The following is a 140,164-nucleotide window of genomic DNA, read 5'->3' as shown; positions in this document are numbered from 1 at the left end:
TGCCCGCCGCCGCACTGTGGGGGGCGAGCCCGTCCCGTCCCGTCCCGTCCCATCCCGTTCTTTGGTCCCCAGAGGTTGGTAGCTTTGTTCTGTACTGTTATGACGGCGAGCGGGGGGTGGAGGAAGGGTATGGTTTTGAAAGAGCATCGGTATCGGCAGTAATGATCGTTGTTTCGTTTAGGCCTCAGGTCTGGCAAACTCGGGGAGCAGTGTGAAGCCGTCGTTCGTTTTCCCAGGCTTTTCCAGAAATATCCTTTCCCTATTCTCATTAATTCAGCTTTCCTAAAGTTAGCTGATGTTTTCAGAGTGGGGTAAGTAGCATCAGTCAGTTTCTATCCATTCAAATCTCTGATCCGTAGTAACACACTGTATCTTGGCCTGTTGCTGCATTGGAGCCTGGGAAGCTGTAGGGTTTTTCTGCCTGCCTGATAATACCACAGTGGTACCTACTCTCTAGAGGATGAGTTGTGCTTGACTGAAGCTTGCTTTCCCTGTCTTTAGTGGACTTAAGTGGCTCTCAGTGATCAGTGATGCAGTTCCTTTATGTCCTGATCTGAGGATTCCTTTGCTAACTGGTTTAAATTCACTGGTGCAAATTCTGCTCCATAGGCACATTCAAATTTGTAATTAATAAACAGATGAATATGTGCAAATTCCATCTCTAAGGAACGTTAATAACAAAGCCCAAAGTATAGCTTTTCCAAGTGTCTGATGTCTAAACGATGCATGTGATGGAATGGGAGCTACTTTGTAATAGCTTACAGTTATCTGTTGCTGTGGTGGACTCTTCACTATTGGGCCTAGGAAGGAACAGAAACTCAGTCACACCTGGAAATGACAATTAGGCGCTTTTGTCTTAGTACTGGACATGGTTTTCTAGCAGAATTGGATCACTAAGTGTGCACAAAGCAGGCACTCGCTTACACTCCTCACTGGTGTTAACAGATTCATTTCCTTGGAATTGAGCCTAAATTTGATGCTACTTGTACTAGACATAAAACAATAGTGTGTTAATACTCTCTTTCTGACTATATCAGTCTACTTAAATATGTTTCTAAAGCATAGACCTTTCCTGTTTTAATTTACTCTTGGAAGTATTTTTAAATAATCTCGTGTTTGAATTTTTATTATAAAACAGTGCAATAAAGAAATGTCTGTGTTTTCTAATAGAAACAACTTCCTGAGGCTGTGTGTGCTCAAAGTTACTCAACAGAGCGAGAAGCACTTAGAGAAGATCCTGAATGTGGATGAGTTTGTCAAAAGAGTTTTCTCAGTAATTCATAGCAATGATCCAGTTGCTCGGGCTATTACACTTCGGTATGTATTACATAAATTAACCTAATTTACTTCAAATCTAGCTAATTATTAGTATGCTAGTCTGGAATAACAAAATCTGCAATTATTATGAATGAAATGTAGGAGGTGTCTTTTATGTTGGTCATAGTTAAAAGCTAAGACATCTGTCTTTAAAGGAGGTAAATGATAAGGATCTGCAATCAGAAAAGCAAGGTTATTAACCATTTATGATGGCGAGAATTTTGTGGGTGACTGGGCAAAACAGAATTTGCGGCGTTGGGCTTTTGTGTACTCAAGAGAGGAAAAATGAACCTGTTGTATGCAGAACCCAGACAGTAGCTATGTGTCCTGTATTATATGTGCCTATGATATAATTAGACCAAGACCAAAAGGAAATTGCTTCCTTATGTATCAAAATAGTTTTTGTTAATTTATAACCAAAATTCATTTGTATGAACCTTGTTATGCTTGCACCTATTTTTCAGTTATTGTTATCCTAGAAGTTTATTGCTTGTTGGTCTGATCAATAACTTCTGAGGAAGTGCCATTGTATTATTGATTGCTTTGGACTTCCTGGGTATCAAATGGAGGAAAAAAAAAAAAAAAGCTGTCTTTAATATCACTGCCCTGCTGCTTTGGTGTCTGTGTCTCTAACACTATCCAACATGATCATCTTAACTGCTTCTTTCAACTCCTGTGCCAGAGAATTCAAATGTGAGGAGAGTACTCTCTTCTTACTCCTTTTGTATTCTGTCCATCTAGAACTTTACTGATTTTGCTATTGAAAGATGGGTGTCATTAACAGGGGTTTGTTTGATTAGGTCATACATCCATTTCTTCTTTTGATATTTTGTTTGAGGTTATGCTTTCATGCTCTGGTGTCTTAGAAATCTGTAAATACAACTACAGTTATTGACTGATATTGAGGGCTATCTTTACAGACTGTTGGGAGTCCCAGGAATCTGCTCAGTTTAAAAAAAACACTTAAATTACCAATCATTTCACAAGATGCATCAAGTGAAAAGTTAAAATGGCTGTTGGTTCAGCAGTTTTAGATGAAAATCTTTAGTTGATTTGTTTTTGTCCTCCTTAAGTAGTGTCAGTAAGAAAGAACATGCTGAAAGCACTGCTAAAATAAAACTTTGTGGAATTTTATTGCTAGATAACTGTGTAAATATTTGCATAGAACTCTTACTAAAATTACCATCAGTGCAAATCCTGCCTTCATTCTTCTTTTAATTGGATTATCCTAAATATGTCTGAAAAGTATGCTTGAGATATTCTTAGCAAAGTATAGATTGATTTGCTCCTTTCTTAGCAGTTACACAAAAGGGATTCACTATTCCCAGTCATAACCTTATCTTGCATCAGCAAAAGATCTTGGAAACAAATGATGAAAGTCAGATATTTGTTTGCTTGATTGTAGTAGCACTCTAGAAACTTTGCTTTCTTAGCGTGTGGTTAAATTTTATGACTGTTCAGACATTTGACGTAGTTACTTCTGCAGTCTTAATTGGGAAGAGGGCTAGAAATGGTGGAAACAGTTCTCTTAAATGCTTTTTTAAATCTCCCTAGATAACCATATTTCTGAATTTATATCCCATGATGTGTACTTCCTATGTGTCTGAAAATAGCCATCAGTACATTTTAGCATTAAATCTGTTGTTTTTATACCAGAGCTTGAATAAAACGTCTTAAAAGTACTTGTTTCCAGTGCCATAGTGCACTCTTAATTTTATAAGAATTCTTGGTAAGTTTCTCACTCTGCCCATTTCAAGCTAAAAGGTATCAAAATGTAATTAATTTTTTATTTAACCACTGACATAACCCACATGACAAAACTTGTTACCTTTTAGCCTACTTTTAGCATTTGTTTGTTTCTGTAATAGACAGGAAAGAGCACGTGTTTGTATAAAAATAGTATTTTAACCAGTCCTCTTACATTTCTATTTGGTTTCATCTTGTATTTCTTCATGATCATTATTCTTCCTGATTTTGCTGTAATTTATTTCTATAGGATGTTGGGCAGCATGGCATCTATTATTCCAGAAAGGAAGAATGCACATCACAGTATTCGTCAGAGTTTGGATTCCCATGATAACGTGGAAGTTGAAGCTGCTATATTTGCTGCTGCTAACTTTTCTGCACAGTCAAAGTAAGATGTTCTTTGTTTTTTCATATTACAGAGGGTAGAAACTCTATGGACACTGGCATTCACAAACCTTAATATTCCCTTCTGTAGGGCTAACCGTGTCATTTGTAGCGAAACGTTTAATTATGTGCGATAACAGTATTGTAGAAAAACCTGAATACAAGTTTAACAGATTTTTTTTTTCTAAAAGAGTAATGGAAATCTTATAAATATGGGAATGCAAAGTGGAATAGCAGCTTTAATCAAGGATTATTTTATAGAAATTTTATTAGGAAACAAAATGTAGCACTGCTTATCACTTTGAGAAATTTTTGAAAGCTTCCATTTTATCATTTGATCATGCCCATATGCAGGTGTTCTAAAATGACTCAGGTCTTGGCAAGCACTCTTGTGAAAATTTTTATTGTTAAAACACAGCGGTAGTTCCGTTGATTTTTACTTTTTATTATTTATTTTCATTTCACCTGGTACTTTGTTTTTTCTCTACAGGGATTTTGCTGCCGGAATATGTAATAAAATCAGTGAGATGATTCAAGGTACATATGTATATTAAATGATAAAAGGGAAAAGCTCCACTTTCTCTTGAGAATTCTTTATTATATGTATGTAAATATCAGATATCAGAATACTGTTGCTCTTAACCTCAAATGATTCCAGTTTTTAAATTAAATTAGCTAACCAGTAATCTAATGTCCAGCTCTTGTGTCCTCTTAAAATCCAAGTTTTCAAAACACCTGCTGTTAAACACCTCAAAACACCTGCGTAGACTGTCACAGGCTGCTTCAGAGGAGTTAATATCTGTGTTACCTGCCATGAAACAAGGAGCAACCTTCTCAAAGAGCCACGAAAGTGCTTGTTACTGCTGCTGTTATTCTGTTAGCTAGTGGATGGGTTGTTTGAAGCTAATGCAGGTGTCTGCGCAATCTGCATTCAGCAGTGGTAGCAATGCAGATCTGTTGTGTGCCTCAGTACTGCCAAAAGCCAGTACGAAGGTCTGACACTGCCTATGTTTCTCTTCCTTGTTTCAGGTTTGGCCACACCTGTGGACTTGAAATTGAAGTTGATCCCTATTCTGCAGCACATGCATCATGATGCTAGCCTGGCCTCCAGCTCCCGGCAGCTGCTTCAGCAGCTGGTAACATCCTATCCCTCTACCAAGATGGTCATTGTTACTCTGCACACCTTTACACTGCTTGCCGCTTCTTCTTTAGTTGACATTCCTAAACAGGTAATCCTTCCTAATTCATTCCTTCAACTTAAAGTACAAAATACACTTTAAAAAGCCTCAGTTTTTAGCTGATGCTGAAAATAATTCACAATGGATATGCTAGCATGGCAGCTCCTATGTGCTATAGAGAAAGAATACTCTGAAAACTGCTGCTGCTTTTGTATTTTTTGCACTTTCTGGTCCCATTTCCAGACAACCCCATCAAACACAGGAACCCTTCTTTACAGATCATAACCTGGCTTTAAATCAGGTAGGATGAATCAGCATTTAGGAAAGCAAACACCCTAACTTCCCAAAAACATTTCATCTTGCCTGTTGAACCCAGGCTTCACTCTTCACTGCTGTATATTCTCTTGGGTTGTGAGTGTACCTTTTGCCTTCCTTGCATGCAAGCAAATGAATATTTCAGTAGCATAGACATTTAAAAATCTATTTCTTGAAAAACTCTGAGGAATTTGAATCTGTTGCTATAATTTAGGACTATCAACAAAGTTGTGGGAAAGCAGTGATGAAAAAGAACAATGCTTTTATGTTCTGGTAATGTGCTTTGTGGATGTGATTTATGTAGCAGGTCTGAACACAGTGACATTTGAGATTCATGTAACTAATCCTTGTGAAGTAGTTACGAAAATGTGTTTGTTTTCTTTCAGTCCTGTACAGACATGGAAGGTTGGTGTCTTACTGTTAGACTAATAGCATTGATCTGTCTGAAACTTCTTTGTGGTGTGGCTGACTTCTGTATTTCAGAGGATCCTTTTGAGAGTACTGCATCTAAGCCAACTGAAACAACATTAGATCATTTGATATGCCTCTTTTTAATGGCAGTAAGCATGATGATTTAGGCTGTATTTCTGCAACACAACAGCCAATGCTTCTTAAAAGTGATATAGCCAGGGTTGGGACTCTAGAGCAAAACCATGGCCGGCATGTTCATGCTTTTTCATGTGCTGGCTATTCCGTCTCTGTAAATTTTTGGGAAATGAGCAAAACAAAGGATATCGAGCTAAGTGTAATTTGATATAAATGCTGTGGGGAGTGTGGTTAGGGGTTGTTTTTGACAACTACTGAGACATGCAAGGTATGTCTGTGTTGCTGTGTTAACTGCAGATAATATGGACATCCAAATTGGTATCAAATGCCCAGAATACTTGCTAGTAGCATAATTGTGACAGTGTAAGATGTTTACTGAGCTTCTCAGGGATGTCTTTTAGTACTTCTGTGAGTGTTGAAACAGGTTTCAAGGCTTCTCAGATACGCAAGGATGTAGAGAAGGGTGCATGAACAAGGAGAGCAGGATGGTTGAAGTTGGCTGTCAGGCTGTTTTAGCTTGCCCTGGCATCACTGCCTAAGTAGGGGCTTTTCCATGTGGCAAGCAACCAGGCAGATAAGGCAAGTTAGTTTTGGCTGCCTATACTCAAAATTTTTTACAAGTACTTTTGAAAAGACTTCCTCCTAGTAGCATCTCTCTCTTACACAATGAATTGACTTTGTTGCAGATCCAGCTTTTGTTGCAGTACTTGAAGAATGACCCCAGGAAGGCTGTGAAGAGGCTTGCGATCCAAGATTTGAAGTTGTTGGCCAACAAGACACCACATACATGGAGCAGAGAAAATATTCAGGTTTATACATTTTTAAGCTAAAACTTATTATGAAACTTTGCAATTAATTGTAGGATTCTTTCCAGAGGAACAATTTGGGAGGTAAAAGAAGGAAGAACATACATCTTACATATCCTTAAGTAAGGTTACTCTGCCAAGCAGAGTAGCCAGGTATTAATGAACAGTTCACAGAATCATAGAGTATTTCTAGTTGGATAAGTTTGACCCATAAGGATCAAAGTTGAAATAGTGTAATAGGGCGTGTATCATGTAGTAGGCCTTTTTACAGTAAGGAAATAACTTTTCCATCTAACAAACTCATCTAAGATAATAGACATGAACTGAATGTTTACATTAATCTTACAATACTGAGTATGTATTAATGCTTTCATGTAATACTGAGAGTCTCTCTAGGATTTATCAAAGGATGTCATCCAGCAGGTTATACTTGAAAGAACAAATGTAATTTTGGCTTAATTTCTTACTATTAAAAATGAGCCATTGATACTGTCCTTGTGACTCCTATTATGAATGAGGCCCTAGAAGGTGTATATAGTGCACCTGTGTTATTTGGTGGAACAGTTATTACATTGTAGGTAGTTTTGCTGCTGTTGCAATCGCATTTAGGTGTGAACATTTTTTCTTCTCTTTCTGGTAGAAATGACTATAGAAAGTAACTTCAGATTACCTTAATGGGAAAATAAATATTTCAAGAACTTAATGACACAGGCTTAATGCTCTACTTTTCTGGGTTTGTGTGTTTTGGTTTTTTTTTTTCTACTCATGGAATCTACTTGCTGTTGGAGCATAAGGCAGCTGGGAGGAAAAACTATGTGGATTTTTGTTAATAATCATGTGAGAAATAAAGCACGGTTTGCTTTGTCTCTGATTCTTAGATAAGATGATTTGGAGTGTGCAGAGGTTTTTGTTTTAGTGAACTGCTTTATTCATAATGGATTAATACCAGAAATTTATTTCATTTTAGGAGTTTTAAGAAACTGCTTTAATGGTTTATGGATTCTTTGCAGTCCAGAATATTACTCTATATCATTATGCCTTGTTGCTAGTTATCTCAATACCAATGAAAGACATTGATAGCACGGCTTTTATCATTATGTAGTGTCTTACAGGGAGAAGTTCTGTTGGTGTCAGAACTAAACCAGTGTCTGGGCTAGAAAAAAACTGATGGAATCTGGTTCCTACTTGATGAATTGCATGCAGAAATTGAGAATTTTTCTGACTTCTGAAATATAGAGCAAATATTTTTAGTTGGGCAACTCTTTTTCCATGTATGTAAACAACTTGGTAATATTTATACAGCAGGGACTGGAACAGACCCTCCTTGTCAAAAAACCTGTTTCTTGTACCCTTTTACCAACAAGAGTTTCATCATTATTAACTTCTTCAGCATTTTGGGTCTGTCTGTATAGGCCATATAGGAGGCTTGGTCTTTGAATTGTGGAGACTTCACTGGTTTCTAGACATCAGCTTTAGAATCTGTTGCTGTTGATGCTTAGAGCAGTCCTACTGACTGTGAAGGTAATAAGCAGTCTGCAGTCCATCCTGCTAATTCTTCTGTACTCCCACCATTCTTCATAGTTACTGTTTCAAATATGTTCTGTGAGTGGTGATCTAATAGCACTGGAGTAAAAGGGAGACACCAAGACTTATTTTCAACCATAATCACTACCTTCTTCTGTCTGTTGATACCAGGTTCAGTGGATTAGTAAAATCCTATATTGGTACAAATTACAAATTTATTTAGAATCTAACTCTTACACCATACAAGAAAATACATATGCCTGATAAGAACACTATTTGGGGTTTCTGTTTGTTCTGTGGAACTAATTCTGTGTTGTTTTTCTTTAGTTACTGCATGTGATAATTAAGCTTTGGCACTCTGAGGCATTTTTTCATTAGTGCCTCATACTTCTTTTCCTCATGTTGAGTGAAAACGCCTCCAAAACCAGTGAATGATTAAATTGTGGACAGTGTTGGCACAATGAATCTGAGAACAATGTACATTTTAAGAGTTATTCCAATCTAGATGTGTTAAGGTCTGAGGAGATCTAACAAAAGGCACAAAGGTCTGACAGGAGTTCTTTTATAAACATCTTAAAGTGTATTTTATTTAACTTATTTAACCAGGACTGTTAAAGGAAATGCCACTTGAAACTTTGCTCTTCAGAGATGTATGCTTACATAAAGCCCTGCAGATTGTTATAAGGCAAGATAATCAGTATGCCTCTAAGACTGGAGAACTGTCTTAAAATCTTTGCAGTGTTTGATCAGTAAGACCCGATAATGTTTTTGCCACTGATTTTTACTTAACAAATGACAAATTGGTGTTTTCTAACATATGAGACCCACTGTCGCTTTTCTGCAAACCATGTCCTCAGTCTCCTAAAACAGGACATGACTTCTACTTTTGATTTCAGTATAGTATTTTCTGTGGAAAAAAATCTTGACTCGCAAAACTTTTCACAGACAAGTGTATCAAAATGCTTAATGCAGATAGCTCATGGGACTTCCTTCCCTCTCTATCTCTTTTTCCTGCTAATCTTTAGGCACTCTGTGAATCTGCTCTTCATACTCCTTATGACAGCTTGAAACTGGGCATGCTATCTGTTCTTTCCACATTGTCGGGGACCATTGCCATTAAACAGTACTTCAGCAGTGCTCCAGGTAAGAAAACTAGATTAGATTATCATCTTGGGCATTTCTAATGTGTTGGCTTTCTAGATAATCAGTTTCATCTAAATACTTTGTAGCATGTTCTTAAACTATTTTTGAACTTCAGAACACTAGCTGAGAGTCAGATGCTGTATAACCATGAATAGTTGTGGTCTAAGATTTTGTTCTGGATTTTGTGGGTAGTATGAAAGGTTTTTTTATCTTTGGGTCTTCAACTTCTCTTCATAAAATTAACAAGTGAAATGTCTCTCAAATGGCTGACCTGCATTCTGCTTAAGGTGCTTTGAAACCATGAATTTGCATAGTTTTTGAGTAGCATGGAGGGTTAATAGTATGAGAGTGGGCTGGTTTGTTACCTTGGCACAGTGAAGCTGTGACCTGCTTTGGTACCAGGTGAACCTTTCTGCTTTGTGACTCTATTCTGGAGAAACAGAGTAGACATTTTAAAGTGATTAAAGGTATCTTGTTCTTAAAATGGTGATCATAATGTGGGTTTGGGTTTTTTTTTTGTTTTGTTTTGTTTTTTTGAAAGCCAGACTGCCCTAATGACTATTATGAGCTCAACTACTTGGGCTGCAGAAATGGGGAAAAATAGTACATCCTTTTCAGTCATTCTGGCATGTCTTAATAATTAATATGCTCACCAGCTGGTTTTAATCAGATAAAATATTTCTTAAGGCAATATTTCTCTGAGTCCCTGAAACATCAGCCCTCAGACCCAAATATTCTTTCTCATGTATGTCTAATTATATAATGTTCAGGAATGGAGGGGGAGTCTGTGTGTGGAGAGAGAGAGAAAGATGTTATTTCTTATCCTTTAAACATATGAAAAAAAGTTAATCCTAAATCAGTGTAGGGTTTTTTTTTTCAGAAATGTACTTGAAAAAACCTGTCATGTAGTTATGGACTGTGCTGGTTTATGTCCTGTTTGCCTCGTCTTTAGGAGCAACAGCTACAACTGCAAGATCACTTGATTTGGTAAAGTTAGCACAGGAGTGCTGTTACCATAATAACCGTGGCATTGCAGCTCATGGTGTGAGAATTCTGACTAATATATCAGCCTCTTGTCAAGAAAAAGGTAAATGAAAGCAAGGACAATGAAATGTGTCTGTTTACAGTCAGGCTTATGCACTTAAGACATATTAACTGGCCTTGTCTGTAAATCTGTCTGATTCTTCATGCTGGTTAGGAAGAATGGGGACTATAATCTAGTAGAAAATCTGATTTTACGAATGGTTGGGAAGATTCCATCTTTGTCTAATTTGAGAAAATTACAGGGCACAGTAGACCTCGTGCTAAGTAAATGCTTGTCTTGCCTTTGCTGTGAGACTAGTGAATTGTTTGTGAACCTTTGAAAATTCTTTGCACAAAGTCTTTTGCAAAAGAGCAACAGGTCATTCAGAAGTCTTAGTACAGAGATTTATGCACACTATACAAATGTCACAGTTGGTGTGACTGCTAAATAGTTACTTGAAACATGTAATGGTAGAATTGTTTCTAATCAAAATAAGGTAAGGCAGAAGTATTAGGAGGATACTTACCTGTCATGATTGCAATACCAATGCAAACATTACATCAGTTATGGTCAGAAAACGTAATGGGGAACTAACTTAACTCTGTTTCTCTTTTCTTAGATCTTCTGCCTTTGGAGCAAGATGCAGTTTTTGGCTTAGAAGCTCTTCTTGTTCTTTGTAGTCAAGATGACAGTCCAGGAGCTCAGGCAACCTTAAAGGTGATGTAACTGTTGTCTTCCCCTAGCACAGCTCTAAGTTATAGTAATAGCTTGTGTAACAGGAAGGTTAGTGTGCACAAGATCCTATCTGGTGCAAGCATAACGTACTGGAAGGAAATGAAGTTTTTTTTTCTATGTTTTGTCCATAATCAAGAGTTCAGAGCAGTATAGAAATTGAGCATAACTATAGAGCAACTCCTCACATCTCTAGAGTGAGTTTGTTGTTGTAGAGGGAAAAAAATGCATTCCCCTCAGAGGAACAGCTATAATAAAACATGAGCTTGAATATGGAATGGAGGTGTCTCCAGAGGATGAAGAGAATTTTGGAGAGAACCTTCCTTTTGGAGATGGGGATGCAATGTACACTTGTACACAATTTCAAGATTTTATAAATGATTATTTTTATTCTTACACTTCATAAGCTGCTACCAGTAATTTTATCTAGTTATTTACCTGTAAAAGCTGGTGGTATGAGAAAGATGATTATCGTTTCTTGAATTAGTGGTATGTTTTTGTGCTGTGAGTTCAGGGACAGAGGCTTGGGCTCTTAGAAGAATCTCATCTTTTCTGGAGTATATCTGAAAACACCAGATCTTTTGTATTTCTCCAATTGTACTTGCAGATAAATGTGTCTGGCTTCTTTATTTTTAAGCAGACATTATATTTACTGTACTTGTTGACTGTGTGAATTGCAGATCACGTTAACTTGTATGGTGAAGCTGGTCAAGTGCCGTCCTCACCTGAGCCAGTCAGTCGTTGAATCTCTGCTGACACAGTTGCACAGTGCCCAGGATGCTGCTAGGATTCTCATGTGCCACTGTTTAGCAGCTATCGCCATGCAGCTGCCTGTCTTAGCAGATGGGATGCTAGGAGACCTAATGGACCTCTATAAATTAATCGGACGATCTGCCACAGATAAAAAACAGGAGCTCTTGGTAAGACTACCTTCTGGTGAATAGCCCTTGATGGATAAAGTCTATAGAAACTACTGTGGATAGATTTTATTTTAAAAGGCAGTGAAGCCGTTTATGTCCAAGTCTATAGCCACTGTTTTTGGTTTTGCTTTAACTTTTGACTATGTATGTCAGTGTTGAAACGGCTCATAGATGTAGCTGAACTATGCAGTGTATTCCATCAGATATTCCAGCAGATGGCGCTGCTTAGACAAACCCAGCTATTGAAACTATTGGGGTATCTGTAAAATAAGGGTTCTAGAAAAACAAAATGGCAGTTAGCTCAGTTTTTATATGGTACTCTGACGCACATAACTTCTAACGTGCTGTAAGAGATAAAAATGCTTTTATCACATCTATTTGGAAATGAATTTGAATTTTAAGAAAATTGCAAGACTCCTGTTAATTCCTCTGGAGCATTTGCAATAGCTTAAAACCACAGTAAAGATTTTTTTTTTTTAAATGAAAGCGACTTTTCTCACTCATACATATCTTTTTAAGTATTTCTTATAGATATAAAGTTCCTCAGTTAAAATGTATATATAATCTTCTATGTAGTTTTGAGTCCAGAGTCAAGCAGATAATTTCTGGTAGTTCAGGAAACAAAATTGGCTTTTTAAACTTTAGTTCCTGAAATATAACCTTCTTCCTCACCCCTCCACTCTTTATTAGGTTTCTCTTGCCACAGTGATATTTGTTTCCAGTCAGAAAGCTTTATCGTCAGAAATCAAAACTGTTATCAAACAGCAACTTGAGAATGCCTCCAATGGATGGACAGCCTACAGGATAGCCAGGCAGGCTTCCAGAATGGTAAGTGAAAATACTTGGAAGAAAATGGTTTGGTATAGTTAGAAGGATGCTAGTAATTTGTTTGAACTGGGTAAAGAAAGTAAGGAAAAGGAAAATGGTAGAACTTGGAAGGAGGAAAGGGGGGGGGGAGAGACATAAAAAAAATTTTGCACTCTTAATTTCCAGAATTCTATCAGGATGGTTTTTCGTTTGTCCTTTTGAAGTACGAAAGAAGTAATGACCTGATGCTTTCTTGAGCACATGCCTAATATGCATTGGTGATATAGGCCTTCTTGATGTGTGCTTCACTTTCTTCAGTGTGAAGAAAAGAAGAAAAAGATACTGTTTCCCTTTTTCCTTCAGTAAAGTCACAGCTGGGGTTAGAATTGTATAGAAACCGTAGTATGAGATGCTGGGGTAAAAGTAAATTTCAATATTTGTTTCTCATCTTTTTGAACTATCTTGTGTAAGTACTGTTCTTTACACAGGCTGATATTTCCATAAAATAAGCATTTGTACTTTTATTTGTTAGGATTGTCATGATTAGGTGATTCAAAGAAGTTTCACTGTTTCTATATTTAAAGTAAGAGTAGTTCTGGAGCTGTTTACTGTTTTCTTATTTGTATCTGTTTTGTAGAAACCCACAGCCTTCTTTCATGTCCCCACTTAGAAACATTCTTGTCATTACAGGGCAACCATGACATGGCCAGAGAGCTGTATCAAAGCCTGCTGACTCAGGTGGCTTCAGAGCACTTCTACTTCTGGCTGAACAGCTTGAAGGAGTTCTCCCATGCAGAACAGTGTCTTACTGGTTTGCAGGAGGACAACTACAGCTCAGCACTTTCCTGCATTGCTGAAGCTTTAAAATCCTATCACAAAGGAATAGCGTCACTGACGGTTAGCACACATCTTCTACTTTAGTGATGATGTTTCTGTATACTGCAGCAGGTCTGTTTTGGCTTCTGTTCTTAAACCACTGAGAAGTTTTTAGAGGTCTGACACCTGTCTGACTCTCATTTTGAGAGGACTGCAGGGAAGAGCCAGTTGTAACACACTGCGTTTTCAGAAAGATCCTGTAGCTCAGTATAGTGTGATTAGCCAGATTTCTCTTTTTTCTTTTCTCCTCCCTTCCCCCACTCACTTCCTGCCTTGATCAAATCATATGATATGTGACAGGTCTTTTTTTAAAGTTACAGTACATAAAATTTTCTACTCCTTGTCTTGGCTGAATAAATGCTATTATAATAGTCAAGCCCAGGAATTTGGTTAAATTGGCTGCTATCTTCTGGAGATATGGAGAAGGATTTAATTGTCTTCCTTCTGCTGAGTTTATGTTGCTTTGTATTTGACAATGCGATCCTGTGGAATCCTAATAGCCAGGCCACACCAATTTACTAAGAGGAGGGAGGGCAATTCTATCTCATCGAATCAGCAGAATTCAGGGAGTACCTACTTCTATGCAAATACTTTCTGCTTCTCTGAAGTGATGAAAATGGTGAGAATTGCCATTTAGATGTGATGTCTGTGAGTGTAAACAAAAAAGCATTAATGAATATGGACCTTCAGTTATTACTGTGAAGTTGCTTCTTAACAAAAGATGATCTAGCTTCACACAATACCTTCCTTCATATTTTAGTTTCCATGAAGAAATTTTTACATACGGTTTTCTTGTATGTCTTTTGAATGAAGCTTTTTCTATTTTTTCTAGTTACTAGAACTGTCAGTGTTGTTACAATTCAGATATTAGTGTTTATTGAAGTTCAGATATTACTGTTTATTTATAAACTGTCCCTGAATAAGCAGGAAGGATGTAAATTTTACACCTTCGTCCTCTGAGAGAAAGCTCCATCATTCCTGAAGTATTTGTCTTTAACTTGTTGGTTGAGTGAATAAGGCTTTTAATTCAATATTTCAAGATTTTTCTAATGTCTAGAAGACAGAGGGGGAACCTCGTCTAATTAGATGTTAACATTTATTACAGGCAGGAAGATGTTTAAATAAGTCATTCTGTGATTCAGTAATATATTTAGCCTTTCCCTAGAGTGAGTTTGTTTTCTGTTGAAGGATTCCTGTTCTTATCTCCTCTGCTGATTTCACTTCCTGTGTGTTGCACATAGTGCTTTTCTGGGTGCAATACCTTCCTTGTGGGTGGCTGTGGTCCAGAGGAGTAAGTACAGGTTTCGGAGGGCTAGAGAAGAGGAGATCAGGTTTTATTGCTGGCTGTTGCTGACTAGTTGCATTGCTCTGGACAAATTCCTAACCGTGCTTAAGTGTCTCAGCTGTAAAAGGAGCCACTCATTGCTTGCATCTACAGAACTCAGTATCTCAAAGGGGCAAAGTGCCATAAAGTGCACGATAGTCTTACTGCTGAGGATGTTTGATGTCTCTTCCTTCTGACTTCACTGTTACTGTTGCTGCTGTTTCAGTGTGGAGTGTGACTCAGCCCTATTGGTACTGCAGATCATTAGAGTATATGATGAGCCCTGCGTAGCTGTCCGTTTAGTAGCTGGAAGACACTGTGCCAGTAAATCTGTTGCAGATATTCAGTCAGCCCAGTTTAGCAGTGATGAAATATTCAGACAGTGACTGATCTTGTCAGAAAATTTCTCAATTCCTTCTTGGTATACGTGCAGTGTTCTGTCTTGCATTGCTGCATGCAAAATGTTCTTTCGTGCGAGTTAGTCCACTGGTTGTCCGATTACTTTACGGATGCAATGTGTGGGCGGGGGGGCAGGGACTTATCATAGAATGTTTTGGCCATGGTCCTCATCTGTCTCACTGTTTACTTGCTTGTGGAGTTAGCAAAGGTTTTGAATAGGACCTGCTCTTTCTGGCACAGAACATGCATCTCATTGGAAGCATTATCACAAACGTGGTCTCCTTCTATGACAAAATGACCCAACTATTGGATGAGGGAAAAGCTGTGGATATTATCTCCCTGGATTTTGAAAAAGCATTTGACACAGTTCCCCATAGGATTCTCGTAGAAAAACTGGCTGCCCATGGCCTGGATGAGCACAGAGTCTTCTGGGTCAAGCAGTGGCTGGATGGACGGTCCCAGAGAGTTGGTCAATGGAGCTAAATCTAGCTGGCACCTGGTCACAAGTGGTGTTCCTCAGGTCTCAGTGTTGGGACCATTTCTGTTCAACATCTTTATTGATGATCTTGATAAGGACATAGAGTGCATTATCAGTAAATTTGCAGATGACACCAAGTTAATCGGGAGTGTCGATCTGCATGAGGATAGGGAGGCTCTACAGAGAGACTCGGATAGATTGGATCAGTGGGCCAACATTAACAGGATGAGCTTCAACAAGGCCAAGTGCCAGGTCCTGCACTTGGACCACAACAACCCCATGCATGGCCACAGTCTTGGGGAGGGTGTGGCTGGAGAGCTGTCTGGAAGAGAAGGATCTGGGGGTTCTCATTGACAAGCAGCTGAACATGAGCCGGCAGTGTGCCCAGGTGGCCATGAAAGCCAGCAGCATCCTGGCTTGTATTAGGAATAGTGTGACCAGCAGAAGTAGGGAGGTGACAGTCCCCCTGTACTCTGCACTGGTGAGGCCACACCTGGAGTATTGTGTCCTGTTTTGGGCACCTCAATTTGAGAGAGATATTGAGGTGCTGGAGTGAGTGCAGAGGAGGTCAACGAACCTGGTGAAGATCCTGGAGAATAAATCCTGTGAAGAGTGATTGAAGGAGCTGGGACTGTTTAGCTTGAGGAGGAGAATGCTAAGGGGAGACCTCATCACTCTCTACAGCTCCCTGAAAGGACGTTATAGAGAGGTTGGTGCTGGTCTCTTCTCACAGGTAATTAGCAATAGAACAAGAGGGGATGGCTTTAAACTGCAACAGGGGAGGTTTAGACTGGACATTAGGAAAAAATTTTTCACAGAAAGAGTGGTCAGACAGTGGAATAGGCTGCCCAGGGAGGTGGTGGAGTCACCATCCCTGGATGTGTTTAAGGGTTGTTTAGATGAGATGTAGGGGAGAACTTGTAGAGTAGGGATGATGGTTGGACTTGATGATCCCAAGGGTCTTTTCCAATCTGAATGATTCTGTGATTATGCTTATTTTTCACTGGTGGTAATCTAGAGAAGATACAGAACTTGAACAAAGAACTAATATAACCATTGATTCAGTAGCACTAACTCCAGACAATGCTGATAATAAGTGGTTCTGTTTGAAGAACTTGACTGGGCCAAAGAATTCTTTCAGTAATTTTCAAAAAAGAATTGTATGTCACTTATTCCCCATGACTATGTGGGTAGCAGATAAGGTAAACTGCAGTATTAATGAGGCAAGCTTGCATTTCCATTTACAAGAATTGAGTCCAATTTGTGCTACTAAAAATGTCTGGATTTTCTGATACGAGTACTGGTACTTTACTCTCTATAAAAGCATGTGGTCTCTGTAGAGCAATTACAGCGCAGTGAGATCTCTTCAACAGAGGGTTTTCTGAAACCACTCACAGAATAAACTGAACAATTTCCTTTCAAAAGGGATTTTTTTAATGTCCTTGGAGAGGGAAAGGGAAGTGGTAGATAAGAGGGGCTGAATGGCTCAAGTAATGAAATAGTCTTATTTCTTTGAATGAAATGTAGCTCAGTAGTTCAAAGTGGTTGCAGTTGGCTGATGTTTCCTCACTTTAGGTAATAGCGGGCCAGTTCTTAGATGATATGATGTTTTGTGAGAAACTAGTTTGCTGCTTTTCTGCTGCTAAAGAAATGGTTCTTAGTAAGGTTTTGGGATGGGTTATAACTTCTTGCTTTCAGAACTAACCTTTTCTGTTGGGGAGTAAGAAGTACTGGGGAAGAAACACATGAGTTTAACATACTTTCATTCTTTGGGTAAGAGGAGGTCCTAGTGCTTTTTTTTGCAGATGGCTTTTTTTTTTTTTTTCCCTAAAGAGAAACATGTACTCTTCTCAAAATCTAACAGTGTAAGAAAGTAAGTAGTGGATTTTTGGCCTAACTAGTATCAAATCTTGAGTGCTGCAGTTTACCCCTTCCTGGGTGTCCTAAGCTGTCACAGATGCTTTTGCAAGTCAGATGAAGCTTTTAGGGAGCCAAGTTTCACAGAACCACATTTTGTAAATAGCAGCATGTGTACCCTGCTGAAGTTCTGTTATGTACTGTTCTTAGTTGTCACTGAACTGTGTCTCTGCCTTCATCAAATGCAAGGTTCAGTGCCTTCATAATGTTCCTGTCTATTTCACAGTTCTAAAAAAAATCAAAGGTTATCACCCCTTCCTTTTGCTGCAGGTAACTTTAGCCAATTCTTTCTCTTCTGGCTAATGCAGAGAATAATTTTTTCAGTTCTTCGTGTTTCTGTTTGCCTTCCAATTCAGTTTGCTCTCTCCTATGGTAAGGACAGTCTGGACTAATGTAACTTGAAGCCTAATGGCTTGGACTTGGAAAAAGAGGAAATAGGTGCCCTGATAGCATTGTAACAGCTCAAGTCAACTTTCCTACAGGAGTGAGATACCCTTGAAATACGGCTTGCTAATTACCTAACTTCTGTGTTGTTTATATTCAGTATGACTTAAATTGAGCAAATCTGTTAAATGTAGTTTTTTAAAAGCAGCTTTTAGAATTGAAGGGTTCAGTGACATTGCAAAGTTATTTTATCATGTTTGCTTTTGACCTGGATTGCCAGTGTTCCTATTACTGTTTCAGGCTGCTAGTACACCACTTAATCCTCTGAGCTTTCAGTGTGGATTTGTGAAACTCAGGATTGACCTTCTGCAAGCTTTTTCTCAACTCATTTGTACCTGCAACAGCCTAAAAACAAGTCCACCACCAGCTATTGCCACAACGATTGCTATGACATCAGGAAATGATCTCCAAAGGTGTGGACGCATCTCTAACCAGGCATGTATTCTTGTTCCACTTGTGTGCTGTTACTTTTATGACTGGTATGAATTTTGTTTCTCACCAAACATAGCTGATGGAAGAAATGAAAAAAAGTAGTGAAGAGTTTTGCTAAATAGTGGGCCTTGGTTTTCACCTGTAGCTCTAAAAATGTCTGCCTGTAGCAGACCTTATTTTGAAGTTGAGCATGTACGTTTGTTTTCTTATATGTTCATGTGCACAGCTTCCAAGGAAGTGCATGTAGTAAGCCACTCAGTATGCTCAAACTTGCAGCAAAACCTTTCACACCTTGTTTTGAAACACTTCAGATACTGTGATTACACTGAGGAAGAACATAAACTTTAAGATCCTACTGCAACTCCTTCTGGTGAGTGTTGGCAACTAACTTGATACTGTACCCAACACCAGGACAGGTTGCTCCTAAAATACACATGGTCTGCAAGAATGAGTCAGTGGGTACTCTCTGAAAGACAGAGCAGGTCTATTTGCCAGTAGGGGATAGGGGAAGTTGTTGGTGAGGTTTTTTGTTTTATTTTTAACCCAAGGAGGGTATGTTGGTGCTGTGTTACAGGAAAAGTATCTGTTTAATGTGTGGATAATAGTCTGTCACTTTGGTGATTTCGATCTGTGTGAAGAAGTAAGAATTTTATATATTTTGTCAGAGTATGTTGTCTTACTCCTTCAGTGTTGTGTGTCATAGTGAAGTGGTTTTCTGCATGTGGGGGGGTTTGTTTTGCTTTGTTTTGTTTTGGGGTTTTTTTGACTAGTAACATTGTCCCGTAGATGAAGCATTCGATGGAGGAATTCCGAAACCTGGCTACACGGTATGGAGATCTGTATCAGTCATCTTTTGATGCTGACTCGACAACTCTAAAGAATGTAGAACTGTATCCTTTTAAAAAAATCTTAGAATTTGTCCACTTTCCTTCTCATGTGGACAGCATGAAGCTTAACGGTCCTGTTTTCTATGAACACTGGCACAGAGTCATTTTGAAGCAGTTGGTAACATAAAAATTAGGTACCAGTTGCTTAAAACTTATTTGGAAATAAACATTGCCGTACTATTGTTTGGAATTACTTTATGAACTAGTTATGACACCAAAATTACAACAGCATAAAACTTGGGATTTTCATTGTTCTTGCTCTATGTTTATTAAAGGAATAATGTCTGTAGCTTTACTTCACAAAAGCAAGAGAAATAAGGAAAAGTGCCAGTAAATATACTGCATTTCTTGTTTAGGTGCCAACTTTGTAAGCCTTTTAACTCCTTAGTTTTAATATCAGACAACAGCAGAGCTGCCTGTTGATTTCACATGCAATAGAAGCTCTGATTTTGGATCCAGAATCTGCAAAGTAGGTTTGATAACTAACTTTCTAGTCCTTCACTACTTATTTCTAATTTCTTGGAGCTTTAAGCCTAGGAATTCAAAGAATGTTCAGAAAGTTTCTCAGCAGACCCTTCTAATTCTATTCTGGGCAGGCTTGAGGACCTGTTGCTGCTATGCTATACCAGGGTTGGGGACTGTGTTTCAGGTTCTGCATTTCATACTGATTTTGCTTTTGAGAGCAGTATACCAGACTTGTCTTAAATACAGACTTGCGCTAAAATGAAAAATAACGTCTATTATCTTCTTTAGTCACCTATTTTAACTTGTGTCATTCTGTGTTAGCTCCTATACCTACTGTTTGTACCTGTAAGCACACATTAGTTTCCTTCAGAGTCCTGAAAATGTATGCACTATATAAGTTTAAACATCTAATGTAAATCCATCACCTCTGGCTCTTTTTTTAACAGTGAATTTATACCTACTAGAAAATCACCTATGAAAGGAATCTCTCTTTAAGATTCCCAGGCTGAGATTAAATGGGAGATAATGTGGATAAACATCCTTTTTTAATGTGTGATTTTTATAACTAGAAATAAGTGAAGATCCTAGGTGACTGTCCAACTCATTATGAATTAAGCATTGCTTAGAAGATGTATTAATCATATTTGTAAAAAGTATGAAGCTGTGAACTTCAGAACATTAGGTTTTTAGGAAATTAAATTATATTCAAAGCGTGAGGTTGTAGACTTCCTGATTTAGTCTTAACTGACTGGCATTCTTGCTTTTCCTTGAGTTGTGAGACTTTTAAAAACATCATAAACACTGCAGGATTAAATAAAAGCCCGAGGAATTAAACATGCTGAGTCTGTTAGACTTGTAACTGCTTCAAGTGAGAGGGTGGGGACAGAAAGTGGTGGAGGAACTGTAATTAAGGGTTTAAATATAAAGGGCAAGTCTAACAGTGGAAAAATAATAAAGAAACAAGAGTAAACAGTTTGAAAGACATAGCTATTTTTAATGGATTTCAGTTTGTAACAGGGTCTTTCTGGGCCTATTTAGGAGTGTGCCTCCCAGGTTATGATGAAGAAACTGTTAGACATGGTGAAAAGTTTTATTTTTTAGTTTTCAGGAATATAGCTCAAATGGAACAGCACATGTTGAGAGTGAATATGAAAGAAGAATGATGTCTGTATTTAATCATGTACTGGAAGAAGTGGAATCCCTCAACAGGAAGTATGCTCCTGTGTCTTACTTGGCAAGTAACAGTTTTGAATGTATATTCTATAGACAAAGGTTCCAAAAACTTGGCAACTCCATATATCTGTGGTGCTCAAGAAACTGAAGAGCACACTCTGTTAATTAACACAACCTCTTACTGGCACAAATGGTCTCTCCAGAGACTCATTACTTCAAAAATTCTCGAAAAAAGGTTTTGTTGAGACATGTCTAACCTTACTGGTCTGATTCAAAATAATGTTTTAAAAATTCTGGTACTAAGAACGTAGCAGATGCTGATAAGATAACTAAAAGTATTGTCAAGTCTCTGTCAGATCTCCTGCCACAGTTGCGTTCAAAGACTGAAGTGCATTCTCGTTGTTCATACTGTTATGAAAGAATTCTTCCCCTGTTGCACAGTGGTTGAGGGTCCAGCCCTAGTCTAGCTTTGGTCACAGAGCTGTTGGTAGTTAATGCTGTGTTTTGCGAGTATAGTGTTTCTCTTATCAAAGCAGGTCATCAGAGAACACAATGTAAAGTGTGCTGAATGCAAACAGTGAGCTGATAATGTAATCTAGTACAGGGCTAGTACAGTTTTGTTGTTTACTGTTAGTGAACATCATAAAGCTGAAATGCATGTTGGTGGGAACAAGGGAGTTCATTTGTCATGGCTGGCATCTGTTTGCCTGACTTCTAAATTCAATAGTCCTTACCAAATCCAAATAGAAGAATGAGTTGTGTAAAACATAGCGAAGGTAAACCCTGTAAACTTAGCTGCCGCTGGCTCCATCTCAATGCAGCTAGGTGACTTCAGTAGCGCCGCTGTTGCTCATTTGAGTGGGGAAAGGAAGAATAAGCAAGAGACTTAAAACTTAATCATTGTACCGCTTAAGTTATGGTAGATGCCAGCCTTGTTTGCTTGGAGGGGAATTGTTTATTTGAGAGTTTTTGTGTATGAGTGTTTCAAGCGGATACTGCTCTGCTGACTTTAACACTAGGACTGAAATGATTTGGATTTTTGTTTTTCTTGGCATCCTTGTGCTTTCCAGAGCAGAATACCTTCTTCATAAAGGGCAGAATATAAACAGAGAGGCTGAACGCAGTCAGTCATCATAGAGGCTGTTATCCTGTGACTGTATCAATATATTTATGGACTTCTCATGTGAATTACTGCAGTTTCAGTACCTCATGTGCATGTCTTTTTCCTATGCCATGAATGATATTTTTTTTTTTTTCAATTGTTTTGGCTCTGTTTCTTACAGCATACAGCTTGTCTGTGCAATGCTGTCATTGCATTGTTGAAGGTACCCCTTTCGTTTCAAAGGTACTTCTTTCAAAAACTGCAGTCTACAAGTATTAAGGTAAGTACTATTCAAATGTGGCCTAAAATTTCCTTTTGTAAAGAGTCTTTACTTATGAGAAAAGCCTTACTGAACGCACAAAGATTCAGCATTTTTAGTGAAGATACATAACTGCAAATAGCATCTGGGTTTATCTGTTAGGAGTAACTTGAATAATATGTACTTATCATTAAGAACCACTAGGCTGTAACTTAGGCAAGTAGGATTCAGTTCTTTGATTGCATAAAAAAATGTAACTGGAATTTTTGTTGGTTCTGAGTCTGCAAAGCTAAATAGTGTTCTTGTCCTTCCTTTAAAAAGCAATGTTTACTGTTTTGGAAGAGAATTGTAATATTTATCAGCTGACTGAGTAAGAATGGCTATATGTGTTTTTTTTTTTTTTTTTTTTTTTTTTTTTTTTTGACTTGAGTGCTCCTTTTTACTGGGAAAAGTGAAAGCCTTAAGATTTATAATATTTACTGTTACTGCTTCTCTGTTCAGCTTAATATACTTACCTGTGATTATTTTGTAGGAAACTTTTTTCCACTTCTTTTGCAGAAGTGCAATTAATGAAACTGATATAAAGACTACATCTGATACTGCTGATGATGCTTACTCATTATTATAGTAACAAGTGTCTGTTTCATTTGCTGGTTTCACTACCAAGGCCCTCCTTAGAAATTTTTCTTTAAGAAGGTGTTCTGCTTCATCCTTCAATTGTTTGCTTTTCTGGAGGCACAACATCATGTTTTGGTCTGTTTTCTTGTGTTTCAGCTTGCTCTATCCCCATCTCCAAGGAATCCAGCAGAACCTATTGCAGTACAGAACAATCAGCAATTGGCCCTAAAGGTGGAAGGAGTGGTTCAGCATGGATCTAAACCAGGACTTTTCCGTAAAATCCAATCTGTCTGTCTAAACGTCTCTTCAGTGCTGCAGAGCAAATCTGGACAAGACTATAAGGTATGAATAGGAGTCTTGAGCCTTCTTGCTGTATTTTCCTGCTCTTTTGTTTGGCTCTGGTTAGCAGAATTTTCAGGTTGACTTGAATGGGTTCTTCTGTAATCCTCTCACTCTTGACAGTTGACATTTAAGCAATGGCTAGAGCCAGGCATAGTGCATGCAAGGGATCGGGGATTTTTAAGTCTTCTGTATGCCAATAGCTTTTTAGTAACAGCTTTTCTTCCAAACAAAAGAGGCTTTGTAATGTTCAGAACAAGTCATTAGGAACCTGCTTGAGATGAGGAAAATTCAACCTAGGTATGTATCATATGAAATTCCACAGGGAAAAAAAGGCAGGAGTAGATCATTCTCTACCACATAGTCTCTAGAACTTGTTTGTCCTCATTTTAAGTTTTCTTTTGTTTCTGGAAATTGGCAGGACAGGCTGTCCAAATTAAATAGCACCTGAGGAGATGTGTATTAAATTCAAGTCAACAGTTTTATCGGAGGTGGTGTGTATGAAGTTCAGGTTCTGCTCATGTGTGACATTTAGTGCAAGACCTGTTTTGGTAGGTTTGGGTGTTGGTTTTTTGGCTTGTCTGCGGTTTTTGAGGGGGAAAAGGAAAAAGTCAGTTGCTTCTAAAAGAACAACAGGACTAGGAAGTGTGTAATGTTTGTCTGACTCAGTACTCTGTGGTAAACTAGAACCTCAGGGAGGAAAAGGCATGTTAGCTACCTTGTTTCTGTGAACAGATAGAAAAATGACTCATTCATCGATGAAAAAGCATGTCAAGCTGCCTCAAACACGCACATGCATTGGTTTAGGAAAATTGAGGAATAAGATTTTTCTTTTTTTCTCTCCTTGAAATGGAGAGCAGAAAACTTACTTTAACGGGTTTATATAAAACAGCATTTTAACCTTCCATGTGTTCTCAGATTCCTATTGACAACATGACCAATGAAATGGAGCAGAGGGTGGAACCACACAACGACTACTTCAGCACTCAGTTTCTGTTAAACTTTGTGATACTTGGCACCCACAACATCACAGTAGAGTCCTCTGTAATAGATTCAAATGGTATTGTCTGGAAAACTGGGCCTAAAACAACTATTTTTGTTAAATCTCTTGAGGATCCGTATTCCCAGCAGGTTCGTCTTCAGCAACAGCAAGGACAGCCGCCATCACAGCAGCAGCAGCAAAGAACAGCATACTCACGGTTTTAATTCCCAGAAGTGACTCTAAGCTGGTCAATGGTATTACAGTTTGTCTTGGACACTTTTTTTTGAAAGACATACAATTTTAGACTTCTCCAAGAAAGTATCAGATGCCAGTTTGTTGCTTTTTAAATTATCCAGGGTAAACTTGAACTTGATTCAGCAGAGACAACACTGTTCAAATTTGGAATTGTGCTTTTTATATAAGAACTTCTACCTGATCACTTCTGTTTGCAAACCTGTTGTGGCAGGGTCCACAAATTTTGATAGCAGGGAACACTAAGAGGTCTTAAAGAAGAATACTTTCTGTACTCTTGTCTTTTTTTTTTTTTAAGCATATGGGTTCTAATGTTAGGCTTACAGGACACTTCTAAACACTTTGGCTAGTTATACAGAACTGAGTGTAATACCAAGTTTGTATTTCTTAATGTGAAGGAATTGGCAGGAATATCCAGAGATACTTAAGACACTTTAAGAGCAGCTTCCAGTATTCAGCTGGTGTATGTGTATTATTACAATTCATCAGCACCATTTAATGCATGCATCTGAAAGAAAAAATGTTGTGGCTTGGTTCTCATACCCAGTCATTGTAGAGGGAGGAGACTGCTTGAGGGGTTGTTGTCGGGGGAGTCTTACAAGAGGCAGAATTTTAACAGACTGTAACAAGTAACTGTTTCTCATAGGATACAGAAAGGATTACTGTGTTGTTTCTCAATCTTCATGTATCTGTATTTCAGAAGGCTTTCCTTTTGTTGGGGGTTTTGTTTGCAAGTTAATTTCCCTCTTAAAAGAAGAAGTTGTCATTTGTTTTAACTGCTTTGTTTTTTAAAAAGGAATTTTATTTACCAGAGCTTTATAGTCTTGTGTACTCTTTGACCAATTTAATCTTAATGGTTACTTTTACAGGATAACTTGAAGAATTTTGCCAATACTAGAAATTGATTTGGAATGATTTTGGAAATATGCTGCTTCATACATAGTTTTCATGCTTCTTTTGAGATGTAAAAGACTGAACTCTGCCTCTGTCTAGACTCTCAGGCAATAGGTCACGTAACAAGTCCTTCACCTGGTTCTCATAAATAATTTCTGCTTATCACTCTTCAGGAAAGTAGGACCCAATTGAATGGGGAGGAGGAAGGATGACACTTCTTACAGGCTTCAGTTTGTGAATACTTTAATCCCTCTCATTGGAGCAGAAATTTTCATTGTTATTTTCTCAGTAGATTCTTAAGATACTGTTATTTCTTCAAGTTGATTTAACTGTAGAAGCTGACTAAAGCTTGAAGACTCTGCTTGCTTTATTTGCAGAGAATATAGTAATGGGCTTTTATAAGCCTAGGTTTCTTTGGTATAGCTGGATGAAGAAATTTTTTTGCTGTGTTTTCCCATAATAGTTGCTTAAGAAATCAACTTTCTTCCTCTTGGCTTAAGACTAACAAACAAAAAAAAAAAGAAGTGATTATTGTAGATTTCATAATATCTTGGTCAGGCTATAATCCTAAACAGAAAAGATAATTGGGATGTAAGGTAGAAATAGAAGACTCAGAATTGGTGAAAAATTCGCCAGCATCTATCTTAAATCTGACTTTTATTTTGTGCAGGAGACAGAAACTACCACTGCCCTTCAAGCTGGCTGAAGAAAGTGATGGTTTCTGATGCCCACTTCTACAGTTATATACTTTTTTTGTGTGTATGTACATATAGCTATTTATGCACACATGCATACATGTACCTATAGCTATGTATAGTTATATGGCCCAGAAAGAGACGTTTCACCTAGTGATGTGCATGCAGTCTGTAAGACTGAGGATTTGAACTGTTTGGTTGGGTTTTTTCATTAAAGTTGTAGATCAGTGTCTTAACCACAAACCCTTCCTTATTGTAATAAAAAAAAAAAAAAGATTTTTTTTTTTTTTTTTTAAATCCTGCATAATGAGTCTGTGTTTCTTGCTCTATTATTGACCAATATGTTTCTGGAAACCTGTGATGGCAGCTTTCCAAAACAATTCAGGAATGAAATGAAATTTCCACGCTGGGGAGCAGACTTTTCTCCTAAGTCATATGATGTTCACAGTGCATAGCTAAACTTCTGAGAAGTCTAGTAGAAAAAAACATATCCAGGGAAAGCCCTGACCTGACCTGAGGCTTAATTGTCTGCAAGCCAGTAAGATTAACACTGCTGTAGTTGGAAAAATTGTTCCTTCTCCAAACAAGTTCATTCACCTGATCTGAGAGGCCTCTACAACTCTAGGAACTTGTATCAGTGTTAAAGCCAGGCAAATAATTATTGAAGTCTTAAAAATCTGGATGCTAAATCTCAGTGTCTCTCAATAAACAAAGCAGTATCTTGGTCACTATGCATAGCTGCACACTGATAATGAAACACAATTCGGGTCTTTTTCATTTACTGGAAAAGGAAGGAAAATATTCAGTGGCTAGACATTGGTCTTGCTGCTAAGAATTCAAACAACAAAAAGTCTTATGCAGGCAGTTACATCGTTATCTAGTCAGTAATTAAGTTATGCTTTCATTTAGCTTTGATAAATCCTTGGGTTGGGAATGGGTAGAGATGATCAAGATGACTGGAGGTATTTGTAATACATGCAGTTCTGCATTAAGCCAATGGTAATTGGTGCTTAGGCTCTAGAATTTAACCTGGCTTTTCCATGGATGATGTAGCCAGTTGCTCTTGGAAGTAGTTACTACTCACATTCTTGGGAACCTGTGCTCAGACATACCAGGAAGTGTCACATCTAGATTCCTGGCTGGTCTCTTGCTGAAGGCAATGTGGAACTCAACAAAGGGTAGGGAAGGGATTTCCCCTGTCAAATTCTGCCTTCATCTGGAATTTAGAGTGTAATCTCCTGCTAAGGTTGTATTAGTCGATTTCATAAGTGATTCCATGAAGTTGCAGTCATTGTGAGTGTTCATGGCATCTTAGACTTCCCGTTCTTCCCATTTTTTTGTTTTCTTGGATATGCACTCATTTTACTTGAAGACTGAAACACCTTAGTTTAGCTAAGGTTTTGTATTTGACAGTGGATATACATATATCTTTGACACAAATCCTTTGAAACTGTACAGAAAAAACCCACAACTTACTGAAGGAATTGATAAGATTTGGATGAATTATAATGCATTCCTAAAATTTCTTTTGAAAGATGTGCAACGTGTGTGTATGTATATAGAGAAAGAGAGATCTCATACAATGCAGTATGGACGCATCTTGCCTTCAAAGTAGCTATATTTATTTTTTGGCTGTCATTTTTCTGCTGGCCTACAGTGCTTTGCTGTCTCCTTGATCAGCATATTTACACATATGCCCTTTTAATTCTTAGCAGCATCTTCTCAAAACAATCTGTTCCTTTTGCAGCAGTGCAGGTGTAGTCAGGTATCTGCATTGCCCAAAGCAAGGGGGGTTAAAAAATAAAAGAGGATAGAGGGGAGGGGGAACAGGACTTAGGAGCCCTGCTGGGTCACAAAGCAGTTCTGAGTAGTGCCCAAGAACTGGTAGTTCTCTCTACTTGTCTGCTGTAACCCAGCATCCAGCACTATTGGAGCTGCTCTTGCTTCACCCACATAAATGTCTTAACCTTAGATGCTAAGCAAAAGGAGACTTATCCGGAACCTTGGCCTATTAATGTCCAAAGCAGAGAGTGAGTGAATGATAGAGACAAAAGCACTTCTTGAAAGCAAGGGAAAAATAAGTGTTCCATGGCTTTTCATACAAGATATGTAGTGTTGCAGTTACCTTCTCCCCATATGAATTTCTAAGCCAGATGCTGGTTTGTGTTATGGGGAAACAAGCCTATCTTAGTGGTGACCCTGGGTAGCTCCTGAATTCTTTGTACTCCAAGGGACATCTCTCTGACAAACAGCAGCTGCTCAAACTCGTTATAGAAATCATGGATTACATATATTTCAGTGAGCAGTTACCTCAGTTGTTTTTCTGCACACTCCAGAAATTGCTCTACTCTGCTGATTGTCAGAGTAGTGCTAAGAAATAGGAAGTACCTTCTTGGTGTTCTCATTTGCTTTTAGGATAAAGTTTTTTTATCTACCTCTTACTTGCTCACATCAAAGCAATGCTGTTGAAATTAAGGATAGTTTGGCTTCATGTAAATGCAGTTTTCAATTAGCTTCAACCTCCTGACCCAAGTTCCCACTGACTGGAAAAAGGAGTAACATAACCCCCTTTTAAAAAAAATGAAATAAAGACGACCTGGGGAACTACAGGCCACTCAGTCTCATTCTGTACCTGGCAAAGTCATGGAATGGATCTTCAAAACTATACTAGGGCACTTAGAAAATAAGGAGGTGATTGGTGACAGCAAACATGACTTTACTAAGGACAAATTATCGCTGACGAATTTGGTGGCCTTCTATAACAGGATTACAACATCAGTGGATAAGGGAAGAGCAACTAAAGTCATCTACCTGGACTTGTGCAAAGCCTTTGACACTGTCCCACCCGACATCCTTGTCTCTAAATTGGAGATGTGGTTTTGACAGATGGACCACTTGGTGGATAAGGAATTGGATGGGTGGTCACACTCAAAGAGTTGTGGTCAGTGGCTCTCCAAGTGGAGAGCAGTGATGAGTGGTGTTCTTCAGGGGTCAGTGTTGATACTGCTACTGTTTAACACCTTTGTTGGTGACGTGGACAGTGGGATTGAGTGCACCCTCAGCAAGTTTGCTGATGACATCAAGCTGTGTGGTTCGGTTGACAGGCTGGAGGGAAGGGATGTGCCATCCAGAGGGACCTGGAGAGGTGGGACCCTGCAAACTTCATGAAGTCCTGCACATGGGTCAGGGCAATCCCAAGCACAGATACAGGCTGGGCAAGGAGTGGATTGAGAGCAGCCCTGTGGAGAACTTGGGCATATTGGTGGATGGAAAACCGAATATGACTCAGCAATGTGCACTTGCAGCCCCTGGACTGCATCAAGAGAAGTGTGGCTGGCAGGTTGAGGGACAGGATTCTTCCCCTCTGCTCTCATGAGACCCCCACCTGCAGTGCTGTGTCCAGCTCTGGGGCCCCCAAAATGAGGGGGACACAGACCTGCTCGAGCAAGTCCAGAGGAGGGACATGGGGATGATCAGGGGGCTGGAGCACCTCCTTATGAGGACAGGCTGAGAGTTGGGGTTGTTCAGCCTGGAGAAGAGAAGGCTCTGGGAAGACCTTATAGCAGCCTTCCAGTACTTAAAGGGGCCTACAGGAAAGGTGGGGAGGGACTCTTTATCGTGGGGGTGTAGTGATAGGCCAAGGGGTAACAGTTTTAAACTGAAAGGGGGTAGATTTAAATTAGATGTAAGGAAGAAATTCTTCACTGTGAGGGTGGTGAGACACTGGAAGAGGTTGTCCAGAGAAGCCATGGAGGCTCCCTCCCTGACAGTGTTCAAGGCCAGGTTGGACAGGGTTTTGAGTAGAAAGTCTAGATGATCATTAAGGTCCGTTCCAACCCAAACCATTCTGTGATCTTAGACAAGGTAAGAAGAATATTCAGTGAATTGTGAGAGAAAAATCTTTTTCAGTCTAGAAAGAACCTGTGGCAATGTCTTAAACTCTAGTCTACTGGACACCTAACTGTAGTGAAAAGGTAATTTTTCTTTTTGTCACTGCTGAATCACTGACCCAGTACAGCAGTCAAGGAGATACTGCAGCTCTTCTATTCTGTAGAAATAAAACTTATGCCATAGCTACTTCACAGTCTTACATTCACATTCCCTTAGATTTGAGTTTATGGTTTTCAAGTTTTTTGAAACTCCAATTAATAAAAGCAGTTGTTTGGAGTATTTTATACATATCAGTGGTGATTACAAAGCTCCAGAGAAGATAAAATGAAGACTTATGTGGGTTGACTGAATTAAAATGCCTTTGTTCAACTGTTAAAGTATGGGAGTTGCTCGCAGTCCCTCTTAAAGATCCCTTCCCTGCTTACTAGAAGTACTAAATTTAGGAATGCTGTTAATTTTAAATTAATAGCTGTCCATGTTTAACACACAGCTTCTAACTACAGGATGAAAACAATGCGTAGTAGTTGAACTGAACAGACTGTGATAAATTGAACGGTATGTGGATGAATGGACTGTGCCAAAGATGGTGGGTGAATCTTCAGGGTACAGTTTCATGCTTCATTTAACACAGTCTAAGTGTGTGGTGTTGCTGAAAGGGGCTCTTGGCTGCTTATTCCTGCCTCTGTCTTTGCTCTTTGTGTCAGATCACGAGTTTATCCAGTTAAAACTGTTTCATTTAGCTAGGGTGTTTTTTCAGCTGAATCATCAGGTTTGTCTTGGCTGACTGCGCAGCAACTTGATCAACAGAGCCAGTACAAGGAAGGTGCTGGGGAAGGCTTATGGTGTATCCTAGAAATATAGTTGGACTGACTGACCATGCACCTGTGGTATATTTCTGTATTTAACACAAGTCTGGAGGGAACAATCTGTGTGCATGCATCTGAACTGTGGCATTTCTGCATGGCTGGTTTGAGGGGGCAGAGATCACTGCAGCAGTTACCAGCCAGCTGTCTGGCCTTCCCATCTGCTGTGAGTCACCACATACGAGGGAGACAGCAGAAGAGAAGAGTTGCCCTTGTGGATCAGTGGATGAGGCCAAGCCTCAGTGAGTTGTTAGTCTTTGCTCAGGCGTGGGTAAGGTGTGCTTGAATACATCCTGATTTGCCAGCAATGCAAATGGACAGTAGCTAACAGTTGTGAGCAATGACAGCCCTCTTGACTCGCCTTGTTTCACAAAATCCTAAAGCATGTGGATGTCAAGATTCTGGTTTCAAATTATTTTTCAGTTATACTGGTGTTATTCCTACATGAACGCTCTGAAATTTTGGCTACAGCCAGGCTTTTATCAATTAATCTTATATCCACTGGCACTAGTTTCATGGGTATGTATTTGCAGAAATTTGTCTCTGCAAATTATAATGTTCAAACTAGATCATTGTCCACTGAGTGAAGTGGAAAAACAATATGGATGGAGACCTTGTAGCTCGTCACCCACTTCAGACAGATAGGAAATTCCAGGAGTCATTCGTAATAATTCATAAAAAATGTTGTCTGACAACATCTTCAGATGGTCTCTTTCCCTCATTTCATGAGGGAAGAACTAGCCATTGTAATTAATTATGCTGTTGTAACTCATTTAAGGAAGCCATCACTCTGATACGTTTTTTCTTAAGCAGTGTGAACTGATCCTGTCTGCAGTGTACAAACTCCGATGGTTTATTTTCTTTGTGTCTGTCTATCACCAGTAAAGAACTGATAACGCAGTTCTTACAGAGGAAGAGATTGTCACCCTTGCAGAGGAGGAGATGGACCTGACAGTCTTTTGTGTCTGTGAGAGAGATGCAAAACCTCTCCTTGTTTTGCCTGTTGTAAGGGTTTGTGTGTTAGTGTGGACGAAGTTTTTGTGAGTTGGATAGGAATTTCTGAGAAGATTAATTCTGAGTGTATCTGGGTAGTACAACCCTCATGATGAATCCCCTAGAGATTTGTATTTCTGTTAGCATGTGTATACTAGATTAAGAACAAAAATATACTTATGATCTTTATTTTTTGGGGGGAGTGGGACAATACAGGTGAAATATAAGGATAGTTTAAAGGCTCTAAGTTTAGTTGCCTTCCTGATATTTGAGCCTGACCTTAAGAAAACCACCTAGTTATTGTGTGTTGGTTTCCCCACAGAAACTAAAACCTCTAATTCCTTAGGCTTTGCTCTTCAGAGTTTTAGAAATTGGTCCTATGGAAATACAAAATACTGTGGTGGTATTTTGTGGATGGATTTATTTTTTTCTTTTCTATAGGAAAAGGGAGGTCCCAACCCATGACTTAAGTGTGTTGCAATATATACTGTAGTTCAACTTGGCAAGATAATAAAACCAGTGTAGAACTTGCCTGGCAATAATGCTTTTGTGAAAAACTCTTTTAAAATACCATGCTCATAATCAATCTCTTTCTCCCTTTTTTTAAATTAAAACTTTTCTCAACAAAAAAACATTGCAGATCGGGTACTCATGTTCAGGTCTGTTCTTTAATGATACGAGTGTACTAAATTGGCAGATGGGAATGTTGATGATTCACTGAATATATTTATGTATATATATAAACACTACCTCACCAGAAAACAGATTACCAAGAGGGGTATGGTAACTTAAAATTTGTTTTCAATGAAGCCCATTCTGTAGTATAAACATAGTGAGCTGTTGCTGTGACAATACAGATGGGAGAGCCTCTGCAGTGCCTGCCTAGTCACCTGAAATGTGCCTTTCTGCTTCTCTTAGGCTTTGTGCTTTCTGGGCACTGCCCTTACCATCATGGCTAAAGCAGCATTTACAGGCTAATCATCCACTGCCAAAATCAGCCACTGTTTTTCTGTGATGTAATGTAGCTTTTCTGATTCATGAGTTCTCACCTATGTCTGATCACTTATCTTCTGTTGGCAGAGATGAGAATATTCTTTGACATGAAAAGCTGCTGGGAGCTTGAGGATCTCTTCCTGCTGTAAATTTTAGACTGCTTCCAGCAGCTCCAAGGCAGCCCAGGGAGAAGTTGGCACTGGCCATCTCTTACTCTGCTATGCAATCTGAATAAATTTAAGAAGTGCCACTTACAATCTCTTGAGCTTTTATTTTCAGCTGCTCCTTCACAATCATGATAGCCATAAATCATGTTTTGCATAATCTTATTCCTCATTTTTATTTTTAGTATTTGACTCCAGGAAGTGTGTTTAAAAAAAACCCAACCCAAACCTAAGACCCAAACGTTCAGTAAAATCTGTCCTTCCAACAATATTGTTAGACAATTCAATTAGCCCTGATTTAGCCTTCAAATGCCCAGTCTTGCTGGGCTGTGCCTGATATATTTGGCCATTCAAGGAGTAAAGGAACAGCAAAATAGTAACTTAATAGAAGTTTTACAAGCCAAGTATCTTCCACTCAAACCTGTAGAAAAGGAATTACGGGCGGGAGGTGGGGAGCACTTGTGTGAGGCTTGCAAGTTGACAAAAGTTGATTGCAAGTTAGCAATTCAAAATATATCACTGTAATTATCCCCTGCTTTATTTCCTCGTCTCTGCATTTTAGAAAAGAAAAAAATCAACACCCTCTGATTGTGCTCCTAGAAATTATTACAACTAATAAAGATACATGTTCAGTAAACTAAAGTTTTGAAAAGCTGAGGTCACTGGGAATATAAACATAACTTATTTTATAATTTACTTTCAAGGAAAGACCAGTTTTCTTAAGAAGCTATGCAGTCTGGGTTAAGTCACAGCAGTTCAGCTGTTTGAGCACTGATTCATTTGTACCCATTCCTAGTACTAGTTGTGGTGTTAGTAATAAAAAAAATTGTGGCTGAAATTGCAGGACAGAGATGGAAACGCCTCATCCAGCAAGAGGGCAGCAATGTACAGGTGTGCTGCCTGAGACATAACTGTTTGCCAGTGATTTGGTTACTCAACAGTCTAGATAGATTCACAAGCCATACCCAGGAATCGAATTTCTAAACAGAATTTAGACAGAAGTTTCCTTCAATGTAGGACAAATCCTATTAACACTGTAGTAGGGTTGACAGAGGGCACAGGATCTCTTCTATAGTTCTGTATTGGACTTAGGTTAAAACAAGGTACATAATTCATGCCTAGCAGAGGCAGTTGAGACCATGACTCATTTGTGCCACTCTAAAATATTAAAACTTCCAGGCCACTTCAATTACAAGCCTGGCAGGACAAACGACCTGATACAGTGAAATATTTACCCTTGTTATCCAGGCAATGGCAAAGAATCTAGTCATTGCAAAGAATGCTACTTGTGATTAATAATGCAGTTATTTAAATTGTTTCTGAAATTATTTTGACCACCTAGGAGTAGAAAGAGCTACAGCTGAGTGGGCAGTTCACTTAAAGTATATTGGAGATGCATGAAAAGTTTGTACCTTCAAAAACATAAGTCTTTAAAGTATTTGTGCATGTGTAGGCAACTGCTACTCTGAAGTGGGGTGGAAGGTAAGAGAAACTGGGCACATTTATACATATGTATATGTATATCTGTGATAGCAGAGATTAAAGCTGAATTCTGTAAGAGAATTTGAAGAGGATCTTCTGAGATATTTGAGTTTTGGGGGGAGAGATGTTAACAGTGCATTTAATAAATACACTCAAATAGCATATGTTCAGTAATGAAGCTACTGATTAAAGACTAATTAAGTGTACCTGCTGATCAAATCTAATGTAAGAGAATTAGTACTTATGATTGCTAAAACTAGAATCTTATTTATAAGCATCCTTTTTAATGTAGCAGGTAGCAATAGCTGGAATTTACGTGTTCCTGTGCTTGGTTTTGTGGGGTTTTTTTTAATGACAATAACATTGTATCACAAATTCTAATTTGTTTTTTGCATTTATGTAGGCAGCTCTGAACTGTTTGCAGACAACAGATGTACTTAGGAGTAGACTTAAGCCTGGAACTGAATGCATGCAAATGGCTCTACGTGTGAAACTGTAGACTGGACTGAAAAATCTGAGTATTCCAGCTCATGTTTCCCTGCATAATGAAGTCACTGACTAGTATGATCAGATTATATAGAAGTAGTCTTTGGCATATATATAATACCTAGGCTCATATGAACTGGTTTTAATCAGTAATTAATATTGTTTATCTTGCATGATGAAAGGATATAAGTGAACATACATTTGTGTACATTGTGACAACCTTTATAGAAACCCTGCAGGATTTTTATAACAGTTCAACTAAAATTCAGTGTAAACCAGATCAGCTGTTACAGGCTTGGTAGGATCCCAGCAGCATAGCATCATAGGATGAAGAACTCTGTGAACAAGGGCACAGAGACCTAGAAAGAAGTTGAGATTCTACTGAAAAGCCATACTAACAGTTGAAAAATAACAGTCTTTCAAATAAAATTGCAAATATATGGGGCTTTCTGTGACACTCAACACTTTCCTATTGGCACAGAATATTAATTCATTGTATTTTGTGAGGATGTTTCATTTGTCCTCTGTTTTTAAAGACAATCACCAGAGACAGTGGGAGGTTTTGGCAGCTGTTGATCCTGGACAACAGGATTGCAAGACTCAAGTCGCATGTCAATGTTTTTATTTTTTTGTTTTGATCATAAAGTCACGTCCTGATGTTTTCTAAGGCCCCTGGTAAATACTGGTGAAGAATGACTGCTTCTGGGCGTGTTGGTTAGAGTAGTGATTTTCAAATCTTCCTGACTTCGTGCAGTAGTTTAGGCTTCTCCAGAGTGCATTATGTAGTACATTTGAGCAATTTTATGTAAACACTTGATTTTTTTTCACTGCAATCTATTGCCTTTATTCTTCAAATTCACAAGTGGATTTCTGCTCAATTGTGTCTTCATCCAGCTTCTAACTTCCACCTTTACATCCACATCCTCAAGGCATAATCCATAGCTTCTAACAGTTCATCCTGTACCACAGTGAGTGCACCCAGTCCTTCCAAATGTACCTAGTGATTTTTTTTGTCATTCTCTTAAGTTATCTTTGCAAAAACTTAGGAATTAATCTGAGAGAGAAGGAAGAGCAGGGGGAGCTAGTAAATAATGTGTGTGTAGTGGGATAACAGTAGGGATCACCCTTGCTGCTTTACAGTGAGCAACAGCCTCTGCCTGACCAGGCTGTGTTGGGCTGTTCTCTTCCTTGCTCGCATTTCACTGGGAAAATTTAGTACCCAGGAGCAAGCATTAAGGTGGTTGGAAGCATAATGAATAGCAGAGATCTAAGTGCATTTTCTCACCTGGAATGTGAGCCTTTCTGATATAGATTGGGACATGCATAACTTATGCTTGCTTGCAGTCCAAGATACTGCCTCTGCCATTTATGAGAGTGGAGCCCAGGGAATGTTTTTGTGGTCTCATCTAATGGCTGCTGTTGTTTTGGGTTGGTTGTTCGGGGCTTTGTTTCTGTTTGTTTGTTTTTTAATGTGTACCCCTTCCTTAGGGGTGAGATGATCAATATTTAAGGTATGTAACAACTCCTATACTACCTCCGCTTGGAGACAGGAGTTACCACAATAAGAGTGTGTGTTGTATGGAGTGGAATGTGCAATATAATTTGCATACTCCAAATTACTGGCCTCCACCCCAGTTTGAGACAGCAACAGCTGATGTGGGACTAGGTGTCAAGCCTCTGCTTCCACTCCTCCCTGTCTTCAGGAAAATAAACAGTTTATGGCTGGGCATGGTAGATGCTCCTGCAGATTCCAATGTCCAAGATATTGTCCTAGCTAGGGCTGCTCCCTCCGAGGCTGTCAGCTGGTAATCTCAAGCACCAAGATAGTCTGGAATTAAAGTACCACCAAGATCAAGAATCACCACTTAAGATCAAGGATCCTTACTAAGAAGCTGTAACAAATCAAATACTTGTTCTTCAAGTGCTGGATTTTATTTTTGTGTTTGTCTTTAGTAGTTTTGCTTTAGTAAGGGTCTAACTCCAGTCATCACTGAGTATTAACAGTAGAAAAGAGGATGCTTGTGTATTCTAGGGGATTCTTGCCTCCCAAGTACAGAGAAAGGAACATTGAACAGTAGGTAAAATACCTAAGCCTACACTCTGTTGTATTTATCTATTTCTCCAGCATATTACTGGTTTGATCCTTCCTTACAGTTTGCCAATCAAGACGCCTTTTATGACAAGATAACTTCTTTTACTTACTTTTTTTAATATTCTTTCTCTGACTGGAACTTTCTGCTTCTCTGTAAATTTTTGGCCTAGAAGGTTTAAATAAATGTATTCTCTTTAGACAGATGGTGCCATTTAGAAATGTTATCCAGAAGACATGCAATTAAATTTTGACCTCAATTAAGTCAGTACAAAGTTCTCACAGCTTAGTGTGATAAGGAGTTATGGTTGTCTGATACTGAATTTGCTGTGATGTATCACTTTACCACTCAGCATTAACACAAGGCACATCTTGTTTGATAATTTTTCAGAACCTCAACACATCAGCCCGTTTCTTCTCCTCCCCGCTCCCCCCCCTCCCCCCATCTAAATATAGTGGCTTTCACTGCTGTCTGACAATTATTAGTGGAAGCAAGCAGAAAGACCTGAGTTATGCCAGTAACCAGACTTCATTTATCAATTTCACAACTTCATTTAACTACCATTTCTTTTTAACCCTCAAAGCTGGGGATACATGCCCATGTGAATTACGTGATGAGTGTCCTGGGGTAAGTATGCTGCAAGTACTATATCCTGCTCAAATATGCTATCAGACCAGGTGGTGCTTTTCTGCTGCCTCCTGCTCTGGGCTCTTCTGGCTCCAGCTTCCACTTGAACCCCCCAGGGCTATAGAGTGCTAAAAGATGAAAGCTGAGACCATAGTGAAACTGTTGCATTTGAGACACAGTGTGAGGCACTGGGCATAAAACACTGATAGGTTGGATCAGCCACAGCCTGAACCATGTGGGACTAACAAGAGTATGTGTGTCCAACAGAGCTCAATGAAACCAGCACTATTGAGGGCAGACTATTATGGAGGGAAAAAGGGATAATAGTTTAGCAGATGTTTGAAATATTTTTTTCTTTTCCCCTTGCATCAATTCTGTGTAGTAAAGGGAGTTTCTGTTGTGTTTTTGTGGTGTTTAATAATTTTTCACGAAGACAGAAGATTAATAAATCTAAGCAAAAGTAGCATTACAGTTATGTCTCGATCATTTTGAAACCTTAGTTTTGTTTTCCTCTGCCTTTCTGTTATGAGATTTAGGCTGAGCAAATCAAGCTATGTAATTCCTTGTGGTCTGGCTGCATTCTTCCACGCCATTAGGATTGCTTTTCTTAGCCACAGTTAACAATGGTGTAATGGCTTTTATAACATTTTATTAAGTTGAAATGCATCAATAGCACTAATGATAAACAGTTGTGGTATTTTAGGAAGAACAGTTTCCAACACTTATGGCACATGCCAACTGGCAGAGCTTTTGGGAAGCACTTGACTCTGTGGCATGAAAACGTGGAATATTTGTCCTTACAAACTTGTTTGTTCTGTGGCACAAACTTAGAGAAACTGGTCTTGAATGTCTGTGGTAAGAAGTATATAAAAGCATTACTTTCATCTCTTTAAAATTTCTCTTCAACTGATGATGACTATTGCTTAAGTCTTTGCTGCTGGCTAGTATAAATCAGAATAAATTGGCCTAGCTTGGATTTGCTGTGGGGAGGACGGGAAGGGGCCTTCTTGTTGATGCCAGTCATGTGACATGGCAGTTGTAATGCAACCTCCTCCTTTCCTCTCCCTCCGATGCATGGTGGGACTGTTCCAGGCTTAGGATGATAAACTTAACATGAAACTACAAGTAAGATGTATAAGGAATTCAACCTTCTCCTACTTCTTTAGCCCTGGAGAGAAGAAGAAAAAAAAAAAAAAAAGGCAGCTACCTTTTAATGCCTAACTAATATTGTTATCTAATTAATGATTACTGATTAACCAATGCCAACAGTAGCTTTAGCTGAACTTCTCCCAAGGAAATGATTAATTGCTGTTAACACTGGACACAACAGTATTTTGCATTCAGATGAGAGACAGCAGTTTTGGTTTTCAGCCATGAAACAAACAGGTAGTGAGACTGCAGAGGATGTGGGTGAATGTAGCTTAAATGCAAATTATGATGTGACTTCTCCTTTTGGATTTTCCAGTGTTGTGCTGTTTCTTCAATCAGCTTCAGCTTGTGCAAAATCTACATAAGTAGCTTGCAGTATGGACATATTCATCATTACCTTCTTTCAGTAACCAAGTTAAACATAGTCGTGAGGAAGCTAAGCAATAGAGTTGCAAAGCTGCATATGGCATGTTAAGACAAGGAGGTTGCATGCTGTGCTGAAGTGGGGGAGGGAAAATGAAACATTTTTTAAATAGATCTCAGTCCTGATCAAATTTCAGTGATGGTATTTATTTTACAATACCTGCTTCCTAGAAATGCTCTGTAGTCCTCGGATGAGACCTGTTTAGTTTGTCCCCAGTTCTTCAGTCAGCTCAAATGAGATGGATCTTTGCACTTTGCACAGTGCTGTTTGAAGTTGCTGGAATTCAGCACATGGACAAATAGACTCCCCCACAAAGGCAGCTGTCACTGTTGGACTCTACTTTCAACTAGAAAAAACCCCACTCTTCTGAAACATCAATTTTAGCTTGTAATGATATAGAATCCATCAAACATAAGAAGGATAAAGTAGTCTGAATACCGCTTTAATTGTATAACAAGGTATTGTTATACAATATTTAATTGTATAACAAGGGATTTAAGTGTGAGAATCATCTTAATAACAGTGATAAGTATTTATTTAGTTCTGTTGAATTTGCGGTTTGATCCACAAACGTTGATTGACTGGATAAGAGTTCACCAAAACCTAAGTCAGTCTGGTAAATTTTGACTTGAAATGAACTTGAATGAGTTTGAAGAAAATAGGAGCTTCATCTAATGACTGACCTCACAGCATGTGATCTTTATGATCAGGACTTTGCAGTGTAGTGCTTAATTTGCCAGTACAGATGGAGAAAAATATTAGAGATTAATTCGGTGCAGTCACGTCACTGTTATTACTACATTCTTTTTTTAAAATGGCTAATCACAAAACGGTGTGATAGCTAGAAAATGTGAAGAGTCCCATCTGCCTAAAGACAGGTTGGCTTCATCTTTGTACCATGCTTCCATATGCAAACTTTATGTGCTTATAAAAATCTTGAGAAGTGCAAGCTTATATATAATCAGCATCTCATAATTGCCTGAAGTAATATGATTCTGTAGATATGATTGAACGAAATCAATTTGTCATGGATAAAAGATTTCATAACCAAGCTAACAGAGAGGTTAAAGATTCAGTAAGTAGGCGGAGTAACTCTGGAGTTCCTTTCAAAAAAAAACCCCAAACAACCCACCCCAAAAAGCTCCAGACAAACCAAACCCTCAGCTCAAACTTACATTGGTGACAGTAGTGTCAACGGGCAAAAACCACCCATGTAACTGAGATGAGAACCCAGCTTTGTTGTGCTCCACTTAAGCTGACCGTTGATTGACACACACGGTATGGCAGAAACACATTGCAGTAACAAATGAAAGCATTGCTCGCTGACCATCTGGTTGCATTGCAGTGTATCTGTTCTCCATCTTTAATACGTGGTCTCTGTTGAAGTCTTCAGTTTAGTTTTAATGAGAAATTAAGCACCTCAAAGCATCTGAATTATTCATCTCACAGTTACAGGTGTTGGTATGGGAAAATGAGTATGGTATGAAATGGCATTGTAATAGCAAGAAGAAGAGGTTTTTTTCCTGTTGGGAGATGTTTGTATTAGGTTACTGCAATGTTGAGAGTCACATCAAAATGTGTATTTTGTTGAAACAAACAAAAGTCACAAATGTGAGACTCAAGGCATTGTCTCTCTATGGTTAATTCTTGCTTATCTTATACCTTTATGATAATTGTAGTCAGAAAAGGGAACTTCAAGTTAACTTCTGCATCTTTAACAAGGTTGAAATATCTTTTGAGTGGTTTAGCTGTTTCAAACCTAACTTTTTTTGAAAGTGAACCTTTCTGGTTTTGAAGGTGATACTGATTTGGACAACTCTGAAATACATTGCAAGTAATCTTACCAGATCTGCATATGAGTTACAGAACATGCAGTTGGTACAAGAGGGCTTATATTCCTGATATGCTATACCAAAAGCCACAGAAAAAATTATAAGGATGATGTATACATTTTATGTAAAACGGGTTGAGATGGAAAATCCAGGAGTGGCATTGTCATAAAGACTAACAAGCTCTGCCGAAGTGGAAAATTACAAAATTTGCAGATAGCTGGTGATGTATTCTGTTTTTTCAACTTTCTTACACATGGTGAACATCATGAACAAAGATGAGTGTGCTGTTCTTACCCAGCTCAAAAATTACTTACTTGGTTTTGCTATGCTGTAAAAGAGTAAGTACATGCAGACATTAATCTACCCAAATTCTTTTGGGAGATCAGAATAGCCTTGACTGAAGCATCATATGGCTTGGTCCCTCTCCATAACTTATACTTTAAGTCTCTTTAGATTCTTCGTGGCGAAAGTAGCACAGACACTGGTTATCACACTGCTTTTGTGAGCTACAAAGGAAACAAATGTGTCCAAAAATAGTTAAAAACAAACTCTTGACAAATCCTAAATTACAGAGTATTTCTAAATTTTAGAACATAATCTCCACCTGAAAAAGTTTACGAACTATCACTTTTTATGTGTTTTTACCCAGAAAATCTGTTTTGATACTGCCTTGGCCTCAGAAAACCATTGGAAAACACCTGATAAATAAGAATTGGCTATCAAATGGGACAAAAATACACTCCCGTAGAGAGTGCCCAACTATGTTAGCCAATTAAATTGAGCAGCAGTAATCCAACAGATGAGCTCAATCTGAAGTGCAGAGCAGGGAGAGTGCAGTACATGCGTCCTTGAGATTTCCCACTGTAATAAAGATCCATTTTGCTGCGGGACTTACTAGACAGAGTGATGGGACCATAGCCAGCCCCAGCATTAGATGCAAGTGGTCTTCTCTCTTCCCTGGTAGCACACTTGATAATGTGTACTTGTACTGATTTAGCGTAGCTGTGTCTTCTGTCATATGGCCTCCTTGGCAATGGCTCAGCTTGCTCTCCCCAGAATCTGTGTGTCAAATTTTAATTTTTACTTTGTTGGACAGAATTTCAAGATTGCACTGGAGTAGAATGTGAGAGGATGTTTCCTCACTGGAGCCAGAGTTTGTTCTTCTCTCAGTGTCTAACTACATAAAATTCCTTAGAGCAAAATAATAAATGCAATAACACCTGGTTATAAAATGTTTATTTGCTCTCATTTAGGCTTGCAAAAATTTTGCAATGAAATATTAACTCAAAGAACTACGTAACAATCCAACTTGCATAACATTTAATGATTCCTGATTAAAAAACAAAATAAAACAACAGATTTGGGGTCAAACAATATGACACTGCTACTTCAATGCTGTTTTTATTTACTCAGAAGAAATACCTTTTGTTTGTTTAGTCTCTCTTACCCTAGCAATAACTTTTTGGCTTCTTCGGTTTATTTGGTTGTGTGTTTATATAGATTGTTTGTTTAAAGCTAGGAAATCTTCTTTGCCACTTTCTCCCAGGAAAAAAATGGCCCTAAACTAACTCAAGTTAGAATTAACACTGTCTGAAATCTGATGTCAACTCAGGCTAGTAAAGGAGGGGAAAAAAAGAGTGTGCATGTATCATGAGGCTGAAATTTTTGGTCACACTTGTGTCATTTTCTCTAAGGCCTATAGTTTTTAATGTGAAAAAAATTAGGCCCTCATCCAAGAACTCAAAATATTAAAGAAAGTGAACAAAAATGATAACTGTTTTCTAGAACTGTAGGAACTGGCAAGGCTGACTTATCTGCAGCTGGCTGATCTTGGTGAGGGATACTCTATGTGGGATCTGAAGTTGAGGGCAAGGGAAGGGAGCTTGTTAGGGAGCTAAGCCCTGTGTCATGCCAGTTAAAGCCTTTTTACATAAATACAGCAATTTAACAAATCTTAGAAGTCAATGCCAAAATTTACTACTATTTTAATAGCTCCTTTATGTTATCCTTAAGTGTCCTTAAAAGAATTAAGATGCAAGTAAAACCAAAAAGTCAAATAGTCTGCTAACATTTACTTCCTGGAGAAAAATCAGAAAAGGAAAATGGCCTGGGGTTTTGCATCTTGCGTCTGATAAATGGTTGCGAGTCTTCAAAAATAACTCATGTATCTAAAAGATTACTGAAACTAGAGCTTTTAAAAAGTGTGGTCTACTGTTGGATGAGTAAGAGAAAAGATGTAAGAACAGCTTGCCACTGAAGATCAAGGGACATCAACAAGCCTGTTTCCTCTGTTCTTCCTGAGGTACAGCTGGTAGAGATGGAGTGACTGATACTGTCCTTTAAATTTAAGAATGTACTTGGAGAACGGAGGTGATTTTGCCTCTCTTACAGAACACTTAATAGAATCTATTGTTACAGAATATTTTGGAAGGTTTAACTGTTATGAAAAAGAACAAAATGTTTAACATTCTAAAGACAACAATTCAAAAATGCTCCACATCAGGGTATTTTGACACTGTAAAGCAGTTCAGAATTGGAGGTTAAAATTTAATATTTTTTTTTTTTAAAGGGCCCACAACCTCATTTTTTCCCTTACTAGTTCTTTTCCCTTCTTTTTTTTTCATTGCAACCTGTAGAAAACAGAGTTGTTAAGTTGTTCTTGGTGCTTCTTTAAACTGTTATTTTTCCAAATTCAGTGCTATTTAATTCACTTTAGATGCTTTCTGGATTTATGCTCCCTTGAGTATATGCCCTATTTCACGTTATGTATCTTCCAGCAGTCTGTGTTCTGCATGTGCTCCCATCTTTGCAGTTCCTCATGGCAGTTTTGTCTACTTTAATCTTTTCTGTCATGATTTTCTTTATAATAAAATTTTATACAGTTTCCCAAGTAGCAAGCTACTCTTTCCAAGAGGTTGGAAACAGTAGCTGGTTTTGGCTTTGTAGAACTTCTGAAATTTCTCAGGCAGTTTTCTTGTCCTTGCTCTCTATATGACAGGCCTTTATGATTTTTAAAGGCAATTTTGGTTTTAGTGTAATCAGCACACAAGTGCATCCTCCTAACCCTTTTTTCTCACACTATATGGCATCTGTGACTTCAGTTTGCTATGAAGCAAGCAAGTAGGGAGAGTTGATTGAATCTGGTTGGGACAAATGAGCAGCTTTTTATTTCCCAATCTTTGACCCAGACAGAGGTTCAAAAGCATTCCAAAACTTGCTGTTTCTTTTAGTTGGTTTGCTGTTTACAGCTTCAAACCTGGATTTCATTATGGTTATCCATGCCTCTGTGATTCGTGGACTAACTTGAATGTCTGCAGTGCATTCCCTCCTCGCAGCCACACTTGCAGGCAGCTATAATGCTGTGGCAAAGTTGGAATGCAAATATGTGCCATTGAACAGTAGCATATGAGAATAACAGTAGCTAATTAGTTCTTGAAATGTACCCAGAGACAAAAAATGTTATCTTCTTCAAAAGTCTCTCAAGAATTTTATGACTAAAACCTGATTTGAATATTGCAGACAGATACAGTGATCAAATCCAGCCGGTGTGAATTAAGAATCTTCCAGACTGTGCTGCTCCCTTGCAGTAACCTATATGCTGTTTAGCATAACTTTTTAAAGTAACCAAATGTAACAGATGTGTTTATTACTGTGCAATATCTCCGTGTTTATTACTGTACAATATCTCCACCTCAGTAATAACATGTTTTTCCTTCTTATAGGCAGGAATAAGTCCAACTTTATTTTTTTGTGGTTTTGTTCTGTAGTTTTTGGAGGTGAGTGGGAGATAACTCCAGTATTTAATTATCTGCTCCAGCAATCCTTGACATCAGTTAATCACCTAATACTACCAATGTTAGTATCTGTATCTACCAGTTACTGAGCACATTAAAATGTATTTTTAAAATTATCAGTGGTGACATCCCGTTTGGTATTTCAGTGAGGCTGAAAAGACATAGTTACAGGGGCGTATTCAGTCAAAAAATATGCGAACTTCAGAGAAATAGTTAAAAAGCCCACAAATTGAGAGTTGTTTGTATGAATCTTTTGCCTTTTTTGCATTTATAATAGTAAAATGGCAAATGATTGACACTTTTTTGTTTGTTTGACAAACAAAACATCATGAAGCTCAGAGATTATGAGGAACTGCTTTCAGAAATCAGAATTTAAAAAAAAAACCCAAACAAACCAACCCAAACCAAAAACCAGTTGTGGAACTTCTGAGCTTCAGAGTTAACAGTTCTTGACCAGATGAAAAAAATTTCTACTGCTTAGTTGTTTCCTTCTTTTCATTTGCAGTAATGGCACATATATACACGTATGTGTTACTTTATACTAGAAAGGATTCTTCTGAGGCTCAGGCTGGATGACAGAGAGCAGGCGTCTCGAGATCTGTAAGGGGTATTTGGTTGCGCATGCTTCCTAGGACTTGAGTTGTCCATGTGAAGACCAGGAAATGAGGAATAGGGCTGGGTCTTTGCTACTAGCTCATTCAGCAAAATGCTAAACCACAGCTTCCTAAGCTTTAAGGCAGTCACTGACAAAGAATGTTTTTACGCCTGCTTCCCCATGTGCAATTCCTTTCTGCAATATAAATTGCCTAATTCATTAGTTGTCTAACATAATTTCTGCAGTCCCTCATTTTCATTCATCAGATTTGAGAATATTATTCCAAATTGCAGTGTGTGAATAAAATTATTAAGATACCAAACTTTGTAAAAATGAATTATAATTCATGTTTTTCATCTTGGAATAATATTAAACAAGCCTTCGTTTTGCTGTTGGGATGTAAAAATTAAAAGGAAACTTTAATTATGACCTAAAAATTGTCCTTTTTCTATCCGAGGATTTTTGAGCAAAATTTTGCTCAGAATAACTTCTAGTGTATGCTCAGAGTTGCTTGCATGAGATACAGAAGGAGAAAAAAAAACCCAAAACCAAAACCCGAGTCTTACTGAAGCTGGTAACACTTCAGAACAGCTCAAGCTGACTTCAAAATGATTACTGCGTGCAACTGTCAAGATTTAACCTAGTAATAAAAATAACATAGACAGAAACACACCCAAACATGGAAACACTTATGCAAGATGTGTCCTTCTTGTCAAGAAGGTCAGCAGTTTTGTTTTGTTCAAATAGAACATGATGGAATTATTTGGTTGTCTACATTTTTAAATTCTAAAATGAAATTTATCTGCAATAACAACTTTGTTTTCTTCCTGGAATGTAGGTTGGGATTTAATTTTGTTGATGGTACAGTCATCTCTGAAGCCTCATTGTCTAGGAAACAGTGGACTAGGTTTATACATGGCATTGGTTTGTATGTGAAAGAGATATGTTTTTCAGGCTAAGTATTACAACTTGCAAAATTTCCTTTTTTTTTTTTCTTCTGCACAAAAGATATCCGAGCATGTCTCCTTAAAGGGTAGTTGGTTGGTTTTTTTCATCTGCTTCTATTTCTTGAGCACCCAAACAGAGTTAAAATCACTTGCACAAGCCATTCTGCTCAGTGTAGGTATTGTAATAGTTGAACTAAGCAGATGAAAGGGGGCCCGGTCAGGGCGGAGAGGGGCGGGCAGCCTTGCCTGGCCGCGCCGCGCCGCGCCGCGCTCGGGGAGCGCTACCTGTGCCTTGTTTTTCCTCTCCCCGTAGGACGGTCCCGCGCCCTCCGCTCTGAAGAGAATGGCCGTGACTCTAGAGCAGGCCCAGCGGGTGGGCTATACCTGTCTGAAAGCACTCCTCAGGTTCGCTTTTATGGTCGCCAATAACCTGGTTGCTATTCCGTCCTACGTCTTGTATTTAATTATGCTGCAGCCTCTCCGAGTGTTGGATAGTAAAAGCTTCTGGTATATCGAAGGAGTGTTATTTAAGTGGCTTTTAGCTATGGTGGCTTCCTGGGGCTGGTGGGCAGGATATACAGGTAAGAATGTCTTATTAATTCAAAATGTACACGTATAAAGATGTAAATAAGTATTAAAGATGCTTTAGAATGGGGATGTGTAGGGGAATATGTAAATATAGTGGATATGTGGGATGTTTTTCTTTCAGGTTTCTTGTACAGGTGCTTTGTTTCTCTCGATTGAGATGCTGAATGTACTGAAACATTCTTGTAAATCATAGGTACAAACCTACGTGTTAAATAAGAGTTTCTCAATCGGTATTTTCTCTTAGTATAAACGGAAATAGGATTTTTCCTAATTATCATGATCGCTTTGTTTTAGCGCTACATGAAGAAGATACATCTGATCAAAAGAGGGTTGATTTGTACTGTGCATGTAGCTGCTAGAGCCAAACTTTTCTTTATTAAGTCTATGCATCTCTGAATCATCTCCACTTAAAGCTGTCAGGACACAAGGCTAAGAAGTTCGACACGAGGCTGATGTCAGAAGAGTAGGTCTTCTGTTCCTTGCAAGAGCAACTGTCTTTTGTGCTGCTTCAGAACGGAGGGAAACACCGGGAACCCCTTTCATACAAATAGGGATACGCAATGTTTCTCTACTGTATGGCTCTTCATTTATTGTTAGCAGAGCTAATTACAGAATCCGTAGGGTTTTTCCCCTCTGCATGCTTGCTTTGCAGTTATTATTGAACTTATTTTTGGTTGCTAGTATTCACAGGCTCATCAAGGTGATGGACTGAGCTGAAATATTCAGGAAGGCTCTAGTCTTGTCCTTGAACACACAGATTTTCATCCTGGCTACTGCACTTTGTGCAAGAAAACAGCCATCAATTCTTTGTATGTGCTTAGACCTTGGAAAGGGGAGGAAATTAATCTACTGAGTACAAAATATGAACAGTCCTAAAATTCTTTCCCTCTCTTCTGCCCAGGCTGCATCTGCAGGTCTTGTCCATGTAAACAAGGAAAAAAAAAAGGAATGTCAGCACACAGCTCTGGAGTCTGGTCAGACTCCTGATTAGTCAGAGAGTCAGTGTTGACGCAGATGGAGCGCTCTTTTTGTTAGGCTACAAGAGCTGAAGCCTCTGTGACAATGTGCCTTTTGGTACCCTGTCGTGTGCCTTTCCGCGATGCACAAAGTTTCTGTGGATACTCTAGGTGAGCTTCCAGTTCTTCTTAAGGAGATGGTGGCAGCAGCAAGCTAGATTCTGGTCTATCGGGCTAGAACTGTCGCAACGTTGCACTGCTTCAAAATTGCCTTGCCTGGTACAGCTCAAGCTTTCCAGATATGCTGTTTCAAAAAATCTTTTTATGTGTTTGTATTTGCTGATTAAAAGAAGTCCACATAGTATTTGCAGTGGCAGGTATATTTTTAAGTCTGCTTTATACCTTAAAGCCCAAAGGCCTTCTGGAAGGAAGGATTGACTTTCAAGGTGTCATGTGTATTATTAATTGGAAATGGTCAAGTTTTGGGGCATAATAGTAATGTTAAAGTCATACAGCATATGACCCCAGGGATTTGCTGTGTATACTGAACATACTGGTTAAAATTCAAGCCATTGTCCCATGACAATACCGTTTTCTTGGGACAGTTTTGCTGCTGACTGCAGAACTGTGTGATTTCTTTTGCCTATTGCTTGGAAAGTGGTCTTAGCATGATCTGCATATCAGAGTCTTCCTGAAGCATCTGTTGATTGGTGTTGCTGATGTATCTTGACAATTTGAAATCATTTGTTTTACAGTCTTGAAATGTCTTAGTATGTTTGTTTGAAGTATCATTTGCAGACAGCTACACAGAAATGTTTTCTGGGATGATGTATGGGTAAGGAGGCCCTTCTTTTTGCTTTTCACTATAAAGCATGGCTTTTGTTTTGGGGAGGATTTTAAGCAAATGCTTGTACAAAGTCTCAGTTTAAATATATTTTATTTGGTATGAAGACATTAACATGTTTTATACTGAAAGCTATAAAATAGCAGGAATAGCTTGTTTGTTTGTCTATTCTTTCTTTACCCTCATCAGTGCTCACCACCACATGCAGAACAAACCTGGAAAGTGTCTTTCTGGCTTTGATGTATGTAGCCAGAGTAATTTATGTGTCTGTTTCCAGATTGATAGATTTACAAAAGACTGTCGCTAGGTCCCCTCTTCTTATAGAGTACAACATGACAAATTCACAACTGAAACACTACTTCATTAGAGTTGGTGTTTAAGACTTGCGTGCATCTGAAAGAGATACTGCTCTGGAATTCTTCTGTTTTCAATTCCGAAAACTAAGTCAAAGATAGACTTCAATATGTTCCATCTTTGCAAAAGTAAATACAAGGTGGTAGGTGTGTATGGGTTCATTGAGAAAATTAAGGATTTTTCTTTTCTTTTGAGTAGCAGAGCAGTTGGTGAGATTCTTTTTTTCCTTCTTGATTGAGAGGGTAACTAGCTAAATAAGTTTACTTGTCTTTTAGTTGGAGGTAGCGTTCTGCTTCGGTTGTGTTGAAGGTGTGTTTCAGTTTTTTAATTTATTTAATTTTACCACTTCTGAGCTTGAGTCCTGTTAAGTGAAAAGTGACAGAAACCATTTGAAATTAGGGACTTAAACTCAGCTTGCAAAGTAGATTCAGGGCAAACTTTTTTTCGCCCTGTAAGTTTGTGTAGGAGAGAGCTCAACACCAGATGACGACAGTATGGTGAGTGCTAGGTTTTCCTTCTGGGCTTTGCCGCTCTTGCGTAACTGTTGGTATATTTTATTGAAAAAAGATGAAAGCGCTGAGGAAAACTCATGAACTAGGTCTGCCCTTCTCTCCACCCCCGCATAAACCTGTGGTTTTGTGCTAGGTTCCTAGAGGATTTGTCACAGAGGTTACATGATCTGGGTCTATATCAGCAGTTATAATCTGTGCTTTTTGATAAATGTAGGTGTTTCTGTTTGCAGAGGTACTTGATGTTATGTAAAGAGATAGTGTATAACTGGACAAGAAAAATAAAGGAAGGAATGGGAAGAGAAATTTCAAAGGTCACTCCTTTTCCTAATCTTTTTCTTCTTAAGATGCAAGTATGAGAGAGAACTTGGGTATAATTGGTTGCCTTTGATTTTTGAAGGGCAGAGTATGATAAATATCTATGTTGTTCTCTTGAACTCTATAGTGTTTCTTATGAAAAGCAAAACTGAGTGTCTTTTTATCTTTTTATGAAGAATGTTCAGATAGTCTAGAAATGTTATTTTATTTTTATATGCTTTCAGAAAGGACTTCTTAACTCTTCCAAGCTTTTTTCTCTTTTTAAGGCTTTTTATATAAATGTATTGCTCTCGTTGTAGGAGCTGTTCAGTTAGGACACTTGGAATTTGCATATTAGTGTGATTTGAAAGGCACCTTTGAATAGCACTTAATATTTCCTGCATTTGTTGGAAGATGCATTCTAAAAAAAGCAAACTCGAGAGTGCTTGATCCTTTGTTGGCAAGTACCTTTTTCTCCCTATACTATAATTTGTTATTTAATATACAAGTAAACCAGAAACCACTAAATTGTGCAGTAGACGTAATGGGATGGAGATGGAGCATATCTGTGGTAGTAAATTTCTGATGACCTCCTGCTCACCTACAAAACTAGTTTTAAAGCAGCCATCTTCTAGATTTGAACTTCTTTGCAAGTAGCTGTTGCAGACTAAAATTTAATATCCCTGTATCTAATGAAATTGCTAAAAATAGGACTGCTAGAGAAGAAGCTTGCTTTGCTTAAATACGCTTAGGCAAACTGTTTTGTTGTCTTCTGCTGTCTAAATGCAGAAGTTAGCATTAGCCTGTGATAGTGATGTTGCCATATTGCAATTAGAAGTCTGTGGGACAGCAGAGTAATCGGTTAGCAATGCAGCCCTGATACTCCTGATGCTCACCTTATGCTCTGCACAGCTCAGTGTCACTGCAGGGAGTGGTGGTGCGTGTCCACCCAGCCTGTACCTCTGGCTGGGTACAAGGAGGAGCTGGCGGGCAGGGTCAATGTCCTATGTCCACAGCAACCATCAGCGCTCTTCTGCCTGTCAGAGCACCTGGGGAGAGAAGGGTTGCATTGTGGTCAGCAGGGTTGTGTGTGTATTGGGAAGGGTTTCCTTGAGAGTTGTGCTTGGAGTATTCTATACCCCAGCAGTAAATGGGACAACTTGACAAAGCCTTCTGTTTCAGCCCCTTACCGACATACACAGGCTTGCAATAATGTTGGACAGGTTGCTGGGCTGTGAGCTGATGAAAGGAAGGGTAATACACCCTTGGTACCACACACAAAAAAATCTTAGTGGTGTGACTATGCTTACTGATACAATGATGCAGTGCTTAATAAAAAGTGAACTAATCCTGTGGTATTGCCTGTTACTGTACTGTCAGCTGGGAAGGTGACATTTAAAGAGTGTCTGTTAGAATTGTCAAATTTTGTCAAGCAAGGAGAATTTCCCTTTCCTCCTCCTTGTTATTGAGCCAAGTAGAATAAAACTGAGATTTGGATTTTTAGTTGTGTCCTCCTTTTCCCTCAAATGATTTAAAATTTATTGGCTGATTTGTATGTATGATTAAGTAGTCACCACTCTATAATTTTTTCACCAGACATGCATTTTTTTTTTTCTCTAATTCAAAATCTTCTTTGTGTCTGTTTTATCAGTCACAGCCTCAACTCCTCTAATCTATTAAGAATGTGAATATTTTTGTCTTCCAGAACTGTAAAAGATACAGGTGGAGCTGCTGTGACAACACTTCCTTGGTACACTGTCTGCAGTGTACACTGTCTGCACTGCCTCTCATGACAAGTTGGCCCCTCTCCTCGGGCAGGAAGTGCGGCAGAAGCTGGAGAACAGCAGATGAGATAAAGTAAATTTTTTGCCCCAAGTAAGGCAGGAGGTGTTATTTCAGGAGACCTATCTATGCCTCTAACCCTGCTATTGTTTCCTACCCTCTTCTGTTCCTACAATATGATGTTTAATTGGCAATATTTTGTTTTGGGGATTGGTTACTACTCTGAGGACTTGGCAGGGAGGGGTTTGGAGGAAACCACTTGTGTTTTGAGATCAGGCAGTGTGTGAAATAGAGAAGCAAAATTGTTCTCATTTTGTGTTTTCTTTGAATGTGCAAAGGTACCTGATTGTGACTCAGTAGGTTTGGATAGCAACACACCACATCAAAACTTATATTTTATGCTATGGTTATGTGTTGAGTTTCTAGATAATCCTTGGTTTAAATGCAGCTTTCTCTGACGTGTATGATTTATGTGTAGGTTATGCTGAGATCAAGCAGGGATCTTTGAAGTTATTTTGCTGTTTGTAAGGGAAAGTCTGTGTGTAATTTGTGAGCTGTCTTGATAAGAAAAGGTCAAAGTTGAATGAGTTGGGGACATTGGAGCAGATTCTACTGCAGCCTCAGAGCAAGGGCTCATTGTGCCTTTGCGTAAGAGGAGGTAAGCAGTACAGTGAACTTACTGTCAACTTCTTTGTGCAAGTGATGTGTCTGTTTGTAAAGAGTGCTATACAGTGACCCTTGTCCTATTTTAGTAATACGTAAAAACACACCAGGAAATTCCCCTCTCTCCTTTTTGGAACATGAGTTACAGTACCAATACTTCTTTGTAGTTCATCCAGTGTCAGCAAAGTGTCAAAAGCAGAAAAGCTTATCTTTCATTTTTCTATTTTATCATTTAACTATAAAGGATCATTCCAAAAGATTAGGTATTGAGATGCTCTCTGAATTTTATTTTTAGGAAGCTACTGCCTTTTGGCACAAAACTTAGAGTAAAAGCACACACTGTTAGTTTTTTTGCTAGTGATATTTTTGTTGTTTGTTGCTAGTGATATTTTTGTTGTTTGTTGCTATTTACAATCTTTTGTTTTTCTTGAGTGGGTTAGTCTCTGCTCTGGTTTCACCTACTCTGGATAATACAAATACTATTGCAAGCATACCAAATCTGTCACATCTGCCTAAGGATAGTAAAGATGAAATTATTGAGGATTACCTATACAGAGAGGTGTGATTATTTACTTTTAAATCCAGAAATAGCTGTGGGATGCCTCTGATTTTAGCTTATGTGCTAATGGCCAAAGGAGGACAAAGTTTGGGGAATTCTGGGTTCTATTCCTGCTTATGACTGAGTTTGTTCTTCTTAGGATGTGTTTTCATCTATCCTAGTTCTCCTGGGCTTGTTTTTAGTGTATCTATTCACACTAGTCAACTTACTTCTCCCTTCATTGCTGGTTGAGTGCCTGACAGGATATGACTAAGAATGCCTGAGAGATGTGTCTCTGTTCTCTGTACCTTCTCTTGTTCTTTTTCTTGATGGTAGGCTTTTAGGAACCATGTGAAATAATTACAGGAAAGCTTTTGTCCAGCCCTGATTTTGAGAACCAAAATCTTAGGGACTTAAATTCTTTGTCCACAAATTCTTTGCAGAGTGTATGAAGTAGGAATTTTTTTCCACCTCTATAGTGTGATTGCATCTGTATTGGAACATGTCAGAGATGCAATTTCTCATTCTCATTTAATGTAACCATTCTGAAGCATAGGAATTTTAGAGCTTTTCAAGAAAACTGGAGAAGAAATAGAATGTTTAATGTGGATAAAACCTATTTTCTCTGTCATTTTTTGCTGGGAAGTTACTTTTTTAGAATGAAACTCGAAGAGAATGAAACTCAGAGATGAACAGAATATATCACTTTCCCTTTCTCTGTTGGGTGTTCGTGAGGAACAAAGAATTCTTGCCAAAGGTTACTTTGGCAAGATTTTAAGCCGCTGAAAACAGGATCTTAAAAGTGGAAGAGTTGTGCAACCTTAATTAGACAGGGTAGTTAGTAAATCCTTTATGGAATATAAGCTTAGTGGTGTAACTTTCCAGTGTGAACTGAGCCAAAATACAGCTCCAAGATATGTAATCTACTTGTGTTTATTACAGTGGAATATAAACTCTAATGCTTAAGATGACATGTCAAATGCGGGATTGCGTAGGCATGTAATTGCACTGCTGTTGCAGGCACCACAGTTGAGATAATAGTCCAGCCATTTGTATATGCACTTACTGAAATAAATAAGGCTAATACGTTTGCATTCCTAAAAATGTTCCATGAGATCAATGAGGGATTCTGCATGTGAGGCTGTATTATTTTTCTTCTTTTTTTCCGCTTCCCCCCGCAAGCATTTCAAGCAGGGAGTGCCTCTGAAGAAAGCCAGTCTGAGCCTTTCAGACTTGTCCTGCCACTGCTGCTTCAGTTTTATTGGCCAAATATTTTAATGATTGTGTGGTGATCTGGATTGTAGCCCTGATCCACACTAAAACTACTCACTCCCTTTTTTTTTTTTTTTTTCCTGGGTGACTTACAAAACACAACCCCTAACCCAGTTCATTTTGCTGGTGTGGTGAAAGAAGGTGGGTACAAATAGCAAAGGGAAAGAGGAAGGAACTGCATCTTTTGGTGACAGTACCAGCAGCTTTAATGTATTTGTTGAACTACTACTTAGTAGCCCCAATTCAGGAGATTAGTCCTGTGCAGAATAGGGCTCTAGTGTGTGACTAAAATGTCACTGAAGTAGACTTCACCTTTTCTTACTATTTTGTTAACTGCTTACTGTTGTTTAGACTGGAAAAGTGCCTTCTACAAAGTTGCTTTAGAGAAGAAAACTAAGTGTAGGGTGAGAACAAAGGGTTATCATAAACTGAAAACTGATTAATAAAGGAGTAAAAAGACCAGTGTTCATTTTGATGAAAGCTTAGCAGTGAGGTTCCTCTGAAGTCTTGTATGTGTACTGTTTGAGTTTGTAAGCTACACGGACAATTGTAAAGAACTTCAAAAGTATTTAAACTATATGAATAGCCAACAAAATGCAGAAGTTGTTCAGAGTTGAACAGTCCAAAGTAAAAAACATTTAAGTAAAGTAGCAGTTTAGTAAAGATATTAGTATCATGGTGCAGAGTTAAGGGAAAGTTTTGGCTCAATGCACAACTGTACATTCTGCTATAAAATATGTAAAGAACAAGATGGAGAATAATATTAAAAGTACCAGTGTTTTAGCTTCACACGGTGGTGGTTTTGTCTCAGTTGTTTTAAAGCTATTGAAGAGTTAAGAAGGGGCTCTGAAAGGGTCAACTGTTTCATTAGTACAAGCTGAAATCAAATCAGAACAATTTCATTCACAGCTGAACTTGAATCAGAACTGAATTGGACAATGGTGATTCTGTTTCCTGGGCAGAATAGAGTAGAAGAGATGCAATCTCCCTGCCTCTGTGTAAAGAAGAAGGGGACTCTTGGTGTCATTGGAAGGTAGAAAATCAAAGTCTTTAAGATTTTATAAGACATCAGTGCCTGGGGTTTTTGTTTGTTTGTTTTTTCTTAAATAGTTTCATTATGTCTCTTCACAAATATTTACTTTACAGAATAGTGCCAATGGTGTTTGTTATTTCTTTTGAGTCATACAACATAATCTGAAAACAATTCTAAAAGGAGTTGTCCCTGCTTAAGTAGTCTAACAGTTTAAACTAGTTTAGAGATTCACCTCAGTTTCGTAATTTAAGTAAAGAGGGAGAGGAAAGATTAATAGCTTTATTACTGCTTCTCACTTATGTAGAACTAAAAATAGAAGTGCCGTTCTAAGAGCAAGGGCCAGCGCTGCTGCTGTTTGAGAGGACATGGGTTCTGGAAAGTCGAATCATTAGGACAATGGCACAAGTGCTTGTGGATGTGGTTTTTGGTGACCAAAAGGAGGGATTTTGTCTGAGGTTTCTTAATTTAGTTTAATTTTGTAGTTTAGTTTTGTAGCATCCCAAAGTTATAAACGTGCAGTGTCTGTCTTTTCTTGCCAGAACTGGGGGAAAAACCCGTAATATTAAGAATATGTGGTTTTGGTTAATTTAAGCACCAGTTATGTTTTAGTGTGGTGTTTAGGGTGGCCATTGAACACTATTTTAATGTAATTTGGTGACTTGGGTATTTTATAATCTATGTAGATAAATGTGACACTGTTTTAAGCATAGTTTCCTGATGGGACTAAGCTACTTGTTTAACAGCTATTCTTTCTTTTACCCCTCCCACACTTCTGATTTGCCTCCTTGCAAATCTGTCTGCAATTGACCAGATGGTTCAGATTTCAGACATAATGGTGTTCTCATGAGTTTTGTGAAAATTGGCAGCTGAGCAGAGGAGAGACTCAAGTTAGTGCCTCAGCTCAGGGTAGTGCAGGCAGATTTGGCCATTGTGTCTTATTTGACATCTGCTGCACATCCAACCCGTGCATCAATGGGTTTGGGTTTGCCACAGTGCCGGTATATCTGGTCCAGCCCATTGAGGAGAAGGAGGTTAAACAACAAGTTTTTGGGAAACCAGACTTTGTTACTTTTGCTGCTTCTGGAGCAAGGTGTTAATCTGGCAGTGGCAGACAGTGTATGAAGCAGCATCCTTTCCTTTAGATGGTGTTTAGTCCACATTGCTTATCACAGCCTTTTAGATCCAAAAGGTGTAGCCAGATAACTGTTTTGTTTTAATATTAGGAAAAAGGATAAGGTGATAAAAGAACCTAAAGTATTGTGCTTTTAAAACTTTCTACTCTGTATGTAAAACAGGAGTTGGCATAGCCTCCTAAAAGGACAGCTAGAAGGGCATCAACCTGACTGAAACTCTCAGTGATGCTGAGCAGTGATGCTCAGATTACTATAAGCAGGGCAGAGCCAAAGAAGTCAGTTATGAATCTGACCCAGGGACATGGAGAAACATGAGGCTCAAGGTGTATTTGAGTGTATTTAGGGAGACCTGGGAGAGAGCAATGGTGTGGGTGGTAAGCAGCATGAGAGTCTGTCAAGAACAGTTTTGTACCACTGTGCAGCACGTGTGAAGGCTTTACATTAGAAAGGTGCCTCTTGAGTTTTGTACCTGAACCTGGTCTGTTTTGGTATGCATAAATGTATATAGATGGCCTGGCAAAACTCCAGCTCTGGTAATTGCCAATTTCCTTTCCAAATGCATTCTTCTTTCATATCCATTTTTATTTCCTGTGCTTGCCTCTGGCATAAAATTCAGTTGTTGTTCCTCCTAGCAACAGCTTTACTTGGAAATAAATGTAACTGTAACCTGTGTATATGCTAATATAACATGAAATATCCATGAAGTTCAGTTTACATATGTAAAGATGCTTTCAGTTGCAGGTATGGTTAATATAAATGTTTGTTAAGCCACCTGCATGTAGTGGATTACATGAAAACAGAGATTTTTTTTTTTTTTTTGAGACTTTTCTATTTTCATCATCAAACCTAATAATTCAGTCTCCTAACTTAGTAATGTAGGAAGGGAATGTGACAACAGCAAGACCTTTGCCCAGGTAAGTATTGTCTTAGATGAGTTTAAAGATTGTTTGATGCTTATCTTGGGCTTCTGGAGTTTGACAAAATTTTTACAGGCTGGAGAAGCACTTCTGTCTCTCCATTTATTTCAGGAGAAAATACTAAACCAAACCTTTCTTTTTTCCCCCCTCCTTTATTGCTTACATTCTTTGCAAATGTTTTAACAGCCTACTGAACTTTAAAAGCTAAAATGCAGAGCTGAGTTTACATAACCACAAGTGGCGTTGCTGTGTGTCACTGTAGAAGGCTAAGGGTTATTTAGGTGGCTGCTGTGGTGAAGCAAGAACCATAGCAGGTGGCCTGCTCCTTCCTTTCCCAGTCCCATTACCACCCTTTCCTGATACTTTGCAAAAACAATGTGGTAAATCTCAGTGTCTGGTCAGTCACTGAGTGTGCTTTGAGGCAGGGTTTCTTTCAGCACAAGGACTTAGTTGGATAGGTAGAATTTGATGTTTGAAGTGTATTGACCAAAGCTCTTACTGTGTGGGACTGCTAGACTTTCGCAGCCTGAATAAATTCATTTTTTGCCTAGTTATCTTGTTGTCTGAGGAAAGAATAATTTGTAACACTTTTGGCAAGTGCTTCATGAGTAAGCCAAGGCACTTGGTGCCACACATAGTGACAAGGTGCATGTAAAATACTTGACAGTGCCTATTGTTACCCACAGACTTAGGAGTATTCATATTAATCATTTAATTGTAAAGTGGAATTTTGAGATTTGTAATATCTTCTTGCACTTGTGACACACTTGCTGTATTTGAAATGGAGAAGTCAATTTCCACAGTCTCTTTCAACTCTGTTGTTCAACCCCTTTACCAGTGCTCTCCAGAGAAACTGCTCTGCAGTGAATTACTGGTTTTAATTAAAGTATTCTGGTCTGCTCTTTTTCTTTTTTGTTCCCCCAGTATTTGTCTGCTGTCATTTTTACAATTTGTTCCCAATGTATAGAAAAATTTTTTGATCTGCAATGTGGACTTTTTTTCTAATTTGAGGAGGGAGAAGAGAGAGGAAGAGAAGCCTCAATTACTGTCATTGCATCATTGGGACCTGGGTATTTCATTGAAAGGTGCATTGAATATTAGTTTGTGCCCTGAGGATGAAAGGTAGGTATTGAAGCCAGCCATTCAGAATGTTTGAATAAATTTCTTTCTATTGAGTCTGACCATTTTGTGTCAGTAAAGAGTACTACTGAAACTCCCAAGACTGTCATCCACAAATCCAAGGTATTTTTTGCAGTTGTCAGCAGGTGTAAGAGGATTATTTGTTCTGTAATAGTAACAGATGCCAGAGAGCTAAACTTTTTTTTTAAATTTGGAACAGTAAACTTTCTGCTGCTGCTTTGAGGTACATCAGCTGGAAGAATCTAATGAGAGAGGCTGTGTTTTCCTGTGAATTACTTCATCTGTGATAGCTTGAGAGTGCCATTAAAGGTGTTGCTTCTGATCTTATGATGATGGGATGGACTTCTGCTTGCTGGCAACCTGAAATGTGGCCACACACAACTCTTAAAGAGTTGTTGAACTGGTATAGGATAACCTGGCGTAAATTAAGTATGGTAAGATGCTTTGTTGGCTTTAATCATTTGTTGCATCCATCATACCAGCAAAAGTACTAGCTTAAGCTCCCAGCTAGGATGATTGTCATACACTTCCCAGCATGTTTTTCAAACTTACTATGGCCTCTTGTTTTAATAATGGGACTTGCATAAACAGAAACATAAAACTGAATATAGGAATTTGCTGTTATGTCAGTCTGCATCATTAGCTTTTTACTGTTTTATGATTACGTTATTTTGATTAAATTTGTGGTAACTGAACATTGCTTTCCCCCTGGCCTTTATAAAATCCATTATGTGGAAAAAAAAAACCAACAACCACAGTATCTAAAAAGTCCAAGGGGAAATGTTTTTACAGTTCTTGTTCATTATATAATTTCTTTGTTGTGAAGACTGTTGTTTGTAGCCTAGGTGAGAAGTTTTAATATAAAGTCCTTGAAACCTAACAGTTAAGACTTCTTTTAAAAGGTTTGTGCTTCTGCTTCCTTGCATCTGTATCCAGTTACTTTTTGATTCTTCACATGCCTTTCATTATTAAGTTTTCCCCTCCACACTACAACTTGAAAATGTCCAGTGACTTAGTTCTGTTTTGTGGTGTATGGTAGTGCTAACCTACTGGAGCTGGAGTATGATGCAGAGGTGTTTGGGGGGGAGAAAATGCTGCAGCTGTTTGATTAGTAGCCAGTTTTATTGCTTGGGGAGATTGATTTTTAGATTATGCTACTTGTGCAATCTCAAAATACACTGAATATGTACTTCTGTTCTTACGATCATTCAGGTGCTCAGTAGCTGTTTTTTCTGTTCAGAGTTGACTGAGTTGAAGTGGTTTAAATGGTCAGTGTTCTTCAAGTGGAGACAAGCTCCTCAGTTCTGAGGTCACTGTAGGGAGACAATAAATAAATGCACAGAATGGCCTTTTGCCTTTTACATGGAGGCCATTTAACAGAGAGAATCTAGAAGTAAAGGGTTTTCCAAATACATCTGGCACTACTTTTATGTGGTGATTATTTGTACTGTATCACGAGCTGGGCTGAAAAATGTCGGCTGTACAACGAGACAGCATCAACAATGTTTTGTAGTAACTTCAGCAAGACGTGAAGAATATGAAGAGGTAACTGGGAGGTAACTGAACTTGATTTAGATAAGCAGAGGGTAGTGACCAGAGATGGGATATAGGAGTGATCTCAAAACATTCAGAATGTTGATTTCCAGTAATGGTGGTGTTGGTTTTCTTGACTGGAACCGTCAGCCAGTGATTAAAGTCATGCAGTTTGCTTCCATTAGGCAGAAAAATTGATGAAGATCTGGTATTTTTTTTAACCATTATGTATTATTTAAACGATACATACAAAATCATGTTTTTCTAAGCCCAGTTAGATTTGAACGTTGGGAAAACGGTTTCTTTGCTCAGCAGTGCTATTTATTTATTTATTTATTTATTTATTTTTAACCTAGCACATATTCTGAAAAGCATAGTCTCAGTTCCTACCTATAGTCACTCTGGCAGCTTTTCTTGATATGTACCCTTTTGTCTGTAAACCTTATCTGCACCCAGTTCTGGTGGTACAGATCTAGAGCTAAGTAGCTGAGTGCTTGGGGGCTGATCAGGCTTTTTAACCTGCTATTTAATTAGGCTTGGTATGTAGGGAGAGATGAATGCAAACTCTCACTTGGAGTTTTAGGCAAGTTTCACATCTTGTTTAAAGAAAATACAATGTTTGCCCACTTCCAGCCCTACTGCAGTTTCCTGTATTTGATAAACCTCAAGGCACTTCAGAGAATTTCATGGATACCAGAAAACCATGAAATTGATAACTTGATTAGTAATCTCGCTAGCTATGATAAAAGTGCAGTAGAATAATGTGCTTTATCAGCCTCTGTGAGAAATTGCTCTCCCTTTTTGTGCAATCCATTGCCAATTTTCTGCGTTCTGCATATCTTTTACCTCAATGAGCTGCTTGTATAGCACTCTGAAAAGCTTATGGTCCCAAAATATACAGTAACTTAAAACTTGCAGTTAAAAATGGAAATGAGACTTCCAGCTCATGTCTTTTCATTGCTAGCTAGCCTCTCCAGTCCCTTATATCCCCACAGTAGATAATAACTAAATTCTGTTGAGTTAGTTCTTCTGCAGTCCCCAGAAAGACTTGATATTCCATGGCCTTGGGATATTTGTTGTAAGATTGCTGAATATGTCGTGTTATTTCTGCAGCTGTGTTTTTTGGGAAAAACATCTGAAAAGCTTCTAGATGCCCTGGTTTCTTTGAAATCATACAGGAAGCTTGCAAGCCAGAAATCTTAAAAGGAGAGGAAATGGTCATCTCTTCCTGACCAGGTTCATTGCTATATGTCACCAGTTACTTGCTCTTTAAAGCTGTATTTCCAACTGGCCTGACTTGGAAATCTAGACTAAGTAGGAGCGGAATCTTCCATATGGCTAGAACTGTGTGTTTCTAAATACCTCACTTTTTTTTTTTCTTCTCTTTTTAAGAGCTAAACAGCAAGTTTTGCAGAACTTTGTGGTAATAGAGCTTGCTCCCTCTTAAATAACAGGACTTCACTTTGGGCAGTCCAACAGTTATCACAGAATATACTTAAACTTTTTGTAACACGTTCCTTCGTCTTATGCAATGCTGTCCAGAAGCAGTAAGGACTTGAATCTGTCCACTTTGAAAGCAAAAGCAGAAAAACTAGTGTGGGTTACATCCAACTATTTACCTATTTATGATAGTAGATTATTCACTTTTTTTTTTGGTAGCCATCAGACTCTGCTAGTGTCTTATTTTCTTCTTAAAACAGAATTCCTGATTTTCCTCGATTATTTATTTGAAGGCTTGCTTCTGTCTTGTGGGTGCATTTTTTTCTAGTGGAGTCTTTGCCCAGTTTCCCCAGTATTTATATTATTCTGGACTACACTGTGCAGACTCTATTTCTGTTGTATAGAGAAGACAGTTTGATTCCTGTGGTGTTGCAGTGTGCAGCTCTGCGTAAGCGGCCGAACAGTTGAATGGAAACTGTGGGAGTCCTATGGTCGTGTACGATGGTTGTTGTTTGTTCGTTTGTTTTAGCCAGCTTGCACTAGACCCAACTTGTTTGAATCTTACATTTCTTCTGTTTCTCTTTTGATCAAGATCCTCAGACTTAAAAGCTGAGGCTGCAAAGCAGGTTTCAACCATTCCCCCTGCTTTGAAAGAGGTAGTTTCTCTGGAGGAAATGGGGACTGCTATTTCACAAGTCATTTGCTTTGCATAGACCATTACCCTAATGGGATTTTTCACACAGTTGGTTTGGATATACTGGTTTTTGGTGTTGATTACACAATCTGAAAAGTATCCCTTTACTTAGGACTGTGAACCTGGGTGTATTCTCTGAGCGTTGTCTTCCCTGAAACCTGACTGGGAAAGATCTGCTTTTGTCCTGTATCTGTTAGCTTTTTAAGACTGTATGATACGGTAGCTGTACTTTTTGAGCCACCTTAACAGTTGAGGGAAGTGAAGTACCTTATGAATGACTCTTTGACATCACAGGGAATTTCACATCTGGAAGGACAAGCAACAGGATCAGATTAGTAAAGCATACCATTGCCAGTGACTCAAAAGGAAACTGTAGTAATAGTATTGTAGTCTTTGATACTGCCCCTGGGTAGATTCTGCTGCTTAGAGGGTTGACTCTGCAGTGACAGCTCAGGTTATTGTTACAATGCATTACTTTTAACTGTGGCGGAGAGAAAATGTTTTCTTTAGTTTGCTTTTCCCAAACAAATCCAAAGCCCACTAAAACTCAAACAGCTGTCACCCTGTCCCTGAGTAAATGGGGGTTCTGTAGTGTCTATGGCACATGGCCACAAAACTTTTATAACAAAGAGGTTTCTTTCTCTTTTCTACTTAAGCTTGCAGGGAAAAGGAGAAGAGTGGGGGATTGCACATTTTTAACATGTTCTAACATTTTAAAAAGAACAAAATTCTACACTTGCTATGCACTAAACACCACAACATGCCTAACAAGTTTGTTTTTAAAAGAAATTAATAGGAATTTCGAAGGTAACTTAGGTGACTTGTGTTGGTTATGCTTTGCATGTTGGGCCAACCAGACTTGCCCAGCAGGTTTTCCAGTGCAGCAGACCACAGTTTCATAAGGATTCATTCTGGTCTGACTGGTGCTTGCTGCCCCATCATCCCATCTTCTTCTGATAGCTCTGATTGTGCTGGCTTGCCCCCCCCCCTGTTTTTTTCACCAGCACAGATCGTCACATGATGTTACAGTGGCTTTCTCTTGTTTTTCAAGTGTTAGAGAAACTCACCCAAAATGGGAATAATAATAAATATCTTAAAGAGAGCAGGGGAAATAATTGAGGCTGCATCACTTTATATGATGGTGTATTTTGTTTACTGGTTACTACTATAATTTTTAAGTTTTATGTTTAAGTAGGTGTCAGTAGTGTATCTTGAGTGTTAAGTAGCAATTTGAATGTCTTGGTGTTGGAGTAACTAAAAGTAGCTCAATTTGAATGTTGCTGCTTGCATACTTAATTTTTGGCATGCAGACAAAACAATCTCAATAGAGTTTAATTTGCCATAGTATTTTGTAATATAGCTAAAGATACAGGTAAAGATATAAATGAAGACCCAAAGATCTCTGTCTTCGGATGAAGATCTCAAGACTTTATAGCAGTGAACACAATGGCTTATTCAGGCTAAAATGCATTTTTGCCTCAAGTTTCTGGTGTTGGTACTGGTCCCACTTTTTTGCCTGAGTCTGCTGATCCTAGGTGAATCATATTCTGCTTCTTCAATGTTAAGATTTGAATTATCCTTCACAATTTTTATCTTAGCTGCAATTCTGCGGCAGTAAGACAAGAAAACCTTGCCAGTTTGTATTTGCAAAATGTGCTTTGGGACTGTAAAGGCTGCTCCTTATCATACTGCATGATGAAATTTTGTTGTAGCTGAAGGTATCCATCAGGAAAGAATTCTTTTAACACTGTGTTTTTCCTCCTGGTGCCAGGCTGTATATCACAGAATCACGGAATTGTTTAGGTTGGAAGGGACCTCTGAGGATCGGATCATATAGTTGAACCCTCTGCTCAATGCAAGGTCATTTATAGCAGGTTTCCCAGGTCCATGTCCAGTCAGGTTTTGAATACCTCCAAGGATGGTAATTCCAAAACCTCCTTGTGCAACCTGTGACAGTGTGTGACCACTCTTGCAGTAAAAATGTGGGTGTTTTTTTCTTTTTTTTCCTTGTGTTGAAGTGGGATATCCAGTGTTTCAGTTTGTGCCTGTTGCCTCTCAGCCTGTCACTGGATACTGCAGGAAAGAGTCTGGCTAAGTATTCTTTACCCCTCTCCCCACACCTCCATCAGATACCTACATATGGGTAAGAACCCACCTGCAGAGCGTTTTCTTCTCCAGGCTAAACAGTCCCAGCTCCCTCAGCCTCTCCTCATATGAATGATGCTCCCATCCCTTAAGCATCTTAGTGGCCCTTTGTTGGACTCACTCCAGTAAGTCTGTGTCTTATATTGTACTGGGGAGCTCAGAACTGGACCCAGTGCTCCAGATGTGGCCTACCCCCTGATGAGCAGAGGGGAAGAACCACATCCCTCCACCTGCTGGCAATGCTTTTCCTAATGCAGCCCAGGATACTGTTTGCCTGCCATGAAGATGCATTTCTGGCTTATGGTCTGCTTGTCCACCAGGACCCCAGGGTCTTTTCTACAAAGCCTCTGCCTAGGTGTGGGACTTGGCATGTCTGCTTGTTGAACTCCCTGAGTTTCCTGTTGGCTCATTTCTCTAGCCTGTCCACATCCCACTGAATGCCAGCATGACCATCTGACCTGTCAACCACTCCTTCCGGTTCTGCATTGTCTGCAAGCTTGCTGCAAACTTGTAGAGGGTGCACTCTGTCCTGTCATTCAGGCTGCTAATGAGGTTCTTAAACAGTACTGGTCCCAGTATCAATCCCTGGGGTATAACCCTAGTGACTGACCTCCAGATGGTCTTTGTGCTGCTGGAGGCGATGATTTTCTCTCCTACAGCTTTCCTTCTTAAAGCTCAAGTCCCAGTGTTGACATACTGAATTTCAGACTAGCTTACCCTCCTTTTTGTTTTGTGTGCTGTAAATGAATCTTCCACTTGCCTCCTGTTTTATTTCTCACTCTTTTCAGATACATATTTAGAGGGAGAGCCTGCCTCTGACTTTTTCTGATTTGTATCCAGGAGGGAATGAGTCCTCCAGCTCACAGAGCAGATAAGAATTTTTTTAGATACCTGTAGTTTTTAAAGGGAAATAGAAACAAAAATGCCATGGCACTTTTATTGTTATCCTGTCTGACAGTGTTTGGTATGTCAGACCCTGCTTGTCAGTGTTATTCCTGCTTGGTAAGGTGCACAGCAGTGGTAATGGGGCAGATGAGTATGGGTGAAGTACTGTAGTAACCTGCTGCGTTCAAGTTATTAAAAATACAGAGTTGCAGCCAACCATTCTTCGCTTGAAAGGATGATAAGGGTAACAGTAATAGCAAGCTCTGTATTTGTAGCATTTTTTAGTTACCCAGCTGCACTGGTATGTTTGTTGATCAGGGAAAAGAAACACTTTCCTCTTCTCACTGCTCTTCTGTGGTACTTAAAATTTTGCAGAGCTTGAATTGTTTTAAAGGTGTTGTATTCTGAAATTGCCCTGCTTTCAAAGTAATTTTTCTTTTTAATTCTAAAAAAGGCAGTCTGTTTTTCATGAGACAGTCTTACAGATATAGTTTTCTTTGAGCTTAGGATGTATTTTGCATTGTAACCATACTTAAAGTACTGTAGTTTCAATATACAGAATGCTGAATAGGACTTCTAAGAGTAAGTATCAACTTATGCAAATTTGATGTTGGGCTACCTTCTTGTTAAGAGTAAACATCAGTGTTACAGGTGAAACTGCAAGAGTTTGACTCTTGCATTTAAAAAAAAAAAAAAATGCAAAAGTGTTCTGTGAATTTAGTATATAGTCATGTGCTTGAGCGGATGAGCGGTCAGAATCCTTCCTCACTTGTAAAAATTATCCTTGTAGAAAGAGACAGAAATGTAGGACCCGCAGCCTTGTCTGACAGAAAGGTCTATTTAGGGAAATGCTGGACCTCTACTTTGAGGGATTGACTGGTGTTTCCATTGTTTTCTCTGACCTTGGGGTTGAATGACAGAAAGTGCAAAATTATAAAAATAACCTTATATGTCTTGGTTCTTCTCCTTCAAATTTTCAAATCCATAGTATCTGTCTAGGGAGCAATAAAACATCTGTGGACCAAAAGTGATGGGGACATTTTTTCATACAAATGGTCTTGTGGCCCAGTAGTTGCTGAATGAGATTTCTTGCCACATAAAATTGTGCAGCCTTAGTAAGCTACGAATCTTGTCTTTGCTCTATGTAGCAACTTAGCTGAGATCCTTCTATTCAGAGTGTCTTCGATGCTTGTTTTATGGAAGTACATTTCTTTGCCTCTGTCACTTAGGATGTCACAGTTTTTGGTCATCCCTGGAGTATTTAGAAGCTTTTAACCAGCAAAAGCCAAAAGTTCATTTCAAGCTTATATACCTCTTCTTGTTTTATGGTCATCTTAAAGACAGTGCTGTAAACTTGGTCTTTATTTGATGTTGGAAATAAATATTTTTGAACAAAGATTGACAGGGTTTCTTTCCACAATGTAACTAAGAATCACCAAAATGGTACTGAATACCAGCTTTAAATATAAACTGAAGTGATAGCAATTAATCTGAAGTATATTTACCATTGGTTCAGATTCTTCTGTCATTTTAGGACCTTGGTGACTACTTGCTTCTAACTAGGTAATTTTTTGTGCATACTTTGAAACTTCTTAGAATTGTTTTTTAACTTTCAACCCTGACTATTTGATTTCAATATCCCTTAATAACCTTTACTTGTTGTTCTGATGTTTTATTTCCCAGATGTTTTAAAAATGTAAAAAATTATTCTTTCATCATGGGAAAAAATTGTGAGACTGCCCCATTGTTTTGCTGGTTCATTTTCTAGGCTTCAAACAACCTGTTATTTTTTTTTTCTGGCCATTATAACATCTGCAGTATGTAAGGTATTAGAGCATTAGGATATTAGTTCATGAATGTGGGGATGCTCCTCTGGGTAGTTAATACTTAATGTATTTTATCTGTCACTGGGGAGGAATGTGCTGTACAGCTTGCTCCTTCTGTGAGTGGTCTGACTCATGAGCTTGAGGTACTTCAAAAGGATTTCAGCTCTCCATCCCATTCTTCAGTCTTGCAGTTGCTTTTCTAATAATAGAAGCAGCAAAACAGACAGTGGAGTTGCTTGTTGGCTGCTACAGTGTACTACCAGCATAGTCATGAAAGCTGACATCAATCACAGTCTTCACGTTTCACAGTCTACATTTGCCTGTGTGGCTATGAACGTTGCCTGTCTGGTGCCACTCCTTGGAAGCAGTAACCACCATACACGACTGGGGTTCTAGTTTGGGTGATCTGAACTATGAGCTGTGGGACTTTGGTGCCTCTATAATTCAAATAGTGTTGTGGGAGTGGTATAAGTAGCTGTAGGAGACCTCCAGCAAAATGTGAAGGATATGTCCAGTGTAAGGTATATTCTTGTAAGACTTAAGATATATTGGAAAGATTCCTTAAATATCTGTAGTGAGTATAGCTTGTCTATCCAGACAGAATTTGTTAACTTTAAAAGTTTTCTTATCATATAAAATGCTTGCCTGTGGAGAAGCTTTTGAAATTATATTGCCTGTACTGAAGTCAGTGGAAGAAGTTTGCTTCACTGAACATGAGCTAACGTTTCGCTTTTATTGATTCTCAGTCACATATGGGTAAAAGGACCCCTCTCTTCTTCTGCCACAAACATCATCGTTTGTGCCAGTGAATTATGGAGCTCAAGCAAACTGTACCCATGAGGTCTTGAACATGCACTCTAGGAATATTAAGTCAGTCTTCAAAAGTAGTCATCACTAGGGCCTATTTCCAGAAGGAACTGCTGTACTTAAGAAAAACATGGTTCTTGGGTTGGTGAGAAGGATGAAAGAGCCAGGGCATCTCTGTTGTAATGTCTTCTGTTTTTAATACCTCTTGCTGTCAGTTAATTGAAGCGAGAGTGTGGATTGACTTAGGGCATAAATACTGTGACTGCCAAAGTTCTCTTCTCCACAAAGCAGACTGTCTGTAAACTGCAGAAAGAGAGAGTAAAGCTAAGAAGAATGGGACTGAAGAAAGCAAAAGGAAATGTCCATTCTTTCCTACAACGAAATGTAGTTGTGTGCAAAATGATTTGTCACGAGAAAATGAAGATGGTGACTGGGACATCTTAAACCCAGCCTTGGTTTATCAACACGTACTGTAGAACAGTCTCCCTTTATTTGCAGGCTTCTTTTCCCCAGCTGCTGCTTCTCTGACTTCTCTATGATAAGCATTTTTCTTGGAAATAAGAGGTAAACTTTGTCAGTGCAGGTCAGTTTATTATCATCATAAAAGTCTGAATCAAGTCAGATGTAGAAGATCAAAATCTTGTTTGAAACTGTTTTTTTACAAACTTAAGATGTGTATATTGTAATAGCATTGAAATTTACAGTACTTTTGTTAGTAAAGATACAGTGTTTAATGGGACAAGAAAGATGATAAGTGAAGCTGTGAGTTACGATGTTGTATATGTGTTCTTTGCCTCCTTTTCAGGATGGTACATTTGTTGATCAGCTGCATGTCTCGTGTACTTTAGAGACAATATATGAAGGTTTCCTTTGCTCTATGAATTTTAGAAAGAACACATGGCATAGGAAGAGCTATTTTTCCTTTCCAATAGTGTGTGTCTGATTTTGTGTGTTTTTAAGTACCTTCTAACCTAAAATTCATGTTTAATAAATGTAAAAAACCTCACTATGCTAATTTGCTTAGTCCACTGTTTGTTTTTGGTTTTTTAACTGTAGGCAACCAACTCAGAGACAAATGCTTTAACCTTTCTGTTAAGTGGAAAAAAAAAAAAAAACTTTTAGCATGTCTTAATCTTTTTATGGCGATCTAAGCATGCTAAGTAATATTTAACCTTTGGCATCACTTCTGGGATTTCTTAATGCCAGCTATCAAAGAATCCCATCTATAATGGAGACACAAATAAATTTAACAACTGTATAGAGCTACTCTAACTAAAACATGCTTTGGCGAGTCATTTATGAATAACAGTAAAGCAGGGTTGCAACTTGCCAGACACAAATGCTTGAGTATGAGGAGTGTTTTAACGTAGAAACCTGGTTGTCATGAGTTACAGTCACCGTTGAATACCTAATAATGTTCCTTCTGTTAGAAAGCAGGGTGGCTTTTGAGGAAGCAAAGGAAGCTGTCCATTAATAATGCCATTTATTTTTTACTGAAGATTTCCAAATGATTGAAAAAAAGTGGTACTGTTCAGTTCTGAGTGTTGACAACCTGCAAGTTCTTGGAACAGGTTTTCTTGAAGTCTTGCCTCATGGATGCAAATGTTTACAAGTGATCAGAAAAATAAACTAAGGGGTGGGAAGTTCTGGAGTAAAAGTTCTCTAATTTCTAGAGAAAACTGAACATTGTGTGTAGACTGAAATCTAAATGGCAAATAAAGTGGATATCCAAAACAATTATATGATTACATATATAATAACTGACCTTGCCATCAAGCATGTCTTTTCATGTTTATTTGTGGGATTAATATTGGTAGCTTTTAGATTTGGGTGATGCTAGTATGAGAATTGCATCTGGTTCCTTCACTGCCCATTTCCTAATTGCTGTTGAAATTTCTGGCAGGAAGCACCTTGTTTGGTTTGGGGTTTTTTTTTTCTTTCCAATTCAGTGGGGAAATAATAAGCTAAAACTCAATACATTTTGAAATAACCCCAGGTACTCATCAGAATTTAAGTTGTTCAGATGCCAATAAAATTTATGCTAATTCTTACAGCACACACTGTAGTGGAGCAATTAACTGTAACCAAGAAGAAATGGTCAAAAATTTCAGAACATTTTTAAAGTTTTAAAATGCAATATGCAAAATTAAGTAGTTCATAATAATTGCGGGGCAGTTGTGCAGAATACTACACTGTCATTCTTGCCAGGTATATTAAAAAGTGTAAAATAGATCTACTCAGTTGTTAGCTGAGTATTCATTTGCCCAGCCTTACTGACAAACTGCTGTTGAAGTGCTTGAATATTTATTCATAGCATTGCTTACATGCACACAGTTATGTTAAGGACATGATTACAAAGCAGCCAAGTGTTCTGAGAACTCTCAATTGCTACATTTAGATGTGCAATAGTTCAGTAAAAACGTGGGAAAAGCTCTTCTTGCTTTTATTTTCTTCTTTAAGCTCTGCAAAGATTAGCCCATTAAAAGCTTAGTTTGCAGCTCATAATATGAAATATTTTCTTGATGTTTTAGAGACTTGCGTACATCTTGAACTTCTTGTTACAAGAGTAGAATAAATATTTTTGTCCTGTGGCATATGCCTTTGCAAGGAAACTTGTCTTCATCATTTACTGGAGAAGCCTTTTGCTTACAACACTAAGTCACAATGGAAGTCTCTCTTACAGCTAAGCCACTCTTGTATCTCAATCTTGTGGGTAAGAGATGTTATTACTAATCAGGATTACCAGGTTTTCTTGGTACTGAGTTTACCATGATTTCAAATTACCATGTTAAACTGATCTGCTCTATTCTTCCTTTATGTTATTTCACTATGTTAAACTGCATTTGCAGTAATCTAACTATTGCGAGGCTCTAGACAGAACTGCTATCTTTATAAGATGTGCCCTGGCAATAGAAGGAAGCTGTGAAGGAATGTTTGCTGGTTTTCAGGCCCTTGAGTGACAAATATTTGTCTTTGAACTGTTTTTTTTGTCTAGTTACAGTGGATCAAAACAGTGTTCCTGGTTCTGCTGCTGAGGTTTTGATTTGAATGTTTCCAACTGCAGTGGAGGAATGTAATAACACAAGTATTTCTTAAAGCAAAAGGTGCTCCTTTTGAAAATTTCAGCCTGGTGAGAGAATTGAAGACAAGCATATATTCCCCCCACTGAATTCTAGATAGGAGAGGTTTTTTTCTTAAAAAAAAAAATGTGGTAATGGCAGTGGTTTTTCTGCACACTTCTGTGATTTGCTGTTCTGTTTCTGATCTAGAAAAGCTCTGTGAAGTACTTGAACAAACTGATTCTTTTCTCCTTGATAATCAGGTCAACCAGTTGACTATAAGGCGTTATTAAGCACAAGAGACAGCCTGATTGCCTGAGGAGAAATGACAGAGGGAAAAGAGACTATAGGATGTCCAGCTGAATCACTGTGATTTAATAACTTTCTACCTGTCAGCAGAGCCACAGAAGTTGAGCTATTAGCCTGACCAGTTGATAGATAAAATGAATTGAATAAATCAGTTAAAGCATTAAATGATTTTTTTTTTTTAACCTTGCATTTGGGGTGGGATAACGGAGCCCACTTTTTTACTACTTCTCAGCTGAAACTTGTAAGTGCATTGTAAGCTGATTGTGTGTTTTTACCATCTATTGTATTTAACAGGAGTAGGTAAAACACTCTAGGAAATAGCAGAAGCTTTTTTTCCTGTTTTTCTTTGACTGGGGCCTATCTGAAAGTTTCAAAGTCAGACATTAGTCTTCACCTAGTATGCTAAAGATGTACTTTTTCCTAGCAAATGAAGCTTCATAAGTTCTTCTCTTTAGTTGTTTTCAATTCCATGCTAATTCTCATGTCTTACATTTTTCACTCATTAACTTTAATACTTCAGAAAGTTAGATCTGTGAAACCTTTTTGAAGATAAAAAATAGTTTCTTTTTCAACTGCTCTGCAGTAGAAAGGATTAGTAGAATAAATTGATAAGTTCCATGGAAGTATCTATAGTAAAGTAATCCCTTTTTTGCTCTGAGTGATCTAGAAATAATTTTATTTGGAAATAATTAGCTACTTAGGAGAAACCTTATTTAGCAGATGCTTAATGTATTTATTACTTAGTTTTTATTACATTTGGAAAGCCACACATCAGTAAGACTATTGTATATTGGTTGCTTAATAAAGACACCAAAGTAATAATTCCAAAATCAGTATGTGGTAGATTCATTTCCCTTTAAAACAATTCTTGTCTCATCTTGGTTTCTTGCCTTATGGGGTACTGCCATAGGTGAAATACTTGATAAGAAAGTGCACTGTCAGTTATGATTGCTAGGCGCTTTCCAACTTCCATGAAGTTTAAGAGGAGATTGGAGGGAATTTGCACATAATTAGGGAGGAGGGATAAAGGGGAGCTTCCAAGTTCATGTTGAGAAAAATAAGAAGGGGGGATCCAAGCTTAGGTTGCACAGGGAAAGGAAAGGAGGTTGAACATTATGGAATGAGTAGTCCTCCCCACCTTCAAATCTCTAATCTGTTTCTATCTACTTGTAACCAAATGCAACATTTTTTATTTTTTGTGTTCAAGTCTCAATCCAGTACTAATTTGGGAGCCGTTAGAAAGTAATAGAAGTGGCAGTTTTCAAAGGTGTGATGCTAATTATATTTCTGAAAGGACAGGGAAGCTGTGCATGGATGCTTCTTGTCTTCAGCCTGTAGCCTGTTGCTTTTGCATCATTAAACCACTGTTTAAAAGACAGATAGTAGTAAAGTAATTAATTGTCCTGTGATGAGAGTTGTTCACTGCCTGGTGACCTGTTAATAACAGTACTAAAGATTCAGTAGTAGAGGTGAAAGATTTCCTTTGATGTCAGAAATGAAAATAATAGCTAGTAAGAAACACTTAGGATACTGAACAAACACAGAAAATAATCATATCCTATATGCATGGCCAATGCATCTTTTCCTTTTGAACTTCAGAGAGCTACTCTGCTTTCTCATACTTTCCCTTTCCCTTGCATTGCAGTGATCATCCCTTTTGACTGAGGAGGGCCAGACTCTACTCACTTGTCTCTTTGCCCCAGTAACAGCATTAGACGTAGTCTGCTCTTTAATTTGCGACAGACTTTTTCTGGTTTTCCATCCTGTGTTCTTCTTTGGGAGGTAGTCTTCTCTTTCTCCATTTAGTTACTTTGTGATGATGGAACTATCAATTTTAACTGCTTTTTCTTACCTCAGCATATGTTTTGTAGTCAGTGTAAATGTTGGATGATAACAGCTGTAGCTTCCTCCTGACATCATTCTTGCCACTGGAGTATCTGGTTTCTGGCATACAAAATAGTGACTAATAGTTTCTGTCATCTGAGCAGCATTTTCTGAACCCGCTTTCTTGCCTATAGCTAACATGTTTACATTTGAATTACTAAATTCGTTTAATGTAGCATTCTAAACCTAATGATCCAACTACAGATTTTTTTGTTTGCTTTTACCGGATTGATTTAATAACAGTAAGTGTAGAAATGAAGCAATCCTGCTAAGTTTAAAAAGAACAACAACAAAAAACCATTTTTGACAATGTGGGGTTTTTTTGTGGTTTGGTTTTTTTGGTTTTTAGGTTTTTTTAAATCTAATGATGTGAGACAGTTGAATTTGAAAGCTGGGTCAAAAGCTTATGTAATTTTGAGACCCTAAATATAGAATGGTGTAATGACACAGAAAGATCAATCTCAGTGCGTATATTCTGGTAGAATATTTTTATTTTGTTCTTACTTTGCGCATGCAATTTAAAACTAAGCTGGATACCCTCTGCTTGGAAAAATGGTCTTGCTAATATTCCTATCTTATGCTATGTGCCAATTTAAATTGACATGTAGCACATAGGTTTCTTTATTACAATTGTCTGGGTGTGGGGTCTTTGGGTTTTTTGTTTTGTTGATAGTAAAATTTCCATGTGGTCATTGTAAAATTTACCTTTTTATTTATTTTTCTTAATAGTAGTGGAATGGGGTGATGATGTTAAAGCAGTATCAGAAGATGAAGCCATGGTGCTGGTGAACCATCAAGCAACAGGTGACGTCTGCACTCTGATGATGTGCCTTCAGGATAAAGGCACGGTAGGCTACAACTGGGGAATGGGATAGCTTCTGTGTACGCGACCTGTTACCTTGGCTGTGCTTGCATCTGTGTGTGGTCCTGATGACTGCCGTTTGTGTGTTAATCCTCCAAATAATCTCAAGGCCATGAATAAGAAGGGTTTTGTTTAGATTTGGTTTAATATGACAGCCAATAGCTTGAAGCTGGTTTTAGACGTTGAACGTTGCCTTTGAAAAAGGTCAAATACGAGATAGTCTAGGTTAACAGAGGAAAGCAGATCTTGCAGGTAATCATGTACTTGACTTTCTCCTCTCACCTCGTGCCCTTGTGCAACTCATGCCAATTTTGCTCAAACAACCACAGGTCTAGCTCCTTGGTTATGACTTTATTCCATCATGGAATTTTTCTCAAAGTTAGAAGCCAGTTGTGTGTGTGATTTTGGTAGGAGTTCAGAAACTGAAAGTGACTTCCCTATGAAGACGTGTCCAAACTAAGCTAGCTAGCTAAGGTCAAAATTGCTTGAACTCTTATTTCACAAACTCCTAAACATTTCTTGGTGAGAAATGCAACTAATATCAACTGTTTCCTGTATTGCCATTCAGAAAACTCATGTTTAGAGAGTGTAATGCTGGAAACTAGAGTATGGAATTTAAACAGGAAATTAAATCTGTGTGCAAATCGGGGGGGAAGCAGGTATTTACAATTAGGCTACAAAGGGCGGGAGACGTACCTATCAAACTGAAAAAATGCATTAGCTGTGTCTGTCTTAGTGTTGTCTTCTTTTGCAACCCTACAGTGAAGAAACAAGGAAAACAACTGCTTTTTGTTACATCTGCATAACTCATAACTTCTTAGTGTATACTAGTATAGGTTGAACATTTTTTAAAAGAAATTTTCTCAGATCTTACTTATGATAGCAGAGTCAGTTAAAAGAAAAATAAAAAAAACTCAAACCAAACTCATAAAGTATGAAAATGCCACTCATGATTGAGCAGAGATTAATGTCTGTCTGTCTACTGTTGCCTAGATAAGACTGTATTTCAAAAGTACTATTAATTGCTTTAATTTCTTTTGGAATTGAGAAAATTAGGTGTACATGTATGGTATTCTGTACAGTACCCCAATGAGTAGAATGACAGAGTAAACACTCTTCCTTTCATCCAAATTATACATAGGACAATCTTGTGACGAAGACACAATGGTGAGGGTATAGTCCTGTGGATATGTATTGCATATAGATGTCCCAGGTGTTTTAAATATCATAGCACTTTATTGACTCATGTATGTATACTAGTGTATATATTAAAACTAAGCCATATTTATTGTTTGACTCCATAACTAAAAGACAAGACAGAGTAAGTTGCAGTGAATGTCGAAGATGTTAAATATGGAGGGAGGCATCGAGATGGCAAATAATCTTCACCATGGAAACAGTTAGATTTGCAGGTTTTCAGGAAAGCAAAACATCTGTAAAATCACTATATTTTCCCTTAAATAACTGCAGTCATTGCTCTAGGAATATATATGTCCAGACCCTAGTATGGCTTTAATGTTTTAGCTAATAAAGTAATAAAAAAGTATAAGCTTCAACACATGCTTAAAATATAGCATGAGTAGTACAAGGGGCTAAAAATAATGAGAAAGATAAGGATAGATTATCCTTGATAGAACTTGCTGAATCAGGTGTTTTTAAATAGCGTGCTTCATATTTCTGAACAGAAGAGAATTGTCTTTACTTTGAGTGACTGAAACCACTGGATGAAAAAAACCCCAATCCTACCTGTCCAAAAGAAATCAGTATACAATAGGCAACTATTTAAATTAGGCAGTTTTCTTTAAATGCAGTTTAAACTTAAGATGGAGTCCTTCACAACCTTGATATTCATCTGTTACTAACAAGATAGTAATTTCCAAGAATGGTTTTTATTTTTTTTTTAGGATGGCTAAGATGCATTCATTCCTAAACACTTTACCACTCAGACAACGCTTTTTATCTCAGAGTATTTTGTGAAGGTGAAAGGCTTGCTTACATTTCACACAGAATGGTGTACAAAGAAGTAAAACAGCTTACCAATGGCAGACTCGTGGCAGTGGTGATAGAGTGGCAGAACTAGGAAGACCTTCCTCCTGTGGCAGTCCAAAATTTCTTTTGCTTGCTTTGCCAGCCAGTACAGACTGAAGCCAGATGTACTCTGCAAACACTTACTGTTTAATGCTGCTTTTTAGAAAACGTTAATTTAAAGCATCAGAAGCGTTTGATTTTAAAGTTCTACATTTTTCTCTGTAGTCAGGTAGAATACTGAAACGTTCTTGTAACTTGACAATGTTTCCTAAGAGCCATGTCAGGAACTGTGATGGTATTTTTTTTCTAGTATTTTATAAATTCTTTTTTATAAATGATAGTGCAACCTATCTGTTTTAAGCAAGTTTAATCTCACTAAGCAGTAAGATAAAATACGTGTATTAAGATGTTTCCTGTCTTTCAGATTCACTTTTGTGTATAAGGAAAGTGAAACTTCCCTTTATTAGGGAAGTGGAACTTAGGTAAAAGTTACAATTTTAATGGAAAGACTGGACTGGTATGGTTTGACTAATACATGTTACCATAAGGCAAGCTCCACAAAGCAAGATTTCAGCTGAATCAGAAGTGGCCTAATTATACTTTTTAGATAGTTCAAGAAATTGTTCCAAATTGTGAAAGTAAGTGTTAAATTTAGTAACTTAGTTGAGGTCTCATAAGCATTAAAGGTTATGTGTTTAACAAAGAGAAGTAGGTTAAAATGCTGCTACTACTGCTTTCTGACTGGATATTAGGACTGATAAATGTGGCTGTTTTTTCTGTTTTAGAGCAGAAAGCAGTGCCAGCAAGGGTGCAGTGAAGAAAAAAAAGGTAGAGCTTGCATCTGCTAGAGTGCAAGTTCCAAGACATCCATTCCCAGGTTTCATTGTTAAATTAGAAGTGCTTGAAAGATGAAAGTCAGTCTATTCAGGTTGCTTTGTTATGAGATCTGTGTAGTGTGAATTGAAAGTGGGTCTGTGAATAGGAGGCTCCTAGATTTTTTTGAAAAATATTGGTGAAATCTTTTTCTACATTCTGAACTTACTTAAGCAGGAAGGATGAAGCAAGAAGGACCTGAAACAGCATCCAAAAATTCTTTCAATCCAAACCAACTATGAATCTATGCTCAAAACACTTCTGAATGTCTTTGCTTAAACCTCCTTGAAATGCAGGTGATAAGAGACTCATCTGATAAGCATTGTTTAATTCCTGAGGATACTAAATGGAAGAGACACCACCAGTATTTTGCAGTGTCCTCTGTTCTGTCCTTGGTAGCAGAACAGAATGAATATCCATTAATCTAGTTTGACTTTCGATTGCAAAGAAGATAATTGTGTCCTGTTCTTTGAACTCCTTCTTTTTGATTTTATGTGTTAGTGTGTGTGTATTCATTAATTCATACATAAAAATATTTATTCTTTGACACTGCCTAGGCTTATAGGTAGATTTTTAATTGCTGAGCTTTGGAGTTTGCCTTTGGAGTTTACCTGAAACGTGGTGAAGATGGGCTTCAGACTCTGAAGAGTGATGATCCAACTTTCGGGATAAACCCACCATCATTTAAATAAAAAGACAGTAAAAATTGGTATGGGAGGAGAGAAGCACTAGCATTGCTGGGCAAGAGTTGCTCCTCCAGGATTGTCACAAAACATCTAGGGACCACTGTTGAGTCCTCTAAAAACCCTTTCTTTTCAGGAAAGCAGATCATTAAGCATGCTATTTTCTTCAGTAAAATAGATTATGTTGGTTTAACTTCTGCTTGATACAATAGAACAGTAATTGTCAAAATGCAAAAGTAGTAGGTGAACACTGACAGTCATATGGGTACTGCTGCAGGCTAAATTACCATCAGGGGAATTTTGGTGGTGTTTTTATCAAAGGATATGGTTCCCTATAACTGTCATCTTTGGGCTCGTGCATGGGCATGAACTTGGGATATTGTAATGCCTTGAATAGCAATAACATCTCTCAGTGATACTTTTTTAAACTCTTGTCCTTAGGGCACACCTTTTTCTTTCTTTTCTTTTCCCCTCCCTAAGGCTTTCTGAGTTACTGAAATGGAAAGAATGTGAATCTCTGCAGGGAAGAATTTTTGCTTTAAGATCCTCTCTTTTATTTAACACAGACCCAGGGGTAGCTGTATGAGAAACCATTTCACCAATATTAGTCTCAAGTGAGAAGTTATATCTAGGAACTAATTTTTCTTCTATCACTCACAAATACATAGTGTGTCTTTGTTCCTTTGGATGTGTAGCATCTAGTAATAAATACCACTGGCAGGCAGGAAAGGACACTAGCATGTCACAGAAAAGATACAGATGTTTGTTTCCAAAGCAAAACCTTTCATGTCTTTGAGAGCTGTCCTCATCTCTCAGACATGGTTTCCTTTTCCACTTCTAGTGATGCTAGAGCGTCCAGAAGTGAGTGGTCTTGCATTATCCCAGGTGTTCAGATAGAAAGTTTGCTGGTAGTAAAAAAACCCACAGAAGTTGAGGTGTTCTTAATATACTCTTAGGCAAGGATAACTAGCTTCTAAATGTGACATTCAGATTCTGTTGGGAGATCAGCTATGTGTCTATAGGCAATAAAGTATTTTACACGTTCTTTGTCAGGTATGTTCTTGCAAATGTGGAAAAACTTCATTTTGCTGAGCATCCGGCTGCGGTTGTTTAAGGATAAGTAAAAGAAACAGGGTATGTGACAGTCATCTTTCTCATGGATTCATTTATAGCTTCTGTGGTCAAAAGGGAGAATAGGTAATCAGAGCACTCCAAGAGATAATTAGATTTTTTTGGAAGAAAGACTTACTGTTACATGCAATTCTAGATGCAAATTGCAAATTATCGAGCTGCTTTTACAAAACAGAATTCCTGTACAAAATATGATCTGCTTTCTTCAAATTCCACATGGACATATAAAGATGTGAAAACAAGTAAAAGCCACCATCTTTCACTGTATCAAACTATTTTGTTAGTATTCTTGAAGGCATGGATGTGGATTCTGAATATTTCAGTTACTGTGCAGGCCTCTGGTGTTTGGAGTGAAGTATAGAGTACACTTTAGCAGTAGATATAATCAACTAATACATGAACATTGTATTTTCTAGTGGAAATCTTCATTTCTTAGACTGCTTTCTTTCTCTCTTTGCCTCAAATTATGTGTCTTGGACAACTGAAAGATGCCAAGCAGGAGGTGCCTGTTTAAGATTCAAAAAAATATCTTCTGACTGCCAGAGAAACGTCATGGTTCTCCATATGCTTTTTTGATAGTGATAAATGGAAGAGTACTATGTTATATGACTTTGTTTCACTAAACTCGAATCAGTTGTGGTGTGGCCTTATAGGGAAGAGTAAAGGCAGCTAGCTTTGTGTATGATTGAGAATATGTAAGAGACACTGGATTTTCCGGCTGTGGAGAGCCAATTCCTACACCTCTCAGTATTTACATGTAGGAGCTGTAGAGGGGAAGGACCTTGTGAGTGAAGCAGCTTTTCCATTCTGTTATTTACCTCTTCTGGAGTAATTCTTCTATTTTAAATCTTAAAGGACTGAACAGGTATAGTATCTGCCTTCACTGTCCTGAAAGAAGTGAAGGTCAAGGTGAATCTAATGTCTCAACCTCTATTTTTGCCTTCTTACCATGTTTCTTGGCCCAGACAAGAAGCATGACGTAATGAAATTCTCAGGGATGCATGTGGCTGCTCTGCCATGAGAGCAATCAGTAATGGCATGTGGGCTGTACATAGGTCTCAGTGAATGCTGCTATGCAAAGATAGAGTGAACGTGTCTGGAGCATGTGCACGAGACCAATGTCATCTCATCCCCCAAATTGCCAAGTACAAAAAGATATGAGGAAACATGCTTTTGTGGTAGACACGAAACAGTTGGACATTTCAAACACAGGTCTGTATTGTTTTGCATACTTTAACAAACACTGAAAATAGTTTTAGTTTGAAACTGGCTTAAAATTGTGGTGGTATGTCAGCAAGAAGCATTACACTACCTGTGTGAAAAGTCAGAGTAGAAAATTACTCTGGCATATGGCTAATAGTGTAGAACAGTATATTACAAAAAGGCAGCTGTTTAATTCTGCACTTAGGGGAGAAGTGTAGCACCTGTGCTGCTTTATACTTTGGACCATAAAAAACTTCATTCTGTACATATTTGTTAGTTATACTGTGGTTGCAAGGGTGACAAGAGTGTGACCAGTATATACATAATTCTCTGCATTTGATATTTACTGCAGGTTGTTTTTGTTTTGTTTTTTTGGTTTTTTTTTTAACTTTTCAGGTTGTCCGTCAGATGATGTGGCTGATGGATCATATTTTCAAGTATACAAACTTTGGCATTGTGTCTCTAATCCATGGGGACTTCTTTATAAGACAGGTAAATGGAAACATGTAATAGTGCTTTAATTTATCCTTATATTTCAAACATTGTGGTGTTATGGGACTTAATCATTACCTCCTGGATGATTTTCAGGATGAAATAGCTATGCTGTAATGTGTGTATTTGAGTAGAGCTTTGTTCCGAAACTGCTTTTTTTCCAAGCTTATTTTATTATTTTGCCTAGACACAAATGTTTATGGAACCCAGTTGTGATGGGAGCCTTTTATGAGAGGTGTACAAGCAACTTCTGACTGCCTGTTGTTGACGCCTCTCTTCTTTCCTCAGTGACCTTGAAGCTCTGCAATGAGTCTGGTTAGGTCACTGTTCTGGCTGTTGGAGTTTAAGATAAGGAAAGGCAAGACCATCCATTTTGATAATGATGTGTCAGTAGACCGGTTTAAGGTGGTGGTGGAGCTGCATAAATAATAATTAATTGATTCTTGAAGGTTAATTATTATTTGAGCATCAGGAAAGAATGTGTGTTGAGCTCAGCATCTTAAATGTTAAGAACTGAAAACCTCAGATTATTTCTAACAATTTGGGGTTATTTTTGTGGTTTGGTAGCTGTTGATCAAACTCTACTCTAAAAGTAGAAACTTAGAAGTACAATGATAAGTGCGAACCTGTTGCCAGTTATGGGAACTGCAACATCCAGCATACACATTTCTTTCTCTCCTTATTTTTATCTGGACTTAAAATCTATGGGCAGCCAGAGAGAATTAATGAATTTTCACTTAGCAGAGAAGGGGAAGCTAATTTACTCAGAATGAAGTAAAGAAGTACTTAATCACAGCTACACACAGCTAAAGTGAGATTTCTCACTAAGACTAGAGGCATGGTTAGAGAACCTCAGGCAAATTTAGATAATAAAATAAAGGTCTCTACAACTGTGTATTGTGACAATATGGAAAGGAACAAGGCTTGACACTTTGTAAATCTATTTCAATAGTTAAAATTCACAAGATATAAATTTTGAGGTACATAAGGCTGTCAGCTTGTTAATTGTAATTTCTGAATGTGGTGTTGCAATTTCAGTTACAAAACCAAATCATTAGTGAGCTGCAAAAACTATGGCTTCTCATTTTTGTAAAGTGGCTGAGACATGCAACATCACAAATAAAATTATGTTATAATGAATCTAAATATAAACCAATTGAAGATAAAATGTTTCCTGTCTGTTAATTAGCTGTTGGGTGTACCAAAAAACCTTAAGGTGAATGACTAATGATCCTCTGCCAAACTGTAGAAAGGCCTAGTAATATTTGGATGAGCAAATAATTATTTTTTTTTCCCCGTAAAATAATGTAATTTGATCATGGTACAACACATCCTATTTGTTAAAAGTGTACATTGGCCTCATTTTCATGAACAGCACCAGAGGCAGCTTTGCTCAGTATGCTGCTGAGGTCTACTAGAAGTTGACTAGTGTTTGCTGAAAAATTTACTGGAAACCAAGACTGTCAGTAACTTTCCACATAGGTGATACAAAGTGCATAGCATCCTAAATGATTTGTCAGCAGCCTGCTGCTACCTGTTTTCTTTCCTCTAAAGGAAAGAAGGCTGAGCCTGTTCCCTGTGGTGGTGATCAACTAGCCATGGTCTTTAAGAATCAGTTGTAATAAGGAGCTGCTTCTGTATGACTTGCTCTTCTTTCTGGACAGTATGTTAGTTGTATTTTATCTTCAGGACTTTTCAGTATTCCAGTAGTCACAGTTGCTTTTAAACACCCCTCTCTCACATTAGTCCAGTAGATTTTTCTGTATAACAGCAGCATCTTAAACCTCATGGTATTTGCTAAACTGCAATTTATCCACCAGTTGTATTCATTAGTTTTGTTTATGTTTTGGAGAGTTCTAATAACTAATGTTCAAGAAGTTTATTGTTCACTTCTGGTTTTTTTAACTACTTTGCTATTCTGGAGTCCTGTGGGAAAGGGCTGTTCTAACTGAGACTTTTATATTGCTCTTTAATTGCATTAATATGAGCAGCCAGAGCTTTTTCCTTCCCTTTCTTGAGGTAAGTTGGAAGTAATTGCAATTGTGAGATTTCAAAATGTAGGAGAAACACTTTCACAAATCTTGTCTTCAGTAAAATATTGTTTCTTGTTGTTTTCCACTCAACCCCACTCTTTCCCTCTTCCTGGAAAAAAAAAACAAAACAAAACAAAAAAAACCAACACACCAAAGAGTGGAAGGTTTGTGGCAGTTTTGTTGACATTTCAGAGAATTAAAATCACCTCTGCTGAGAGAAGCTTAAATTTTGGACTCCTGTGTCTTTTGAGTGATTTGGCAAAGTCACTTTGGAGCACTCAAATGATAATGGATGTAAATTAATTCCTGTGAAAAATTGGGTAGCTTGCTCTTGCTGTGTGTGGAAGTGGGAAAAGAAAAATTTTCTTGAAGATACTTCTGCAGTAATTAAGGACAAATCTTACTGTCTTTAAGTGAAAAAGTGCTAATACATCAAAAAGGAGGAATGAATGATGGTTGGGTTTTGGTTTTTTTAACTCCCCTTGGTCCTTCAGTTTTAATTATCACCTGGCTATATCCTTTATACAGCTAATTACCAAACTAGAAGCTAGTGTCATACAATATCTTGTTGGCTAGGACATCTCATTTTACTGCTGTAGGCTTTAAGTTCACACAAATAAAATTACTTCCTACTCAACAGTTTCTCCTAAAGAAAGAAAACCTGCAAACATCACACCCCAGTACTTTTTTTTTTTTTTCCCTCTCAAACCATAAGTGTTTCTATCAGTGTGCTGATTTCAGTTGAGACTAAGTATTCAAGCAGCACAGGTTTGAGAGAAATCTGTTGTTCTACTGTGGTAACTGCAGTAAAGCTTGGTCTTGAGGTCTAGCTGTGTCTTTGGCTACTTCTGCTATTCTAATATGGGATGTGGGGAGAGGCACATGGAAGACGTGTAAGCAAAGATACTGTTTGGCTTGCAGAAATTACTGATGATACATGGACCTCCAAATCATAGCTTGGCCCCTACATTGTTTTTGAAGAATTCAGATAGCAATTTCAACTTGGGACCCAGTAACAGCTAGAGAATTCTGTAAATATATCCTCCTGTTATGTGGAGTTCCCATTTACAGTCTGGATGTTGCTCTTGCAGAGAAGTCATCAAATCAGGAGCTTCATCTTCAATTTCAAGGGCTTTTTTTCAGCCTTTCTGTAAAGTGGCATTAACTCGGGCACCAGTGGGTGTTCTGGGAGTATTGTTTTGTCTTGTCATAGAGGCTTATTTGTATCTCTGAAAAGAGAGAGGAATCATTGAAATGTAGTAATTATCTGTTTTAATGTTATCTCTTTTAAGCATTTATTTTATTTAATTAATGTTTTATCCTTATAGGGAAGAGCACACCGTGACCACCAGCTTGTGTTACTCAAGGAACATCTAGAAAAATATTACAGGAGCCGTAATCGGAAATGGATTGTTTTATTTCCAGAGGGTGGCTTTCTTAGGAAGAGGAGAGAAACAAGCCAGGCATTTGCCAAGAAAAACAATTTGCCATTTCTTAAACATGTCACCCTGCCGAGACTTGGGGCAACACAAGTAATTCTGAAAACACTTGTAGCGCCACAAGAAAATGGAACTCCAGCAGGTAGAGATGCTGTAATAAAAGGTAAAGATCACTTCACTCTTGTGGATAAAAAGCAAATTGAATGTCCAAGTGTGGTTGCATGAATGTTTGTCTTGTAGACATGGGTAGAGCAGATACTGGAATGAGCTCATGGAGTGGGCAAGAAGGTGGGCTGCTCCTTTCAGCACGATTGATGGTTTGCACTGGTTTATGGTAGTATGGAACTGTAGTAAAAATATTTCTGGAATATGCAAACTATGGTCAAATTTTTATTTCTGTCTTCAAAAGTTTCTTTGCTTCCAGTATTGTATACTTCATTCCTCTTTCTTGAACTATTTTCTATTGAGTTCAAGTTCTTCTGTTCTCTACAAGATATTTATGATCGTCCCCTTGATTGCTGCTGTTAACTTCACTGATGACTAGATTTGAAGGATTGTTTTTGGCTTATGTTAGAAAGAGTTATGAGGGAATAAGAATGTTCCTGCAAGACTATTGTTCTGGAATGCTGGGCTGTAGGGGAGAGTATAACTGGGATATAAATAATGCCTGTTGTTACGGGACTTGGTGCTTTTAGTCTCAATTTTTAAAATTAACTTCTTTGCACCTTCAGAGAGCAGGGTTAGATCTTACTTAATCTAGTTGTGGATTTCTGTTACTTATTACAGAAACAATGGATTGGGGGGTTGTGGTGTTTTCTTGTTGATGGGTGGTACTGGTATTTCCAAAGCCAAATTATTATAATCGTTTAGCAGTTTGAACAAAACATTCATCCTAATGAAGCCACATATGCAGAAGACTTTGGGGTTTTTTTCTATGCTGAAGTTTAGATTTCAGAGTTAGCAGGAAGACTCATACAGAAAGTGCTTCCAGATTTTTAGTTCTGAGGTTAATCTTGTCAACATAGGAAATGAATGGAGATGATGTTCTTGCAGGAAAGGAGGGAAGATTTTAAACAAACTGAAAATCAAGCTGTAGAATGCATCAGAGTATTTCCGTTCAGGCTACATTCAGAAAAGAAAGGCTGAAGAAAGCCCTTGTTGTCTTAGAAGATTTTTAGGTTTAAAAGAGAAACAGAATACTCTAGTCATTGTTAAAAGGTTGGGGGTTTTTTTAAGGGAGAAAAGTTTGACCTCTTCCTGTTTTATTTATTCCCATCTCAAATGCAAAAAGATATGAAAAGAAGTTCCCCAAATGTGAATTACAGGCCTTCTAGTTCTGGAAAAGGACCAAAAGCACTCATCAAATACCAATTTTATATTTTCATATTCTTAGATTAAGCTGAACATCAAACCTGGCTTTTTGGTTTTTGTTTGTTTGGGTTTTTATTAAGTGGCATGATTCAGAGTCTGGAGAAATGAGCATTTGATGGTAGTTGACCTAACTGAATACTAAAATAAAGGAATTGTCTCAGAAATACAATGGAATCATATCTGTCCATCCTACTCAAAAGTCAGAAGGAAAGATAAGGGGGCAAAAATAAGAAATAAATCTGTGGGTTTAGGACATGAAAACATAATAAAAGGATTGAAAAAGACAAGTGAAAGTAAATTTTATGTGCTAAGAAAAAGTGATAGTTGATACATATGAAGATGAGATATTTTAAGTCCTCTCTTAAGCTCACAAAAATGTTTCTAGCATGGTAAAACTTCCCTTTTAGAGATGTACAGAAGGTTAATTCTTGATCTATAAAAGACTCTTCCTCTAATCTTCTGCCTTCCAAGTGCTTCTACTGTACTTTTGATACTTAGGAAATTTTTGAAGAATGTTTAGTTAAATGAAATATAATTGTATAAATTGATAAGATTACAATATAAAGTTGGAAACCTACAAGTAGGTGATCATCTTTACTTTTTATCTCTTTTATCTTTCCCTTTTTTAACCACATGAAAAAACCTGGCTTAGTGAAATCAAAACTTAACTGTATCCTCTTTGGGTTACCATCATTGAGTTGTGGGCTAGAACAAGATGTAGTATATACAGTGTAGGATTTTGCCAGTGTCTTGCATAGAGATCGCATATATACTTTTTGTACATTCTGACTGTGCTCCTTTGATTGTGAAGTGGCTTATGTGTCAGTAGCATCGCATTTGAATTTCATGGTTCACCCAAACAAATTTCTCTCTGCACCACTTCTCTTGTGCTCTGTAGTCTTATTTAACAATGTTCCTGGTGTCCTGGGTTACCATATTATTCAGCTTACTAGAAGATTTCTTCTCCATTATTTTTCGTTCTCTCAATATTTTTGTTACCACCAGCCTTTACTGATAATGATGGGAGTTCACGTCCTTCCCCCACCCGATTTTGAATAAATTGGAGTATAAATGAGGAGTAACTCCTCCAGCAAAAATTATGTCCCCTTCCTGTTGAGTTTCCTGAGTAGTTATGTTAGAATGAGTCATGATACACAGTTGCAGTGTTCTCAAGTGCTGTCATTTGATTTGTACTAAATTCATTTTAAATTATCCTTGTAGCTCTTACACCATTGTAGATTTTACACTGTTCTACTTTCTCAACTGGAATGGTGTATAATACTGAGTGAAAGAAGATGACAAAAGCAACTGCAATAAAAGATGGTTTATTCTTAATATATTGCTATGCTGCACCCTAATTTGGTACAAAACAAGTTGCATACAGTGGTTTCATCATGTCACCCCACTGCTCCCCAGCCCACTAGCTTGCTTTTGTACATCAAATGTCACTGGAATTAGAGCCTTCAAATAGTAGCTCAAGAATTGTGCAACAGCTAAATGCTACATGATCTGTCCTTCTTTGTAAAGTCTCTAATCTGATTTCTGTCATCCCTTTGGTAGAGGTGGGTTTATGTTGTAGAGCGTGAGGTTCAGTAGCCCCTCCAGAATTCCATTAGCCTTAATTATGGTATTAGTATCCTTAATATCTAATCCCCTTTTCAGTTTATTTTTGTACTAGTTATGAGTTTCCCACAGTTTATTACGTGATTCTTCCTCTGTGAAGTGACAGGAAGAACAAATGCTCCTGGGCTAGATGATCAATACTATTTGATTATTCTTGCACTTAAACTGATCAGTTCTTTATCTGTTGCTTTTCCAAGGCAAGCAGCCTCTATTTTCTTAATTTCTTCCTCGTAACAGTTTTTCAAGCCTTTTTTCATACTTAAGTCTCAAGTTCATTGGTGTAAAATTTAACTTATTGCTAGTAAATGCTGAATTAAATTACTAAAACAGTTGTTGCTTGTGATGCCTTTTGAAACACTTGTTTAATGAAATTGTACAATTTTATTCCTAAATAAATGGAAGGATGAAAAAACATATGGGAAAGGTAGTACTCTCACTTGATGGCTTCAGTGCCTTTGAAGCTAGAAAGTACAGGCAATGTAGTTAAGTAGTGTCTGTCCCTGAAAACATGGTGTAAATTAACTCTGGTTTCTGATGAAAGTATTCCTCTGGGAAGATGTGCTGTGCCGCCCCAAACAGAATGCTGTTTCCAGAGCCTGCACTCCAGGAGAATGTTTTAGTGCAGAATAGAAATATGGGCAGCATAAAAATACTTGATGCATAGCCATTGTCACCATAACCCTGTAGGGACTGATGTGTGTGTGGCTGGAGTTGTTTTATGGTTTTGAATTTCTGTTTGTTCACCTTTTTAAGATAACACTTAGTCTCTGACATAACTGCAAGTACAGTGTTTCTTCAGTTAATAAGAATTGATCATCTTGTGAGTTTTTAGAGCTAGTTCAAAGTGCTAAACATCTGGCAGTTCAAAGGAGTTTGGAGCAATTGTTCACTGAAGATACGCATTCTAGAGCTTGTTTTTGATTAACCTTACTCTAGTATGTTTCTTTTAATTCTGCTTTATTTTACTGTGCAGCAATTTTTGGTCTGATAAGAGGTTGCTGTGAACTTGGTTAGAGCCCTATTGGAATCTTATCTCACTGTTTTCAAATGCAGCACAGTACATTCAGTTCTGATGCTTTTTCTCAGAGAAATTCAATTTTCTCTTCTGCAGAGTTGGACACTGGACTACGTAATTGATTTTTTTTTTTTTATCAAACTTTTTGATTCACTGTTATATGAGGAATGTGACTTGAATAACTTTTTTTTTTTTTAATCCTGGAAAAGGGGCTGCTTGTTTTGTTCCAGGTGATTTGTCACAGAGAGATCTTGGGATAATGAGTAAGATGTTTAGTCTGAGAGTTAATCTTTGGGAAAAGAGTTAATTTTAAGGTCAGTGGTCCTGTTGTCCTCTACTTGTCCTCGTGTGATCAAGTGACAAGTTACAAGAACTCATTGCTATGCAGGGGGAGACAACAGCCTCTTTTCGCTGAGTTTAGAGTGGCATAAGTGTTCAGGAAACCACACCTGAATACTAGTGAATTGTAGTAAATATTTTCTTTTTCAAGTGGAAGCTGCAGTCCTCAAGTTCATGCCTGACTGATGCATTCTTTTCCACTCCGGATGCAATCCAGCAGTATCGCACCATCCAGAGCTCAGCTGGAGTGAGTTTTCCTGCTGCAACCTGTCTTTAAAACTTGCTCTTTTTCTCAGCAATAAACACTGACAGTCTGCTGGCAGGTTCGAAGAGTCCTGCACATACCAGCTTTAAGCATTGGTTGAGAGTTAACCCCAAGGAGAATATTGAGGGACGAAGAGAAGCTCTGAACCCCACTACATTTGTAATTGTAGACAGTCAAGTATCTGCTGTGAGAGGATTGTAGAGGATGACAAAGCAGTGGGTGTCTTGAAGATGCTGATGGTAAGTTGCTTCATAACTAATTATGAAGCATCTTACTATCACTGAATCCACAGCTAGAACAAAAATAAGGCAAAAAATAGTTATGAAGATTTGCCTCGGATGGTGACTTAAAAAAAATCCAAAACAAGAAGTTAGGAGACTCTTTACATTTTATTTTGATTTTTTTGTCCAGGCCAGAAAGCTACTAAATGTGATTGTTCAGTCTTTACTTAGCACTCATAAGGCAAGTATGTACCATTCATACTAAGGTATATTATTACTACATGCTTTGGATGCAACTGTGTAGGACAGATGCCTGCAGGCCTGTTTTGAACATCTATGTACTATTTTTAAAAAAAACAGACTGCTAACATTTTGAGGCAGTTTGAGAAATCAAAATCCTCCACCTACACTGAAAGAGGCAAGCAGACTGACACCACAGAAGAAAACCTAGTCCTCAGGGAGATCAGCCTAAATTTGGTCTCTGCAGCAGCTTCTTCTGCTGAAGTTTTTGGCAGCCAGGCTGCTCAATCTTTCAGTAGGTACTAGAAAGGAAGGATGACGGTGTCTTTTAGTGGTAGGTAGAAAATTCATAAGGGTTTGGCTGTCAGAAACATCTATGGCTGTGTTGGCCAAGCTAAACTTGGCAAGAGGAGTTCTTGAACAGGTATATGCAACTCCCTTTTTTTCAGCTACAGATGCCAAAGCTGAGTAATGCAGCAATCTTTCTGTTCTGAGTTCCTGTTACTGTGCTCCATTTAAAAAGTAATAGGGTTTAGTTCTTGTTCAAAGGTCTGCTTAGGCCTGAAGGCAGCATCCTTGGAGATACTGAGGTCCTACCCCTTTGTGTTGTGTGCAATTGTGTTTCTTTTTCAGTTTCTGGTTCTATTAGAGCTTTGTGGCTGTAAAATAAATGTGCTCATGAGCAGGGCTTAATACAGTATAACTCCCCAAAAAGGACAAGAATTTATTTAAAAGTTAATTTTCTGAAATCCTTGGTGACTTGGGTTTTTTTGGTAGTATGAGATCTTGGATGATTATGTAAGACTTATTTTAAACCAGAGCATGCAGAAATATGCCTGTGACTGAGATTTGATAGCACGCCTTGGTAATTGCACGTGGAGGTAGCTGCACTAACACCTGCTTGCTCTAAAGAAGGGTCTGTGGAGGCTGACATTACCTTCAGAATTATTTTTTTTCTTCCCCCAGTCTCTAACCTGGGGGTTCCTGGTGGGCTGTCAGAGGCAGGTTTTAATTCCCACCCTGCCCTGGAAGGGGCTGGAGGTAAGTTTGGAGCTGGTCTGAGGAATCCATGCAGCAGCTCTGCTCCACAAAAGCAGAAGGTAGGAAATCAACAAGAGGGCTGCAGGAGTCTTCCTGTAATTAAGTTTGAACCATTATCCACTGAAAGAACAGTTTGAAATACTAGCTAAATATTTAATAAATTATTTAAAAACATTTTACTGTAAATAATAAGATCATGTGCCATATTCATCTGGCAGTTTTTAATTACAGTTAATGATCTTTGTTGCTTACTCAGACAATTTACTTGTCTTTGTCCATTCTTACTTTACATCTGGGAAAGTAACAAATTGAATGGCTTTTTTCTGAAATCCATTTCTAAATGAATACTTATGTGGATTTACTATTAATTTCATATTGGCTTTTCTCTAATACATTGCTACTTTTAAAATGCGGGACTCCATATTTAGTGCTTTTCTTAAGAGGGACTTGACAAGCACTCTGCCATGATGCTGGCAAGCTTGGGCCCCTAATGGGACCTCATGTTCTCATTTCATGTGTCTCTCAGGGTTTTAAAATACTGTATTTCCAGAAGTTGACACTGAATGTTTCAGCTTGACCCATGTAGCTTGCCCTTGGTCAAATTTTGGAGTAGCACGTTGCATGCTATTAATAACTCATAACCTAAATATTAGGAAATACTGCCTAGCCTTATTGTCAGGTAGTCTATGTGCATTTGTAACAAAGCAGTACAATTCCATTATTGAGTAGACACCGTGAAGACACTAGCTGCTTGTTAAAGTAATTCATAGATATATGTGATAGTGTTGCTGTAATTGTCTTCGCATGCTTCATTAAATTAGATGCAAATTAAATAAAATGCAAATTAAAATAAATGAAATGCAGGTAGAAACTCGCAAGTCAGTCATTGCATGTATGTACTAGTTGGTGTTAGTAACTGTGGCTTTTAGAGCACCTCAGACTGTGTGTTGCAGATTTCTTCATTTCTTCATGCTATTCTGTAAAATTTGAGTGACAATTCTGGGCAAGACCAAGCATTTGTCTAACCCAACATCTTGTCCGTGATTCCCAAGTGGATATCAGAGGGAAGAGCATGAAAACAGCAAACGTATTTCTCCCATATACTCTTCTAGCTTCTAACTGTTTCCAGTGTGGTAGGCTTCCCAGGCCGGGTGGGGTTTCTGCCTGTTTAGCTAACCCTCCAATGGATTTCTATGTACTTGTCCAATTTCCTCTTGAGCCTAACTCTTGGCATCTTTGACATCCTTTGGCAAGGGGTTCCCCACAGTTTTATTCCCCTCTGCATGAAGAATCATTTCTCTGTGCTTTCAAAACTTCTCCTGTTAGCTTCATTTTGAATATATCTATTCTTGTACTGAGCAAGTTGGTGAACTGTCCTTGTGGATGTTCTTCATGCCAACAGTGTTTTTATCAACCTCTATCATATTTCTTTCATAGCTGTCTCAGCTGCAGGCTTGAAGTCTTGTACTTTGTACTAAGACCTAACACCTCCTAAATGCTTCTGCCAACAAGTGGCTGTTTTTAATAGTCAGCTTTTTTAATGCTTTTAAGACACTGCTGGGTATGATGTAAGTATATTACTATACTAGTATATTAAGCATTAATTAAGAATATTACTATACTAGCCCAAACATAACATGACCTCAGATACAAGGCAGCTCCAGTTTCCACAGAACAGATATAAAATTGACAAGGTAAACTCGAAGTGCCTTCTTGGCAGTGTGCCCCTCCTTCCTAGTTTGCTTTCCAGATCTGCTGCTCTCCCTCTTTGCAACCCTGTGAATTGAAGACATGCCAGAGAGAGGTCACAGCTAGGTAGATATCTGACCTTGGCTATTGCTGATAGTAACCTGTGTTCAGATTTAAATTTGACTCCTGAATAATCTTCATAGTAAATATTTTCACCTCCTTTGATCCTTTTTCCAGTTTCTGAATATTCTGAGCAGTGTATGAATATGTACTGGTATTAGTCTTTCTGGAACCATGTGGATGCAATCTCCTCTCCATTGTAAAAACTGACCATGTTCTACTTGTTGCTTTCTTTAATACACAAAATGGTATATTTCCTCTTTATCCTGCAAATCTTTGAGGGATCCGCATGGCTGTTGCTTCATCAGTGAGCTACAACTGTGAGCTCTTATAAAGGCCTAGTTGTAAATGTGCTTGAAGTGCAGACCAAGAAATTTGGATTTTTATTTTTGAAGTTTTTCCTTTGGTGAATAGGGGAAGGCACTTGACTTTTGGACCAGCATGTTGTGTGACTATACTCATACCCAGTGAGTGAATGTGTTCTATTCTGTGTACTACAATATTAAGAACAGCAGAAATAACGGAAAATAAAATCTTGGTCTAGGTGAAGTTTGTAAGAGTATTTCTGTGCTCTGTAATGAAAGCTGGATTTGATTTTTGGCTGTCTTACTTTATTTGTGCCCCATACCTCATCTCCATAATATAAAAATGGAATAACTATTAAATGAGTGACATGCACTTTCTGATTACTTTTAATCTCACATTTCTTTTTGTTCCTAGAGAGTAAATCAAAAGGCCTCCAGTGGGTGATAGATACAACCATTGCGTATCCCAAAGGTGAACCTATAGACATCCAAACTTGGATTCTTGGCTACCGACAACCAACAGTTACGCATGTACATTACAGGTAGGAAATAAACCTTCTACTCTTAGGTTGAAATGAAATGTTAAAAACCAAGTATTCACAAATCAGTAACATCATGTTCCAGGATATGGGAAATCAGTAGCAATGTCTTTTTTATGTGTGTTTCACACAGGTGGGTAACTCTTATTATCTAAACATAGCATGGTTTTCTTTTGAAAAGTTCAGTGACCATTCCATATCTTAGCACATTGCAGTTTTTGACTATTGTCCTGTGGCTGAATATAGTTGTGAGAAATATGTTTGATGGCTAGGTTAATTTTTTTTTTTTTTTTTTTTAAATAATGACAACAAATTAAAAATCATCATGGTATTTAATAACAGGTGTCCTGAGAGATTGTTATATGTTGTATTTAACTTTCTGACAAAGAGATGTCAGCTTTTTAACTCACTCAAAGCATCCTCTTAATAGTTGAGCAGAGCAACACTCTGGAAATAGTAGCAAATCTCATTGACATCTTGGGATGGGATACTCTTAAAACTTTTCTCCTCAGCAGTTCTTGTCTCGAGACTTGAGCTAACGAAGAGATAAATTGCACTTTGCTTTTGGTTTGCAGTTAATTGCCAGTCTGAAATCTCCAGAAATATTCTAACGCTCTTCCTATACCAAATGAGTTGATCATATTTTATCCCAAAATTACATTATTTTGTCTTAATTACCTTTTGCTGATTTAGACTTTACAGTAAGCTTTCAGATATCCTTGTGTGGATCCCCCTGGGTGGCAGATTAACTGGGAGTGACCTTCTCCAGCATCACTGCTGTGTCAGTGTTGTGTGATGCAGAATATAGGCTGCTCACTGGAGCTTCATTCCACAGCCATGTTTAAATCTGTCCCTGCTTTTTATAGAAATCTGCCTTCAAGTTTTTTCAAAGGTGAACTTACAGCCTTACACCCTAATTTATGTAAGATTTCATAATATCTATTGTGCTTTATTCAGGTCACCTTAGGACACTCTCAGATCTCTGGGCTAATTGCAAGTTGAATGTATTTAGAATTTTACTAAAGAGTATATCCAAAAATACTTCCTTTAAAAGAGAGAAGAAGTTATCTTAAGTTAAATTAACTTCCTGCTTCTAAATGTATATGTTCAAAAGCTATTTTTGAGCATGAGCATAAAGATGACATAACCTTCCTTGCATTCAACTTGAATGTTACAGTTCTTGTAGTACTAAAATTCTAAGAGAAAAAAAATAGAAATTGTTTATTGTTGGGTGTAGGTTTGTTGTTTTCTTCCAGAGAGTCTTAATCACTGGGTTAGACAGGGACAAGCCTCTCCATTTGATTCTTTTTTTTTTTCCCCTTTCAATAACCTCTAGTTGTTATGGCTGACCCTGTAAAAACATTTGAAGTATGTCCCAAATAGAAACTGATGCAGCGGCATGTCTGTGAAGGCTGAGAGCTGGCTGTAATACCTCCGAAATGAGAACTGAGTGTCTTGGTTTTAACTGGAGCTTTGGTGAATTTTCCAGTCATTGTAATTCTTATAATGGCCTGCCAAATTGAGCCATGTGTCCTCTGGACTGTAAGGGCTTTAGTTGGATACAGGGTAGCAGTTCTTAAAGATGTGTTTAAGATAAAGTACCCTGGCTCTAACAGTGGGCAGTTGCAGCAAAGGCATGGGAAGGCAGCCCGTATACCATCCCTCTGCATGTTAAACACGCAGTGGTTGTAACATGTTCTGAGCAGGTTCCACATCTGGATCACTTTCGGTAGCTACTGATGGACCTGGCCTTCGTGAACTTGTCTAATACCATTCTTAACCTGCTTAGACTTCTACAGTTTCCCATGACAATGTGTAAATTCTTGAGGGTGGCAGCCAGGACCACTTCCTTTTTGCTTGTGTTGGGTTCTCCACCTGATGCCTTCAGTGGATGCACTGTTTCCTATGTCCGGCCAGTAGTGGATGAATCGTTCCTCAGTGATGCTCTCCGTGGCCTGTGATTTTACAGAGCTTTCTGATAGCCGGCCTTAACTGTGCCTGTTCTCCTCCCATCCCAACGCGTCTTCATCTACTTGGTGTCTCTTTGCACAAAAGCCTTTCCTTGATTATCTTGTTCCTTTTTTCTGTGCCTTTTCTGGTTCTGCTTTAACTAGTTTGTGAGTTGACTGACATCCTGAATTCCCCAAGAGATTTCAAGATCTCTTACCAGAGTGATAATAGCTAATCTTAGAAGCTGTGGCAGTGTATGTGTAGCTGCTGGTGCTTTTTCCTTCCCCAACGTTCATCGCCTTGCATTTACTGGTATTTAATTTCATATGCAACTATTGTCAGGTCCTTCTGCAACTCTTCTCTTTGACTACCCAGAATAGTTCTATACCAAAAAAGTCATAGCACTTTTGTATCCTTTTATCCGGATTTAGCTTATCATCTAGCTGTGATATGCTGTGACCTTTTAATGTATCTGAAATTAGTCTGGAATGAATACAGTGAATATTCACCTTCAGTGTTTTTGACAATAAAATTTATTTTTAGATATTTTTGTGTGACTTTGAAAATATTTTTCTGGTTTACGTAAAGGATATATTTATCCATGGCAGGATTAGCAGGGAGCAACTGAACAGCGTGTGTACATGAATTTACTCATGTTGCATCATCCTTTTCTATTGCTTAAACAAATTTCCCTTCAGGGCATTACAGCAACTGATTTATTTTTTCCCAGATCACCTGACTTTACTCATTAGGGTTATTTTTTTAGCAGAATGCTGTATTGTGATGGGCACCTTCAGGGTTTTGACAACTTTAAATCATGTATTCATGATTTGAACAGAGTTGTTGGTACCACTGAGAACCTCTGAAGATGGATTATGTACCTGGGAAATTGGGGGTGGTGGACAGGGAAGAGTAGGGAACAACTACTCTTTCCCAGAGGGTTTCTGATGTTAAAGAAAACCTTACAGCTCTGCTGTCACTTCATTGAACCTTCTCCAGGACTGGGAAGCCAGATAATTGAAGCCCAGAAGGCTGACATTAGTTTCTTAGAAATTACTTTTGAACTTACAGGTACAGTCAGTGGAAAACTGTCTCTCAGGAACTTTGCATGTGTGTCTCCTAGATAGTGTCCTCACTTGTCTGAAAATACAGCAATGTCTTGAGCCTATTTCTGTGTCAGATCTTCATCACTAGCAGTTCTGGGAAAACACCAAACCCCTTTATACTGGTTAAACAGTGCATGCTACAAACAGCTGTACTTTGTAACCAGCTAGCTGATCCTTGCTGTGTCAGCAACCTTCCTCTAGTCCCTGGCACTTCTCTTTGAAAATGCAGAGCTATGTTTTAATGTGCTGAGAAGTGTCCTGGGAGGTTTCTCTGTGTGTGTTGCTCCCTGAGATCAAGCTGCGTGGCAGAGGATGATACTCTAGACCCGTGTAGCTGTATGGCTTGACCAGGAAGCCTAAACTACTTCTTTCATCTTCCACATGGAGATCAAAACATGGCTGTAACAGAGCCATTACAGTATTTGGGATTGTCAGCTGGGAACACCAGCACTTGTTCTGCAGGTCACAAATTTGAGGTGATTTCTCAGTAATTCTTAATGTTAATAACAATTGGGCATTAACTACTCTTTGTCCTTAATGGTGTAGGCGAGGATTAAATCAGTGACTGAGGTTTGAAAAGGGCCATGCTATGTTGAGCCCTGAGCTGTCCCTGAAACAAACTCAGTTAGTAAAGGAAAACCCAAGTTAAAATGGACTTTATCTTTAAAAAAGATGGAAGTGTCAGAAATGTCTTCCAAAGATGGAAAACATCACAGGTGTTTCTATTTTTCTGCATTTGACATGAAGTGCTCTGAAATGAAACATATATTGAGTATGTCTGGATTGTTGTTATTCCTCCCTTTTCCTTCATTTAGTGAAACAAAATTTTTCACATTGTTTGTAATTTGGAATATTTTGGGAGATTATATTTGAAATAAAATTTAGAGGTAATTTTTAAATTACTGGAATAAGTTCTGAGTGTGTGCTTTAGCATGATAGTTTCTAATCTATCATTTCTTTCAACTGAGTTATAGCAAAAAAAAAAAATCTAAAAAGTCCCTTTGGGAAATTAAAGAATCGTTTTGACTAGATGCCATCTCTACTGTATGAAAAGAGAATCAGGATTTAAACGTGTTTTTCTAGAGTAGTCCAGAGTGAGGAATTGAAGTATGACAGCAGTGGGGAAAAAAGCAACATTTTCTGTCTTCCTGGAACTGGAGCAGAGGAGATTGCAGAACCTCTTTTGTTCTGGTCACTCAGTCCTTTCTGCTGTTTCACTTGGTCACAACCTGTCTCTTTCTGCCTTCGGTCTTTCAAATCCAGTGTTTTTTCTCATAGCCTGTCCCTTTACTGCAGGATCATTTCTTTTTCATCCTACTTAGGGAGCAACAGAGGAGTGTGGAGGACATAGCAAGCTGCCTTATGTTTTCATTTTTAGATGCTTTTCTAGCAGATGGAAATGGCAGAGAAGGAACAGTCTAATCCATTAATCTTTTTTTTTGTCTGAAAGCTCAATTTTGATAGTGAGTTGAGCCTTGCTTTTCAAACTTCAAATTTCAGTAAAAATGACATTTTTCAGAAGTTCAGAATTAGGCTATGCTGTGGCCTGATTTTCCTCAGATGTCAAAATAAAATTCCCTAGAAAAAAGGACAATTAATGAAGTTTCAGATTCTTCAAAACACAAAGGTGTGAGAACTTACCCTTCTAACTATGAAACAATTTTTTGACCTAGCAGACGACTCAAAATTCATTGGAAAGTTCTGGGAAAACAGGGTTTTCTCTCTGCAACATAATACTTAAAGGAAAATATCAACTACTTCCAGGTCAAAACTGTGCTAGGATTTTGGGGGGAAATTTCAACCCATCTGTTAAAGCAGTAAGCACCAAAAGAAAAAAAGGGCTGGAAGGTGCAAAGCATCTCTGACTAGAGGCATGACTATGAGACGTGCCTTTTAATGAATCTGTTGAAAAGCTGTTTCCTCTTCTCAGAACAGTTTAGCTTTGTGCTTGGGTCACTTTGTGATGTGCATTGACCATAAATCCAGATTCACTGACATTCAGCAGAGGTAAGCTGGGTGGTTTGGTGTCTGTGTAGCAAGACCTCACACTGGCTACTATTCTCGGCTCCCACTATTTTCCCCATGGTGAGTTGAGTTTTGGGATTATTTCTTTTCTTCTTACACAGTCAATTCTTTAGTCTGACTTGGTGTTTCCCAGCTGGTCTCCCAAGTTTCTCTAATAGTCAGGTTTCAAATGTGCTACAGTTCTGTTGTCAAAACCCAAAACTTAAAAACTGAAAAAAAAATGGGTATGAAACTTGTCTGATGCTTAGCTTCTCCTCGATCAAGAATGGTGTGGAGGTGGATTTTTTTGTGTTAGCTTCCCACTAGGTCCTGCCCTTGTATGACCATATCCCGTGTTTGCCCTGTGTGATAGTGATTGTGATGTTGAGACCCCAAAGTCAGAGCAGCTGTAGCCACCTCTGCCGCAGAGGGTGGCTGCATTTATGCTGCATGAAAGTACCACACTATTTCCAGCTAACTCAGCTGTCTTTGTGCCATAATGCAGATGAGTACCGTGTCACCTTTCTTTTCTCGTACCAGTTTTTGTACTGTGCTGTTGCTGAAATAAGCTGAGGAAGTTCTTGTTTTGTGTCTACATTGATAGAGATTTATTGAAATAAATGAGACTCCTAGCTATAAATAAGATGGAATTCATTGTGGTTGCTGAAAAAGTTTTGCAGAAATGTCTGTGAAGGGCATCCAGTTTGGCAATATAATTTAATATGCTTTTTATGCGAGTAACTTATTTTTGGTCATGCCTGAGATCTACCAACAACCTCCCATCATGCTGAGTTTTATATTATGATTTAGAAAGAGTAGGGAGTAGTAAAGAATTCAGCATAGGACAGATGATTAAAGGCAATTAGTACTTAAAGGTGTGGGATACATGAACTTTAGAATCAGAGATTGCTTCTCCAATAAGGACAATTTAAAAGAGATTAAAATGTTTCTGAAAGTGCCATATTTCTGAAAATGATTTGGTATCTTCTGAGAAATGGCTTATCAGTAGGTAAGTCTCCATGTTTTCTTATGTATGCCAGCATACGTGTATTTGGCAGTTATATCTCCTTTTTTAAAAATTCTTTCTGCTTTCGTGGACTGTCATTTATGCTAATATATTCTGGTTTGGAACATAGATACTGTCATGGTTTAAACCCGGCCAGCAGCCAAACACCACATTGCTGCTTGCTCACCCTCCCCTCCCCAGGGGATGGGGACAGCGTTGGAGGGATAACGGTAAGGAGACTTGTAGGTTGACATAAAACCAATGTAATAATTGAAATAAAATAATAATAAAAACAATAATAGTAATAATAGAAAATACAAATGAGTAATGCACAATGTGATTGCTCATCACCCTCTGACCAATGCCCAGCCTGTTCCCAGCTAGCAATTCCAGAGAAGAGAATCCTGAAGCCACAATCCCAGAAGTGGGAGAGGGAGCTTCCCGACCAACCCTCATCTCTACGCTGAGCATGACGTTGTATGATATGGAAGATTCCACTGACCAGTTTGCGTTTGTTGCTCTGGCTCTGCTCCCTTCCAGCTTCTTGTGTACCTGTGCACAGGCAGGACATGAGAAGTTAAAAAGTCTTTGATGTCTTAGCAACAACTGAAAACATCAGTGTATTATCAGCATTCTTCTCATACCAAATCCCATACTGAATCCAAAACACAGCACTATTCTAACTACTAAGAAGAAAAATTAACTCAATCCCAGGTGAAACCAGGGCAGATACACATTTGTGTAGTGGTTTAAGAAAGTTTCTGTCCCTCAGTCAGCTATGGTTGTTGTCACCTCCACCTAGAAGATAATGCTTTATTACTGAGACAGTTTTGCAGACACCCAGCGAGTACGTCTTTACTTCCACCACTATTTCTAACTTCTCAGGGTGCAGCCTGTGGTGACACTGTTTTACTGAAGTTTATCCTCTTCCCCACTTCCCTCTGATAGCAAAGCAGCTGTTCCCTTGATGAGAAATGAAAGGAGGCATTTCCATTCCACTTGAATTTTCTGGTCAACTTATCTTATCCAGTGCTATTAAATTCCTTGTTTGCCACACCAGGAACAAAGATGCTCTTGTTGTCGTGCAATGTGAGGTTTTTTCCAAAAGCTAGAAAGATTCGAGTGCCCAAGATAATCTGGAAGCTTCACATATTATATGTTGACCTTGTTCCTTTTAAGGACAGTTCTATGTGGTGGTAACCTTTTATTTTCCTGAGGAGACCAGCAAACTGCTTTTAGGGGTGTTCTTGATGCTGGGTACCCAAAGGTGGGGTAGAACCAAAATGATACTCATGCTGAGACCACATTGACAACTATTTACATATCTCATTGAAGAAACTATTTCCTGTATCTTTTAACACTCGAGCTGGCAGACCTCGCAGCTGATGGGTGAGGATGACCCTGCTGCAGTCAGAGCAATGGCTTTCCACTATTGTTTTGGATCATCTATGGAGGGAGTTTTTTAGCAGTAGACTTTCTTGGTTACCTTTCCTGAACCCAGTCTCCTTAAAGAGGGTATTCTTTTAAAACACAGTTGCCAGCTGAGCCATCCAATGGGCAGAGAATGATGTTGGCAGTACGTTTAGTATATATACAGGGGGGTTTAGTTTCACCTTATCTAGTACAGGAATATCATGTTTCCAGAGTTTAAGGATTTTTTTTAAACATTTCATCTCTAATTCAGCTCAGTCATTAGTAAGAATGCTCTGCTTGTAAAAATAACTCAGGATAATCTAAAAATATGTTTGAAAATGCTTCTAAATACACGAGCACTTACCGTTGCTAAATTGTGACAGCCAGTGCAGCATTACTGGAAAACCAGTTGTTTTCTACTCTGCATTAATATTAATTCAAACTGAGTGTAATAGTGATTGCTTCTTAAACTTTAAGAAGCAGAGTTTATATTCAGAGTGTGATGTATTCTGGTACTGAAATGGTTCATCCAAGAGCCTGGATGGATTCAAGCAGGAAAGTGGTGGTCTGTGTTCCATTAGTCTCTCACGATATTGGTATCACTTATGCTACTTTGCTAATCCATTAAAGTGCCAGCTTATAAATTGTTTCTAATGAGTATCTTGTAAGATATTGTGATAATGTTTTCAGACGAGAAGGTACATTCTTGGAAAAAATACCAGGCTCAAGTAACTTATTGAGCTGTAGAGTTGTTACCCATCAGGTAACTGAGAAGTGAAGGTGGAGGTGAGGAGTATCTTCAGTTTACAGTGGAAACTGCATGTGAGGCCAGGTAATACTAAACTTCTGTCCTGAGCCCACACATGCATTCTGTTAGTTCTGAACCATCTTCAAACCTGTGTAAGCAAGCATCTGGCCTTCAGAAATATACTGTGAAACACAATATTCAGTTGCTGAGTCTTTTTATCTCTTCACAGCAGATAGGCAAAAGAGAGTAAAAATAGTGCTTGACAGCTCGGTTTTGTTTGGGGATAGAGAGTAAGTCTGTGTTACTGTTATACCGTCATCAAAAATGGTCCTTTTTCTGTAGGTTTGTTTTTTACTTGCCTGTACGTGGTTTAATTTTAATCTGCTTTACAACATCTGGGCTTCAAGATAAAAGTTATTACATGTCTTTGTCATTGTTCTTAATATTCACGCTGAGGACTTGAGCTATTTACTGCACCACCATCTATTTCATAATATTTGTCTTTGGCCAAAGACTTTTCTTCAAACTGTATTTTAACCAAGATAACAGTTGCTAATTTCTGGTTACTGAGACTGTCTTTACTAGAGCACATAGAACTCTGCAGTGTAAGAAAGATGTAGGTAGAATTGCTACAAAGGCTACAGAAATATCAGAGTTCATGTTAATGCCATACTTGGTAAATAAAATTGCTCATCTTCAGCTCTCTCTTCCTCATGTACCTCTTGGCCCTAACTGTGGGCAGATGTCTTTTAGCAACAGTGAATCTGCTGTGAGTTCAAGTTGTCCATATAAGAGTGTAAACTGGGAGTTGGACTCAGTGATCCTTGTGGGTCCCTTCCAATTCGAGATATTCTATGACTCTATGATATGGAAGTTATCTCTCTATACTAAAGCACCATTACTTGTAATTCACTCATTAGAGCAATGCTTTGCTGCTTTTCTCTTCCACTCTACAGCTTCTTTTTCCATACATCAAATTGAAAGGAGGGGGTATAAATGACTTGACAACAAAGCAAGCAAAGATGTTGAAAACAGTAACAGCATGGTTTTTTAACAGAATGAAGGAGCATTCTTCAAAAGCATCTTAATTCTGTAGTCTGACATTCCTATATATGTTCAGACACTGCCCACATGATTGTGGTGTTACTTCAAATTTTTTCAGTATAATCAAGACTGTGTTGAAAAATTAAATTAAAAATCCACTAATGAAAATAGAAGCATGGTGTAGATGACAGGGAAAATGGGCACTCACCTGGAAAAAGAAACCTGCAGTAAAGGTCTTCCATCTCAGAATATGAGTTTTTTAGGGTAGCCTGTTACACAAATGTCTTCTGCATTGGCCTCCTAGTGAAATGTAGTGGATATATAAGTTCTTGTGTATATCAAAAGGCACTTAGGGTCTACTGAGCAGATTTCACAATTCCTTTAAGACTTGAAATTCTATTTTGAAGAAAATCCAGTGAGGTATGATGGGTTATTTGGAGGTTTCTGTAGGTATGTATCTGAGTGAACTCTGCCCTGCAGATCTGATTTTCTAAGTAGACCTAGTATTCAGTGTAGAAGTACCAAACCATCGGGGTTTTTAAAATAGAACAGCAGTATTTGAGTGCACTTACTTACATGGTCAGTTTTCAGTGTAAAACCTGCCTTAGAAATTTCAAACAAAGATGCCGGCATCCTTTGAAAAGCACAGAGAGCTTGTTTTCTGGGACACAGAATTGCTGTTGGTAAGTAGTGATGTCATTATGAGGCTTCTGCTGGTTGAAGGACTGTTTCTTCAAAACTGTGGATGAACCTTCTCAGTCTTTATTTCTGTTTCAGTACATAAACTTCATTGCTTCTTGGTTTGTGTTTTTTAAAGGATAGTAATATAGTGTGGTGGTATTCTATTTAAAGAGACCCCAGCAACTTAGTAGCCTTTATCAAATGCTGTACTACAGCATTTGATAAAAGCTAATAATGCCGATGTCTTCTGTGTGCATCTAGCTGGTAACCTGGAATGTTCCAGTTTTGTATCCTTAATACTTATGTGATCTGTGAATCACAGAGAGAATGAACCATGCAGTTAGAGAACAAGAGTTTGCTATAAATCTGTTTTGGGGTGGACTGGGGCAGAAGGGAAGAGCTCTGTTCTTCTCATACGGAATGCATTTCCTAGGTTTAATTTATGTTTCTTTTTTGGTAGGATTTTTCCAGTTAAAGATGTACCTGCAGAGCCTGAAGCTCTTACACACTGGCTATATCAACGATTCATTGAAAAGGAGGATCTCTTGACACATTTCTATGAAACCGGTAGGATGACGCCTAGCAAAGAGAATTGTGCTTTCTTAGTGTCTTTCAAGGATTTCAGAGTGGTTTAAGAACTCATATATATTCTTCACATGAATACAGTAGATACAATTATTACTACATTTTATGTGGCAAAAAGTTTGATTAAAAAAGGATCTAGGAAAAATAAATTGCCTGGGTAACATTAGAAAAGGATGACGTTTGGCAGCTGGCACATTCAAAACATATCTAAGGAAATCCTCTTTTTTCTGCAATAACATATAGTTCAGCTGTGAAACTTGCTGCCATGGGGTTTCATTGAGTGGAATAATTTAGCAAGATGAAAAGAGGTAGTAAACATTTACATGCATAGTAGAAGTATTCGGAGCTTATGTGAAGTTTGGAGGGGAAATAAAATCTTTGGAATTTAGAATGAGCAAGTTCTTGACTAAAAGAGATTAAGAAAGACTCTGGATGGGAGTCTGATGTGAAGCAGGTTATTTTATCTGCCTAGTGCAGCTATTTAGCGCTTATACTGTTAGAGAAAACTAATCTAAGTAGCCTGCAGGTCTAATCCAAAACCATAGTCCTCTTCTGTTTCCTGTTAGGCTACACAGAAAGATGCTGTGATTGGAAGGATCTGTAAGAATGACATAGCATAAAGTCTATGGAATCTTGATCTGGAGCCCTGTGCTGTCAGTACTGGCCCCCTTGCTGCAAGGTACTGAGGATCACAACTGTCATAATATGCTTTCAGTGTCAATGGATAAGAGGAATCTAAATAAATTTAGGACATTAATAACGTTACTGAAGGGATAATGGCAAACATGATTTAAAATGTCAGGTAGATACTGATATAGCTCTTAACAGGTAGATAGGATATAGCTTTGAAACTATAGCCGGAGAAGTGTTTCTTCAAGGCTCTTTTTTTTTCCATCCAGTTGATACTGAAGTATGTCATCCACCCTCCAGGAGGGGTGTGGGTGTGTTCAGAATATGAAACAGAGGAATTCATCATAATAGAAGAGAAAAAGAAAATCCAGAGAGGAAAAAATAGAGTTTTATTCTGACGTATAGGAAAGGAAGTTTATCAAACATAGACCGAGTTGAAAGACTCCAGATGAAATGATGCAACTTGTCTCTGAAGAAAAATAATCTCTTCTTTAGCAAGTATCACAGTTGTTGAGGGGGGGAGAACATTCAGTCTCTTGAATCAACTGAGTTTTATATTGCAGAGTGACTAACAAAGACAGTACTTTTGTTAGATGATTTATTGCAAACACTGCTTTCATTGGATTTTGAGTGCTTAATTTATCAATTGTAGTGCTTAAAAAAGATTAATAGGATTCTTTAACAACCCAGAGTTGTATTTTGTTTCATGAAATACTGCTGTCGCTCAGCCATCACCGATGGCAAAAGACAGACCCTGCTATATAAATCACATCCAAATACATATATTGGTCTTTATTAGACAAATAATTTTGTGAATCTGTTTAAAACTACAAGTGTAGCCAATAGGAGGTAAAGAATTCTTGTTGCCAAGACATTATTTCACAAATACCATTAAAATAAGTCATACCCAAAAATCTAACTAGACGAGAATTTCAGTGTGTAATGAATATAATCAGATTTATTCATTGAAATGTGCTCCCAAAATAGGATAATTGGTTATAATTTGCCAGTCTAATCAGTATGAATTAATAAGATGTTTTAAATACAACTGCTATGACATAGGACCTTATTAGGCATGAAATAGCCTAATTGAAAGTTATTACCATTTATGCCAGTTGAGAGCTTGCTTGAATTACTTTTGTTGTCTTACTGGAAAAGTGCTGCTGCAGTTGTGGGAAAGCCCCTGGAAAAGTCCAGAGACATAATGTGAAGGGAATCCTTCCCCCCTAAAGCTGCTCAAGAGCCAACTTTGTATTGATGCATTACATAGTCTCAGGTTGGTGTGTTTGGAAGACTAGGGGCTGTTTCAGCATTTGGTTTGTTTAGGCTTTTTTAAAAAAAAAAAAAACAAAAAACAAAAACTGCTTAGGAACTTCGTTCATAAAGCTTACTTCATAAAGCTGGAGTAATACTTGATGCTATGTGAAACTTTAAAAGTTTGCATTGACAATATCATCAGTACGAGTACATTCTTTTGGCTTATTTTTATTTGGGAAGAGGAAGAAACAAAGCCTAAAACTCTCTTTTCCCTTCTCCTATATTCCAAAGTGTTAAGAACTGTAATTGATCTGGGAAAAACCTGTAACATTAGACCTCTTAAAATTAAACAAAGCGTCTCTCTAAAACTTGGAAACGAAACTGTCCCATCCTTTCTTATGGGTGCATTTTACACATTTCATTTATAAAATTAAAACTGTTTACAGTTAATATCTGTACATATAAGCAACACAAAGACTCCTATTTTAGCAGCTAGTGGAAAGCTTGGACAAGTTCGTGATTTCTTTGAAGTCTTCAGCAGGATAACCTTGAATGCTGCAGTAACACAAATGAGATTACATTTAGCAGGACAGAAGCACTTGGAGACTAATTTAAAAAAAACCCTGTAAGCTAGGAGCTTATCAGTTGGAAATGAGTAATTGTGTACTGAAGTCTTCATGCTCGTCATTTGCTCTGATCATAAGCCAACTGGTGTGTTGTAACTAAAAAAGTCAGCCATGTCACCCTACAGGGCGACAGGAGAGGGTTTTCACCAGTGCTACAGGAATACTCTTTCTTGTGCCACATCTGAAACCTCACCTGGAAATTCTGCATACAGGTCCATCGTCCCTGTTCAAGAAATATGAATTGAGTGGGCAAGAGGGACAGATAACAGGTGCTAAGATGATTAAGGGGAAGAAGGAGTCATTTCTGTGAAGGACAATTAAAAGTGCTTGGCTTGTCTCAGCTAGGAAAATGAAGGATCGTTTTCTTTCCAAGACACAGGTTGGCTTGGGAGAGGGGAAAGAGACAGTTGCTATCTGTAGCAAGGAAAAAGGAAAGTTATTTAAACCAAAGGTCAGTGTTGGTACAGGAAAAGAAATAGGCCGTGGAAGAACAACTGTAGCATAGAGGCATAGAGTGGTCAAATAGAAACTGAACAGTGAAAATTACTGGGGAGTAAATGGTGTGGCAAACCTGCCCATGTGTGAAAATACCTGTCAGGGAGAGGATGATTTTTTTTAATAGGTTTGTTGGTGGGTTTTTTTTTTTTAATTTAAGAGCATTCATACAGGAAGAAAAGCTTTGTCTTCAGTGCTTGATTACAATTCCTCTGGTGATTGCAGATGTGAAGCAGAGAGAAGCTGCTGATGATATTTAATTGCTCAAATTGTGTGGTTTCTAAGATTAAAAATCGACACTGCTATATCTTTACTCTTTGAATCATTCATCTCTTGTTCTATGAGTAGTTGAGACTCCACAGTGCAGCAGCAAGTACATCATCTTCTCTGGTACATTCAGAGTTTTTATATCCAATGCTCAGGATTAACAACAACAAAAGTGGTTCATATCATCTAGGTTTTGTGCATCTCAGTAAAATGTAACACAGATTATTTAATATGCTCATGTAAATATATGCAAACAATTTGCTTGTGATCATAAAGCTCTGATGTATTCAGACACATTTAATTTAGTGTTGTAAGTCAAGAAATGTGAAAATAGGGAAAAAGTAATCTTTTAATTGTGTCGGCTTTATCTCCTGTCAATCTTTCTCATCTAAATAGGCATTTCAGTAAAATCTTTCTGGAGAAGTACAGGGCAAATTACAATGTTTCCTTAGTCTACATGACAGACTGGCCAGTGAATGTTCAAACAACACATGGAAACTGTTGTTTAAAACAAAAAAAATGTGTATGTATATATTTTCAAGAGGAACCTCGAGAATGTATGTGTGTTGCTTCTTTGCAGTATATAAAATCATTACCCAGCAGCTGTAGAGTTTAATGTGGAATCCATTCAATTTGGTCATAGAGCTTCAAATAAAAATAACACAGGAAACTTAAATGATAGTCAGATCTCTCTGAAAAGGTTGAATACAGTGAGGGTGGCTGCTTTAACGAATGCTTAAAAGTTTATGTCCAAATAGAGTGAAAGTTGTACTCAGTAGTTAAGGTTGGTTGGTTTTGGTTTTTAATTGAAGATAACTGATAATGCCAGAGAATCTTTTGAAAGTTTAACGACATAATACAGGAGTAACAAATTAATCATTTGTGGGCACTGGTGCTGGAACAAACAGTGATGATAAGGAATCGTGAATTAAGGCTATCGTTCCTGCTGCAGAAGCATTAAATGTGTTTTCTTTTCTCTTTTAGGAGCTTTTCCTCCACTACAGGGTCAAACAAAAGCTATTTCTCGGGAGATGACCCTCAGTAACCTGTGGCTAGTCGGCATACAATCACTTGCATTTTTGTCAGGCGGTATGTGGTACTGCATCTTTCAGTATTTTTATCATTGCCTATTTTAAAAATGGCTGGGACCTGAGGACACAGTGGGAATCCAGGCTCTTGCAAATGAGTATCATGTTGTCTGTGCAAATGTGAATATTCAAGAGTAAAAGAAAATACTGGATGGACTCTTACCTCTCTTTGGGGAAATTTTAAACTCCGCTAAAAGTGAAGATCAGTAACATAGTGACCTGATGATGTATTATTTTAAGAATTGTCTGTATTTTTAAAAATGTATACTCTCACCCACACTTAAGAAAATTCAGCATTTGGACAAAAGGTGCAATCGTACAACCACCGTAGAAGAATGTCTGTGACAAGAAAGCTCTGTCACCACAAGTATTTCTTGGCATTGTAGTTAGAGCTCAGAAAACTCAGCAACTTGTCTCTTCAGTAGTCTGTACAGCATTGGTGTGGTAGAGGTTCCTTATTTGCACAACTTGTACTTTATTGCAACTCATTGTGCTGGAGTCAAAGATACTCGACAGAGCTGGTGGTGGTATCTTTGCAGCTACGCAGTCAGCAGTTGTTGTATTAGACACATTGATCTAAACCCAAGACCCAAATAAGATCCAGTGTCAGGTGTGTTTTGTGAGGACTCAGTCCTCAAAAAAGCATTGCAGCATCATTGTGTGAGTAGGAGCTATCCACGTGTGATGAATCAGCCCATCCCTGCTGTGGGCTCACCATCAGCTCTCTGAATCCCATGTGCTACCAGTATCTCGTATTCTGAGGAAACTTGGAAAATATAAAGTCACTTGGTTTGTTTTCCTGTTCTGTTCAGAATGCATCTCAATGATCATTATCATTTTCAGAATGCACTTTTAAGGGTGAAAATACAGTGAAGGAAAGACATAAAACTTAGGGAATAGGGGAAAGCTTTATTTGTCATGCGTTGGAAGCCAGAGCAATTCTAGCTGTTTCTGAAGGTCTGCTGGTGCTGCTGGTGATTTTTTAGCTACCTTCGTATTTTGTATACTGCAGTCCAACCAAGGTGACCTTTGAGTGGTTTATAGAGGCCTTTTTCTCCCCCGCTAGTTGCAACAGTGCTAAATATACTTGTGGGAGAGTTTAAATAATTTAATGCCAACCATCTTTTTGCTAAGGAATAATAGAAGAAAAACTAGTTTCTTAAAAAGAAAGAATAGATATAATTGCTGTCATAAATTGATATGAAGATACTGCTACTGAAAAAAAAAGTATGGTAAATACTCTGAATTAACTACATGGAGGGCAGTATTAATTAGCTCACTCATGCTAAAATGTTACTGGAAGAAGGATGGGTTAAATTTAAAGGCTAAGTGTGTAACAGAAGGCACTTTCAGATGTGTAATGTAGGATACTTTTGAAAGGCTGTCAGTGATGTATGGTCTAGTTGGCATTGTGTTTATGTGATTATATGCAGATTTGAGAGAGCTGTTCCTAAAATAAAACTAATCTCTCTAAATACAAGCACGATAGCCAGAACTTCAGATGTTGGCATACTGCCTCTTACAGAGTAATTTTACTGAGAACAAAGTAAGCCTTCCATAGTTTTGGCTCTGAGTTACCAATATTGATCCCCCTTCTCTCTTCCCTCTCCTGCTACGTGAATCACAGTGGGTGGTGTGCAGAATACAAAACCCAGCCAGTGTTCCCTTTGGGCAGGAGCTAAGAGCCTACCAAAATAGGAGGCAATACCAATTTCCCCAACTTAATGGAAAAATACCTTCTCAAAGATGCCCCCCCTACCCTCCCCAGAAGCATCAGTGTTATCCTAAGGGAGCTCAGTGGGGAGGGCTGCAAAGGGTAGGAGGTTCCCCGGAGCTATGAGTCCGTTCATTGACTTAAAAGAACCACTTCAGCTGGGAGGCAAAAGACGCCGTTTGCCTGCAGCTTCATGTTTTAGGCAAGATACTGTTTCTAAATCCCGTCTCTCTGCACCCAGTCACACACCTGAATTCTGGTGTAACATAAGATCCATTTAAAAAGAGCTATGCCCTGAAGGGGAGGCAGTCTTGGGAGTACTTTTTTTTCCTGCTGCTCTTGCTAAAGTACAGCTGATAGAATGAATGTATTTAATCTGCCATTTTACAGGAGGGTGTTGGGGGTGAGCACCGTGCCGTTACCGTGTAAGTGGTAATGTCTGCTGCAGGTGGGTGTCAGTGGACTCTCCAGACTGCAAAATGCAGATGGCATGTTACTTATTTCTGTCCTCCAGTGCGTGGTTTGATCAGAACCACAGAGATGCCCATAGTAGAGCTGGTTTTAGTTTGAGCTAGGACAGACTGGAATGATATAAAAAGGGAAGTTTATATAAGTAGATTGCACAGCAGTAACTCACATCAGGAGATTGTTCTTTATAGATAGACCCTGTGAACTCCACGTAAGAACCTATTGTTTTTTTCAAATGTAGGTGTTTGGGTTTTTTTCCAGTGGATTGCAGTCAATAGTGAGTGTTCACATGCTGCCTAAAGAAATCAGTAATGCGCAATAATGTTTCAGATAATCATTTGATTTATCTGGTCCTGTTCATTTTCAGTTTGTTCCTCTGTAGTTCTTACTATTGCGAGACATTTGTTTTCAAGCACTGATTGTTGTTTCGGTCAGGTGAGCAAATAGTATTTGGTCTTAGGCTTCTTTTCTGCCTGCACTGGAAAACGTGAAGAGAGCCTGACGGTGTGTCTCCTTACGGCTGAGTTGCTGTAGACAACAGTGGAATGAAACCGTTGTTAGGAAACTTTGAAGTACCCTGCCAGCATGAACTTGGATGCTGCTTCGTGAAAGAGAATAAATTAGGCAAGTTTTTCTATTAAGCGAAGAACATAAAATGGATACAATAGATAGGAAATTCTGTGCTAAAAATACCATGCTGGTCAAGACTGGAGCTTAGCAGGCTAGTGTGTAACACGTCAGTTCCTGTCAGTTGTGGTTGGGTTCTACCTTCTGGCAGTTGGGCAGCGTTACAGACCTAGTTGGCATGTTGCTGCGCCATCCGTGGGCTGCTTCTTCTGAAGAGTTCAAAATGCGTTTGATAGAAAAGGATGTAAGTGGAATCATGTTAATCACAAAATGGTTTATTGCTATCACTTTGAATTTATATTAGAAGTATAATGGCAGAATGTATAAAGTGATAAAGAATGAAAAATTCACAGAAAAAACACTTCACTCAAAGCTGTTGCGCACAGAAGCGAGAACACAGCGATTGGAGTGTTTTGCAAATAAAGATGGTTCTCTGCCAGGGTTGCACACAAAACATCTGTATGTTTCTATGTTTAATTGTTCATTAAAAAGTTGTTACAATTGAAACGCTGTAAGTCCCAATGGCTTGGCGTTACTGCTCTTTGAGTCCCATGACATGAAGCGTATCGGCCAGTTCGCAATGAACAGCATTTCCTTCAGTGCCTGCTGGTGAGGGCCCCTTCCTTATGGGGTCTCTTGGACTCTGCGTACGGTTCTGCCAAGAATTGCAACTATGATGTCCCTTGCAGGAGGGATTTTTTTTTTTTTAGCTTGCTCTCACCAAATTTTGAAAAGCAAGATTTCACTGGAAAATTAAAAGCTTCATTCTCCCTCCTCCACCCCCAGCATCAAAAATAAGATGCGTCTAATTGCAGTACAACTACAATGATCACTGTGGGTACTGTTCATTATTCACTTGTTTTGCAAATGATGTAACTTTTTTTTTTGTCTGACACTGCCATAAAGTGCTGTTAACTTTTTTCACCTGTTTGTAGAAGATAATACAGATACCGATCACTGTGTGTGACAGGATTCAACTGCTCCGCTTTGCCTTGACATAAAATTTTTGGGACCAAAGGTACTTAAAACTGGGATTTCCAAATCATGAGACCAGGGTTGGATGCATTCTCTTGATAGTCAGCTGGAGATTTTGTGGTGATTTAATACAATCACGCAAAATAATTATACATCTGGGGTACTGTATTGTTTGGAAATAATGGAGCCATATGAAATAAAGGGTTATTTTGCAAAATTGCATATTTGATAGTTTTTACACTTTTTTTAAAAACAGAACAATTGGAAGAGCAAAATTGAAACCGTACTGTGGTTTAAAATGTCTGCATACATTATGAACACTTCTCAGCAGCTTTATTTTTTCACTGTAAAAACTGTAGACTACCTGGCTGTGATGCAAAAGAAGTCTTTAAAAGGATTCTATGCATTTTAAAGTTAAACCTTTTTATTTTATCATTGGATAAAGAAGTAATTATTCATTGAAGAACTGTCCTATTAAAGTGAGTTATTTCTTTAAAATTACTCTATATTGGTGTTCATTTTGTATGATAAAAATTAGTTTTCTTAATACCAATTATTTTCACCTCCAATTTCTCCTTCCCTCCTGTGTTACCTGCATTTTTGTTTTGTGTGATAAAATGGATGCAGAAACCTGTAGAGACTCGATGATTTTGCAAGGGTCTGGTCATGTTTGGAATTATTTTACTGAATTTATTTAATTGGATTTTTTTATCAAATATTTCCAGCAGCCAAGGTGTCTTTCAGAAATGTAGACAGATACCAGAAGCAGCACTTCTCTACAGAGATTATTTAGGTGTCTTTTCCTTTTTTTCTTTTTTTTTTTTTTTTTTTTTTTTTTTTTGTGTGTGTGTGGCAAAAATAAAGTTGATTTTTTCCAAGATTATTTCATGTGCTTCTGATCCTTAATAGATGAATTTGTTTGGTTGTATTTATTGTGCTTATATCTAACAGATACACACTCTCTGTTGTGCTGACCAAAACCACAGCAAATAACAAAGTAACAGTTTGGTTCCATATACAGCTGCAGTGTAATTTGTGGTAGGTAAGGTTGTTGACTAGAGCGTTCTGTGGACGCTCTGTGCCAGGAAGGGCACAGAGACAAATGCTTCTATGCCAGAAGTGGTAAGGGGAGGAGTGGAGCAGTAGGGAGGAGAGAGAAAAGCAGCTTCTGCAGCCCTCCCTCACTCCTGCACCCACTGGAAACTCTGCTGGCGCTCAGGCTGCAGAGTTTCTCCGCAGGCCACTGCATAGCAATGAGTCCCCTCCACATTCTGAGAGTTGAGGGCACACCAAGAGCAGAACCTGGGCCCCCATCGACGCTGGATCGCCACCGTCCTAGAAAGATGTGAATCCAACCTTTTTGTGAGCAAGGTTGTAATCATTTTGGAGATACATTTATTTTTTTTAACAGAGTGGTCTGTTTTCAAGCAACTTCAGCTAGGCAAAGCAATACCGAGTGGAGCAGCACCGTTCATTCTGTGGCCCTGGCATCTCTTGCTAACGGTAGCGCTCAGCTCTGTGATGCCTTTCCCATCAACTGCTGGTGCGTAATACTGCGACATCAAACAGTGAAAAAAGGAATTCCGTGGAGCATAGTAAGACATCTTGCACAATTTCCAAAACAGCGCCATGGTTGTAGTTGCATCTACCTCTTTGTTTCCCTTATGGGTTTTGTCTTGTTTTTCCTGTGCGTTTTTTTTTCTGTGAGGGGTGGGGGGAATGGGGAGGGGGAGGGAGAAAGTGGGAGGGAAAACTTGAAATCTGAATATTGAGACACTGGTGGGGGAATCCAGTGCTTACCAGCTGTGTTGTCATATTGAAAAAGCCATTGTTTTTAATTCTTGCCTAGTATGAAATGTTTGTTTTAAAAAATCCTTCCTGCTGGAAAGAAAAATGTATTTTTAAAAGAAAAAACATCCCTCTTTTGGCTATGAGAATGTCAGCTGTATGAGTTGTGACCATATCATGACATGCTGATCAGATATAAATAAATTTTTATCTCTCAGGACTCTATCTTGTATTTTTCCTCTTCTGGTAACTGTCACGGGTTTTCTGAAAGGATGCTCTGCATTTTTAAATAGCACTAATTTCAGCAGATGGCAGCACATAAAAAAGGTGCACGAATGTCATGTGTGCTCACTCCGGTTTACAAAGAAACATCTCTTCTTGATTTAAGAAAAAAATGCACCCTGTGAAATGTACCCTGTGAAATGAAAGGCTTGCTGCAGGTTAGCTTAGGGCACAGGGATGTTGCTGCAGTTAGGTCCCAGTTCCAGGTGTTTCTCTCCCTCCTCCCCTTGCCTCTCTGAGAGCTGCCATGAGCTTCAAATATACTATAAAATAGCACACTTAGCCCATGGGGCATAAAGTACATTTCTGGGTGATTGGAAATGGGCAGCTTCCTTTACAAGAAGTTGCAGAGTAATGGGCAGAGCTGTAAGAATAGGGCTCACAACGGACAGGGTGTCTGAAGGGTGGGCAAAATCAGGTGCCTGAGATGCTCAGATGTGTTACGTGCTGTAGTTACCTTTACTGTTGAGATCACAGTATTTCCTCCCGAAAAAAGCTTTTTTGTTAGTATCATTATATAGCTAAAATCCATTAGTACTTACATTTTGGGTCCTTAGGCTCTCTGTGGAATAAAGAAGAGGTCTCTTCGGTCAATTGTTCTTTCTAATGTCAGTCTGCTTTTGTACCGTTACACAGTTGGTTTAAGACTTCTCTGTGAGGTCAGAAGTGATGCATCAGGAAATTCAGAGCAGCTAGTGCTAGCATCTAGTAGAGCTGAATAATTGTGGGATTTGTTACAAATTACGTTATTGCACAGGTATTAAAGACTGACAAGAATGGATAGTTGATCTTTGAGCATTAAAGGTGGCAAGGAGCACACTGGATTGTGATGTACAGATTTTTAAGTTTACCTTGGAAAATTGGGAAAGTTCAAAGAAGGTGGACATTGCGGCAGTGATAAATAAGATCAAACTCTAGGCCTATGCAATAAGTAAATAAGGTAACCTTAGTAAGGCCTGTCTGTGGCTTTGAAAAAAAGCAACAGTGGGTTTGCTAAACAAAACTACAAGACTAAACTCGATGAGATTGGCTGATTATTGTATGACAAAATATTGTTGAGGTTTTGTAATCTCACTTGAGGATCTGAAGGAGAAAAACTACACAAGGTCGATTTATACTAAATTGCTTTTGAAGAGAAAATTTCCCATTTACAGTTAACTAGCATAATTCTGCAGATCTGTTCAACAATGTACAATATTTTCATAAGTGCTGTGAAATAAAATACAAATTACTTTATTCTACCAATTTTTTTATTTATGAGGACAAGGCATTGAGTAGTCCAAATCACTTAATGAAGAGTGTGTTTGACAGTAAGCAAAAGGAAGGTCATCTAGCCACAAGGAACAGATGTTTATCACAAAAAGAAATTATCCTAGAATACACTGGCATTGAAAAGAGAGACTGGCAACTGCTGGCTGTATAGGAGTTCCCACTGTAAGTAAATACTTACAAATAAAGGACAGATTTGATCCTTTGAGCAAATATGCCAAGTAGGAGCAGAGGGCAGTAGGATTTCTGTTTTCAGCATTAGTGAGACCGTACATTGAATATTGACTCCAAATGGCTAGGCAAGATGGAAGAGAAAAGTTTCTAAACCAGTCTTTCTCTCCCCACAGTGTCCTTGTTTCTAGGCTAGGTGTGACTGAGTTGAAATAAATGCTGCCCAGTCCCTTAGCAGGGTTTTCCTCACCTCTGAGGGGTGGCTGGCTGCTCACTCCTCCTTCCAGCTGTCTTGTCTTTGGTGGAACTGCACACTCCTGGCTCTGAGCTGTGGCTAACTCATCTGCTTGCTACACCCTGGAACTTCTTTCTTTCCCTTGCCACACAATCTTTGTTGGTTTTTAGGGAAGAATCATTCCCTTTCATGCCTTGGCTCTCCTCCCTGGGAGAAGCAGCAGACTCCATCACGCAAGAAATGGAAACTGAAACTTCTGATTCAGATACAGTTAAACGCCAGTGAACTTCCGTCACGCCCCACCTGCCACCAGCAAGCCTGGCTTAGCAAGCCTGTTCCTTTTCCTTGCACACATCTCCCTTCCTGAGGAGCAGGTGGCAGGTACAGCAGCACTGGGAAACCCCCAGCCTGCCCCTGCGTTCCCCGAGGTGAAGCTGCTGGGTTTCCTTCTCTCTCCACACTTGAGAACCCTAAAGATGCTTTTGTTATTGTTCTTGTGTTCCCTTATCTCTGTGTTTCTCTTAGGCTGACACATCGGGTCTTCCGCATCAGCAAGTATTTGAAGGGGAGGAACCTAAACCTAGTAGATAGGGGTGTCCTTTTGCACCGGAGTCTTAAAGTGCACTAGATGTTGTGCATCCTTCTGAAAAAGAAAGAAAACTCCCTCCACTGGATGAGACGGTAATTTTCCTGCATTGAAAATGGCAAACTTAAAATCTGTAGAACAGAATTGATAGCTTGGGGGCTTTTCTTCACCGCTGCTTTGACTCAATACTGCCTGGCAGCTGGTAAAACTAGTGGCACATTTTGCGTGCAATGCTCTGCTCTGTTATGCCACAGCCAGTGATTTACAGGGCCTACACTTGACAAGCAGAATTTTAAGAGCCTTCAGAACTGAACCTTGTATGCTATAATTAGGATGAGGCTGTTTTTCCAGAAAGTCTCTTAGTCAAAACTGATGATGAAAATAAGTATAAATATTATTTTAATAGACCAGCAGAGTCTTAAAACTAATCTCTGTTAATTGCCCACAAGCCTGTAGTAATATTTACTAAAACAATGTCAGTTAACCAATGCTGGATTAATTTCTGGCAAATAATTTTTCTCCCACTTCTGTTTATTCCAATACTGCACATTGATTCCGTTGTCACTTAAAGTAGCTGAGGGGTTTTGTTACTCCAGCCGTTGCCCCATGGTACTGCTCATAAGGTGTGGTGTGGGGTTTGTGTTTCTGCTGTAGCTAATACCTGACATTCAGAGCAGTAGTATGTTTTGCAGACAACTAAGTATTTTCTAGGCGGACAGAAGAACGTGCATGGAAGGACTGTCTCCAACAGTTGCCTGTAACACCAGCTACTGTGTGCCTCTTACACAAGTCTGAGTTGTGCTGGGAGAAGGATCTAGATCAAGATTGATTTTTAGCATTAATCATTGAATAAACCTTCCCTCACCCCAAGACACACACAATGAAGCTATACTGACCCAACCCCTAAAACACCCCAGACAGAGCTAATTAAAGTGGCAGAGGTAATCTGGAAAAACTTAGCTAAGTGAGAGAATAAAGTCTAGTCGGCTTAGTTTATCCAAGAGTAAGGAAAATACAATTCTTTTATGTACGAGTACTTGGCAGGTGCTGCCAGTCATGGACTCCAGTCTGGAAGAAAAGATTTACAACGGAGCAGTTCAGTGCAGAATGTAGCCGAATTCAGAATGAGGAAGGGGGAAAGCCCCAACTTGGGTATGTGTCTGGTTCTCCATCCCTGAAGTCTTGAAATCAAAACTGTTGTCTTAAGTATTTTATTACAGAGCTGAAATAGAAGTAAGTACTGTTTAGCCTAATTACAGTGGGAGGCTGTGACCTACGTTATGCAGGTAAACAGACTAGATAATTGTTGTGATGGTTTGGGGCCTGAAAGTCTATGAAACTTCTAATAATAGTAGCTAGATGGCCAATTCTTCTTTTTTTTCAACACAATGTTTCTGTTTTCTGCTTCAGGCTTACAAAGACCCTAATTCTGTAGCAAATACAATACTAATTTTTCAGACTACTCAATAATTTGGAGTGACTATTAAAATGCCTTCCTTTATTATGTAAACACAGATGATAGGAACTGCACAGAGTCAGGCCCCAGATATATCTAGGCCATTATCCTCACACCCAGAATAGCCAGGACAAATGCCTCAGGGAAAATTGTAAGGATCCCTGGAGTGGACAAGCATCGAATAACCTTGCTATATATAGGAATTTTCTTCCCAACCCTTCCATTAGAAGCTGGCTTATGTCCTGGCCGACTAAAATTTATACCCCTATTTTGTTTTCCTTTTAGTTTGCCACCTCACTGTCGGTTTTGTTTTGTTGTCCTGATACAATTTTGAGCCTGGGGAGGTTAATGAATCCTACAGGCCATTTATAAGCTCTCTCAGAAATCCACTTTGTTTCAGAAAAAAGCTTCATTCGTTATAAATGTTCCAAGTTTGCATTGGTTTTTCCTTTCCTCTTATGTTATGAGGGGTTTAAAGAAAAAAAAAACCTTCATGTAGCTTTTTTTTCTCTACCTTTCTTGGGTTTATATACCTCTGTCAGTCTGCCATGACTGAGGATTTCTCTGAGCTATTTAAATTGCTGTTCTCATTCTGGTAGATCCATCACCTGCATAATTAAGTTCCTTCCGCTTTTTATTATAACATCCGGAGAACTGATTTTCCTATCAGTATAATTTATTTAAATATTTATTTAAATACAGCTTGACAGTGAGAGGATTAGATTTATTAATGGATTTACCATTAGTGATTTCCTGACTCCGGTGAAACATATATAAATCAAACAGTAAATATGTTAGCAGCTACAGCAAAAAAATCTGCACAAAAATACACACAATTTATTGCATAGTGAAGAAGACTAAAAAAACAAAGCTGTTCTGTGAAGTGAGCCAATGGAATTTACTTCCTTCATCCTAGTCTGTCTGTCTTTAAAAAAAAACACCAAAAAATACTCGCTTACGTTTAATAAGCTTCTGCTGGTATCTCCCTGAAATCTTTGAGACCTAAGCAGTTGTTTATAGAAACCAACATGCTGCTACCGTGAACCAGAGCCACTGGTCAGGAGCTCTTTGGGGAACAGCTCTATTTCCCTAAAGAATCTATGAAAAGCTGGCTTTACATTTTTATTTGTGGCCCTTAATTTATTATATGAAAATATTCCAAATACTCAGTTAAGCCAAAGGGTGAGAAAGTGGAAAAAATACATACTGCTATGCAAAAAGCTCCTGACCTTTATATTCTGGTTTGCACGTATCTCTCCAGCACTTTGTTGTATAAGGAGGTATTACATACGCTGTGTAAGGAGGTATTATATATGCTGTGTAAGGAGGTATTATATATGCTGTGTATGGTAATGCAGGCAGCACAGCAAACCTGAGTGTATTAAGGGCAGATATCACAAGGTCAGAAGTGCCAGTTGCACTAATTAGTGCAATCCTGACTAAGAACTAAGTTACATGACTTTATTTTTAATGAGCACAAGGATTATAGGAATTTAGATAGAACAATAATCTATTTTTATCCTGTATTTTGTAAGCTCAGAAGATGAGTCAGAAATAAACTGCATAGAAAGATAGGCCAGAGCCATAGCTAAGTGAACAAAACTGCAGGAACAAGAAGTTCTTCACTTTGCAGCACTGTGTGGAAGTCTCCAGGTTATGGCAATAACCTCACTTGATATTAAAAGTACGTGTTACATTGACAAGGTAATCTACAAGTGTGGCACCCACCTAGGAAATCTAGTATGATGTTTGGGTTTTTTTAATACCTTGATGTTTGCAAGTCAGGAGAGAAAGAAAATACATTTTGACAACAGTTAATTATACTTCTAATTGCTGCATCATCTGCTATTGAAGGTTAAGAAGGCTAAAACTGTTAAAAGACAAAAGAAGTAACAACGAAGAAAGAGCTGTAGAAAACTGCAGCTCTTCAACTGATCCATCTTCCTCTATGTCATAATCTGACAAAAGGGGTATAAATTTAATGTTTTAACTTCATCAGGGTTTGAAATGCTGGGGTTTCAACCCCAAGCCCCAAATTAAGGTTGACATATGGGTGATTCCCACAGCCCTTCACAAAGGGGTGATGAGTTTACCCTTAGGCTTCCCTCCAGGGTGCGGCCGGCCTTGCAGGGAGAGCCATGAGGGAAATGAGTCCCAGGTGTCCCACATTAAGTTATAAAGGGTCAGGTGTCCCACTGAGGGATAAAAGCTGGGACCACTTGCAGGAAGGGGCAGTGTCTGTCTGTGAGGTGGATGCACTGTGCAGAGTTCCCTGTTGGGGAAGGACCTCCTGCCTCCCTGGGATTGGGCTCCAGTCAGGTCTGGCTTTTGTAAACGTGGGCTGTGTAGAGATTCAGTGTGTGGCTTCCTTGGACTTATGTGTTTGGCTTGTTGACTCGGTTGTCTCCCATTCCTTCTATGGGAGACTGTATTTCACCATTTATTCCACCCATTGTTGGTCGTGTGGTGGTGGTGTTGTTGAGGTCAGTGGGATTGATATTGATTATATATAATCTGACTTGTTTGTACCCCCAGTGCTCACCCATGTGCTGACCCTTTTGTATCAAATACAATTTGGTTATTGGTTCATCTTTATGCTGGCTGTGTCCTCTATGCAAGGCCTAATAATTGGCAAAACAGGGGTTCTTTAAAAATGGTTGATAGTTGTAAGGAGTAAGAGATTCCCAATCTGTAAATTGGTCAGTGGCATCATTACTGTATCTGGTACTTGATCAGAGAATGCCCCACAGCGGCACCGCATTGCAGCCTTACGGGATACAGCCTGAAAGTAAACTAGAACAAACTTGAGCAATAAGGCTCCTGTGCCTAAACTTGACAACTGAATAAGCTACAACTGAGGATCCATTTCTGGCTCTTTGTAATGTGCCCTATTGTACTTAGGCTTGCACTGATTTTAATTATGTTTCTTAAAAACAATTGAAAATTATTTAATTTTAAAGCATTGTGCTTTTCTGAAGAGATTAAATGTTTTGAATCCAAAATGCCTTATTTATCACCCATACCTTCCAGAATCAGGATGCAAGATAGTAGAGACTTTCTTCCTAGAAAGACCGTGGTATTTCAATTTTTAAAAAAGAAAAAAAAACACAAAACACCCCACATTTCTTTGAAATGGGGCCTTATGTTCTTAAATCACTGTCAATACATGTCAAAGATGAAGTTGGGTTTCAGTTATTCCAGACCCGTTGCTATGTTACTTAAGACTAAATTAATGAGCAAGCAATAAGGTGCATGCAGGAGTCTTGGATAGGTGCTTCCATAAGGAGTTGGCTTATACAAAATATATGTTCTCTGTATGGAAAGGCTCCACACTGAGGTTTGCTTACTCTCTTTGCTGCTGCCTTGTGCACCGATTGTGAGTAATTAAATCAAACATCGAAGATGGTATCTCCTTTTTGCCAGGAAGACATTTGCATTTCTGAAAAGCTGGAGGAGGACAAAAACATATCAGTGGGCAAGTCAAAACAACTTGTACATCTTGAGAGACAGAAAAGGGAACTCATAGCTTTTAAAGGATCGTTAAATCTCATTTAGAAAAGGATTTGGATAGAAAGCTAGCTTGCTTCTGCCACCTGGGGTCTCTCTGCAAATGCAGCCTACCTGGAAAATAAATGCTGGGTTAAGGGGGTAAGTCCAGCACCAGCAGTTTCTCAGCTTAATACCTGCCTTGAGTGTCTTCAGGGCTAGGTTCAGAAAAGTGTGACTATTTCTCCTGTCTTTACAAAATTTTTCCTTTTTCACACTTAATTTGCTTTTATCCCTACGTGAGCAGTTATGTGTGTTTTTAGGATGACTGGATCTCAAGAGGGCACCATCTCTTTGGGCATGTCATTCAAAAAACTGGTGCATGCTGGTATCCCAGTACATTTTTCCAGGGGGTTGAAAAGATAATGAAGTGCACCCCCATTGTGATACATGAGCTGGTTGAATAATTTGCAGTACAAACATTGGTGTGGACAAAATATTTTCTGGTGATTAATCTTAGCTGGGAAAGTAAGGTGAATCCTGGTATCCTATAGGCATTTATAATAATGGTTGATAATTTAATCTTTTGTGGCTAGTACCTTTTCAGATAAGACATAGATCAGGATTTTTCCTATAGCAGAATGTGGCATTCATGTCATCAAAACCTAAACTGGGTCTGATTTGAATTATGCTGCTCTTTCCTCAGTCAAGCGAATCCCCATAATACTAAAAAATGGGTGATTTAGCATTTAGATTGATATTTCATTCCCAGGATCCTGTTTTAGGTTCAAAACAAGAAGCTTAAGAGCACTTGGAGAAACTGAAGTTTATCATGAAGGATAAAATTATGGTTTCGGCTGTGCACAAGGCTGTGTGCTGCTTGCTGGCCACTGCCTGTTCTTTGTACTCCAAACAAAGGGTTGCCACAAACATAATTGCACAGTCCAGCCTGTAGGAGAGTCTTGACTTTTGGGAAAGTCCACAGTTCCTTTAAGATGATGTTTCTGCTAAACATTTCCCAAATGTAAAATCCTTCCAGAAGTTATCTGCTTCAGCTAGAGAGAATTTCTATTTCTGCTGTTTCTAATTTTCATTTGAATGCTGGAGAACATTTTTGAAAGAACAGCTCGTAGCCACCAGCTGTGCCTGGATTGCTCAATACCTTATGACCTGAACAGTGCAGAATGACAGTATTACCTTGCCTGCTGTGGTTCTGCGGAGGCTCTGCTACATCAGTCCTTCAGGACACTGAGTATCTTTCCTCCAACTTGCATCATCAGTTTAAGTTTCCAGTACTGAAATGTTAGAGTACTCTGTCCCCTCCAAAAAGATATGTATAAATCAGAGGATTATTACATCTCTGCTGAGATTTTTGGACTGGACATGTTTGTCATTTTCAAAGATCTTTCAAACTGGTTACTGTTATTAGTTTTCTCTGGTTATGTAGCAGGTTATTAATTTTGTTATATTTACACGATCAGTGGTAGATTTTAGATAGGTATTTGCTAAACTATCAACCAGATTTACTAGGAAGTCCCAGGCTTGTGTGACATTGGTTTAGCATCTGTACCGCTTGCTATTCTGGCCCAAACAGGAATTGCTCAGACCAGTAGCAGTGAGACCTTGAGCTTGTGCTCAAACAGTGACTGAGAGATTTTATAATCAACGTTTCGGCTAAGCAGCCAGTGAGAAGCTGCTCTCTTATTAGCCTTACTTTCTCCCTGCCCATGTGTCATCCCAAAGCTGGGGAAGAACTCTGCTGACAACGTTCTCTCTGGATTTTTAGCTAAGTAATGGCTCACACCTAAGCCTCACATGAGAAGAAAGTTCACTTACTTATCTCAGGACTGCACCATAAAACACAAAGTAAGGAGGTAGGAAGGTACTTCTATTCAGCCATGTCACATACCCACAAGAAAGAAAAAATATTTAGAGATTGTAGTTTGCTTTAACATTTGCATAAAAGTGGAAAGAAAAGGCAGTAAGTGTATGTGTGGCAAAATTAAGGAGAGTAGCATTTACGGCTGCTTAAAGTGAAGAGTAGACATGATGTGAGGGATGCATTATGGTTTTGCGCTGTACTGGAAAGTCTTTTCTTCCAGCTTTATAAAACTATAAAATATTTTTATGTTTTTATTTTAAGTTATTAGGAATCTAGGACTAGCATTAGTTATTTATAGGACAAATGTTAGGGCTAGCAAATGTGTTGAGGTTTAATTCCTGGTTTGTATTGTGTAATGCTCTTTCTAAACAAAAGATGTGTCAGAGAGGGAATGAATTTCAAAGTAAATTCCTGAGGCTGGGACACCTTTTGCATAATTTGGGTGAGATGCCCTGTGGAAGCATACTGCTCAAACACAATCTCTCAAACCAAGACAAGTCTACATCACTGGGTAACGTTTAAGACACAATCTGTAGTCAGTCTCTAGTGATGTGTGTGGTCAGTGAAAAGCAGCCTCTGAAGGTGCCTGTTCATAGCAGTGCCTCTGCTATCTCCCCAGGGCTTAATTCCTGGTCCTTATCAGATTTATCTGTGGCAGATGAAGAGCTTACTACTGCACCTTGCAGTTTCTCTGCTAGTGGTGACCACTACATTAAAAAGTTGTAGATGGGGGGTTTGCAGTCAGGTGTTTCATTCAGGGCATGGCATATTGATTTGAATGGGCCCCGATCTCAATTTGCATTAACACATCAGGCCAAGAACTCAGGCAGCAGAGGGCTGACTAATAATGCTTGTCAGATCTCACTGCACTGATCCGAGAGGTTACAAAACACAGAGCTAGAGGAGGAGATAAAGGTTCGAGGAAAGAAAAACAAAACAAAAAACACAAAAACAAACACAAACCAAACAAACAAAAAAAACCCCACAAAACCAAAAAACACCAGACTTTAGAACAAGGGTCTGGTAAAATCACCACTGAAGATGAGGTTGTGGGATAAGTACTCACTATTCACCTTTATGGGGGTTGGTTGCCCCTTCAGCAACAATTAAATGCTCTACCCTCTCCTCTTGCACTGTTCCTTGCCCAGAGACCCATACTATTTGTATTACAATGTGTCTCTTCCTGCCTTTTATGCTTTTCTCATATATGCACCTTCTAGCTTCTTTCTTTCCAGAACACTGAAGAAGAATAATTACTTGACTGAAGCAGTTAATTTGAGTGTAAAAGATAGGAAGCAGCTCTGTAGAAATATTTATGTAGAAGCTTACAGTGGTTTAGTGAAACCGGCTCAAGTATGTGCAAGCCCACTTACTTTGCACTGAGACGTAGCTTCCACTGTTCCTCATAAGTTTCCAAATGCACTTGTGGTGGTGGTGTAAGCAGTACCTTGAACTGGTGCTGCTCTGCAGCTCTGCTTGTAGACTAATTTCTCCCTTTTCTCCCCTACTATTACTGCAGAAGTAACACCTTGAGTTAAGAGTTATATTAATGGTAGAATAGCCTGCTCTGACAACTTGTATCAAGCTTTGAAAACAGATTAGCATAATCAAACAGAGATGGTCTCGTTCTTACTTTTAGGGAGAATGAGAACAATCTCTTAAGAAAACCAGGTCACCCGCTCCTTGGACCCATTTTCATGGGGGTGTCTGTTCCTATCTCTGATGCAGTGTGTTAACAGGAACACTGATCCCTACAAGCGAATGCGCCTCATCCTTGTTGACTAATGCACAGACACGGTAGGTGAAGCATCGTTACGTAATTGTGCTTGTGTTACAGACACTGAACCTCACATGACATAGCAGATCCTGTATTAAACACAGAAGCAGCTTTATCCTAAGTATTATTGCTCATGTGAACAGATATAAACATGAGCAGATGCACTGCTGCTACATGCAGTGTTATGCCACTATGTCATTAATAATTTTCAATTTAAAAGGCATATATTGTTTCAGTTGTTCATAGAGAAAAAACAGATCTCTGGGTTCTGAAGATTTTTGTAGTTTAACATCGGTGGTGTTATAAAGTCAGTATTAGAAAACTGTAAGATGTACATTAGGCAACACATTTTGACCTTGACTGAGACCTCAATTATTCAACCCTTCCGGTTGTTATAAAAGGAGTCATGTCCTCTGATGTCTACTAATTAAAATTAAAAATGTTCCAAATTTGTCTGAAATCTCAAAACACATTCAGCGTACCAGCAGAGAAAAAGAGATTAAAAATGTGGAAGGGGGGAGGGAGAAGAAAATGTAGAGCCCAGTTCATCAGAATGTTATTGATTTCGACACTGCAATGTTGGAGGCCATTGCAATATTTTAAAGCACACATGAAGCCTTGTGGTCAGTCCACTAGACTGGCATTGGAAGAGACTGGGAAGCCATGCCCCTCTGGCCTACCAACTGACTTCGCCTCCCTGTGCTTTTGTGTTCTGCACTGAATAACGCTGGCAAAAACCTTATGTCCCACACAAACCAAAAGTAGTTCTTTTTTGCCAGGACAATATGCTGAATTATCATGTGGAGGGATCAGACAAACACCAGATTCTGTGATTCTGTCTAAAGTGAAACTACAGAGGCTAGGTAGCAGGTCAGTGTTTCCTGGTGGATGTGACGAGTATGACTTTCACCTCAGAAACACAGGACTAACAACTCCATTTCTAGTGAGGTTTAAACTGGGGTCCTGCACCTTGTGGTATTTTTCTAGGCTTCCTCTCTCCTTGTTGCATGTGCCATGCAACTGCAAACTATGTCCTCAGATCTTCTAGATACTAATACGTTATTTTCACTCAAATTTACAAGTTATTTTACTTCGATTATCACTCCAATACACCAGTACAATTCAATCAATGAATATTAGAGGGCATTGCTATTTTTTTACAAGTAATTGAATCACAGACAGCTAAAGCAGCAATCTTTGAATTTTTCATTTTAAAAATTAAACCTTTCACAGAGCTGACTAAGCTGTCTGTGTGAGCCCACAGGTGGCAGGATGGATTGATTGATTGATTGATTGATTTCACAGGCACTGTGCAGAATTCAGTGTTCTGTACCACAGAGAAGCACAGAGCAAATGAATTGAGAGTTACTGAATTAAAGCTGTTGGTTTAAAGCAGTGCAGGCCAGAACATCTTAAGCAGAAGAATTCAGAGCCAGTTCTCATTAATTAGGGGTTATATAATAACTATATGGTATGTTTTTTCCATTAAAGACATTAAGAAAGACCTATTGGGAAAAGAAATGTATTTTACTAGACTGAATAAAAGATACTGTTTCTTCCTACAATCTTGCTTGAGTCATATCTGTGTAGTTGCAGTGATCTATAGGAAGTTAAGAATCCATTTTTAGATTTTTTTGACACAATCTGTAGCAGCAAAGGAAGCATGAAGCTTCCAGGAAGTATGCTGCAGGGTATGTCCAAGCTGTACACATATGCAAGTAATTGAAAAGCAATTTCTTATAGACACATTAATGTAAGAGAAATAAGAAATTATAGTGGTTTATACCCTCAAAAGTTCATTATAAAAGTCTAACATCCATTTAAAATGTATCCTTGCTCCTTTCTTTGTTTCTGAGGTGAGTTATTGGTGACATCCAACTGGGCACACTAACCTATCACAACCTCCATAAAAAACACTGGTACACTGACTGGCATTCATTGAGGTAACATCATTACTGCACTTTCACAGTAACACTACTCCCTTTGGGCATACATAAAGCTGTAGGCCTTCCTGGGTCTCCCTGTTAGCTTAGGTAAAAAGCATACTCAGAAAAAACTCTGAACTTAACTTATGACCTTCCTGTCAATACTAACATTGTAGGCACAAATGCACTACACTGTAATTCTCCTAAAGAGTAAGATGTATGAAAATAACTATTTGGACTGTCTACAGTTAGCCATGCCAAAGAACAGACTGCTGCTTGTACTTTTACCTACACCTTTTTTTGTCAGCTGTGGCTTAAATGGAATACTGATCTTAAGACCCAAAAGCTAAATTCAATTGTGACAAAGGACAGCTCTAAAGTTAGGGTCAATACTTTATATTTTCAAGGTATTCTAGAAATATAGTTTATCCATATATGACATTTTTCCTTATGAAAAATATAAACAAAATTATGTTCTTTACCCACTCCTTCATATTAGCAATTTGCAATAAAATATGCTACAGGAATGTTGGATTATCCCACAACTAAAAGGTTTTTTAATCTAGACATTATATTAAGATATGAGATTATTAAGTACCTATCTAGGATGTGAAAAAGGATTCAGCCCTGTCATGACAACATAGGGAAATTATCATTAAAACATGAAAATGCCTTCAGAGCATTGTATTGCATTTTATTGCCATAAATCAGAATGTTGTCTGGAGTCCTGATGTTGCATTTCCATCCCACACACTAGGGATGGGAGAAACATCTCCAGTTTCCTAAGGAGAGGCGATTTTTGTGGTTGATTCAGCTGTCGTTACCCTGCCCCACAGCTTTCAGGCCTATTGGCCATACTCAGCCACATTTAAATCATGTAGGACTCTCAAATGTGATCCTAGGAGGGTTTTTTTACTGAAAAATTGATAGCTACATGGAAGGCAGACTCCCCAACTTAATGACACACATGAGAAAAAATTAGGCAGAATACAGGCACTTTATATATAGCGTGGTCAGCTGGCCAGCCTGTGGATGGCCGTGCAGTTACTGCAGCATGTGCCGTCTATGCCCAGTGGGCATTTCAGGGGAACATGCAGCAGAGTTACTATTAGGGTTGGGAAGCAGAGTTTAGGAGACAACTCAGATCTGTAGGAATCCAGCATTCGTTGGCTTTATTGCTCATAGAACAGCTTGAGAAGATTTATCTTCTAGATTTCTTTGAAAAATAATTCTTTGCTTGTGCAATAAACTACTGCAAGATAAATGTATGAGAATATTAATAATGAAAGCAACTTGCTCTTCTATGCTGCAACCCATCAAAATATCAAAACCTTGATCATTACCTGTCCCCTGTGAAGTTGGTGGCAGAGCTCATTTCCCTCCTGAGAAACAGAAGTGACACACAACTGCTGTGCCTGACTTGCCCGTGGCCACACAGGAAAACCAACAGGGAGGGTTTCAGTAAAAACACGCCTCACCATTTTTAACAGCAGCGTGTGGATAACTGATATTCCTACTGTCCTTGTTTAAAGGAAGGACTTACTCAAAACTGGAGCTAAATGACTGCATTCTGGTTGTAGTCTACTGAAAAAATTGGTATGTGGAAGTAGCCGTTACGTTGCTTGTTAGATCAAGCAGGCGATCCTGTTATCCTTGTAGAAGTCACCTTTACAGAAGACCCCTGAAATCATCATTTCCTGAAGCTTTTCAAGTATCATATTTAACTGAATTTTATAGGTGATGTCTTTTTATTATAGTCACTGTGATATAGGGCTAGTTTCTAACATAAGCTGTTCAGGGTGAAGTTGGAAATGAGGCACCTATTGACCTGAATAGAGCTGAGACTGTGTTAATACCTTAGTACAGCATTAAGTTCTGATTTTACAAATTCAGCTGTTAAGATATTAAAAGTTAAGGAAATTTCTTTCATCAGCTGGGTAGGAACCTGTCCATGTTGTTTGTAAAAATATTAATATCAATGTTTTCTGAGTTAACGGGAGACTATCAGGGCAATGAGTTAGGAGTAGACTGGGCTGAGCTCTGTTCTCCCCAACCCTCTTACCTGCCTCTCCCTTGCTTATAATGCCTGTCCTCACACATGGTGGCATTTTTGACAAGTCTGGGTTTCCTCAGTGGCCAGCTCCAACACCAGCTTGGCTCTCCACAGGAAGGTCGCAAAGTTATTACATACAGCAGGTTGGGACTGAGGAGAGACCGTGTCTGAGAAACTGTCAGTGAGCCTGGGGCAGCTCCGTGCTAGGGTTTGTGGGGTCGGTGGGTGTGGGTGTAGGAGGGAGGGGGAGCAGGACAGTGGGTGGAATACAGCAGAGTCTCTGCTAGGTAGGGGTGTCTGGCATGGTGGGAGCCAAGCTCACACAAGGTAGGTTGAAATCACAACCTTTCATTTTAGAAAGGGGAAGAGAAGACAAAGGGAAGTGAGGCTGTTTTGACTGGGGTATAAAGAGACTGCAGATGTGTTTTCTTCACCCTAGGCTGTTCATTATTTCAGGACTTTGCCCTCATTCTCAGGGTTACAAGACCTAAATTATTGTGTGTGTACTAATACATCAAATCATTGTAGATAGGGAGAGGATCCGCTTTTATACTGTGTAGAGATTTTAGCCAGTACTGTCTGGTTTTATGACTATATTGGCCTCAATGCTGTTCATTCTGCATTGATACCAGTGTTAGAAAGAAAGGAATTGTGCATATTTTAAGTTTAACCTGTACTGTTTTTCCTAGCTATGTATAAAGAACGCATCCTTTCACTGCCAGTTTGTAACGAGCATTATTAGTGGAAAAAGAGCCAGAAGGAAAAATAAAAACTTTTCCTGTTTTCTGATGGAAACAGCTTTAGATGCCCTATGATTTGAGCAAGGTATTGGACCACATGATCTCCAAAAATCCCTTCCAACCAAAATTAGTCTATGATTCTATGCCTATCTCCTGTTTAGAAGGAATTGCCACTTCCCATGGAAGGCACTTTGTGTGTTAGGCACTTTGTAGCCCTGTGCTAACAGTTTTTTATCTCCAAGCTACAGCTGCAGTTCTGTGGGTTTTTAGGGCTCTTGTATCCACGGAGGCCGTCAAGTCCAAAGTTGCTGCCCTGCCTAGGCAGCAGTGTATATGCGTATGCATTGTGTATGGGGTTGTCTACTGTTCAGAGATTCCTTGTAACACCAAAACCTCTGAGTGGGGGAGTGAAATGAGGATGGGATGAGAGTGCTCATAGCAGAAATACCTCACAGTAATAGTTGTCATCTCCATTACTGTCAAATTAATCCTGAATTGTTGTCCATCATACACTGTTTAGCTTGAGGGAAGTGAAATGGTGGCTTTGCTTCCACAGCAGAAATTAATAGTTCAGCCCTCTGAGGAGCCTTGCAGAGTGGCAAAGGAAATGACAAATATCATTTGGTCTAAGAGTGTCTTTAAAGACTTCTGAGGAATAGTCCTTGCTCTAGACACTTTATCTCCACTACATATATAAAACAGAGAAACAGAGGGAGATTTTTATTTATGAAGTATCAGCTTTCAGACAAAGCTGGGGAATGTTTGGAGTTGAGGCTATGTTTGCACTGAGACATAAGTTATACTGACCAAATCTGCACCTTCAAGCAGCTATACTTTGATTTGAGAGCAGCAGTAGATGGGACAATAGACTGAAATTTAGCATTAGTAGGCTCAATTTCTGGATCAACAATTAACTTGTGATGTGACCCCAGGCAGGTCCATGGTGCTACCACCACTCCTTCTGTAATCCAGCACAGTGAGAATCAATGCAGCAGACCTTCTAGTCCAAACTATCTCAATATTTAAACTGTTAGGCAAAATCTAGACATGTGTTTAGACACTGATAAATGAGATTGCATGACCATGAGTGTGAAGTATCCCAGTAAATGAAAGACCATCTATTTAGATGCCTAGCTAGAATTAAAATCCCCAAAGAGGTTTGTATCTACCTTTCTGGTGTACATATTATGTCTAGTGAACAGAAAAGATAAGCATATGCTGAAGAGAAAACAAGGGAAACTGATCCCTTGCTGGACCTTAATCAGTTTTTCCCTGGATGCGCCTCTATCAAGTTGCTGTTTCATTTAAGTTTTTTCTTCCCTCGCTTGAAGATGTAGTACATGAGATCTTCTTGTATCCCCTGGCTTACCAAATTGAGATTTGGTGAAAACACATTGAAGGAGAAAATGGCAAAGTGCAGTGCAAGTCCTGTTTCTAAGAGCCAGTTAGAGGTCTTGAGAGAGAAGCTAATAGTGCTGAATGAGTTTAATGTGATGGTTTTGCCCAGAAAGCACTACAAAGCTGACTGCTTCCAGGCTTTTATGTTAATAACAGAATATTCTTAGATGTATGATTAGGCCTTCTTGATGCTACTGGTGTACTGTGATGAGAGAATTAAATGTTCAAGAGTCATATACTTGGGGTGATTACACAAAACCTGGATTATTCTCTGGGGTCAAGCAACTGCTATTGTTGCTTAAGGCTTCACAGATTAACGGTCCTCCTCCATCTTGCAAAGTGACCTTAAAAATGCCATCAAAAAGGCACTTAGAAATTATGATGACAGTCTGCACTAATCATTCTGTGTGCAAGTAGGTACAAGTAGTTTGCTACATATGCATTCTATATGCCTGGCTAAAAATGCAAGACTCTCAGCAGGAGCTGGTGAGAAAACAGCTAAGGGGAGCCCAGGTGCAACTGATAAAGTCACCTCAAGGAGAGAGCAGCCCCTGTAATTCCTGGCACTGAATTCAGAGACTACAGATACTGCCCTCTCCCTTGCTTTCTTCACTGTGCTCATAATGGTGGCTGTGTGGCTCCCTGTGGCCAAAGGGAGAATCACTTTTTCTGTGGTGAGCAACTTCAGCAAAGATTTTATTTGTGGGGTCACTTTGACATAATTCTAGGAGGTGGCATTGTAATTTTTTGCTGTTGAATGCTTCAGTCTATTCCATGTAAAGCTTTGGAGCATGACTGATTAATATAATAATCACCTCTAGCAGAGAACACATTAACTGCCTGAACTCTTAGGACTCTAGCAGAGAACACATTAACTGCCTGAACTCTCAGGACTTAGAAGATCAGAGAGAACAAGTTGGAAGACACTGAGAAATTGAATTAGCAGATTCTCAGGATGGTAGCCAGTAAGGGACTTCAATGCACTCATGTGTGCTAAGGGATGAGCTCTATGCCCCGGGGACCCAGGCAAAGCTGATGTCTTCTCTGGGATTACACCATGTGGGTACTTCCCTGAGGACAAAAGGGAATGAGCTCCAGAGCGCCCTGGAGCCCTGTATTTATTCAAACTAATATTCCATGAATCAGATGATCTAATTAACTAAACATGCATTTGACCACAAAAATGTTGTTATTTTTAGCTATCATTGCAAACCTATGTCAGAGTTGCTTCTTTTTCTTGCTGAAACACTGCATCTATTTTCTACAAAATTCTCCTGTTTTTCTGATTTAAATCATCAGTAACCTGTGTGGCTGCTCTTGAATTCTGATCCTGAGCCTGTTACGTTTCATCATCATTTTTAATGATAAGCTTCCAACAGAAAGACAGACAGAAGTAACCAGGTGCTTTGAAACAAGTTGTAACCAACAATACAGGTACAAATAAAGTTTTCTTTCTGTTTTCAAGTAGAAAAATAGAAGGCAATTACAGATCAATGTGATTTATATTACATACCAATCTGGATTTTTATTACAGATCTCCAGGCTTCAGGCTAAGTTTGAGATGACAGTGAAATCACCAAAATGGAAACAAATAAAATAGGCTCAGATTCTGAGCTTCAGCCCCTCCAAAATTGAACGAGGTATTGTAGAAATCAGATTTCATATTCAGAGAGAGAAAATCTCAATGGCCTTAAGTATTTGTCTGTTGCATACCACAATAATTGTTATCATCTTTATCTTGCAGATTTGGGACTGTGGACTGCCTGAGGTGTCAGCAGCCACTACTCTAAACTGTTTCTTTTATACTGTAGCCACTAACAATATATTGCCCTCCTGTATAACATTGCTGCAACGTTTTGTCCCATTCTCAGTTTCCAGAAAGATGATAGCAATCTGGAAGAAAAAATAAAAACAAACATGATCAAAGGCTGCACAGATGGTTCTGTAACAGCTGATAGGTAGCTGTGGTTGTTGAGTATTTTGGTGGTGACAGACAGCAAGGGCAAGGAAGAATTACCATCATTTAAAGGGACTCTGCCAGGCCACAAAATAATCCTGATGAAAGAAATGCTTTAAAAAACATTTCCAGCTCTGAGATTTCTTTAATGGGACACCTCTCTTTTTACTCCTTTCCCCTTTCCCCTTTCCCCTTTTCTTTAAAACTGTGCTGTGCAGTACCTTTCAGAAAACGTGACCCTGGTAACCGAAATCTCTTAAGTGTCTCACACAAGGTATTTGCTATGTGCTGCTGTGAACAATTGCAGAATTACCTTCTGTTGTAACATAGTATGTGTAGTGTCTTGTAGGAAAGAGCTTGAGTTGTAACAGGTACTAACCACAGTTCTTATCAAGTTGACTTTTTGACAGAGTACTGGCCAGATATCACTGCAAAGTACAGAAGGGGCTTACCATGGAGGCTGTTGGACACAGCAGGGAGATCCTCAGGGTCCTTTAGGAAAAGCCTTGACAGGCACCATGAGGCCAAATCCATCAGCTAGTGACTCTGTTCATACCCAGGAGTGCTCCTGGGCCGAGGCCCAGTCAGTCAGACTGGGACTGTGAGACATAAGTGTGCCCAGCAGCTGAGAATGGTGCCCAAGGCATCGTGACATGAATGGCAGAGGCTCAGGAGCCTGCGGCTACCCCGAGTCCTCCAGGAAGAGTGTTACACAACCATGGTCTGAGCCTGCAGATTGCACCTCTTTGCTATGGTACCACATATAAAATCTCAGCCATGGCAACTCACCCATTTTCTGCTGCACTGCCTGTCAACAGCAGCAGGAGGGAGGCTACGTACCACCCGGACATGCTAAACAGGCAGACTATCCCAAATTATTGCATGTATTAGACAGTTGTCATGAAAGATCAAGGATGGTTTCAGTCTTGGATATGTGTGAAAATAAATGATGTCTGTGTAACTTCAGCATGAGAACCTGGGGCCTGATTAACAGCAGAGAGAAGTTCTCTTGGACTTTGACATATCCAAGACTATGGCCTTCCCCACAACCCCAGCAGGTTGTCAGGGTGACTGTCAGATTGAAGAACAGAACGCAAAGGCATCCTTAAAAAATGAAAGTGGTACTTTTGCTCTACCTCCAGAAGCCTGCCATCCAGCAGACATTTTTAAGGCAATTGGGCCTTTCAGCAGCCCGAGCTTGCCACCTGTAAGATATCTAGGCAGCCAGAATCTTCTACACAGAAGACGTTTCACCAGCTTGGAGGCCTTCATGATGGGCCTTGGGGTCTTTCAGGTGAGTCATTCCATCAACTTGGGAGGTGCTGGAGGAGTTCCTCCCCAGGAAAAATCTCTGAACTCTGAGACAACATGAAGGAGTAGGAGTGAAACACTGGTGAGCTGCTTTTCCTGCCTCCCAATCATCCTTAGCGGTGGGTTTAGCATGTGATATGACCACCAGACGTGATTCTGAGATAATGCTCTCAAACGTTAACCAATGAATGCCAAGGACTACTGTTCGTTTAGGATGCTGTCTTAGGAAGTCGTCCTCACTCCAAACTTCACAAAGTCCTTCCTGATGCATTTTAGCCTCTTTAGCCAGTTCTGCTCTTTTTATAGGTGCCCTTGCTCAGTTTGAGGGTCCACTCCATGCACAGATAACTGAAGCATAGCCATCTGCCAACTGTAGTGAATATATCCCTGTTAGACATTTTACGTGAACACCTTGAGCTGCCTCTAATTTCTGATGGTGTAGTCCAGCCTTTCCAGGGAAGCCTGACAATACATATTTTAATTTGGATATAAAACTGCCCTGTGCTGCAATAACTTTTTCTCCCCTGTGGTCTGTCACAGGGCTGAGGGCAAATAATTCTACTGAACAGGTAACCCCAGAAAGTGATAATCAGCTCTGAGTAGAGAGCCTCTATGCAACAGGTTCTCCCTCTGGTTCCAGATATTTCCGGGTAGCTTTTGACATTGTCTATTGCTGGATTTGCTGAGTGCCACGATAAAACTCTCCTCTGAATGTGACAGGAACAGCTTCATTGACCTGGAAAATTATGACCTGTTTCTTCTTTCACTTGGAAGATTAACCTTGAACTTCTGATGCCTGCCACCAGCAGCTAAGTCTCACTGTTCAGCAAGTTGTGGTGAGAAGCGTAAGTCATAGTGCTGAGTCTGCTTGATGCCTATGGCTATACAGAAACTGCAGAAGTTCTCCCATCTACGATCAGAGGTGTCCTTAGCTCACTTCGTGAGGAATGACGGCATTCTGAGACGGATTTCCCAGTCCTGGCCTCAGACTTCTCTGCAGTGAGCTTAATGTATGTCCAGGTAACACATCAGTTGGGCTCTGTGAGGATAAATCAGGCTATTGCTACAGGATGGCATTCAGGGTCATGGGTGAAATATAGAAAAATCAGCTCTGCTGTGAGTATTGGAGAATCCTACATTAAAGGGCTGTGCTGGTTTGAAGAAACAGCCTGACTGACTCCCAGTGAACGCAACCAAATATTTGGTTGTACAAGAAATATATGTACTTTTATTTTGAAGTGCTTCTTCTCCAGATATTTCCATATGAACAAAATCTGAAGAGTAGGACAAGATTTTATAACCATATTGCTGTATCAGTCCTGCAATAGCTGGTTTCCTGTTCTCTCCAATGTATTATGTCTGTCTCTTCCATGATGAGTTCCACTCAGGACTTGGTGTTCCCTAGGCAAGAGGTCATATTAATGTCATTGAGTCTCTTTCTGGAAGCCTCCAGGAAATAAGGCTTAAAAATTGTGAGGAAAAAATAAGGTGACCACCTTGCTCTTTAAAGACTTATGTCTGACCACTGTATTTGTTGATTGTTTCAAATGAGGACAGCTGAAAATATTTAAACATGTTTGAGCATGAAAGCAAAATTTGTTAAACTGTATCTGTCAGGTGCCAAATGTTCTTACAGGCACCTAAAATAGATGGGCCCTGCCTTAACAGAAGGATATGCTGAGGCAGCAAGTTCTTTAAAGAGTTACATTCAGTCGTGTTATTTCCCTTCTGTTATTTCCACCGATGACAGTGGGCCTCCTCTGAAAGCCTCACTGCTCACCTCTTGCCTGCTCATAAGGTTTAAGCCAAAAAGAAACATGCTTTCGTCTGGTCTAACTTCCTGACTAGATTTCACCCTGCTATTATGGATAGAATTTAGTAATTTGTATGTTATTAAAGTTTATCTTTCAAAAACAAACACTGTCCTGATCTGTAAACAAATCAGAGAATCTCCGCACGCCTTGGTTGTCTGCTCCTAAGGTTACTTGCTCTCTCAGCTAAAAATCTGTGCCTTTGCCTCTAAGTTGTCTGACTTCATCTTCGAAAATCAGTTCCTGTTATGCCTTTCTCATCTACAGAGCTTGTAAGTACCAGGCATTTTCCCTACATGAAAACACTTACTCACTATAATCACCTTACTGTAATATAAGTAGGACTGGATTTCAGTTTGGTTTCAGAATAGTATGACAGATTAAAAAAACATGTAGTTCAGTAAGCAGGAAGTTTGTCTTCCTGTGGATTCGTATCTCATAGTTAGATTCTCTGGTGTCTCGAGAGCACACATTAGTCAAAGGTTTTCCCTGCAGTGAACCCATTCATCATCATGATCATCATCCATGTGGATTCTCTGGTATAATAATACAGTTGAACACTTTAGGCTGTTTCTTCCCTCTCTGCCGAGTTACTTTCTTAGAACTTGTAGGAGGGGAAGGGATATAGAGACTGATAGATATATATATAGGTGATATGATCAGTTAAGTTCCATTTCCATAGGGAACCAGACAAAAAATCAATTCTATGCAAAGTAAGCACCGGCTTCTAAACCTCTGCAATGGAAAATGCCACTCCAGAAGGCTGCATTTGAACTGGCTTGTTTTCAAAATAATTTTTTGTTATCGTCATTGGGAAACCCACATACCAGGATCCCCACTAAGGCAATAGGTGTTGCAGTGGTAGAGCAGCTCCAAAATTCAAATCTTTCCTGTTGAAAATCAGTCAGCTGGTTTCTTGTAATTTGAGTTTAGGGACACCAGGGAGTTCTGTACCATATGGTACCAGAATATTTGTCTTCTGCCAAAAAATTTCTGTCTCCCCATCCTCGGCTTCAACCACATGGCCTTTTTTCCTTAACAGTCAATTACATCAGATATAACTGATATTCTTGGCACAGGAATTTATCCATCTCCTCAAAGCAGAGGATTGTTATGAGGTTTCTACAGGGGGCTACAGTATATCATGTACTTGTACTGTCAAGAGTCCCAACAGTGACAGGTGCCACCTGTTTAAAAACTGCTTGACTGTTTATGGATCTTGCTTCATGGAAAATACTGTCTCTAACCCATCTATCTAATGCACTTGTAACCTTTAACATTACAAAATCTGACTGTGTATTATGGGCAGTGCTCAAATAAGACTAGGCATTGTAATGTGAGATCAGTATGGTATGTAGACTGATTCCTTCAGCATCTGCTACAAAAAATACCTGAAGCAGGTATTCTACTTGTAATAGATAACTGAAGGGTTTTCTTCTCCATTTGCTACTAAATAAGAAAAATGTAGGACTGATGAGGACTAAACTCTGCCTTTGTCTAAACAGAACAGGAATAGGGGTGGCACTGTGTCTCTGCTGACAGTCAGTTTTAAAAATTTGGTCAAGTGGGTGCATGCTTCAGCCAAAGGAAGTGTGGTGTGAATGAAGCTGGAGAGGGCTTGGCTGTCCTCCAAGCCTAAAAGCTGAGTTATCAACACTTTGCAGAAGCTGTTGTGTGTGCTCCAACGTACATTGCTGCCTGCTTTTCCAGGCACAGTGATTTGTAAGGCAGGAGATATTTGGCAGCAAGTGCACACTATCTTACTGCCTTACCACCTTCTGAGTGCACTGGATTCAGAGGAAGCCTGAACTGCATGACATTTTGCAGGTGCAATGATCAGGAAGAGAGCATGGAAGAGATTTTGCAATAATTGTTAGTGATATCACTTTAATATTTAATGCGATTTCTCTGCATTTTTCTCCTACAGGAGAAACAAGGCAGTGGAAAATCTATTATTCTTATCATAGCATGGGTCTACAGACATGGGGGGTTAGAGAAATAACGACTGGCCTGGTAACGAAAATATCTGTGACAATAATAGTGCATGTAGATCTTGTGATGGCCATACTTGAAAACATTTTTCCCAATATATCTGAAGGGACTGCAAGTACAAATAAATTAATGGGAAAACATTTGAGACTGACCGTTCCACAATAAGAAACCCCAGTATTGTTGTTTTTTAAAAAAAATCAGGCAGCTCAAGACTGCAAAATATTTACTTACTGTATCACTTAAGGCATTTTTTGTCAAATATTTTGAGAGGTACTACCTATAAACTTTAATCTGAAAGCTAAGTATACTACCTCCCTTTCAAAAGAGAAGAAACTGAGGCATAGATCCTAAACTTGTCTACTTCCCTAGGAATGAGTTAGTAAGCAAGCCCAGAACAGAAATCACAGATTGTCATACTAGAATTCTTGCTTAGAGACAATTACAATTCTTTGGAGTTTGATGAATTTAGGATTTAAGGTTACTCAGGAATTTCACTTTCGAAGTTTTTTTTTTTACCTCAAAAAATTGGTCTCTTAATCAGTTTAAATAGTGGTCTTACAGATCAGTTCAAGCACTTTCTGTTCTTAAGCTAAATGAATACTATTTTGACATTAGCATAAAGACATATATAATAGATAGGGCTGTTAAATTTAATTTCAAGAAACAGAGCTAAGTAATTATATACTTTCAAAATGTCCAGCCATGTATTGTATTTAAATATTCCTTCACAGAATATAAGGAATGGATAAAGCAAATCTGGAGTTAGCTGTTCATATACAGTTAGTTATTCATATACTCCCCTCTCTGAATGAAAAAAGTCTTTTCTACTCTCCTCAGTCTCCTCCTCATTATTTGCCATGCTGTTAACTTCTTGGTTTTTTCAATACTTCATGTAAAAACTTAACATGCTGCTGAATTTATTTCATGCAGGTTTATGTTTTTCTCATTTTAATGGTTTGTAATGCAAAACCATACAAGTACAGCTGCTGCAACAAACTGTCTTATTGAAGCTTGCCTGCTGCACACATTGCTTTTGGAGGCTTAACTTGGCTATGAATCCTAACATTACAAAACCCCCAAAGTAACATGGTCTTAAGCACTATAATTAATGCTTCTAAATTTTGTTTCTTTGCTGTCCTGTCCACAGCTGTGTTGTGCAGAATTTCTTCAATGAACATGTTCTTTGTTTCCCTTCCAAACCAAGAGAGGAAAAATACTAGGAAATGTTACCCCCTGGTACTTTTTAGACAGTGCCTCTGTCTAACATCCTAGCATTTTATATGTTTTTGTTAATCCTAGATACAAATTTTGACATTAAAGTCAGCAAAACTAGAAAATTAGGAAAAAACCAGTGTCATCTGTGTACAATAGTCCTGGGTAAATGTAACATTTCTGTGCATGGACCAGGTAAGAGAAGGTGAGGAAAAAAAACCCCAGTGTGCCTATAGACATGTAAGGACAAATGCAATTTAACATTAAAAAACCCAAACTACTTATGTGGTGAAAATGAATTAAAATAAAACACTCCTGTCTCAGTCACTCCAATATTTATAATTCCTCTTGCTGTCATATAAAAGCATTCTTAAGATCTCTTACGTTGCTAATATTAGATACTCATTTCCTCTGATTTTGCTAGAAGACTTTGGTACATTTCTGAGATCCTGGAATATGATTTTACATGGCTTTCACAGAATCATCTGGGTTGGAGAAGACCTTGAAGATCATCTAGTCTGATCTCTCTGAAGAAAAAGGACAAGATTTTTCTCTGATATTTTTCCAATTATTTTTATAAAGTGCATTTATTTTTCATTATTCATCCTCTTTCTGTGTTTGTTTTCAGTATTTTTCCTATTGAGATTCTTTTCTATTTCTGAACCTGTACTTTCAAGCAATTTTCTCCAACTGGCTAACCAAAAAAGTTGCTAGAAATATAATTTAGTTTGCTACAGTGTTTTACAACACTTTTTTGCTATTAATCTGTATAATTATACTGGGTTGGGTTCCCACAGGAAAGCATTAGCCATTTATTTTTACTTATTTCCATGTGCAAAAAAAGAGAAAATATCTAAGAGAAATATCAAATTATCTACCATATTATTTATCTTTAGCATTTAGTATTTTCTCAAATAACTAGGCTCTGGAATAAGGAAAAAGGTATCCTTTACAGCACAAATGACAAATGTCACCAAAAAAAAGAGACAAATTTGATGTAGAACTACAGAATAAATTTTTTGTGTGTGTGTGTGTGTGTGTGTTAAATTTTTGGAAATTATTACTGAAATTTGATGTAAAAAAAGCAGAATAAATTTTAGAAGGAATATTATACCTAGACTACTGAAAACTATTTGGTAGTTTTCAAAGACTTGAAGTCAGCACATGTACTTTCAAGACTAGTAATCCAAGAGTTGCTCCTCAACTAGAGACCAGAATTGAAAATACAGTACCTGACAAAAGGGGGCCCCATTTCAAACTTGATTTATATTTTCTGAATGATCAGTCTCTGGGTTCTTTTATATGGCCAGCATGAAAATCAGAAAGAAAGAAAATGGAGTGCCTACTGAAAATTTTAATGGCCCCTTTTAGAAATGCATTTTTTTCTCAAAATTACCCAGATTTTTAAAAAAGTAAGTAAAATCAAAAGTAAAACAACTGTGCTATTGGCTTTTGGAGCATGACATTTTGACATTTCTCTGATTCAAACCAACATTTTAAAAGAAAATTTCAAGATAGTCCCTAGGCAAAACACAGTATTGAAAACCTACTCTTATTTCTTTTGAAATATAAATAGAAAGACTCCCATTGATAAAAGTGGGAATGAACGATGACCTTTTGCTAATTTGAAAGTACAGTAGTTTGAAACGGAGATATTTGAAACCAGAAATGAAGCTTACAGCCTGAATAATATGTACTGTACTTTTTGTCATTTTTATTGC

At 38.5% G+C, this 140,164-nt stretch overlaps 3 protein-coding genes across 3 annotated transcripts in view; all 3 read left to right on the top strand.

The window, feature by feature from the left end:
• Positions 1-187: 187 nt before the first annotated feature.
• On the top strand, positions 188-25,841 carry INTS7 (integrator complex subunit 7). The gene is made up of 19 exons (XM_026845708.1): positions 188-311; positions 1,171-1,317; positions 3,314-3,451; positions 3,938-3,984; positions 4,477-4,676; positions 6,173-6,295; positions 8,842-8,959; positions 9,912-10,046; positions 10,603-10,700; positions 11,396-11,635; positions 12,326-12,463; positions 13,133-13,339; positions 18,121-18,315; positions 19,099-19,202; positions 19,600-19,668; positions 20,766-20,898; positions 22,121-22,219; positions 22,973-23,158; positions 24,074-25,841. Exons 3-19 carry the CDS (start codon positions 3,315-3,317, stop codon positions 24,359-24,361), a joined length of 2,517 nt encoding a protein of 838 aa, XP_026701509.1. The 5' UTR covers positions 188-311; positions 1,171-1,317; position 3,314; the 3' UTR covers positions 24,362-25,841.
• Positions 25,842-46,611: 20,770 nt separating this feature from the next.
• On the top strand, positions 46,612-112,645 carry LPGAT1 (lysophosphatidylglycerol acyltransferase 1). The gene is made up of 7 exons (XM_026845287.1): positions 46,612-46,889; positions 73,646-73,764; positions 80,093-80,188; positions 83,550-83,823; positions 92,305-92,431; positions 102,841-102,947; positions 107,225-112,645. Exons 1-7 carry the CDS (start codon positions 46,652-46,654, stop codon positions 107,374-107,376), a joined length of 1,113 nt encoding a protein of 370 aa, XP_026701088.1. The 5' UTR covers positions 46,612-46,651; the 3' UTR covers positions 107,377-112,645.
• A 20,505-nt stretch (positions 112,646-133,150) lies between these two features.
• Positions 133,151-140,164, top strand: part of NEK2 (NIMA related kinase 2) — a 15,003-nt gene continuing 7,989 nt past the window's right edge. Inside the window, exon 1 of the mRNA XM_026844628.1 lies at positions 133,151-133,411. Coding sequence (XP_026700429.1) covers positions 133,151-133,411 — 261 coding nt within the window. The remainder of the gene's footprint in view (positions 133,412-140,164) is intronic.

Source organism: Athene cunicularia (genome assembly GCF_003259725.1).
Source record: "Athene cunicularia isolate RWA chromosome 3 unlocalized genomic scaffold, athCun1 chr3_part1, whole genome shotgun sequence".
Classification (NCBI taxonomy): Eukaryota; Metazoa; Chordata; class Aves; order Strigiformes; family Strigidae; genus Athene; species Athene cunicularia.
Note: the sequence above shows the minus strand (reverse complement) of the source record. Positions and strands in the feature narration are given on the sequence as shown.

What these genes read in the sequence shown, in the direction of transcription:
- LPGAT1 (XM_026845287.1), top strand. Translation starts at nt 46,652, where the DNA reads ATGGCCGTGACTCTAGAGCAGGCCCAGCGGGTGGGCTATACCTGTCTG. An exon ending in GCCTTCAGGATAAAGGCACG is followed by an intron (nt 73,765 to 80,092) that starts GTAGGCTACAAC and finishes TTAACTTTTCAG; the next exon opens with GTTGTCCGTCAGATGATGTG. An exon ending in TAGAGATGCTGTAATAAAAG is followed by an intron (nt 83,824 to 92,304) that starts GTAAAGATCACT and finishes TTTTGTTCCTAG; the next exon opens with AGAGTAAATCAAAAGGCCTC.
- INTS7 (XM_026845708.1), top strand. Translation starts at nt 3,315, where the DNA reads ATGTTGGGCAGCATGGCATCTATTATTCCAGAAAGGAAGAATGCACAT. An exon ending in GAGCTCAGGCAACCTTAAAG is followed by an intron (nt 10,701 to 11,395) that starts GTGATGTAACTG and finishes TGTGAATTGCAG; the next exon opens with ATCACGTTAACTTGTATGGT. An exon ending in ATGCTCCTGTGTCTTACTTG is followed by an intron (nt 20,899 to 22,120) that starts GCAAGTAACAGT and finishes TGTTTCTTACAG; the next exon opens with CATACAGCTTGTCTGTGCAA.